This window comes from Lepidochelys kempii, chromosome 1 (assembly GCF_965140285.1).
Source record: "Lepidochelys kempii isolate rLepKem1 chromosome 1, rLepKem1.hap1, whole genome shotgun sequence".
NCBI lineage: Eukaryota > Metazoa > Chordata > Testudines > Cheloniidae > Lepidochelys > Lepidochelys kempii.
In genome coordinates, this window is record NC_136380.1 from 317385313 (window position 1) to 317529491 (window position 144179).

Below are 144179 nucleotides of genomic sequence, written 5' to 3' on the forward strand. Positions count from 1 at the left end.
CTCTGGGAATGGTTTTCCAACCAGTTATGCACCTTATAGTAGCTCCATCCAGGTTGTATTTCCCTAGTTTGTTTATGAGAAGGTCACGTGAGACAATATCAAAAGCTTTACTACAGTCAAAATATACGTCTACTGCTTCCCCCATCCACAAGGCTTGTTAGCCTGTCAATGAAAGCTATCAGGTTGTTCTGACACGATTTGTTCTTGACAAATCCATGCTGACTGTTACTGATCACCTTATTATCTTCTAGATGTTGGCAAATTGATTCCTTTATTATTTTCTCCATTATCTTGCTGGGTACAGAAGTTAAGCTGACTGATCTGTAATTCCCTGGGTTGTTCTTATTTCCCTTTTTATAGATTGGAAAAGGGCAAATATAGTGCCAGTCTTCTGGAATCTCTCCCATCTTCTGTGACTTTTTAAAGATAATTGCTAATGGCTCAGATATCTCCTCAGTCAACTCCTTGAGTATTCTAGGATGCATTTCATCAGGCCCTAGTGACTTGAAGACAACTAACTTGTCTAAGTAATTTTAACTTGTTCTTTCCCTATTTTAGCCTCTTCTGATCCTACCTCATTTTCACTGGCATTCACTATGTTAGATGTCCAATCACCACCAACCTTCTTGGGGAAAACAGAAACAAAGAAGTAATTAATGTATTTGTAGAATGTTTTCTTGTTACCCTTTATGTCTCTAGCTAATTTGATCTTGTTTTGTGCCTGGGCCTTTTAAATTTTGTTCCTACCTACGTGTGTTATTTGTTCATATTCATCCTTTGTAATTTGATCTAGTTTCCACTCTTTGTAGGACTTTTTTGAGTTTCAGATATTGAAGATCTCCTGATTAAGCCAGGGTGGTCTCTTGCCCTACTTCCTATCTTTCCTATCCTGCAGTGGGATAGTTTGCTCTTTTGTCCTTAATAATGTTTCTTCGAAAACCTACCAACTGTCTTCAATTGTTTCCCCCCCTTAGACTTGCTTCCCATGGGATCCTACCTACCAACTTCCTGAGTTGCTAAAGTCTGCCTTCTTGAAATTCATTATCTTTATTTTGCTGTTCTCTCTCCTATCAATCCTTAAAACCGTGAATCCCCTCAGTTCTTACGTTTCTCAGGGGCTTCTTAGGGAACCCAGGCCCACCCACTCCATTGGGTTCCAGTTCAGGGTCCTTAAACTAGACAGGCAGAATCAGGACTCAATGACTCCAGCTGTGTCCTGAGCTCCTTCCTACTTTCTCCGGTTTCTGTAGGCTTTTCAGCCTTTTGGGCTAGTCCTCCCTTGTCAGGGTTCTATCTCTGAACAGCTTCTCAGCAGCTTGCCAGCAGGAGTTCTCTTCTCCAGCCTGCTTGCTCCTCTGGAAGCCATTCCATTCCTTTTCTTCCCAGTCCTTTTATCTTTACAGCCACTGTGAGGCTGCCAATCAGCATTGGCTAGCAGTATGTTCATAAAGCCCTTGGTTTCTGGGCCAACATGGGGTATATACACCTCATGTCATTTGGCATGACCAGGAATAGATCTTCCATATTGTTTCTTTTCTTGGACCAGCGGCTTATGAGCCTTTCCACTGCTGCCAACCCAGTCTGTGAAACAGCCCTACTGTAGGACATCTGTGGCACAATTATGGCCCCTGAAAGAAAAAAAGAGTGAATAACCCTATCAGTCGTCCACCAATCTCTTGAAATGCTAGGGAATGCAATAATGAACTTAACTTTTGTTCTGTTTTTTATTTTGTCACCTTCTTATAGGTCACTTTCTTATTAGACCAGAGATGGTAATGACATATTATTAGAATTCATACACCCAATGTTTAATGCAGGCAGAGCTTGCACCAATGCCTAGAGTTAAGATTGCCTAACACTTTTTATTGTAAGACTCTACTTTCAGTTGCTTACATCTTTGTCAGAATTTACCTGCGTCAACTGAAATTTTTCATGCTGTTTGTCTGCTTTAGGCTTAATTTTCTGGATATTAAGTATAAATGGTTCCTATCTTTAAAATGGTTCCTATCTTTACCCCCATGTTTTGGGGCATGCATCTGAAATTTGGTGGGTGAAGGGTGTGATGTTATACCCCATATTCTTCATGGAAATATGGTTCTGATATTAATATGGTATAACTAGGATGTATTTTATGCAAGATGGCTCATGTAAGGTATCACTGGAAAGATTATGATTTACTGAATGTGTTTATCCAATTCGTATGATATTTTTGAAACTGAAGCTGGGAATATTGACCATCTCTCTGTATTTCAGATGTGTCATGTTGGATGAGGCCAAATAATGTTAGTGACTTATTGAGGAAATGCACACAAACATAAGGATTACCCCAGAAACTGTGTGCAATAGAAACCTCTCAGAGATAGCTCTACACAACGGGAATTGTTTGACCCAGGTCAGATAGCTCTACACAATGGGAACTGTTTGACTCAGGTCACAGCAAAAAAGCTTTCTCCAGCAAGTGGGGAGAAGATATAAAAGAGTGACAATGACAACATGAGGGGACCTCACTCTCCCTACAACAACATACCTGAAATCACCTGAGGAACAAAGACTGAACTATGGGAAGTGATGGTCCCAGGCTGGAAGGATTTTTAGCCTGGGAAAGCCAAGGCAACTTGTGCCTTAAGAATCTGCCAGCCAGTTTATCACTCAGGGTGAGAATTTGCTCATTTGTATCCTACCTAAGCTCAGTTTGTGGGTTTTGTTTATATACTAAGGTAATCTGCTTTGTTCAGTTTGCTATCCCTTTAACAACTTAAAATCTACCTTTTGTAGTTAAACTTATTTTGTTTATCATTAAACCCAGTTTATGTAATTTCTAACTGGGCGGCGTGGGGAAAAGTTGAGCACATCTCTCTTCATATTGAGGAAGAGGGTGGATTTTTATGAGCTTGCACTGTGCAGCTTTTGCTATACAGTGCAAGACAGTATTATTTTGGGTTTATCTCCCAAAAGGGGTGTGCACATGAGTGCTGGGGGAGTCCTCTCACAGAGAGCTGACTTCAGTCTGTGTCTCAGCAGGGTGTGGCCGTACCTGTGTATGTGCTACAAGAGGCCGGAGAGCCTACTTCAGCAAAGCATGGAGAGGGAACCCAGGCTGGTTGAACGAGAGGCACTCAGTGAAATCCCAGTACATCAGGTGGCACCCCAGAAAGGGGGGTCCAACCCGTCACAGAGGGGTGTCATCTTAGGCATCTTTTGCTGTCCCTGTGAAACTCAACCCAAATGTGACAGAATTTAAGCCTCCGAAAATTGACATTTGAACATGCTTTGTGGAGGTTTGTTAGAGTCTGGGCATGTACATTCTCCAAATAGTCCATCTCCGCTGAGCATGCTCCCAGTGTGCAACGGCTGGTAGGACTGTTCCTGCAATTGCTCCCCCTGAGTGCTGAGCCTGCTGTGTTGTTCTGAGTGCCAGTTCCTGACTAGGAGACTCTTCTGCTGTCAGTGCTGCCCCTTGTGGTACACAGGCATCCTAGAGGAGAAGGAAGCATGTTCAATTGAGTACATGGAGGTGAAGAGCAGTCAGGGAGGAAGACAGATAGGCTGTGGGAGAGAGAAGCATAGGGTAACAGGGACAGGACAATGACAAACTGGAGAAATAGGAGCCAAGGTGGACAGGGACAAGTGGTGTGTTGTGCTAGTTGGGAATTTTTTGACTCATATTCAAGAATGTTTAATTCAAACTAGAACAGCACAGAGAAAGTCTATGAGACTGATCAAAGGAATAGAGAGTGTGCCTTGTAAGAGAGAGGATATAAATACATCTGGAAGGTAAGCACCAGGGAGGGTGAAGAGCTATTTAAGCTAAGGACAATGTTGGGACAAGAACAAATAAGTATAAACTGGCCATGAACAAATTTAGGCTGGAAATTAGAAGGTATCTAACCAGAAGAGGAGTGAGGTTCTGGAACTACTCCCGCAACTCCTGTTGAGAGACTGACACCTTAATTAGTTTTAAGAGAAAGCTTGACAAATTTATGAGTTGGATTGTATAATGGAGTTGTAAAGGTATGGAGCAGGGCATGGCCATCTTGGGTGTCCCTTCTGATTTATTAAGTCTTATATTCCTAAAATATCATGCTTCAGGGCCTTAGCCTGTCATCTATAGGGGCCAGGAAGGGAATCTTCCCCCCACCCCGATATTCTGGGTGGTTTCTTTGATTTTTGTCTACTTCCTCTGAAACATCAGGGATGGCACAGCAGGAGATGGGCTGATGGATGGGCTGGGCTAGTCCTCTGTATCTGTGCTGTGAGAATTCTCAGGTGCTTGTCTGGCTGGTTTTTGCTTTCATGTTCAGGGGGTAACTAATTGTGATATTTGGGGCTGGGAAAGAATTTTTCCTCAGGTCAGAGTGGCAGTGACCTGCAGGGTTTCCTCTGCGCATGGGGAAATGGTCACTTGCCAGGATCATCTAGGTATATTTAATCAAGTCCCTGTTATTGCATAGGCCTCAGGAATCAGTGCACCTCAGTTCCTTCTAGTCTCTGCCTGTGGCACACAATTGTTCAATCTCATGAGAGCTGTAGTGTTCTGGTCTAATTTTGGTTGTTGGGGTCTGTGTGGGGGCAGTAATCTGTGATATACTCAAGGTCAGACTAATTGTGGTGATTCCTTCTGTCCCTAAATTCCAATTCTGTGACAAAGCCTGCTAAATTATCCCACACTGGTATATTTTACAACAATAAAAATGCATATCTGCTGTAAGGGGTCCCTTGCGTCACATTTTTTTTTTCCTGAACTGCTTAGCTACCGTCTCCAGATCCTATGGCTTCTTGCCTCGTAATAGATGCTGGGATTCCAGAAATGCATTTGCCATCTCCTGACCTGGATCCTTATCCAGCTGGTCAAGTTTCACAAAGCCAGCATTCTCCTACATACACTCCTCACTAAGTATGGTTCCATTTTACTTTCCAGAAGGACCTTGAGTTGGGTAGAGAGGTAAGCTCTAAGGATTACATAGTTTCATAGAATTTAAGGCTAGAAGGGACCATTAGATCATCTAGTCTGATGTATGTATTACAGGTCATTGAATTTCACCCAGACACCCCTATACTGAGTCTAAAGACGTTTGATAGACCAATTGTCATAACCATAAGGGTAGCCTAAAATTCCTCCTTACCTGTAAAGCGTTAAGAAGCTCAGATAACCTGGTTGGCACCTGACCAGAAGGACCAATGGGGAAAGAAGATAACTTTCAAATCTTGGGGTGGGGGAAGGCTTTGTTTGGGGCTCTCTCTGTGTGTTCTCCCTGGAGACAAAGGGAGAGGCCAAGCATGTAATCCAGCTCCCACTGAAATGATACATCTAATATTACAGAAATAGTAAGTAATAGCAAGGAAATGTGTTAGAGTATCTTTGTGTTTTAACTTGTGAATTGTCCCTGTGCTAAGAGGGAGGTTTATCCCTGTTTTTGTAACTTTAAAGTTTTGTCTGGAGGGGAAATCCTCTGTGTTTTGAATCTTTTTGTTACCCTGTAAAGTTATCTTCCATCCTGATTTTACAGAGGTGATTCTTTTATCTTTTTTTAAAACAAATTCTTCTTTTAAGAACCTGATTGATTTTTCATTGTTCTTAAGATCCAAGGGTGGGTCTGTGTTCACTTGTACCAATTGGTTAGGATATTATTCTCAAGCCTCCCCAGGAAAGGGGGTATAAGGGCTTGGGGGGATATTTTGGGGGAATAGGAACTCCAAGTGGTCCTTTCCCTGATTCTTTGTTAAATCACTTGGTGGTGGCAGCATACCATCCAAGGGCAAAGAATTTCTGCCTTGGGGAAGTTTTAAACGAAGCTGGTAGAAATAAGCTTAGGGGGTCTTTCATGAGGGTCCCCACATCTGTACCCTAGAGTGCAGAGTTGGGAGGAAACCCTGACACCAATGCATTTCAGTCCTCATAAGACTAAACTGTGTGCCATAGGCAGATAACTGGACAGATCGCAGTGCCACCAATGCCTGGGGCCTCTGCAAGGGCAGGGAACTGATTAGGTGAGATATGCCCAGCAGGCCAACCACATCCAATGCTGCTGAGAAAGATAAACAAACAAAAAAACTAGGTCCCGTCTAATTAGTGTGACCATATTTCCCAAAGGAAAAATGGGACACCCCGAGCTACTCACCCAAGCTTCCTCCTCTCCCCCCGGCATGAGGCTGTTGCCCAGTTGCTGGGACCCTGCTGGCCTCCACATGCTGGAACACTGCCTTCCCCTCCCCAGCCCTGTCTCCTCCTCTATGTGGGGCTGGCATCTCCACTGATCCCCAACATGTTTCTCCACACCACACCACACTTTTTTTTGACAAAAGTGGGCATTTGTCCTGTTTGCTCTTGCCAACTGATAAAGTTGCAAGAGCAAAGCAAGAGCAAACAGGACAAATGCCCACTTTTTCCAAAAAAGTTGTGATGGCCGGGACAGATCTTAAAAAAGGGGCTGTCCCAGCTAAAATGAGACATATGGTCACCCTACTTCTAATCTGACATGGGGGAGTATTCCTTCCTGACCCCAAATCTGGCAGTCATTTTGACTCTGAGCATATGAGCAAGACACATCAGCCACAGACACACCACTACAGGACACTGGCCCTCCCTGTCTGGTGTCTTTTTTTCATTTGTGGCCTAATTCTGATGCTTCAGAGAAAGGTAAAGAAAATAGAATACATCTAGGCAATTGTGCATTGGGGAAAACATTTATTCCTGATTCCTGCATGTGATGACCAACTGAAGGTTTGAAGCATTGCATGTGATTATAGTCATTAACCTAGTGCAGAGTTGCAAGTGTTATGAGTATGTTAAGGGCAATGCAGCAATCCTGTTTCTTCATGACCCATGAAGGAAAGGGATGAACAGGGATACTCAGGCACAGAGTCCAAGGGCAGAAAGGAACACAACCACTACATAGCCCGACCCTCTGCATATACAGGCTGTAGAATTTCTCCCAGAAGCTGGATTAAAGCATATCTTTAAAAAATAAAAATCTAATCTCATTTCAAAGACTCCAAAGAATTGTGAATCTGTCACCTCTCCTTGTAAACTGTTGCAATGTTTAATTACCCTCACAGTTAGGAAATTGTGTCCTATCTCAAGGTTGAATGTGACTGACTTTAACTTCCAGCTGTTGGATCTTGTTATGCCTTTGCCAGCAAGCTTGAGAAGTCCCCCACTATCAGATCTCTTTTCTATGTGTAAGTACCTACACACAGTGATAAAATCACCTTTCAACCTTCTCTTTGATAAACTGAATAAATTGAGCTCCTTAAGCCGCACCTTGTAAGACTTGTTTTCCTGGCCCTGGATCATTTTTGTGATTTTTCCCTTTGAAATCTCTTCAGTATTTCCACATTCTTCTTGAAGTGTGGACACCAGAACTGGACACAGTAGTCACAGTCTTACTAGTGTTGGTACAGAGGTGAGATTGCTTCCCTACTTCTACTTGATATCCCCCTTTTTATACATCGAAGGATTGCATTAGTCCTTTTTTGTCACAACGTTGCACTGAGAGTTCATGTGGAAGTGATTATTTATGATGACTCCTAAATCCTTCTCTAGGTCACTGCTTTGCAAGACAGAATCTCCCATCCTATAAGTATAACATTCATTCTTAGTTCCCGGATGTATTATCTTGCACTATAAAATGTACTTTAAAATGTATTTTGTTGGATTGTGACCATTTAATCAGGAGATTCAGATCACTCTGTAACAGTAATCTGTTCTCATTATTTACTACTCCACCAATCTTTGTGTCATCTGCAAACTTTATCAGCAAAAATTTTATATTATCATATAGGTTGTTGAAAAAACATCAAACAGTGTTGGACCAAGAGCTGCTTGTTGGTATTTCCCCATTAACAACTACATTTTGAGATTTGCCATTGAGCCAGTTTTAACCCATCCAGCGTGTACCCTAGCATTTTGTAAAATGGCTTGTTGTCTGCCCCAAATTGGGCTTTTATTATGCCAGGCCTCATGATATAGGAACTTCAGTTCCTTTACTGTCTCTTGACACTACTTGGCACTTCTAACAATGCCCATTTCAGCCAGTTTTTTGGATACCTAGTCAGGTAATGTGTATGATTTGAGTTCAGCTGTCCCTGGATCTCTTCTCTCCAGATGGTTACCAGCATCTCCACGGCAACCTCAAACCAGCTGGCAGCAGGCTTGTAAGAGGATTCCTCTGGGACTAGTTGACAATATGATCACATTTGGGTAACAGAAATGGGAAATGGATTTTCTTTGTGAAAATAGTGCATACAAGAACTCTACAGCACGTGCAGTAGTTTTTATGGAAGTAAAGGGCTTCGAGGCAACTTGACCTTGACAGAATGGAGTGCAGAAATCAGAACTGAAAGGCCACCTCGGCAGTGATTGGTGCACTGTGGGACAGTAATGGAAGTTTATAATGTTGGAATTATTACACCAGTGGTATCTGTCCATTCTGACAAATTACCAGCGGATACTGGCATGGTAGAAGACAACATGGCAGATGGTCTTGTGGCTAAAGCACCTGTCTGGGACTTGGGATCCGGATTCAGTTTCTTGCACTGCCACAGATTTCCAAGTTACAAACTGTCTGTGCCTCAGTTCCCTGTCTGTAAATTAAGTATGGTAACACATACTTCCCTACTTCACAGGGATAGATTTACTGTGGAACGGCTTCCGTATGAGGAGAGATTAATAAGATAGGGACTTTTCAGCTTGGAAAAGAGACAGCTAAGGGGAGATATGATTGAGGTCTATAAAATCATGACTGATGTAGAGAAGTAGATAAGGAAGTGTTGTTTACTACTTCTCATAACACAAGAACTAGGGGCCACCAAATGAAATTAATAGGCAGCAGGTTTAAAACAAATAAAAGAAAGTATTTCTTCACACAATGCACAGTCAACTTGTGGAACTCCTTGCCAGAGGATGTTGTGAAGGCCAAGACCATAACAGGTTCAAAAAAGAACTGGATAAATTCATGGAGGATAGGTCCATCAATGGCTATTAGCCAGCATGGGTAGGAATGGTGTCTCTGGCCTCTGTTTGCCAGAAGCTGGGAATGAGCAACAGGGTGGATCACTTGATGATTACCTTCTCTGTTCATTTCCTCTGGGGCACCTGGCACTGGCCACTGTCAGAAGACAGATACTGGGCTAGATGGACCTTTGGTCTGACCCATTAGGGCCATTCTTATGTTTGGACAAATCCATTGTTTGTGAGGCATTCAGATATTATGGTGATAGGTGCCATCTACCTAAACAGACTTTCTTTGAACAAAGATAACCTAACATTTGTTGTAACATTTGTGAACCACTGAAGCACTTTTATGTGTGGATGTGAGGTGTGTTGCAGTGGTGCTATGAGACCAACCAGCAGTTAACATGCCTCATTGCTCTCATGTAGACAAGGCCTAAGTGTATATTTTACCAGCTCTTCTGTATGATTTCTCTTTTCTACACACATACTTTTTAATGTGATACTCAGGTACTTAATGCCTGTTTCCCAAGGAATAACTTTGTGGTTGAGAAAAGCCTGTGGGCCTCCTTCTTGCCCTGGAGCTAAAGAGGGCCAGGGCCATAGTTCTCTGCAGTCAGACCTCACTCAGGCAAAGCTGTGTGTCTCTCTTGCATGGTGGCTGTGCCATTGTTGCCAACTTTTGAGATTTTTAATCACAACTTTAGTAATTCTGGGATGTTATTTTATCTGTCTCATGAAAACATGATGAAAGGTGCCAACTCACAATTTTTCCCTTATTCAGAATTGCCACCATCCCCTATTACTGTCAATGCAATTTCCCTCCAGGCCATCTGCATGTGGAAGTGAGGCCGCCCTTAATAAACTCACACTGTTTTCAATAAGACTGAAGCCAGGCCCACAGGGAAAAAAGCTGCCACTCTATGGTCCCAATGGCTAGACAGGACACGGGGACTCTGAGGAGCAGCAGAGACACTGAAAAGTAGATGGGGAGAATAAGGGGGAGCAGGAGGCACATTTAGGATTTTCAGGGCTGCAGGATGTTGTGGGAGGCTAAGGGTGGGGGGGCAGAAGACAGTGATGGGGGTGGGATATGGAGGGGATAGAATAGCAGGTTCCCCAGCCTGGGGGTCAGTGGTGGGGGAGTCACCTCCAAGCAGCCAGGGGAAGAAGCGTTGCCAGCTCCCATGAACTGATTCTGATCCATGAGTCACAGGATTTTGGTACCGGCACGAGGAGCTGTTCTGATGACGCTTCTCAGTAAATCTTCTATCCCACAACTTTCAGGGCTGGACATGTGGGCAGAGCTATGTGCGAAAGCCTTGGGACCACAGCCACAGACCTGCCTTAACATGTGTATAGCCCTGGAGCCCAGAGAGGATACTGGGCTAGGAGGCAGCAGTGCAGGGGAGAGTCACAAACTGCTGCTGCTGGAACCCAGGTACAGGAGTCCAGCCCAGCGGGAGGCAGAGAAGCATAGCTGCGAGGTCAAAGCAGTAATAGGAAATGGATAGTAAGGCCCTATTCTATGATTCTATATCTAGAGGAACAGAGGGGAAGTTGAGGCTCCCCCTGAGCAGCCAGGAAGAGGCGTGCATTTTGTGTGGATTAAAGGTTGGCTTTTGTATCTGAAATTTTCTCACACCTGCAGGGACAGAACGGAGTGGAAAAGGGTGACCCCCCCCCCCAATTCTATTTTAGGCCAATCGTGCTTTTGGGGCGCCGACGCATGACTTTGGCTCCGGGGTCGGCAGCGCCGCGTGCCTGCCCGTGTCAGGGAGAGCCGCCTCCCCGTGTCAGGGAGAGCCGCCTCCCCGGCGGCGCGCCGCGGCTCTGCACCATGGGGCAGGCCCCCTCCCCCTCGCAACACAGGGCTGGGAGAGCCCCTCCCCCACGGCGGCGGGGCGGTGCCTGGGACTGGCGCTCTCACGTCCCGTCCCCCGCTCCCCCCGCCGGCGCAGCGCTGTGGTGAAGCCGCATTGTTTGTGCTGAGGGGGGAGGGGAGGTTCTCAGCCCGAGGACGGAGCGCCGAGCCCGCAGCCGGACTGCGACCAGCGCCGCGCCTCCCGAATGCGCCGCGCGAGGCCCGAGCAGGAGCCCCGCACCCGCCGCCGGCAGCCCGAAGGCAGCCCGGCACCGCCAGCGCCCGCTTGGCCGCTCGGGGCTGCTGGGAGCGGCATCGGTGGGGCCGCCCCCGCCATTAGACCGGCCGCAGCGTCGACCCGGAGACGAGGAGCAGGAGGGTCTGTCAGCCGCGCTCCGGCGGCTCCCACAGCGTGAGTGCGGCCGGGCGGGAGAGCGGGGCCGGCGGCTTGCGGCCGGAGCCGGGCCCAGCGAGAGGGGCTTGGCGGCGGGAGCGGGCGGAGGCTGCCCGGCACAGCGGGCGGGGGAGGGCGCAGCGCAAGCTGTTTTGTTGGACGCCATGTTTGTGGGCCGAGTATTGTCAGGGTGGGGGGTGGGGCGAGGCTCGGGAAGGGCTGGAGCTGACGGGCCTGGGCAGGAACTATTCGCGCGGGGGTGACGGGCGCGGGTAGGAACCATTCGCGCGCGTGGGGGGGGGTGTGGCTAGAGCGATGAAGGGCGTGGGTAGGAAGTGTTCGTTGCTGGAGCAGGGTGTGGGAGGGATAAGGGGCGTGGGCAGGAACCATCCATTGCGGCGGGGCGGGGGGGGGGCGAGTGGGGAGAGAAGGCAGAGGGAGCTTGGGGAGGAAACCCTTCTGGAAGAGACTAAGTGCGAGTGCCCTTTGGGAGGGCGGCAGGGTAGAGAAGGGGCTAGTGGGGTGAATGATGCCGGTTACCTCCTTGCTGGGTTCCGGGAGACCCAGGAAATGTTAGGCTTGGTAATATCAGGTGGGCTAGAGCCTAGGCCTAAAATGGGTATTTTCATTGATGGGATCAAATGAATTCTTCAGGGTTCAGCCACTGTTTTTTCTGTGTATCAATATGGCTAGACTTGAGAGGGTGATCATACTCTGAAGGCTGAGGCTGCTGGTATCCTATCTCCACGTGTATGCTGGAAATGTTTCTGCTTGCTCTCCCTTATGGTCTGGTACTAATGTACTGTTTGTAACATCCTTGGTAGTTTCATTGTGTCCATCTCTTTGCGGTGCTCCACAGAAGGATGCTTGTTGAGAACCATGAATGGAATGGGGGATTTCTCTTCCATAAAGGAGTCAAGGACCAAACACAAAGAAATGAGGGAGAAGGAGAGTAGTGAGTGCAGGGTTCACTGCAGGCTTGCAAAACGAATTGGTAGCCTTTACAAAGGTCCGTACAAGTGCTGCACCATAGGTTTAATCTGCTCTCCCCTCACCTGTCCCCTTAGCAAGGAGTGCTTCAGCCCCATAACTTTCATTGCACAAAAACAGCTGCATTTTTTTTTTTTGGTCATGATAGTGGAAACTGTCTCAGCAAATGGTCATTCTAAGAAAAACAATAGCTCTGTGGAGAGCATTTCTTCCATCTTCTGCAGGCTTTGACATCCTTTAAAAGGAGGAAAGAAGTGACCCAAACTGAGTTGTGTAATGCATTAGGAATTCTTCCTGTTTTATGGTAAGGTTAGCAACCCTTATTATTATGCTTTAGGGTCCAGGTTATTTTTTACTCACCCAAACTAGGTATCTGCAAAATGAGGACAGATAATTTCAATACTACTTCCACATGTAGTGTGCTCCCTCCCACACATTTTTACTGTTTTCCCTTTAAGTGTAAAATGTTAAATTACCATCCATTTCCAGACTGGAAACTAATCTAAATGTAAGAGAAAGTGCTTAAGTATGTAAATGATAATTGTCCTAATCTCATTATTGGGAGATACCTTTTTTCATCACTTTGTGGTAGACATCTTCCCTTATTTAGGATTTATGACATTTGCGGTACACCTGGGAGGCAAGCTGCTTGCATTCTGAGATACTCTTGTTCATCAACTGGTTGCCACTGTGATTGAGAAATTGCTTTTTGGCCTGGAAACTAATACACATTATTGTGTTTTTTCCAATATTAGAATATATGAAAGAACAATGACTAGGATATGGACAAATGGCAGTGTCTTCTATTGCCATGGTTCTCAACCAAGGATCCGGGGCCCCCTAGGGAGCCATAAGCAGGTTTTAGGGGGTCTGCCAAAATAAACCAGAAAGCAAGGCTGACTCACTGGGGACCAGGGAAGAAAGCTGAAGTCCAAGCCCCGCCGCCCAGGGTTGAAGCTAAAGCCTGAGCAACTTAGCTTCACAGAGCTGCCTGTGGAGTTGGGCCCTGAGCCATTGCCCTGCTTTCCTACCCCCTAATGCCAGCTCTGGCTTTTAACCTACTGAATATGGAGAAAAACAGTAGTTGTGGCACAGGTGGGCTGGGGAATTTTTATAGCACGTTGGGGGGGGGGCAAGAGGGAGGGCTCTGAAAGAAAAAGTTTGAGAACCCATGTTTTATAGTCAGTCATAATAGCCACTGTCTGTCCCTCTTTTCCAGTTTGAGGTAATAGGCAGTTACCTCCATGATCATTGGTATTTGTAGCTCTGGTTATGGTGTATATAAAAATAGGTGGGTTTATATAAAAATACTCCAAATATTCATATGTTGGATTATTAAAATTGAATTAAAAATCTATTTACTCTTTACCTATTAATGATAAATAGCATATCTTAGAAAATGAAACTAAATTGGTCAATTTCAATGTCAGGTTCTCTTGCACTAACAAACTGATAAATGACTTTACAACATTATAAGGGTACAAACAAATCTACATTTTTATTGAAATTTAGAGGGGCCGTTTTATATTCCCTGCCCCAGAATTTGTGAGATTATGGGAACTAAATTTAGAGTTAAATTAAATTGTCACTCTTTATATCTAGTTATTAGGCCTACTATAGCGAATATTAATGGATTCATCTGTTCTGTGGTTGGAAACTGACACGTTCAATGAAATGTTGCTTTACAAACTAATAATAACAGTACCTAACTTTAATATAGTGCTTTTCATCAGTATGTATCAGAGCACTTCACAATCTTTTAATATATTTATCCTCACAAGCACCTCTATTAAAAGTTTCATGGAAATTCACAAAAGGAGAAAAATCTATGTAGATTTTTTTTTGATCATTACCAAGAACAGTGGAAATCCAGATGTTGCCCTGTAATGATTGTGCACTGGATGTTGCTTTTTGATTTGTGTTAGAATCATATTTTTAATACAACTGTGTTTGACTTTAACACAAAATTTGTTAAATAACACACTATTACATCTACAAAACCACGAAAACAAGTTCAGGCTGATCCTTTTGTTGTTGTTTGTTAAATGAGGCCTTTTGTGGGGGGGAGGGTGAAGATATTGCAATGGATGTGATCTGATATTGCCTGCTTGATACATTCCATCTTGCCTTTGTACTGCAAATCATGAGGTATGTGATTGTTGTGCATATAACTTCTGAAGGTGAGGAAAGCAGTGCATTTTAGGTTTGCCTTTGAATTTATTGGTTGTAGTAAATTTTGTTTCAACTTTTTATGAAGAAAACAGAAGTATATTTGCCCCAATGTTTTGTTAGGCATACTATCACTGACTGAAATATTTATTCTGCAAACTTTACTCACGCCATCGTGTGTAATTCCTGACTTGATGGGGCTTGTATGGTCTAGCTAGCAGGTCAGATACATGGCCATGGGATCTTAAGAAATCAATTCTAGGGGGAGCAAGAGTTCGCTGTTGGTAAGATTGAGACTTGCTTACTGTCTAACAGCTGGTTTTCAGAGTGCTCTAAAGATAAATTAATATAAAGTAATTACCATAACTTTCAGATGCCAGGTTGAGTTTGCAGGGCTGATGGAGAAAATTATCTTTCATTTGGTCAGCTGATCAGACCTGTGCTGAAAGAAATAGAAACATGGAAGCCAACAGTTTTATTTTTAGTAATCTTTCAGATTACCAACCGTGTATGGACCAGTCTGGTCAGGATGCTTAGTTTTCCATTTTTACAATCTTATTATCACAGCTTCCTTTATGATACAGATGCAATACTTTATTCCAGTAGAACTTGAAGCTAAAGATGAATGTTTCTTTTCCTAGGTCACTGGTTCAAATCCAGCCCAAGCTAGCTGTGTATAATTTTGAAGTTAATGGAATTTTAGGAACCCTACTACAAGTCAGAAAATGCTGATTTACTCTTGAGAATCAATTGCTGAAAATAGCATTGGAGGTTTCTTTTAGATCAAATGTTCATTTTAAAAGTGATTTTGTTTTCTTCTCTAATTGGCAGCCCCAAAAACCCAGTCTGGGAGCTAAAATTAAAGTAGTTCTCAGTTTGCGTCTCCCCTAGTGGTAAAAGTATTGGTATTAAACCTTAATTCATAGTTGTCTCGGTGATACGTGGGCCGTAACGGAATATGCTCTTCCACAGCAATATGGGCTATACAGAACTGAATAAAATGTATGATGGTGGTAATAATTTTAGTGACAAAGATTATGTTGATTGTCTGATAGCACACCTGTGAAAATATGTATAAGACCATTCCCTATCTGTAAAAGTTTACAATGTAAATAGTGAGACACATGAGGAAATAACATAAACCATACATCTTTGAGGTTTACTTTAGGTAAGTGTAAACATACTGACTAAGCAGATACAATTCTGAATACATAAAGAGGTCAGATTTGTTAAAGCAAGTGCAATTTTTACATAGTTATTTTTCAGATCATAACTGCCTTTTGTGCAAAACTATATCTGGAATATTTCTTCTTCGGGCTGCTGCTGAATAAGCTTTCAACAGTGAAACCAGGACTTTGCATACAGGCCTTTATTTCTGGAAAACAATGGTAATTTTCCATTACAATGACTACAACGGACCCTCTCTAGAATGCGGGATCCATGCACGGTACCGTGTTAATGCGGGGGTCGCGTTATCATGGATCCCAATTTAAATATTTAAATTTGGGATCCATTACTGCGACTGCGCTATATGCGAATCCATGCTCTAGTGAGGGTCCGCTGTACTTCTGTTACCTTATGGCACAAGTTTAATCCTTTGGTGGGTGGGTCTTGGCAACAATTTCTCTGTGCCAATGTTGAATTGCTACAGTTGGATTGGCTTCCTGTCGCTTTACAGAACCTATAGTTCTCTAAATTCATTATACTCTTATTAATTTGTCTCTATGGGACTTTTTTAATGTAGGAAATGAGTGTAATTAATTCCAGTAATCTATCAACACATTTGGATTTGGAGTAATGCTAAATGTGCTACTCACTGGTGTGTCTTTGGAAGTTAGGGGTAGCCAGATTTAAGTTTGTTTCAAGTACAAACATTGCATAAATTTAAGACTTGCATGTCCCTGGGTAGTACAAAGCTTAAACTAGCTTCTGGTTTTTTGTTTTTTTTTTACTGTATTAATTTTTATACTTTAGCAAGAGAGATAAATTTTCAAAATGCAACATAATAACTCTGATTATAATTTTAGGTAAACATTACCAAATGAGGAGAAAAGGAAGATGCCATCGAGTATCTGCAGCAAGGCATTCTTCTTCCCCGTGCAGTATTAAACACTCACCTACACGAGAAACTTTGACATATGCTCAAGCTCAAAGGATGGTTGAAATAGAAATTGAAGGTCGCCTGCACAGGATTAGTATTTTTGATCCATTAGAGATTATATTAGAAGATGATCTCACAGCACAAGAAATGAGTGAATGCAACAGCAATAAAGAAAATAGTGAGAGACCACCAGTTTGTCTGAGAGCTAAGCGACATAAAAATAACAAAGTGAAAAAGAAAAATGAAGCTCTTCCAAGTGCACATGGTACACCTGCTACAACAAGTCCTCTTCCAGAACCAAAAGTACGTGTTGTTGAGTACAGTCCACTTTCTGCCCCTCGGAGACCTCCAATTTATTATAAATTCATTGAAAAGTCAGCAGAAGAACTTGACAACGAAGTAGAGTATGACATGGATGAAGAAGATTATGCATGGTTAGAAATAATAAATGAAAAGCGAAAAAGTGATGGAGTATCAGTTGTGTCACAGAATATGTTTGAATTCCTTATGGACAGGTTTGAAAAAGAGTCTTATTGTGAGAACCAAAAACAGGGTGACCATCAGTCTTTAATTGACGAAGATGCAGTATGTTGTATATGCATGGATGGTGAATGTCAGAACAGCAATGTAATCCTATTTTGTGATATGTGTAATTTAGCAGTGCATCAGGAGTGCTATGGGGTGCCATATATACCTGAGGGTCAGTGGCTCTGCAGACGCTGTCTGCAGTCCCGTTCCCGGCCTGTAGACTGTGTGCTGTGCCCAAATAAGGGAGGTGCCTTTAAAAAGACTGATGATGACCGCTGGGGACATGTTGTGTGTGCTTTGTGGATTCCAGAAGTTGGATTTGCCAATACGGTTTTTATTGAGCCCATTGATGGTGTCAGAAACATTCCCCCAGCCAGATGGAAGTTAACATGCTACCTCTGTAAACAGAAAGGCGTTGGTGCCTGCATCCAGTGCCACAAAGCAAACTGTTACACAGCATTCCATGTGACATGTGCTCAAAAGGCTGGTTTGTATATGAAAATGGAACCTGTGAAAGAATTAACTGGCAGTGGAACAACATTCTCAGTAAAAAAGACTGCCTACTGTGATGTACATACTCCACCAGGTTGTATACGGCGACCTCTAAATATTTATGGAGAAGCTGATATGAAAAATGGTGTGTGTAGAAAAGAGGGATCAGTCAGAACTGCAAGGTCTACATCAAAAGTCAGAAAAAAGGCAAAAAAGGCCAAGAAATCAGTGGTTGAACACTGTACAGCTATGCCAACAGTATCTGCTCCTTATATTCCCCCTCAGAGGTAAGCAAACAATCATGCAGCAAAATGTAGACACAAATTTCTGTATGTACTTTTGAATATACATTTGTCATAGGTTCTATAGATAAAGAATTAATGGAAGTTTGAAAAACTGCATAAGGTGCTTATACAACAAAGGAAAAAAAGGAAAATAAATAGGTGTCCCTAACATGTAAATTGTGCATGTTGTATTACTTTTGCCACTTGTAGTTAAAAAGCGCACACAAATATTTTCACATAGAAATTGGAGGATAGTCCTCCCCCCATCCTACTTTCATTGTTAGAGCCAGCAATCATTTTTCTTCCACTCTGTAAATTCTGTGTATGTCCTTATAGTTTACTCACTTAGGCCCCAATTCAGAATAGTAAAAATATCACATGCTTAACTGCACCTCATTTCAGGAAAGCTCTTAAACACATCTTTAAGGTTAAGCTGAGATTTACTTGCTTTCCGAAATGTACCTGACTTTCCATTCTCAGCGGGGCTTTTTAAAGGGACATCAACATGAAAATCACTTTTGCATATGACAGCATTTGTATCCAGTCAACTTCATTGGTTTTTTGATAGTCAGTTGTTCTTAGTGTCCTGTGCATTTAGCACCATATCATTCTCTGTACTTTGAACAGAGCTTGCAGTTATGTTCTTCCCTGAGCCCGCAGTGAAAAGAGGACAGTGTGGAGGAGGAGGGTGAATATAAGCATGTTTTGTGGTCCAACTGCTGTTCCATGCTGGAAAGACTCTTAATATCAGCAGGGAACAGGGGGAAAAAAAGCAACATAAAACATTTTAATACAGGAATTAATCAAAATACTCTCTACATGCTGATTAAAGAATACTTTATCAGAAATTAGAATTTTTTGAAATTAGTAAATTGAATAAATATTCAAGTTGAGAGTTTCCCTCAAAATTTCATCTTAGACCACCAATACTAGTGGCTTCTGTTGAATTGGACATCCTGTGCTCATTCAATTTTAGTCTACTGTAGAATGTTTTCCAAGTAGTATAAGAAGCACTCTGAGGCAGTTCTTTGGCTAACGGGTTAGATCAGTGGCTGGCAGCCTGCGGCTTGCAAGGATAACCTGACTGCGGGTGGCATGACATTTTGCTGACATTGACTGTCTGCAGGCCTGCTGCTTCCCACAGCTCCCATTGGCCAGGAACGGCGAACTGCGGCCACTGAGCTGTGGGGGGCCATGCCTGCAGACTGTCAACGTCAGCAAAATGTCTCACGGCCTGCAATCAGATTACCCTGATGCGGCCCGCAGGTTGCCCACCACTGGGTTAGATTCTCGCATGGCTGTTCCTACACCTTCTGTTTGGTATTGCAGTGCAGCTATATTCTTCAAGGCTGGCAAGAATTACAGTTTGATGCTGTGCAGATTTCTTCTTGAAATTAACCAGGAAGTCATTAAAGCACTGCGCTACAGTTTAATAATGCATCTGAAATGAATTATTAGGCATGGGACCAAAAGCTCTGTGCCATCAATACATTGACACTAATACATGTACATGAGAACATAAAAATAGCCCTACTGGGTCAAACCATTGGTCCATCTAGCTCAGTAACCAGTCTTTCAACAGTGGCTGGTGCCAAATGCTTCAGAGGGAGGGAACAGAACAGGGAAATTTATCAAGTGATCTGGCTTCTAACAGCGAGAATTTAGGACACCCAGAGCACGGATGGACCTATCCTCCATGAATTTATTGAATTATTTTTTGAACCCAGTAATAGTTTTGGCCTTCAGTTAACACAACAATCAGGGGTCACCCAATGAAAGTTATGTGAAGGAATAAATAACACTGCCTTACTCACTTTTTCAACACCATTCATGATTTTATAGACCTCTATCATTACGTCTCCTCAGTCTTCTCTTTTGCTAAACTGAACCGTCCCAGTCTTTTTAATCTCTCCTCGTATGGAAGCTGTTCCATACCCCTAACAGTCTTTGTTGCCCTTCTCTGTATTTTTTTCCATTCTAATTTTTTTTTTTTTTTTTTTTTTGAGTTAGGGTGACCAGAACTGTATACAATATTCCTGGTATGGGTGTACCATGGATTTATATAGTGGCATTATGTTTTCTGGTTTACTATCTATCCCTTTCCAAATGGTTCCTAACATAGTTAGCTTTTTTGACTGCCACTGCACATTGCGGGAATGTTTTCAGAGAACTTTACAGAGTGACTCCCAAGATCTCTCTCTTGAGTGGCAACAGCTAATGTAGACCCCATCATTTTGTATGTATAGTTGGGATTATGTTTTCCAACGTGCAGTACTTTGCATTTATCTACATTTATCTTCACCTTCAACTTTCTTTCCCAGTCACTCAGTTTTGTGAGATTCCTTTGTATCTCTTCACAGTCTGCTTTCCAAATCATTTATGAATATGTTGAATGGCACTGGTCCCAGTACAGATTCTTGGGGTAACTCCACTATTTTCCTCTCGCCAGTCTGAAAGCTGGCCATTTATTCCTACCCTTTGTTTTCTATCTTGAAACCAGTTCTGATCCATGAGAGGCCCTTCCATCTTATACCATGCCTGCTTAGTTTTCTTAAGTGCCTTTGGGGAGGGACCTAGTCAAAAGCTTTCTGAAAGTCCAAGTACACTATATCCACTGGATAATCCTTATCCAAGTTTGTTGACACCCTGAAAGAATTATAATAGATTAGTGAAGCATGATTTCCCTTTACGAAATCTGTTGATTCTCCACAATGTATTGTGTTCATCTGTGTGTCTGACAATTCTGTTCTTTGTTACAATTTCAGTCAGTTGCCTGGTATTGAAGTTAGGCCTATGGGCCTGTAATTGCCAGAAGTGTCTCTGGAGCCTGTTTTAAAAATCGGTGTCACATTAGTTATCTACCAGTTATCTAGTACCAATGTTGATTTAAGTGCTGTGTTACATACCACAGGAAGCAGTTCTGCAATTTCATATTCGAGTTCCTTCAGAACTCTTGGGTGAATATCCTCTGGTTCTGGTCACAACTTATTATTTAATTTATGAATTTTTCCTCTATTGACATCTCAATCTGGGACAGTTTCTCAGATTTGTCACCTAAAAATAATGGCTAAGGTATCTACCTCACGTTCTTTACAGGGAAGATAGATGCAAAGAATTCATTTAGCTTTTCTGCAGTAGCCTTGTCTTCCTGGAGTGCTCCTTTAACATCTGAATCTTCCCAAGGCCCCACTGATTATTTGGCAGGCTTCCCTCTTTTGATGTACTTTAAATTTTTTTCTGTGTCTTGAAGTACAATTGTATAGTTAAAACTAAAACTGAATAGTTCTTTTAAAAATGTTTCCATTATTTAAAAAAACAAACAAACAAAAACATGGGTGGGATAAAATTTCTGTGATCCTAATCTTGCTCTTTTTCATTTTAAACTTTGTTATATTGTAAGTTCCTGCAGGAACTTAAACCTGTATCTTGTACAGTTTTTTGTATATATCTATAAAATATATGTAAACACACTGAAAATTATATAGTGTACTGGTTTTAGTGCCTGCAGGAGTTTGTTATATGCAGAAGTGTAAATACAAACTAAAATGGATCAAAACTAGTATCAAAGCTATTTTCACCTGTTAAAATTGTGTGTGTGTGTTACCAATACTTTAAACAAGGACTGCTGGTGTACTGGCAGTCTAATTTAGAACTTGTGTGAGTTAATGAGAGACTGATAATTTCATAAAAGCTAACACTGTGAGATTTCCTTTGCGTGGGGGGAGGAGAGCAAAGTTGCAAGACTGTAACTTGGCTTCATTTATCTATTTTCAAATTTAGGAGGACTTAGAACAGCTTAATTAAATGAAGAGAGCACTGAAACTTATTTTTGTCGGATTCCATTCACTTACGTTAATTGAGTTTTAATACCTCTTGAATGTGGAGACATACTGATTATGATGTCAGAGACTTGGGACAGAAGGTTTGTCAGAGAGACATACTGACTTCAGTTTTGCTGAACATTTGGGACTTTACCTCGTTGATACTCAAAAACACAACATATAGTAGGGGTCAGGAAATAAATATGACACATAATTTAGGGAAAGAGATTTTTTTCTGATGTGCCTCTCTCTTCATACTGATTTCATTTCCAGCATTGTTATAGCACCAGTATTCTCTTTTTAGGATTAAGCGAGACGAATGCTTTGTAAGATACTTTGTGGCAGGGACAATGTTTGTGTTCATAATGTTTACTACAACAGGGCCCTGATCCTGATTGGGCCTTTGAGCTCTACCTAATACTACAAATAAATTATACCATTTGATGTATAATGTACGTATAATGTATGGTTAGAGCTGGTCAAATTATTCTTTACAAATAATGGTTGTTGAGAATGTAGCCCCCTTCTGTTCTGATTTCTGTTAATATGTACGCTGAATAGCTTGGACGAACAGCTTTCAGTCTCTCTGGGTTGGTAGCAGACTTCAGTTAGATTGTACTCCGTTCATTATTCATGGTTTGTGATTGATTAAATGAAATTATTTCTGCTTCTTGATGAGATAATTAATATTTTAAAACAGGGTAATAGCAAGTAACAAATACTCTTGTTCACATGAAAAATAGGTATTCATACATTAAGTCTAGCTCCAAAAATGTTTGTAAGCAATTCTGTTTGCTTGAATGTTCACAGATAACAAGGGGAACAGGAATTAAACAGGTTGAATTAAATAGCAATTTAGAATTTAAATGTTCAAACAGTGTTGAACCAGTTCTACCTTTTTTTCAGTTCTTCCTCTTTTTTTTTTTTAATTTAATTAATTCTCACTAAAATGAGGCCATCACATATGTGTAGAGGAGGGGGAGGGTAAGGAGCGGGGGGGGCATTATGGTCAGAATGACCCAATTTTAATATTTGATATCTTATGAAAAATCAGGGATAGAAATAAATTCTCTACATTGTTGGGAAAACTGCTTCCATTCCCAGATTCCACAGATATTCCAGCATTTGTTTCCAGCCTTGCTCTGAAGCAGTTGGACATGTAATGTTCACTGATTTCTCAGACCAGAAATTATATTTTTGGCAGTGGGCCAGGGTTTAAAAGTGTAGTTAAAAAATAACAGTTTAAAAAAATGGTTTAAAGGCAAGTTCTTTAAAATAAATTGTTTGGCTTTGGAAATTGCCTCAGAGTCCAAAGTTGAAAGGTGTATATTTTCCTAAACTAATCTGTGAATCAAACAAAAAAGTTTGTTTTTGATTTGTTTGATTTTGCCTTTACTGAAGAGAAAATTGATTTGACTGTAGCCCAAAAACTTCATGATCTAATCTCCTTTTCCTGAAGGATAAATACTATGAGAATTAATATGTGGGCAGTTTTTAAGTACAATTCCACAAAATGATAGTAAATGCTATGGTTAATGCTACTTGCAGTCTTCATGGAAACTAACCCCTTTTCTAATACTATTTTTAAGCTGTATCTCTCTTGGGGATGAAACTTGCCATGCCCTTTCTACAGAGTGAGGAAAATTTAAGCCGTTTAAGTTATAAAAGAAGGAAAGCATAAACTCAAATTTTAAAAATAATTAATTGGCTTGATATTTAGAGCTGTTGAACAGTGACGTAAAAGTTGATGGGGGAGCTACATGTGCTCAGCACCTCTGAAAATCAGGCCATTTAATGTATATATTTATTAAATCTCCTGCTGAGTAATACCTCAGAATTGGCTGAATAAAGAAACTGTCTATTTGACATGTAGCTAGACCTTCATTTGAGTGTTTCTTAATCAACCTTAGATGAAAAAAACATTAAAAGTAAAGTGAGTAGAAAAAGGTCTTCTGAACATGTTCAGCGAGCATCTCTGAAACTTTAGCAAAACTTAATGAGCCCCTGCTTCCATATGACATTCATTTAGGTATGAATGCACAGTCTCCTTAATCTGGAGTGCCTCAGTGAGAGAAGCTATACCTAAACAATATGTATGTGTGATATTGACATACACCCACAGTAAAATTATCCCCGAAAGCCCCTGCCATAACACTAATGAAAACGGTAGGTGTGAAATTTGCAGTCCCTGTGATTTCAGGATATCTGTGCAATTATTTTGTATTCCAGTTTTCTGTACATTAAGCTTGTCTAAGAAAAAAATCCTAGGTAAAGCTTTCAGAATCGTTTAAGGGAGTTAAGGTCAGATTTTCATACAGGTTTTTGCAGCAGTTTAACTAGGTTGGTTTAAAAGCAGATTCAAGTTATACCAGTGCAGCTGTTCCATGTAGATAAGCCCATAGGCTCCTATGTCCTTTTGGCATTTTTCAAAAATGTTACCCGTTCTCTTTCCTGCTCAGGAAAAATACATCTCGCCCAGTGCAAATTAACATTACTGCCCTATTAAACTACTCTTTGAGAAAACTCTCCGGCAAAATGAGCCCACTTCTACTCCTGTTGATGTAAGTGGTAATGGGTAGGGACTCTCCCCCCTTCAGTCTTCTCTAACATTGTCACCCAGACTGCTCATGCTGTATGTGTTTAATTATTCATTAAGTCGGCTACTTCTCCCACACTGAAAATATATATTAGTTAATTACTTACAACAGGACTCTGTTATTTCCTTTTGTTTTGTTTTTTTTAAATGTTGTAACTTTAATGTTGCATTAAGTTTTGCCTGTGTTTATTATAAGGGAGCATCCTCTAGATCTAGATTACGTAAAACTTTTGATTATAAAAGATTGATATCTTCTTTGAGAAGTTCTCACAACTGCATTGTTGCTTTTGACATTGAACAGTGGGATATCCCTTAGGCTACAGAAGTGCCTTGTCTTTCTTCCATGAAAGCTTTGGCTGAGATAGAAACTGAAAGTTATCACTTACCTTCTGTTGCTTGCGTTCCTCAGCAAAAGTTTGGCAGTTTACTAAAATAACTAAATATGATCTGAGGCAGTGCTGACAATGTTGCTGCACATGCTATAGTGGGAACACTTAAAAGATGCTAGAGCAACTGTAATGGGGATGTTGACCCGCTGGGACTCAGCATGTGGCCCCAGTTGACACCATCTGGGACAAGAGGGTGTTTGTGGCGGGGAAGGAGGGGTGGGGGGCTGGGCTCCTCTCATCAACCCCGCAGATGTAGCACATTGCCGGAGTGGTCCATCCTCCCTATGGAATAACAGCCTTCCGCTGGCAGCTAATGTTGGCTCTGTAGCTCACGTGGTAGCAGTCTGTGTTGTAGTGTCAAGGTTCATGGTTCAAACTCTACGTGATATCTAAGCTGTTACAGTTGTACATAATGGAATTTGTTTTTACCCTTTTCCTTTAAAACAATAATTCTAGGAAATTACACACAAAGACTGCAATGTAAAGCACTCAAAAGTTAGGAAATGGCAGATTTACAGTTGTTGGTGCAGCCTTCATTCTTCCCCTCGTGTATGCATTGATACAGTGTTTAATTTCATTTTCTCATCCTTTTATTTTCCCGGCATGATCCCTGCCTCATTCAGCGCACATGATAGATGGGCAAGGGGCTGAATTATGGCTGCCTGTGCAAACTAAATTTAGCATTTCCTAATTTTCTAGTTCTTGACTTTGCAACCTAAATAACATTCGTTTAGTGTTGTTTTTTTGTTTTTATACATATAGACATGATACAGACTTGACATGCTTCTTTTGGCTCAAACATACAAATCAAGTTTGATCACTATGTAAAATGAGGCAGATTGCACAATTTATATTGTTTGGGGGAGGGAAAATCTTATGTGAGAACTAACTGAAGTTTGATACCAACTGTAAGGAGTGTGGCTCAGGAATATTTTTACATAATGTTAAGGAGATCAGAAATACTGTAGAAAGATTTAAAATTCTTCAGTACTTTGGAGATGCACTGTGACATGTAACCCACTAGGTTACCATAACATTCATTCAAGAATTGTCCTTCACCCTTGAGTGAGGCAGATAAATTAAAAGACTTAACTTTTTCTGGCATCTTCAATTCCAGATTAGAACTGGGTAAAAGTTTTGTCAGTTTCACCAGACATGATTGTTTCAGTTAAAGAAATAAAAAATAAAAAAACCAAACAAAATCAAATTTTTCATTTAGACATTTTTGAAAGAAAACTTTTTTTTTGGTTTGAAAAGACTTTTTGTTTGAAAATCCTTTAATTTTATTATAAACCCACAAATGTTTAAAAATGGTCAGTCTAAACATAATCTTTGATGTTGGTGAAATGAAACATTTTGTTTGACCCACAACATTTTTTTTTAATTGCTCATGAACAAAAAAATAAATCCATATTGTCCAGCTCCACTCCAGATACTGGAGAGTACGTATGTAGTCTTGGAAGCTGAGAAAATAACATCTGAAATGTAAGGTTGTTTTGGTGACTGGAAGCTGAAGAGAATACGAACAATACTTTCAAATAACAACGTAATGGACAGGAATGATCTAGCTTTTTGTGTGTGTCAAATTGTGTTCAGGAGGTAGCCCACTTCTATCTTATGCTATTACCTTTAAAAGATATTTAATGTAATTATTTTTATGAAAAATTGGTCTGCAGGATGTAACCAATGGAGAAGGAACAGTAAAGCTCCTAAGACTCTTAAATAATTATATCTGATATCTTGGAGGATAAACTTTCTCTATATTACATAGATTTTTTTTCTTCCACATTTATCTTTGTTTTGATGATGATGGCTTATTTCAACACATAGTAGAAATTCAAATTTTGCCACCATATGCTTCAGTGCACAATATGCCTGTCACTCCATTTCTCTTGAATAAATAATGGGGGCCACCATTCCTGAACAAGTATTTATATCCAAATAATGAAATGCTTGACTGAGTATATGGATGTGGTTAAAAAAAAAGCTTTGACCACAGTTGTGACTTGGGATGTCATAGAGCATGGATTAGAAAATATTTTAACAAAAGATGCTTGAAATATGAACTTGCTGAAGTATATAGTTGGTTAAAGAGGCTACATTTTAAAAGGGTCCCCTCAAAGTAATGTCTCTTACAGGCATACTCAACACGTAGAATAGTTTATTCAAACCTTGAGGTTTTCTTTTGGCATAATAGTGATAATATTATGCAGTGGCGATATCAGGAAAGTGGCAACATCAAAATGTTTATTTTTATTTTTATTATCACTCCTGGTGATGGTACCACAAAAAATCTGAAGATAAATATTTGAGTGTTTTAGTTGATAACTGTATAAATTTGAATCGGAGGATAAGTGGCTAATGTACAATATTGTTTTGTTTGAATTTATAAAAGAGTAAGAGGTGTGTATTTCACACTGTCTGCACCTCCTGACAATGACAAAATACATCCACATAATTAACATGGGGAGGAAAAAACAGCAGCCTCACAAAATGCCATAACTACCAAATAGCTGTATAACACTTGTCATGTCTGGATGAAAAATAATTAATTGGATGATCAAATTACTGAAAGAAATTTAGAGGCTCCGAAGGAAGTAGGAAATTGGTCACTAAGGAAGACTGATTGTCCTATAAGTTTCATTAAGTTGATAACCTCTCTGGTGGATATGTAAGACTATTTGTTGAAGTCACTGTCCCCTTCACTGAATAAAAATTGAAGAAGTTCTTTTACTTGAACCAGGAAAAGAGCTACTGAATTGTGACAGTCACACTTCTCATTGATAGTTTGGGCAAACTTTGGCAAAGAAGCTTCAAACCTCTCTTTCCAAGCTGGCCAACCTGGGTGTGTAGATGGATTTTAAATTAAGTTTAATAAACACTATTGTATTTTAACAAGCAACCCTCCTGCTCCCTGTTTTTCCCATAACAGCTTTTCTGCTATTTGTAAAAAAGGTTTCTGATAAAGTTGTTGGGGGGTACTTAACGTGCTATGTTGTTACTGAAAACCTCCTTACACGTAACTCACATGTCCCAAATTATTAATTGGTTTATCTTAACCTTCTGTATAAAAATCTAATCAATTGGGAAGAAAGTCTGACTTCATCAGTTAATTATAAATTGTGCATAGAGACATGCCATAGGTATGTCCTTCCTTTTTCTTTTCCTGAGTTACTTTCTGTTTGTTTCATATGTACAGTGCAAGCCAACTGGAGAATAGATGGTATTTCTCTAACCTAAGTGGAGACAAATGTTAGTATTTTTGCAGGCAATCTCTAGTGCATCTTCCAAAGAGTTTCAGTCCCTGATAATTGCATACATGGGTATAACTGATGTTCTTTGTTTTCAGTTAACATAGATAAGTCCAAAGTTCTTGCCCTGAACCAACAGGGTAACTAAAACAGAACTTCAGTTTTTTAAAGGCAAAAAATCTGAAATATTTTGAGATTCACTTATCTACCAATTGCATATATTAACTAAAATTTTTCGTGCTGACAGATAAAAAGGCAATGAGAAGTGGTTGGTTCTTCCTCTTCAATTATAGAAGAAATTTGATTTCAACATACATTGCCAAAAATACTGTTTACTGGTCATTTTATTTATTTCACAAGAAGGTTACAGAACTGCAAAAAGGAGGGGGAGACCACGGTTCAGTACTCTTCTAGAGAGAAAAGAGGCACGCAATTCTTCAAGGGAAAACAAACAAAAATACCCTTGAGGTATAGAAGTAAGACTTCAAATTTTCTATAGAATCGGTTAAAAGGAAAGTTGCATAATCTAAATCAGTAGGAAATAAATTCATACACTAAGTTTGCAAGTTCTAAATATTGTATGACTCCATGAATTATAATTAAGATAAGCCACATGAAGGCTTAGACAATAGAAAATGGGAAGGTAGGAAGAATTAACATATATGATGTTATATTTCTGCTTTTTATTTTTAAGCGTATAATTTTTGATCAGTATTTCATTCCTCATTGCTATGTGTAGTCCTTTGAGGTAAGTGCTGTGGTGATGGACACGGAAGAAAAACTCTTAAAATTTATTAGATATTTAAAGAGTAAATGCCTCTTAAAAAATATTTTCAGTGCGATTTTTTTCAACAGCTACCCTACAAGATAGTATTTAAAGATACTAGAAACAAAGCAATTCCTGCTTGGGATTGTCAAAGGAACCTAAAGGAATTTGGTTCCCAAAAACCATTGGATTTCAAAAGGATTTGTATGCCTGACTCCTTTGAAGGTCACATCCTATATCACTATACAGGAGTAGTTATATTAACCTTGTAAAACTCATGAAACTAACCAGCCAAGACACCGAACCCCCCCAAAACAAAAACAAAACCCCCTGCTCACCTGTTACATTAATAAATGTTTATATTTTACTTGCCCCATCCAAAAAAAAAAATAATTACTCAAATGGGTGACTGGACAGGTAGAGTTTTTGCGAGAACTCTAGAAAATGGAGACCTGGTTTTACATTCCATAGTGTGAGTGAGAAGTGAAGGTAAAGGGCTTACATTGACTTTACTAAAAGCAAAGTGAGGTAATTGTCATTTAAGTACTAATATAAAATGTAAAATAAAAACTTTGTTTTATTGCTTTTTATCATAATGAGAGCCTAGGGAAGGATGTGTGAGCTTCATGAAGAACCTTAATGGGAAGAAAAAAACAGGTACTAAAGGGCTCTCTAATCTTGTGGAGAAAGTTGTAACAAGAACCAATGGCTACAAATTAAAGCAAGACAAACTCAAAGTAGAAATAGAGCATAATTTTTAACAATGAGGATGATTAACCTTTGGAACAAACTACCATCAGAATGGGTGGATTCTCCATCTCATAAAGTCTTCATATGAAGACTGGTGCCTTTCTGTAAAATATGATTTAATCATGATATGTTATGGCTTGTTATATATGAGATCCAATAGGGTTATCTAATAATCCCTTCTGGCCTTAAAAAAAACTATGAATCCTCTAGGGCCTGAACCAATGCCCGTTGAAGTCAATGGGACTTCAGTTGGTGCTGGATGAGGCCCCCATTTTTTTTCAAGGAAAACTGTGGATCTTTAGACCCAAATCCTGCAAAAAGTGATACATATATTTAACTTTATATTTTGACAGGTTTCAGAGTAGCAGCCATGTTAGTCTTTATTTGATGAAGTGAGCTGTAGCTCATGAAAGCTTATGCTCTAATAAATTTGTTAGTTTCTAAGGTGCCACAAGTACTCCTTTTCTTTTTATATTTTGAATATTTCCTGGTCAGAAATTTTCTTCAATGTCCTTTTCTTAAAAACAATCTGTGGGAAATCTGTGGGAAAATTTCACTTTTGCTGGAAAATATAAATGATGGCACCCTTGCCTGATTAGAAGGCTATGGTCAGAGCAAACGTGAAATTGACAAGAGCCATCCAGGCAGGCAGCTGAGGAGCAGCTTCAGCTAGGCTGAGGGGAGATGGGGAGGCTGTGCTTCCCAAATCTTAGGCAGCTGGGGAGTGGGAAGAACTCAGCGTCCAGCTGAGTCTACTTTGAGGGTTCTTGTCAATTTAACTTTCTACCTGTAAGGAGAAAGTGAAATTGACCAGAGCCTTCCAGGTGAGTAGCTGGCCACCATAAAAATTGTTTTGGTTCTCACAAAACAGAATTTTTCAGAATTTGTTCTACAAAAAAACTGTTGAGGTGCTTACTATTCATCTTGAATTGGGACACAATTTTCTGTGGGGCAGAAATTCCATTTTCCAGCAAGCTCTACTTCAGTTAACTTCATTGGGGCTACTGGAAGTGTATAAAGTTATGTGCATGTTTCGTTGTCGGATCAGAGCCTTATTTCTTTCTGTGAGTTGCTGTGTATTGTTAAGTGTAGTTTTAAAAGCACCAAGAATCTCCTGGGATTCTTTTTGAAGATCACCTTGTTTCCTTTTAAAATACTAAAGTAATTGATCTCAAACACTAGATCATCAGAAATTCAAATGTAATTAAACGTCCCCGTGATTTAATTTAACTTCCTATAGTTATATTCTTAACCTTTAATAGTGAAAATTATTGAAAATGTCATACTTTCATATCCTTTGTTTCCATTATGTAAGAAGCATATTAAAATAAAATTTCTTCCTCTCTCTCTAGAAATTTTTATTGTTTGGGAAATAAGGAAGTTGGAATAGAATGGACGCAAATTTGACTCCTTTTGTGTGTGTGTACACTAGCATCAGTGATGAGTCAGTAGAAAGTCAGCAATGTATTGTTTTAGTTAGTGACTATATTTCATTTAGGCATTTAGTTTTGCTTGTTTTTTGTGGATCTCTTAACATAACAGCAAGGGAGGGAATAACAAATAAGACTGTAAAGTCATAAAAATTGGCAGGAATGAAGGAAACTCAGGGATAGGAATAGTACCTGAAATTTTAGTTATAGTTCATATTTCAAAACTGATTAGATTTCCGGTTAAGTGTCCTTTTCATTCATATAACTGGTTGTTTGGGCATTTGATCCTTTATGATATCTATATACAAGAATAGGAAGTGACTACCACATAAGTTCAGTTAATATAATTATACTGGAAAAATACACATTTGCACTTTTGTGGGAAGACTCTCATTTTAGGTGGTCTGCATTTTGAAAGCCTAGTAAATGTGTAATGTAGGCAAGTACTACAGAAACTTTCTTGCATTGTTGTAATAACTGAGTCCTTAATCCTGAACTGCCATACTCTTGCTATTTGGTATTAGTCTCTTAATTAGATACCGTCAGTAAGCTACCAATTAAAGTGAATTGTGTGGCATTATGTTAAAAAGATCCACATTAATTTGCACAGGTAGCATATTTCCTTTACCACTGCCTAATGTGAATTTTGATTTCCATATATTTCTTCCAGTCATCACTTAAGAGAGAAAGTTTGTTTTTATACCCGAAACTCCCATTATTTAGACACCCTCTTTACTTCTGGTGTCCCTACAAGAAACAGTCTCTGGTTATATTCGGTAACATTTATCAGAAGTTTTAAAGATTTCCCTCCCACCCCAGGAGACTGCAGAAGACTCTTAACAGGTTATATTTGATTCTGTTAAATAAAACAATTCTGCTGAGCAACAAAGAAACTACTGTAATTGCTTGAATAATAGATCCGATGCATTAGCCTCCTTTTATAAAATGCGTGTGTGGATTTTTTTTTTTTCTTTTGGCATATAAAAAGTTATAAAGATGGACCAGTCTTTCTGAGGAGGTGGAGGCTGTAATAGATCTTTCTTTCTTGCTTATTTGTGTCATATGCACTGTTATGCAAATATTTTCTGTTTGTTTTGTTTCTGCTTGAGAACTTCATAAGCTAGTGTTTATTCACTGTGGATTTAATTATGCAAATTGCCAAAATGGGCAAGTGCCATTGAAGCCAAATAGAAGTTTTGGGTGCACAGTATGTCACAGGTTTGGGCCCTACATATTTTAATATTTATCTGGTTCTTTTAGGTTAGTGGTTCTCAAACTGTGGAGCAGTTGCTGCAGTAGAAGAGAACTGGCTGGTCTTATAGTACTGCCTTTCCTTATTTCAAGCTGCTACATCACATCTAAAGGGCAACTAAAAATATGTTATGTTTTCATGTAACTAATTACTGTAGCTGCCATAGTGGTGGTATATAATTGAAACTGAGAGAGGAACTGGCCGACATAATAATGGGGGAGATGTTCTGTGAGATTGCTGTTGGGAGGCCAAGCAGTCCATGAAAACATATTTGAATAAAGAAATTATCCACATTAGAAAAAAACCTGTCCTTTTGCTACATCTACCTAAGCCACAGTCTTTCAAAGACTTTAAAACAATCAATCAAAATCCTTTTCTGGATGCAATTGTTTTCAAGCCAAAATTCACTTATAGCTTAACTTCCCAGTTTGGAAGTTGGAATGTCATGCAGATGGAATATATATATGCAGCTCCCATTTGACAACCGTTAGGTAAATCCCCAACTGAAAAATTATGAGTAAGGACTTCAGTATATCCCAGTTCCACAGTTATAGTAATACTTCGGCTGCAAGCAGAACTGTAAGGCTGTGAAACAAGTATAACAGTTGTGAAAGTGTTTAAACATCTTTGTGGTTTTGGAGTGGAGCCCAGGAAAGGGGAAACCAGCAGGGGGCCTGCCAGGGGAAACTCAAGAAATTAAAAGGTAGCAGTCAGACAAAATAGCTTTAGAAAATAGCCAGTGTGAGGATGGTAGCACGTGCATTTGTGCTTTTGGTTTCTATCTAGAACAACAACTTGGAAGCTCAAAGTCTGGTCCTATTAGACAGGACCAATTATACATGGAGGGCCAATGGAACAGAGCTACTTTCCTTTTACAACTCTCTAAGAAGTAAACAATACAGAAAGGCTTTAGGAATACTGAATTTTGAAGCTTGTTTTTAATCTATAATATACACATTCAGTTCCTCAGGGATGGGATGCCCCATAGTAACGTTAACAAATTTTGCACCCTTGTCAGCAGTCTCAGAAGAGAGGTCAGCAATTGCACAAACGTGGAGACTGACCTGCCTTTCCTGCAGCGATTCTTCCAGATCAGAGCAAAAATTTACATTTATCCTGCACTTTTAATGCCTGCATGAGCACTCTTCCCATTAATCTCCTACCCCAACATTTCTGTGAATCCTGGTCTACACTTGAAACTGTCTTAGTATAGTAATGTTGGTTACAGCTTATTGTCTCTTCTCTTCCCCCTCCCCCCCCAACAACATTTTTATTAGGATTGTCGATTAATTGTAGTTAACTCGCGATTAACTCAAAAAAAGTAACTGTGATTAAAAAAATTAATCATGATTAATCACACTGTTAAACAATAGAATAGAAATATTTTTGGATGTTTAACAGTGTGATTAATTTTTTTAATCACTTGACAGCCCTAATTTTTATATCAGTAAAAGTCCTAGTGTGTACACAGTTATACTGGCAAAAAGTGCTTTTGCTGATATAGCTGGGAACTGATGCAAGGTTATACCAATTAAAGCACTCTTGCTGGTATAAGCTGCATTTACACCAGGAGGGTTTACTGGTATAGCAAACTCCCAGCTTTCCGATGGTGTATACACTGTTTGCTTCTGAAAGAGCTTTAGATTATTACTAGACTTATAATATCTGTGTATAAAAATATTTGTGGGGGGAGTGAATCCCTGAAACTTATTTAAGAAGATTTTATTAAAAATGGCAGTTTAGAAGCTGCAAGAGGTTTGAAATGTTAGCAGTAGTCCTAACTGAGATGGATCAGTGGCAGAAATTTCCTTGTCCAGGAATGGCACTTAAGTACGTGTTTGTGTTTAAGTACGTGTTTGCTGTTACCTTTGATAGCAAATGTCCTGGCTAAGATTGGGGGACACAAATGCTCCAAGAATCCAGTAGTCCCCTGTTGGATTAACAAATACAATTCTTAAACCTGATAAGGATTTTGTGGTTTAGTCTCACCACATCTGATCACACAAGAATCTCAAGCTGTGGTTACTTGGGTATCTTCAAGTTGGTGTAGTTTTGACCCAGATTTTTGACTCAGTTGAATAGGTTTTTCTGTCTCCATGAGAACCATGTCAAAGCAGTTATTTGACTGTATCTTTTACTGTGTTGCTTATCAGCTTAGTATGGTCTTAAAGCCTATCCCATATCAGAAAAGTCTGTTGTGGCAGCCAGCCTCTGATTTTCCCTCAGGGTAGTCAGTCCTTTTCCTTCCCCATGGGCCACACTTCCCCCTCTATCCAGGAGATTTGCAAAGCAGCCGGATTTCTACATGCTTGCTTAGCAGTTTTGCTTTTATTTAAAGTAACATTTTCAAGTGCATCTAAGTTACGTATAATTAGTCATTAAATGTCACTGGGACTTAGGACCCTAAATTGCTTTAGCACTTGAAAATGTTACCCTTAGCTTCCAGATAATCTGGCTTGTCTGTCGGAGATACAGGACCTCTTTTTAGGCCCAAGCTTTTGTAACTTTAGCTTTTAGTTTTGGAATTTCCCTTTTTTTTTTTTTTTTTTTTTTCTTTTTAAGAACGGTCTCATTCTTTATATTAACAAAAAAACAAAATATATGCCGGTATCTTATACCTCTACTAAAAAAAGTAATTTTTGATAGTCATGTACAAAATCAAACAAACACCTTTTCTGCAGTTGCTACTGCTTGTTGCAATATTTTGTTTTATTCAAACATCCTTAGAGTGTTTTACTCTAGATGGATGTACATTTGTTATAATATCTTACCAAAGAGAAAGTAAAAATGTTTCCATTCACTCTTACACTCCTTCCCCCAGAGATGAGGTTTCTGTAACCCTTTATTATTTTACCTCCCACTCAGAAGGGAACTGTGGTTAGAGCCTTGTAAAGCTTTTGCGTTCCGTTGCAGGGACTGAAATAAAACAGCACTTGTTTGCATGAATAGCTTTAGAATTTTGTGCGTTCCCATCTCATTTGCATGCAATAGTAGGCCTAAAAAGTTGGGGATCTATTTTGATTATCTTCAGAAAACAGTGGTTACAGATAAATTAATAATCTTCAGCGCGTCAAAAGTGGTCTAGACTTGGATAGAGGTCTGACACTGAGAAATTAAATCACTTGCTAAACTGGTTACCACTGGCAGTGGGTGAAACTACTTCTTCTTTTAGTAGGGTCACTATGTGTGCTCCACTTTGGGTACATATGACCCTCTCAAGCCCTTGATTGGAGATTTTTCTATTAGCAGTGTCTGTTTGACCCACACATGTGCTCTACCCAACCTTCTGCTGCAGTCCAAGGGTATATAGGGCTGCATAGGTGTATAGGGCTACATTTGTTCCTTCTCTACCACTTTGGCCTGAGACAGAGCTCTAAGGGATCCAACTCTTTTTCCCCCCCTTCTCTCTCCCTTTTTTTTTTTTTAAAAAGGTTATTTGGCTTGGGTTAGTAGGCCTGGCTTGCCAGGTTTCAAATGCTGCTCTCTTGTTGGGAGGCTCTCACGATCAACAACAGCCACTCTGAGTGCATCAGTTGCTTGGAGGAATTCCATATCTCCCAAAAGTGTAACTTTGTCCTGGCTCTAAAATCTAGAGCTTGGAGGAACTGGGAGACCAAACTGAAGCTGCTGCTGATGGAGCATTCCCTTTGACCATTCCAGGTCAGGTCAGGATACCCCCATGTATGTCTGTCTCCGAACGGGTTCAGTGACCCTCCAACTTCAACTGAGAAGGGAAAGATCCTTGCCTCTGTCAGGGATGGTGGGATTAGTCCTGGGTACCATCTGTCCTATATGGGTCTTCCCAGTTTCCATATTGAGTTCCTTGCGCAGTATATTAGCAGCAGTTTGCCAGACCTCCGGCTTCACTACACCAGGAAACTAGGGTCACACAGTCTTCTCCAGCAAACCCCCAACACAAGGAGACCTTTGAGGAACAGGAAGCTAGGGCGGAAAAGAGTCTACTCCTTCCGATTTTGTCTTCATTGCCTGACGAGACAGTCACACTTCTGCCACCTTTGATGGCCGATGATTTCCGTCAATTATAGGACCTTGCAAAGAGGGTTATAGACACCATTCAGATACCACTGGAGGAGGTTAAAGACTCACATCACAAGCTCCTGGACATTTTGCAGTCAGTGACACCTACCCAGATTGTGTTGCCTATTAATGAAGTGCTCCTGGATCCAGCAAAGACTGTTTGGCAAACTCCTGTCACCGTACTACCAACTTGTAAACTGGCATAGAAGAAATATTATGTTGTCCCATGGGGACTCCGAATTTTTGTTTTCCCACACCCAAACTAATTCCCTGGTGGTGGATGCTGCAGACAGGCACGGTAGACATTATTACTCTAGGTCTGCTCCTTATGCCAAGGACCAGAAAAGGTAAAACCTTCATGATGGGAGGCCTCCTCATCCAGGACCTTCAGATTTCAGATCGCAAACTATCAGGCAACAATGGCCAAGTATGACTACATGAATTACAACAAATTTGCATCCTTTATTGTACATCTTCGACAGGAGCATAGAAAACAATTCCAGGTCCTCATTAAGTAGAATTTTTAGCCAAAATCTCTGTCCAAGTGTCCTTGGGTGCCGTGGACCCCAAGAAATGAAATGTAGAACTGGAAGGGACCTTGATAGGTCATCTAATCCAATCTCCTGCATTGAGGTAGGACTGAGTATTATCTATTCTAGACCGTCCCTGACAGGTTTTTTGGCTAACCTGTTTTTAAAAACCGCTAATGACAGAGATGCCACAACCTCCCTAGATAATTTGTTGCAATGCTTAGCTACTCTTACAGTTAGGAAGCTTTCCTGATGTCTAACCTAAATCCCCCTTTCTGAAATGTAAGGCCTTTACTACTTCTCTTGTCCTTGGTAGTTAAGGAGAACAATTTATCATCTTCATCTTTATAACAACCATTTACATATTGAAGTCCCCACTCAGTCTTCTCCAGACTGAACAAACCAGTTTTTTTGAATCTTTCCTCATAAGTCATGTTTTCCAATAATTTTTGTTCTCCTTTGGACTTTCTTCAGTTTGTCTATATCTTTCCAGAAGTGTGATATCCAGAACTGGACACAGTACTCAAGTTGAGGCCTTATCAGTGCTGAGTAGAGTGGAAGAATTACTACTTGTCTTGCACTCATGTGCAGGGTGTCGTGGCTACAGTTGTCGAGATTCCTGAGAGAGTCTCAGAATGTGATTGAGGATCTCTCATTTGATGATCAGAAGCTTTGCTTGGGAGCTATGGATGGGTCCATGCAAAAACTGAAGGACTCCAGGGCCACGTTGAGGTCTCTGGATATATACACCCCTACAAACGAGGAGATTTAGCAGGTCTCAGACTGCCCAGAGATTGCACTCAAGTCAGTACTTTTGTTTTCACAGAGCCACTGAACCTGCTAGAAAAAGACAGATTCCAGAGAAAAAGAACTTCCTACCCTCCTTCACTAGTACCCAGTCATTATCAAAACAATAATTTTGACAGATTGGTTGAGGGCTCGACTTCTTCCTCACCTCTAGTTTGCAAGCTGCAACCATTTGTCTCCTTCACCACTTCAGGAGACTACCCTTCCCATTTCCAATAGGCCTGGCAGCATAATACAACAGGTCATGGATGTTATAACATCGGGGTACACCATCCATTTCACATCCCTCCACATCCATCCCCCTTCTCCATCCTTCTTCAGGGACCCTTCTCACCAGACTGTATTAAGTCAAGAGGTACACTCCCTCCTTTGTTTAGGAGCAATAGAACCAGTCCCATCCCCTCAGGGGAAAGGGTTTTACTCCCTTTTATCATGCCAAAGAAGGCTGGAGAGTGGAGACCTATCTTAGATCTAAGATGACTGAACAAATTTGTAAAGTCTGAAAAGTTCCAGATGGTGGTTCTGGCACACATCAGATACCTGTGCTTCACCATGGGCTGGGATCATTTTCATTACTGAGTACTCATGATCTGGTATAGTGCGCTATTATCCTTTGGGGAGGCAAAACACGAGCTTCATTGTAGCAAGCAGTAACACACCAGAGGTCCATCTCAGCAGTCCCTTGAAGAGATTGTGGACCCCTTTGATCTTCCTACGTTGGCGACAAAGACTAGGTGGTTTCAAAATTGTTTGGTCCTGTCCAGATCTCTTTCCAGCCCCAAGGGTGTTCACGAAGGGTTTAGCAGGATTGGCTGCTTATCTTTGTAAGAAGCAATTTTAGTTTTCCCATATCTCGACAACTGGTTACATAAGGGCCAATTTTATGAAGCCATACTAACTTACACCCAGGTCTCTCCCTCTTCCAGGAGTTGGGTCTCCAACTAAACGTAAAGAAGTCCAAGTTAGTCCCGGTACAGAGAATACAATTCCTTGGGACATATTTGGATTTTTTGGCAGCCAGGGACTTCCTTCTCACAGACAGATTAACAACTTTGAATCTGGTTTGGACAATTCAGGGAAGCCCTAGTACTATAGTAAGGAATGGCTTACAGCTCCTGGGTCATGTGGCAGCTTGCACCTTCATGACCAAGCATGCAGGATTACACCTTGGCTACTTTCAAGGCTGGTTCATGAAGTCCTATTCCTCAACCAGAGTTAAGTTGGATAAACAGGTCACAGTTCCCTGCCAGGTGGGGAACTCCATGGATTGGTGGAAAGATCAGCACAAAGTCTGTGCAGGTGTCTTTTTCATCTGCCCAGTTCCAACAATAATTGTGACAATGGACACATCACTGTTAGATTGGGAGCATCCTATTCGATTCATCTACCTGTATTTTTTCCCTAAACCACATAAATCTCGGCAGGGGACTTTTCTTCATATGTTAGATGTACCATGGGCATCGGCCTTTTATCTGGATAGGACCAAACAATTTTGGAAATCACCTAGACTCTGTCTCCAATGCAGAAAGTTCAGAGAGGTCCACAATCTCTTCAGAGGACTGTTGAGATGGATCTGTGGGTGTATTACTGCTTTCTACAATGCAGCTGGTGTTTTGCCTCTGCAAATGATTATAGGACGCTACCAGATCACAAGCAACTTTCACGGTGCTACTCAGAAACATTTCAGTGTCTGAGATATGCAGCGCTGCTACATGGGCTTCAGCACATACATTTTCTAAATTGTGCGTTGGTCCATCAGAGCTGGTGCGGAACTTGGTTCTGTTGTATGATCTTCAGTCCTGGTCTTGATTCTGATTCCATGTGAGGATGCTGTTGGGGAGTCACCTGAAGTGGAGCACCCACAGGGACGCTACTCATAGAAGAAGAAAAGGTTTCTCACCTTGTGCAGTAACTGTGGTTCTTTGAGGTGTGTGTCCCTGTCGGTGCTCCACTACTCACCCTCCTTCCCCTCTGCTTTGGACTGTTCTTGCTGGATGTTTGACTAGAGAAGGAACTGAGGGTGGTTCGCCCACACAGCCCTAGATACTCTTGTGGCACAGGGTTGTCTAGAGCGCATGTGCAGGCCAAACAGACACTGCTAATGGAAAATCTCTGATCAAGGGCTCGAGAGGCACATGCGTACCTGAAGTGGAGCAGAAGGTGAGTAACCTGTTTTTACATTTATAAACTTTTTTGTAAATACATGACATGGATTATCCACTAAGAAATTAATAACTTTTTTAGTTTAAGACTACTGAACTGAACGAAATAGATCATGTTCTCTTTTAAGAATCTTTAAAATTTTTTTTTTTTTTTTACCTTTAGAAAGTGTCCCATAATTGCTATTTGATGACCCAGTCTTGCAGCTCCTGTTTACATACGTTCCATTGAGGCTGTGTGTGCACAACTATGGCATCAGTGTTCTGATGTTTTAATTTTCATATTGCTTTTTTCTTCGGAAAAGTCTCTCTTCTAGGCACTTAAGAAAAAACAAATCTAGAGGAGGGTTTTTTTGACATATTTTAATATCTAAGGTGCATTTTAAATGTTTAGAAAAAGCTAAAAATCCATCTTCTTTTTTAAAAAATAAACTAAACATAAAATAGTAAGTAATGAAGGCACAAAACATTCATCCGAAAATTTGTATAGGGCTTTATGGCCCTGAAAATTAATTACAGGGGTTTAGGATTAAGTGTCAACATTTTTTAAAAAAAAATTCTACTGCTGAGATTTTACTGTCAGATCTAATCTGAGATCATTTTTTATGCCTGGGTTAGTAACTCATGAAAATTTACACATCTTCATATATTAGTATCATAATTTGTAATTTGATAGAAACTAAAATGTTGAGTAGTTGCTGTTAAAGGTTTTATTTATTTTAGCAATCAGATAAAATTGCACCAAGAGCAATATAGTCCAAAGAGATTTTATAATAAATGTTAGTGCAATATTGTTGTAGTACACAAAATATCTTGATAGAAATGAAAATTTTGATATTTAATTTCCATAACCAAAAACATGTTTGATGCTTTGCTGCAAAAATTAAACTTTCAGTTTTTCCACGTTTTTAGATTAAATAAAATTATGAATCAGGTGGCCATTCAACGGAAGAAGCAGTTTGTTGAAAGAGTACACAGTTACTGGTTACTTAAAAGACTGTCTAGGAATGGTGTTCCTCTGTTGAGAAGGCTGCAGTCCAGTTTACAGTCACAAAGAAACATACAACAGGTACGTAGCACACTTTTTACTCAAAACACAGATTTCAAGTCTTTTAATTTAATTTCATTTTGTAAAGAAAACACAAGAAAAATTTCTAGGAAACTAGCTTTGAATAAAATTTGATTTTCCTTTAAATTATCATCTGATGGATAATGTCCTCTGAATTCTAATTTAAGATCATTTAGTCTTGACAAATATTTTTTAGGCCTCATTAGATTACAAAAATATTTTTTTGTATTTATCTTGGGTATGTTGTAGCAGGGAAATACTGTTTGCCAAATTCTTCGTACATCATCTATAATAATATTCAGGTTATTGTATCCCACTCATTATCAGGGTCTGAGTGTTTTACACCTATGGTACACTAATAAAGACCCAAAAATGCATTTTTTATTTTAAGATCCATTGGAAACACATGAAGCAAATTCAGTGGTTGCCAAATGGAAAAGAAAATAAGGAAAGCTTTTGGAGGTATATTTTACAAATGGGGGAAGGCAGGGTTATCTAGTGATTAGAGCAGTGGATTGGCATTCAGGAGACAATTCAGATTCATTCTCCAGCTCTGCTACTGCACTGCTGGGTGGCCTTGGCCAAGTCACTTCCCCTCATTGTACCTCAGTTCCTGATTTGTAATTGGGGATAATGATACTGATGTTCTCTGTAAAGTGATTTGAGATGTACGGGGATGAAAAATGCTATGTAAAATCAAGATGATATAAACATGACCTGAAACTTTTTTTAAATCCCAAAGGCTTTCTCCTGCTCCTGGTGTTTGGTGGCAGCAGAATTAAGCCATAAACAGTCCAGGGTGAAATTCCCCCCAATGCAGAGAACCCAGCAGAGATCGATGTACCATTTCAATACTCCTAAAACCATTTTATGATGCCTTAAGTGGGACTAAAATTATACAAAGGCCTTGTACTGGCTTTTTGCACATTGCACCCTAGCAAAATCACATTTAGGTTGACTTAAAATTATAAATATATTTAGAAAATGAAGTACATGAAAAACAAAAGAAAAAAATATTATCCTTTGCCATCCAATTTCAGGGTCTTAATCAGGAGTAGGAAGCAACTTGTACTTTGTTTCAGGGGTTTGTGAGGTCGTCATCTCCTGTGCAAATAACACATAACCCTGACCTTGGGTCTTGACGTGCTTAAAAATGTGTCTAATTTTAAGTCCTTAGTAGATTCTGTAAATGAGTTAACGCCCCAATCCTGCAATCTGAATCATGAGGGCAGAGCCTTCCCCCACTCTGATTCAGGATGGTTCACGCAGTGCAGATTTCATCCTGCATGGATAAAAATGCAGGAGTTTTTTGGTCTTTTTTAAAAAGAGCTGAGAATATATGTGACTGTTTCTTTCAGTTTGTGCTCTTACTTAAAAGTGAGCCCCATAATTAGTTATAAAGTAGTCTTTACTTTTAAAGCTGTGCTCTTTTCATGAAGAACTCTTTATCAGAAGAGTTTTGTGTAATTTTATATTGTCATTTAAATTATGATTATATAAAAAAACTATTAAAGTGAAAATTTCCCTCAGTGCATCAAGAACACTGTTTATACTGTACTATTATTTGCTAATATATCACTCGCTGGTAGCCTGACTTGGGGGGGTTTATGATCATTGTTGCTTTGTCACTTCCTTTGTTCTTCTCTTTGTCCCTTTCTCCCCTTCTCACATTTCTTCTCTCTTTTTCTTTTATGAAAACCCCATTGATGCAGATTGTGACATCCAAAGTAGTTATTTATAGAGGTAACATAGCTGATTGATAAGACTGACAAATTCTCTGCTAGAATAGACATTGGATATAAATCAGCCAGTCATTTATCTTTCTCCTCTCTTCTTACTTCCCCATTCTGGTGGTGTAGAATTTTTTTAATGTGTAATTTTGATTTTTTAAATATCTTAGATTTTGAATTTTTGATGTTCTACACAACTAGGTACTGATCCTGCACCACTGAAGTCAATGGGTGAAGGATCAAGCTCCTATAGAAGACTATTTGAATAATGTCTCACTAATCTAAATTGGGTCAGAAATTGAATAGCTCATTGCACTATAAAACAGATAAACTGTACAACTATAAAAGTCTTGTGTAATCTTCTAGTTTTAAATACTAGAAATTCCAGCTTAGAAGACATAATGTTACACATTAATGAAGTATTTGCAACTAAAAAAATCCCCCATTTTAAAGTGACTTCAGTGGGAGCTATGTGTGTGCCCAGCATGTCTAAAAATCAGGACAATTGCTTAAGTATGGACATAAGGCTTTTTAGGCTTCTGTTTCTGAAAAAGTTGGTCCCATTAATTGGTGGATGGGAAAGAAAACACAAAATAATTCTGCTTTTGGGATGATGTCTCGAATCATACATTTTAAAACTTCGTAATATTTAACAGTGAATAATTTAAATTAATTGGCAAGTACTACATAGTACTCCTGGGGGAATTCTGCACCATTGAGCAATGCAGAATTTGTGTAGAATTAATGTTCTGCACAGAATTTCATTTTTCCTGGCAGAATTGGTACTGCAGAGCTGCTGGCCATCGCTAGGGGCCACTGGACCCATCAGAGTCTGACTCTCCAGCTCGCAAATACAGGACACTGCTGGGGAGAAGGAAAGGGGGAGCTGGAGGTTTCCAGGCAGCTGCAGTTCCCAGCATGTCCTGAAGGAAGAATGTGGTGTGCAGGAAACTCTGTACAACCCTGGCACCCAGCATCAGGCTGTTTCTCTCTCTGGATCCCTGGGCTCTGGGCAGTAGGGGCTGTGGGTAGCTGTGCTTTGGGGGTAGAGGGTGTCTGGGCTGGGAGGGGCACCCCACAGCTGGGTTCTGGGGAGGGAGGGATGTGGGTGTCTGGGCTGCAGAGTGCTCCGCAGCAGGCTCTGCTCTGGGGGAGAGGGGGTGTGTGTGTGTGTGTCTGAGGCTGGAGTGGCAGAGTTTTGCCCCAAGATGGTGCCCAGCAGGCAAGTGTGACACACCCATTCTGAGACACCCAATGGAGAAAGAGGAACTGGGTTGTCATAAGGGTTTCTTTAACTCTACTCCTGGAGGAATCTTTTTTGTTGTCTGTATAGTTACAGACATACTTACTGACAGGCATTTTGAAATAATTTACCAAAATAATTGTAACTGGTGTGATTATATTGTGTTGTTTTGACAAATAAAATATGCAGAACTTTGCAGAATTTTAAAATATTATGCGCAGACTTTTTAATCTTTTGTCACAGAATTTCCCCAGGAGTAATATAATGGAATTTTAATGGCAGGATGAAAGCACTCTATATTGGCACTCCAATTGTATCAACAACTATAGTTTAGATTGTTGAAGTGTTTTCATTTTAAACCCCTCTTCTGACTCACTTTCAAAAACTTTTGCTTGCTAAACTGAAATTCTGCAGAACTGAGAAATTCTGTGCCTTTCTCCAAAGGTGAGTGTGTAGTTGATTGGTTTTTTTTTTTTTTTTTTTTTGAACTTAATGAAAACATGGTTCAGCCATTCTTGACTAAGAATTCTGTGTGGGGGGGGGAGGGGAGAACATATCCACTTTACAAAAAATGGGTGTATTGGAACAGCTTGCTGAAAATGTAACAGTGAACTCTGGATGCTTATGTTCAAAATTTTAAAGTCAAATATTAGAAAATATTGGCGTGATTTAATATAATGGATTAATCTTAATGAGTCACTTCTCTTTTAAAATGTGCTCAAATATTAGGTCAATCAACAGATTGCTACAGCCTAAAGAGATTTAACTGAAATAAAGATGTATACTAAACATACGTTTTTAAAACTTGATTTGTAACCCTTGAACAGCGACCCTTTAGCTTGCCTGTCTGGCAGTATTAAACACTTTTTGCTACAGCTGCTTTTTTACTTTTAAGTTGTGCAGGTTGTACTTTAAGTATTTAACAAGCAACTTCAGATACCACAATGTATGTATCCTTTTAAGCATCTAAATGTCAATACATACTGCTCTTTATAATAATTTGGTATAAAAAAAATTTTAAATAGGTTTGGTGTTTCCTGCATTGTTGTGAGTTGTTTCTGTAGTTTAGGATTAACCAATAAAGATAAAATCTCAGTGTAATAAAATTTCATAATAGGATTTTTTAAGATTTAATCTGAAAATAAATTCCACAAACAAGAACCCTAATTAGAAACTGAGATTGGTTGTACGTAAGCTGTTTCAACTGAAGAGGCCATTGGTCCATTTTAGTTAATGCCCAACAAATGAGAGTGAGAACTTTTTACACTTTCTTTTCATTTCGCCTTAGGGAGTAGCTGCCTCATACAAACAGATTGTGAAATATATTTGGTAGATGATGAGCCTCCAATTGTTTTGAAATGAAATAGAAAGATTGAAGTTTTATTTGTTCCTTATTTCTTCAGACTCAAAAGTAACTCCTTCAAAAGAGGGTTATAATATTTTCAAGTGTCAGTTTTATGTATGCACCTGTAAGGTTGGAGGAGAAATTACAAACATTTTAAAGTTGTTTAAAATGATTTTCCTAGATTGAAAGTACCTAGTATAGAAGAGGACTAATAATAGAAACCTGAATATAATGTTCTTTTTCAAATAGTGTCCCTGTGGATGCTCAGCTTCAGCTGTGCCTGTGCCTTTGATCAGAGATTTTTGGTAGCAGTCCCTGTATGGCCTAGTCATATATCCCACACCTTTCTGGGCACTGTGCTGAGGCTGTATGGGTCTGCAGAAGGCAAACCACTCTGTCCCTTCTCATCTACCTTTGGCCCAAGACAGAGTCTATGGACTTGTTCGCTAATATTTAGCTTTTTCTCAATCTCTTATTGTTACTTACCTTAGTGTTATGGTTGTTGGAACAATTGTTACCCTTGTTTTTTCTAACCCCTCCCAAAAAAACCAGCAACCCACCACACACAACTTTATATTCATAGAGATAGTTATATAGATTTCCCCTTCTAAGGGTTACCTTGTCATTCGTTTTGCTCTGGAATGTTGAGCTCCCTGAGATTCAAGAGATGTCTCTCCTGTCGTCAGGCTATTTCAGTAAGTAACAGACACTCCCAGTTCCTCCGTTGTCTGGGTAATATTCATTTCCTCAGGAAGTGCAAGATCTGCACTTCCTTCAAGGGTAGATCCCGAAAATATAGAGAAATAAAGTTTAAACTCCTAATCATGGAGCAAGCTTTATGTCCAGCTTTGGATCCAGGAGCAGGGGGACCCCCTGTGCATAGACTGCCCAGTACAGCTAGTGCTGTCCCCACATGGACATCTTGGTCACTGGACGCTGGTAGAGATGTAGGTGGTACTGCAACACTGAGTACATCTACAGGACCAAAGTCCTCATCTACATCTGCCTCTAAGCCGAAAGAGGTAAGGATAAACGTCCAAGAAGGCCACGGAAACTTCAGGTCCCAAGGGGAGTTCCATGCAGGCTCCGCGTGAGGCTAGCACAGCAAAGGCATAGAGGAGTCAGTACTCTAAGACAGACTCAGTACTGAGTTTGGATACCAGTACCCAGAGCGGCAAAGACAAGACTGAAAAGATCAAGCCCATCCCTGAACAGTACGTGGAACTGAGAACAAGAAAATCAGTGGTATCAAAGACTGCTCACCTACCTATAGTACTAAGCGTTCCATACAAGCAGCATTAGTATCGAAGCTGTTCTCCACAGGTTCCCACTTGGTCCAGTCTTTGATACCATCAGTAATGCAAAGATTTAGGTACCCTAAGGTTCTAATAATGTCTTCTGAGCCAGTCCCCCCCTCTGTTATCGAGTGCTTGGTGTTTGTCAATATCAGGACTCTCTTGGTCAATGACTCCTTTATGACCTAGGGCACCACGTTCCCCCTCATCTCTTCTTCAAGCCAAACAACTGCCCCCCCCCCCCTTAGAATATGCGGGAAAGGACTCATCACACTCTCAAATTTTGGTACAGGTTCCCCTGCCTATTCTAGAACAGATCACTTTCCTTTCTATACTAGTGTACGAGGACAGACCTCAGATGACACCCACACGGCAGGAACACAGATGGCTACCTCCACCTATACCTTTTGGGCCCCGGAGTGCTGTTGTTGGGGTCCGTGGGCATTGTGTCACCAACAGTTTACATCAAGGTCCTCGCAACACCAGAGAGAACAGAGAAGAGCCCCTTTGCACCACCTATCCCAGAGGAACAGACCTGTGAGGAGCAAGAAGCAAGGGCCAATAAGGAGGTTGCACCTCTTACTAATATTTCTTCCTCCTCTCCTGATGAAACTCTATAACTCCACCATCTTCTGACAGATGAGTTCAGGCATTTTCTTAAACTGATGAAGTAGATTGCTGACATGCTGCAGATTCCCTTAGAGGAGGTTTAGGAGTCCCACCATAAATTTCTAGATATTTTACACACTTGAAAGTCTTTCAAGATTGCCTTTACAGTCAGTGAAGCTCTTGTGGAGCCCATTAAGATGGTTTGGTAAATCTCTGCTATCGCACTGCCTTCCTGCCAGAGAGTAGTTACAAAGTATTATGTTCCAGCTAGGAAATCGGAGTTTCTATTTTCTCGCCCAACTCAAAATTCCATTGTCATGCACACCATTAATGAATGAGGCAGACAATATAACTCAAAGGACCACAGGAGACTCAATCTTTTTGGTCAAATCATATGCTTCAGCCACACTTCAGTGCAGGATAGCAAAACATCAGGCACTCGTGGCCAAATATGACTATATTTAAATGGTGATAAATTCAGTTCTTTTATTGAGCAGCTGCTGGAAGAACATCAGGACCAGTTTAAGTCCATTCTACAGGAAGGTCAGCTCCTGACTAAGAGATCGCTCCAGGCCTCCTTGGATGCAGCAGATACTGCAGCATGGTCTATTTCCACTGCAGTAGTCATGAGAAGAGCATCTTGGCTACATCTGTTGGGCTTTCCAAGATAGGTTTAGAGTACTGTCAAAGATATCCCCTTTGGCAGTCACAACCTTGTGAACTTGACAGATACATCTCTCCACACTTTAAAGGACTTGAGAGCCATATTTCAATCCCTAGGGATTTACACTCTTCTCAATAAGAGGAGATTTGGTAGGTCTCCGATACAGGACATGCTCTTTGTGCCAGATATCCTTCTGAATCCCCTGGTGAAGAAACAAAGATACTCAAAAAAACAAACAAACAAACAAAAAAACCCTCCTTCAGTTACAGATACATCTTCTCAGCCATCCGTGTCCCGCACATGACAGTTTTGATGACTTGGTCGAGAATCTCAACCATCCAACCAACAAGGTCTTACAGCTGCAACATCTTATCCTCCTTTTGAATGTTGCCTCTCCCATTTTCAGGACGCATGGGAGCATATATCATCGTACAAATGGGTTTTGGAAATAACATCTGGTTACACTATCCATTTCAAATCTCCTACCCATTCTCCCCCCCTGTTCCTCTTCAGATCAACCTCGAAAAGTCCATTTTGACTCCAGTACAGCATCCAGATTTCATAGGCATATCCCTGGATGCAGTGACAGGCAAAGCATATCTACTGTCCAGCACATTTCTTGCCTTAGCGAATTTCATCTGAAAGATTCAGGGAAGTCCTCAAGCAACACTAAGAGATTGTCTTCAACTGCTAGGGCATGTCCAATATGCGTCTTTTTAGTGCAGCATGCCAGATTACACCTCCAAGGTCTACAGGGACGACTGAATGGTTCGCAAACCAAGTACACAGTCTTGGCAGATTACTCTCTGTTCCGCAGTGGGTTCTACAAGCACTCAACTGGTGGAAGGCCTGGAACAGAACTGCACAGGTGTTCCATTCTTGTGGATTCCCCCTACATTAGATGCTTCACTTTTGGGATGGGGGCACATCTGAGACCTCACAATGTACAGGGACAATGGTCATTACAAGAGCAGTTTCTCCACATCAGTCTCTGGAATTGAGAGCCCTCAAAAATGCTTGTCTACACTTCTTTAGCACTAATCAAGTCAAAGTCAGTAAAGATAAATGATCGACAATGTGGCATGCATATCAACCATCACCATCTCTGTGCCAAAGCGATAAAACCCTGAAATTGGTGTATAGCCAGCCACATAGTCATCTCAGCTTCTTACCTCTTAGATATTCAGAACACCATAGCAGATGACTTCAGCAGACATTTTCCTCTAAATTATGAATGGGAACTGAACTCCAGATTCTTCCACAAGGTGTTCTTAGCCTGGGGGTTGATCTGTTTGCCATGGCAGCCGGCACAAAATGCATCAGGTATTGCTCTGGAGGGAGGAGGCCCCAATTTACAGTGGACTCATTCCTCATCTCATGGACGAAAGGACTTTTCTGTGTGCATCTACCTACATTGTTACTGTTAAAGGTTCTCAGTAAGAAACCAAGATCAATCCAGAGTGACACTGATTGCACCAGTATGGCCAAGACCGGTCTGGTATCTATATATGATCAGACTAATCTCTCACCCTTCAAGGAGGCTTCTGATCAGTCCTCACCTACTGACTCAGGATGCTGGCTGAGCATTTCACCCCAGCCTGCAGATTCTGAGGCTCCAAGCATGGGTCCTCAAAGGTTCTCTGCAATAGAGAGATCCTGTTTGTCAGAGGTACAACATGTTTTATTAAATAGTAGAAAAGAATCTATAAGAAATACTTGTCTCCAGGAAAGAAAATATTATCTTTGGTGTAACAGTATTCACAGCCGACTTGCTCTCCTCTTCACAGGGTATTGGATTACCTACTGGAACTGAAAGCATCAGGACTTTCTTTGAATTCCATTAGGGTTCACTTAGCAGTAACAACTTTTCACACACCTATAGGTTTTTTTTTTCACTCTTAGCTCACCTAACTATTGCAAAATTCCTAAGAGATTTATTGAATATCTCCCCATAAATCACAGATCCTATTCCAAGCAAGGACTTGAACCTAGTTCTTAATTATATCATGAAACACCCTTTTAAGCCACTAGCTATGTGTTCCTTATTAGATTTATCAATGAAGACAGTCTTCCTGATAGCAATCACTTCTGTCCCAAGGGTGGGAGAACTGGGGGACCTTAATGGCAGACCTCGTTTAGGGTATTCACCAGAGAGAAAGTGTCACTACAGGCATATCCAAGTTTTTTAATTTAAAAAAGTAGTTTAATTTAATTTCTAAGGTGTCCTCAGAATTTTATATTAATCAAACCATTCACCTCCCAGTTTTTTTTTTCCAAAACTGCCAGAAAACCATATTCCAATAGATGTCAGGAGGGGCATTAGCCTTCTACCTAGATACGACCAAACTATTAAAAAGATCTCCGAGAATATTTGTGTCCATTGTTATACAGAAACACAGATTCAGTAATTTTAAAACATAGGTTATCAAAATGGATCTCTGATTATATTAAAATTTGTTGTGACAGAACTCATGTTCAGCCCCCTTCAGGAGTGACAGCACATTCTGGAAGAGCACTACCAACATCTATGGCCTAACTTAAGGATGTACCAGTTGCAGACAGCGGTAGAGCGGCAACGTGGTCGTCTGTTCAGACTTATTTTAATCATTATGTTTTGGTACCTGTGGCAAAATCAGATGCTGCTGTAGGTGGTGCAATTTTGTCTTCTGAATTGAACTCTGGTGCAAACCTTCCACCTCCTTATGCGGTTACTGCTTGGGAGTCACCTGAAGTGCTCTACTACCCACCCTTTTCTCCCTTCTGTCATTTATTTTTAATTGAACAATTCGATGTCCAACAATCAGCAGAAGATTTCATGATTCCTTACGTCTCTTTTGTGATCAATGAAGCATCATCACATTTTGATGTGGCAGTGACTTTTTGAGGCAGTTAATTACAGTGATAAATTACTTTTTTAAATTTAAAGTTTTACACTCCATACATTTAAACTCTATTTTTTGAATTCACTAGAAGATACCACAGAAACGTCAACATGTTGTAGAAATCAGGGGACCCTGCTGAAGAATTTAATACAGTGTGGCGCACAGTATATAAAGTCCAGATTAATAGCAGGAAATCAGCAAAAATTTAAAATATTTATAAACTTCTAATCAAAAGTAGAAGTAGTGATATAATTTAATTCAGTTCAATGCAAAAAATATGCATAACATGATATGGCTGTGAACTTAGTTGGAAAAGTTAAGAAATTTAAAATTTTTGCTTCCTAGGAGAACTGGATTGTGCAGACTTTTGGTGTTGAAACAAATGCAATTACATCGGTTTGGAAAAGAAAAGCACAGGAGAGGTTGCTGATGCCAAAGACTGTTGCTCAGTTGAGGCACATTCAAGTGTGCAGTCTGGCAGTTGTTTACCAGTAATTGCACTGGTAAATTTATTTTAATGTTTATATTATAGGCGGTGCTGTTAATGACACTTACATTTGTATTTCACTGACGTTGATTATGAGTTCCTGTTTTCAATTTCGTATTCGCCCTGCTACACTTCAGTTGTGAGAGCTTAAATCTTCCATGCACATTCTCTGCTTCCTTCCAGTTTTTTTTAGAACTGGATTGATTAAATCTGTTTAAGTCCAATGATCTGTTGATGAGAGATAAGTGTGTATGTGTGTGTGAATACATGCTGGCTCCCAGAGAAATTGAGTTATGCTGACTTAAGTTCTGTGTGTGGACCAGAACTCAGAAAAAATGGTTGTCGTTTCTGAGAATGAAGTTAAGAAAAAAATGGGTAGCTTTTCTAGTTTAAAAATTTTTTTCCTACTATTTTTTGAAGAATTTATGTGCCTCCAAAGTTTGCAGTTGGAACTTCACAAAGGGATGGTTCCAGCATGAGAGAGCTCTCTCTTTTGCTGTCCCAGTGAAAAATCTGACCACATTTGGCCATGTTGTAAGCCTCTGAAAATCACCATTTGCACGTGTTCATCAGAGCTTGTTGGATTGAAGGAGATGTATCTATTTTAACCATTGGAAGAAGGTGTGCTGGATACAAGGAGAAAACCCTGAACTCTTCTACTGACTGGTGTGAACTGTGTACACTCCACAATGTTTAAACATTGTGGAGTGTACACAGAAGAGCCACAAGAATGATTAAAGAATTAGAAAACATGATTTATGGTGATAGACTAAAGGACCTTAATCTGATTAGCTGAGAAGAGAAGGTTAAGGTGTGACTTGACTATAGTGTGAAAGTAGCTATGTGAGGAATACACGTTTAATCTAGCAGAGAAAGGTATAACATTATCTAAGGGCTAGAAGTTGATGCTAGACAAATTCAGACTGGAAATAAGATATGGATTTTTAACTGTGTGCAAAGTTAGCCATTGGAACAATTTCCCATGTGTCGTGGTAGATTCTCCATCACAGGAAATTTAATTCAGATTGGATCTTTTTCTAAAAGATACGCTCTAGTAATTATTTTGGGGTAGTTCTATGGCTTGTGTTATACAGGAGGTCAGACTAGATGATCACAGTAGTCGCTTCTGGCCTTGCAATCTATGAAACTTTATTATAGAACTTAACCTTATAACCCTTGTTTTAACACCAGCAAGTATCACTTCCTCCATTTTACGGATGTGGGGTGTAACTAAGAAGTTACACAAGGTCATGCCTGACTGAGCTGGGAGTAGAACTCAGTGGTCATATTCTGTTAGATGTCACAGGAAGCACAATAGAGAAGGTTTAACTCTGTGAGGGCAAATGTTGCCTTAAGCTACCTGTGTTTCTTCAACAACCTGGGCTGCATTGGGGGCTGGTGTGGCCCCGCTGTCAGTTAGTTCAGCCCTGAAGGAGGCTTTCAGTTATGGTGACATTGCTCATAATGATCCCAAACAGCTAGGTAAAAGGTCCATGGGATTCATTAAGGTTTAAATCCCAGTGATGAACTTCCTTAGAACAAACTCTGTCATCTACTGTTAGGCCCACTGTCCCTTCCTGGACAGTAGAAATACTCCTTGGCCTTTAACACTTTTCAAGACCATGAGGATATTAATCAATTTTTCCTGTTCTAAAAATGATTTTTAGTATTGGTAATTATTTTGACCCAGCAGGTTGGGGAAGTAGAGATTTTTGCAGAGAATGGAATAATTGGTTTTCAGTCAGAATAAGATTATTCAAAGGAGAATCACATCCTTTCTTCCTAAATTTCTCTTTCCTTTCATGTCAGGCAGGACATCTTTTTGTTTTTGCCACAGAAAAGAGATTTTTGGAAAAAAGGAACTCTGGAAATCCATATTTAAGGATGTTGACAGAACAAAAAAATTACGCATATCAGAAATTTTTTTTGTTAGACACTAAAATGAGACCTGAAAGGTATCTCAAATCGCCTTACTCTTCTCCGAGGGTGTAAGTAAATACATATCTAAGACCTAGTCTACATTGATTACATTAAGTTGATGTAAGTTACGTCGCTCAGGGGTGTAAAAAAATTGCCCTCCTCAGCGACACAGCTTACATCAACTGAACGTGGTGTCAACACTGCACTATCTCCCGCTGCTTTAGCTTCCGCCTCTCGGAGAGCTGGACTAATAAAGTCGACGGGAGGGTGCTCTGCCATCAACTTACCATGTCTTCATCAGACCCGCTAAATCAATGCCATTGCATCTATCTCAGCGCCGATTTAGGGGTTTAGCGTGCCCGTGTAGACAAGCCCGAAGAAGCCTATGCATCTTTGAGGCGTCTTCCTGTCTAGCTGCCATGAGGCCACTTTGTATTAAAAATAAGGTTTCTCTGTTCATCAAGAGAAGGGAGCCTCTACAACACACAAGGCAGTTACCCATTTCTGAGTCTTTTGCAAGCACTCAAGATTTATTTGAGATTCAGATGATGGACCTTTTGGGAACACTAAGAACTAATGCTAGTACAGACCCTGCTAGTAGAGAAATGCTCTTTTTAAAAATTTAGAAATAAAAATTCTCGTTAGTGGGTCTCCTACTTGACCATCAGAGTTCCTATTGGAATAAAGAGGTTGGCTCAAAATTCTCACGTTCAAACTTTATGAAGTTAGTGCTATTTTTCCTTTTTGCTTATATTTGAGTCTGATTCTGTTCTGTGCCTCTTTGCAATTTGGAAAGAGGAACAAACCATTGTTTACAGATTGGCCTGATGAGAGAGAAAAAACAGCTGATAGATGAGAATTCTTAACTTTAGCAGAGGAGTCAGAGAGATTTACATGTCTTGAAATTGTAATTGTAAGCATTTTGATAAATAAACTATATGGCTGTCCTGTTTTACCATAACTTCTGTAAAACAATACATTATTGTGCTGAGATGTTTGTTTTTTTTAAAAAAAATCACAAAATCGCAGACCCATTGGCTCTTGCCACCTCCTTTTTGTCTTCAAGTGACATAACTTAAAAATGACACTAAAGTCTGAAAAAAATCATCTACCCTTGCTACAAAGAACCTATATTAATATTACTAAAATTGAAAGATGAGAGATTATTTCAGTTTGTGCATTTGACAGCTTTTGTGTTGAGCCGTGTTGTATTTTCACGGTTCTCCCAAGCATTTCCCTTGTTTTTATAGATATATATTTCAAATTTAATGAATCCCTGATTTTATTGTTTTTTATTATTTCTATTCTGGAAGCACCTAAAGTGTCCAACTGTGTTTGTAGCCCATTTTGTTAGGCACTGCTAATCATCTAACAGAAGACAGTTCCAGGCAAGTTGACAAAATTTTCAATTAGCTCCAAAATATCTTTGTAAAATCTGATACTCTGTATTCTGTAAGTAGATCATTCTGTTTCCTGATTAAGGTCTAACTTCAGGACTTTCCAGGTGACTTGCTTTTCCTTTTTGAATACCCTGAATAATCTCTTCCTCTTCTTTTGTAACTGTTTGTTTCTTCCATACAGCGTTATCAATATTTTTCCTTCATATTTGTTCAATTATAGCTAAATACTTCATATATTACACAATTAGTCTTTCTAGAGATACTTAGGAGACCTATGTTCACGGGTTCATAAAGCCTATCAATTTGTTTTAATCTGGTTTAATCTTATTATCTATTTGAACTGATTATTTTCTACATATCCTTATCATATATTTTGTTAATTGATCTTCTGTTGAAATTGTTCTTTTGCCTCCTGCAGCTGAAACTTTCAGGGTTCTAATCCATTGAATCTATAGTCAGAATAGCTTTCTAACTTTATCCCTCTTCCAAGTCTAAGGTTTTCCCTCCCTTGCTACCCACTACTGGAGAGTGTGTGGGAGGGTTGATTTTTGTTTCCAATTCTTCAAAGTCACAGCATTCGTGGTGCCCAGTCACCACTACTCCTTAGCTTACAAAAGGGGGTCAGTTGAGATGACAAGAATTGCTTCTTTTACCAGGACTGCTTCTTGCAATGCTTCTAAATCCTGCTGGTCCAGGAGTTTTGGACCCAGATTCATATACTTTTTGGTATCTCAGCTGCCATTTGTTTTCTAAAGTAAATTCATTTTTGTCTTAAAAGTAACCAGATGGGACCAGATGGGGCCATCCTCCCCTCCAGCACTTCCTTGGACCCACAAACATGCAGGGGAGACTGAGTACACTAGGACTCAGGTGGGGCCGCCTTTGCCTCCCATGTGGCCTTGGGGTGGGGGATGGGGACTACAGAGAGGAACCAGCAAGAGACTCCTGCTGGTAGAGGAGAAGCAGCAGAAGTAGGGACCTTTGTTCCTTTGGACATTAGGATAACTTTCTACAGTTTTGACTGGACTTTCTCTGTCATATGCTGATTGGCTGTTTTGCTTCAATCCTCCCCCTCAATCTCTTCAGCTCAGCTTCACACCATACCTAACCCATTCTTCTCCTATGCCCAGTCTTTCTCACCCCGCCTTTCCTTCCCTTTTCTTTCTGTTGAGTTTATCCCCTCCTAACCAACAACCGCCCCCACCCCGCCCAATTATGGAACTAAAACATTTGTTGTTGGCACATTGTTCATTCTGCTTGTGTATTCTACCTCCTTTGCCCTCCTTTCTACCTTCTCTGTTTAGATTATAATATCTTCAGGGCAGGGACTGTCTACTACTCTTCGTTTGCACAGTGTGGCCCTGTATTTAGTTGGTCCTTGAGCACTATCATAAAAACATTTATTTAGAATAATAATAAATAGTGTGAAACCGAAAGCAGTCAAACCTTACTCCCAGGTAAGGAATTTAGAAGTAGTAAGGAAATACACTGGCTTGTAAGGGAGCGGGAGGTTTGTACCATAATTGTTTTGAATGCAATATTTGAATTGCCAAAAATAGAGAATGGTTTGCTGTTTTTAGAAATAAGTAAAAAATAATTGGCATTTCCTGTTATGTTCCAACTTTAGAAACTATGGTTATTTTCTTACAGAGAGAAGATGATGAAGAAATGCAAGCCCTAAAGGAGAAGTTAAAGTACTGGCAAAGGCTGCGCCATGATCTGGAGAGAGCACGTTTGTTGATTGAACTTATACGTAAACGTGAAAAATTAAAAAGAGAACAGGTAAATGGATAACTTCAATTTGGTGAAACTTTGTTGAAGGAAAAAGGAAGATTGCTGATGGATTTCTTTTTTAAAGGAAAAAGACTCTACTGTCTGTCTCATTGATGTTAAACAATAACAAAATCACGCATAGTATAAAGAATTTAGACTGAATTTAGGCCATTATGTTGGGCAGTCCATTATTAAGTAAATTAAAATAGCACCTTTCTACGCATCAGATCTGAAGTAGAGTGTGTGTGTTGCATTTATTCACTTTTGTGTGAAAAATAATTGGTATTTTTAATTCCTATTAATCCTGTAGAGACAACACAGAGGGCAAAGAAGCACAGTGGGAGTAAGGGCCAGTCGTTTACACTTGTATAAACATAATGAAGTCAGTGGCTTTGCCCTAGTGTAAAGGAATGCATAATTTGGCCTGCAGAATCTTCATACTGGTGGTGGTAGGTGAGAAGGAAAGAACACAGCATGACTCTCAGAGCCAAAATTGAGTTTGCAGTGCTGGCACTTACAAAAACCACAATTTAGTTGTAAATGGGGCACATGAGCTCTGGAATCACTCACATATTAAATATGAAACCCCAGGATGACATTTTTCCAAAATTACTTTTCAGAATGTAATTGCACTTTTATTATGAGTTAATATAGTCCATTGGTAATAGTCTTGACTACATACTGAAGTTTAATGCCTTAATATATTAAAAGATAACAAAGTCCTATACATCCCCTTATCAGTCAATTGATGTCTAAAAGGATATCTTTCATATCGAAAGTATCACTGATATTGAAATCAAGATTATCCAGGAAATTGTTGCTTTTAATGTTGAATACAAGAAGTATGTTCTTAAAATATTCTGAAACCACTTTTTATAGAGGATTATTTAAAACTTTCTTTACAGTTATTAAAACAATATATGATTATCCCTATAGGAGGATCAAACCTTTGAAGTAATTAGTGATTTTGATCTTTATAAACAGCTTTTATTTTTTCTGGAAGTTTAAGTAGAACAGACCTTAGGTGTAGAATTGTAATATTTTTACTTTTGGATATCAGTGCTATAAACTCATTTGGCATAGCTTGCATGTGGCACCATGTTTGAGTTTTGCACTGTTTTAAAAAAAATGTATTTTTCTTGGTTTCTCCGATGAAGTGAGCTGTAGCTCACGAAAGCTTATGCTCAAATAAATTTGTTAATCTCTATGATGTCCTCCTTTTCTTATTTTTTTGTATATTTGGTCTTGTTCTATAAAGCCGCTTTTTTTGTAGCCTGTTTTCTTTAGAACTGTTAAATAATTTTTGAAAAATTACTAAATTTAATCTGCACTAGCATTATAATCATTCTCAGATTGAAAGTGCATTCAGATAACTGATAAAATCCCTCCTTGGAAGTGAAGCTGCAAATTCACTTGAATTAGACGCTTTTGAGAGAGAGAAGAAAAGTAATTTGTAGGCACTTCTTCTAGTTGAAAATAACTTACTATTTGGTGTTTTTTATATTTCATTATTCAGATCAAGGTTGAGCAGGTCGCCATGGAGCTCCAGTTGACTCCATTCACTGTACTGCTGCGATCAGTTCTGGACCAGCTGCAGGAAAAGGATTCTGCTCGAATATTTACTCAGCCAGTAAACCTTAAGGAGGTGCCTTTCCAATTAATCTTTTCATCATAGTTCATAGCATGATAGCTGAATTTAATTTTTTTTTATTCAGTTATACTGCAGGATTGGAAATATTTGAAGTAAATTTATTTTACAATATGCAGATTTGAAAATAAGTTCAAATTAAACCCCAGTAGAAGTAGACTGGGAACATGAAAATAGTTCAGTGAGAATTTATGACTTGGTTTTCCTGTTTTTAAAATATTAAATAATTCTGCAGTATTTAGACATAGACCTATATTATAGGAAGACATTTGAAACTCATTTTGCAGTCTAAAATTTAATTTGTTTAAACATAGATGTAAACATGTCGTGGTCATGTTACTTGATGAAGGACGTTGGAAAGGTGTCTTCATTTTTATTTCTGTTTTTCAAATAATCCTAGAAACTACATCTTAAATTATTCTGGAGATGGAAGGTCAACATTTCCCAAAGGAAAACCAAGTTCATATGCGAAACTTGCATGCAAAAAAATACTACTATTTAATCCCTCCACAATCACAAAAATACACTGTTTGATATACATTAATAGCGTTACTTAAGTTTCATTGTCAGTCACAAGGTTCATGCTCCACTTTTAGAAGTCCACTAACTGATCTGAACAGGCTACCAATATATAAATAAACATGTGGCAGTAAGAGTACTAAGGCCATGATCCTACAGAGATTTATGCCCATGCTAATCTTTACTTTGTGTAATCTCATAATGGGAAAAATTAAGCATGTGTATAAAACTTTACTGGGTCAGGGCTTCAGATTAGAAACTGGATTCTCTGCTTTCTTTATTTCACAAAATATACTTAAAATTTTAAAAATCTAGATTAGTTCATCACAGTACAATTATTTTATTGTTATATCAGCTGCAAGTTTAAACATCTTCTGTTTTAATATTTATTCGTAGGTTCCAGATTATTTGGATCATATAAAACATCCCATGGATTTATCTACTATGAGAAAACGGTTAGATTCCCAAGGCTATAGAAACCTTAATGAGTTTGAAGAAGATTTTAATCTTATTATAGATAACTGTATGAAATACAATGCGAAGGATACAATATTCTATAGAGCTGCAGTGCGATTAAGAGATCAAGGAGGTGTTGTTCTGAGACAAGCTAGGCGAGATGCTGAGGGGATCGGTTATAATAATGAAACTGGAATGCATTTACCTGAACAGCCTAAACTAGAATCACCCCAGCCTTTCTCCTGGGAAGATGGTAAGAAACTTTCTAAATTACTGTAGCGATCAATTTTCAAGAAATATAATCGAAGCATTAGCTGCATTTTTAAAGTTTAATTTTTAAAATAATTTTTAAAACTGGCACTTTTTTACTGCAGTCAGACTATGTAGTTCTTACACATGTTCAAGTCATACCTGTTTAGTTTACCGACAAAAAGATTTTTTTTTACTATTTTGTAGCACTGTGAATACATCATACCTTTGAAAGATTAAACTGTATTCTCAGTTCTGTCCCATCCATAATCAAGAAAAAACTTTTCAAATGAATTCTGATTCCAGAACATTTAGGCCCAGATTTAACAAGGTTCTTAAGCATGTGCTTAACTTCAGTGCATGAGTCCTCCCATTGAAATATACAAGTTACTTATGTATGGGCATACTTGAGTAGTTCAGTGGGACTGTTTACATGCTTAAACGTATGTAAACGCTTAAGTAGCTTGCTGAATCAGAAGTATTTTTGTTTAGTGGTGTTACATGAAGCAGGATGCAAACAAACTCAATAATCAGTTATAATAATCAGTTGCACTTGTAATACGAGCAATCCCAAAAAGTCTTATTTTGACTTGTGCACTGAGAAAATAGTAAACGTAAGTCTATGAAAAGAGAAGAAATAACTATAGTGGGGAGGAATTAATAGTATTTGGTAGAACTATGGGTCAGGCGTCATTATACATCCTTTCTATTAGTATACCTCAGTCCTGACCTATAGAGTCCCTGCTATTCCAGTTCTGGATGTCTGAAGCAAAAAATGCTAACTAACAAGAGTTGTAGCAAATGGCATAGCAGGAATTTACACTAGCACCTTTTCACTAGTGATAGTGAGACTATAAAACTTGCTTCAACTTGTGGCCAAAGTCCGATTTTATTTTTATATTTTTAATTCCAAAACATGAAACTTAGCAAATATTTATTCTCCAAGTAGTTTTTGTAAAAAAAATTCTTATTAACAGATATCTTAAATTACACATGTTTTGACTTCAGTGGATAGGTTACTGAATCCAGCTAACAGAGTGCATATGTCCTTGGAAGAACAGCTGAGAGAGTTGTTAGAAAAACTTGATCTCACCTGTGCAATGAAATCCAGTGGGTCAAGGAGCAAACGAGCAAAGCTGTTAAAGAAAGAAATCAGCATTATTCGCAACAAACTAAGTCAACAACACAGCCAGCCTCCCCAGATAGAATCAGGTATTGGAAGTTTTGAAGAGGAAAGTGCAGCATTAGAACAAGAAGGTGAAGAAGAAGGTAAGATTTTAATTGGTGTTTACATCAGTACTATTTTGAACACTTTCAATTAGATATCCTACATTTGTCATGTAAATTACCACAGTAGAAAGTAATATTCTATTATGATCTGATTTCAGGACAGGTTTAATACACTGCAAATGAACTATACTGTTACCTTTAGTATGCATAAAATCTATTCTCTGGTTACTTTCCCCTTGCTCCTGCGAGAGAGAGATTTTTTTTTTTTAAAGAAAATACAACAAGAGGTAGCAAAATTAAACTTTTTAAAAAGTACTACTTTATACTGAAAGTTATGGGGCTCCGTATTTTTGAAAGTTGTGTTATTCATACTTAGGGTCTTTAATCCATGTGCAGCCACTTAACTTCAGGCACTCAATACTGAAAATTTTGGCCACTAAACACATCCTTTTGTAGTTCTTCCTTCTGACCCCTGCACTGTAGGCTGTTTTTTGTTTAATTTATTGATGATGGAATTTGCCAGAAATGAAGTAGAAGGTTGCAGAATATGAATATAATAAACAATAGGAAAGAAGGGTTGGGGGTAGAGTAGGGTTGACCGGAACGCCCAGTTGAAAAGGGACCCTGGTGGTTCCGGTCAGCACTGTTGACTGGGCCGCTGAAAGTCTAGTCAGCGGGGCTCAGGCAGGCTTCCTGCCCTAGTTCTGCGCAGCTCCTGGAAGCGGCCGGCATCTCTGGCTCCTAGGCGCAGGGGTGGCTACAGGGGTTCTACGTGCTGCCCCCACCCCGAGCACCGCCTCCACAGCTACCATTGGCACAGGCAGCACGCAGAACCCACTGATCTTTCCACCTAGGAATTGGACATGCCAGCCGCGTCCGGGAGCCACCTGAGGTAAGTGCTGCCCATCCAGAGCTCGCACCCCAATCCCCTGCCCCAGGTTGGAACCTCTCCCACACCTTAACTTCCTCCCAAAGCCCTCACCCCCGTCCTGCACCCGAACAGCCTTCCACAGCCTTAAACCCCATCCTGCACCCCAAGCTGAAGCCCTCACCCCTTCCCGCACTCCAACCCCCTGCCGCAGCCCGGTGAAAGTGAGTGAGGGTGGGGGGATGGAGTGAGCTGAGGGGGTCCTCAGAGGAAGGGGTGGTGCAGGGGACAGGGCAAGGGTGTTTGGTTTTGTGGGATTAGAAAATGGGGGAGGGGACGGGGGAGATTATGGTAGCCAGAATAAGATCATGTTTCAGAGTAGCAGCCATATTAGTCTGTATTCGCAAAAAGAAAAGGAGTACTTGTGGCACCTTAGAGATCATGTGTTTACATAGACTAGCTATTGTACACTTGAGGCTTGCAAGTCGTTTGAAAGCTGGTATTTAAAAAAAAAAAAAATCAAATATCCTTAACTGTTCCATCACTTAGCCATCTTTGGAATTGCATGTTTGAGTCTCTTAGCTTGATAAAAATGTTTTTCAAAAGATATAAACTGTTGCAATATGGAGGCACAGTGTTAGAAAAATGTAACTACAACTGCAGTTGGCCTTCTCGTCTAATTCTGTGATTTCTGAGTACTCTTAGAATAGCTATTTTAATAATTTTAAGCAAATCTGATTCCTTAAATTATCTCCCTAATCTTGTTAAAACTGAAAACATTTGTTTCTGAACTTTCTTACTGACAGATAATTAAAACAGTAAAAAAAAAAAAAAATCAGATTGATTTAGATACATTTGAATCTTAAAATAGTCAAAAGATGCGTTTATAAATAAAGTGCATAGTGGTTAGACATATACTTATTACATATACCTGAAATAAATGTATTTTTAAAAAACATGTTAACATAACTATTCAGAAGTGATGTAGTAGGTCAAAAGTACAGTTAAAAATTCATATACCTTTATGGATTTTAAATAGCTTAAATTTAAACTCTGGAATAGAAATGAGTTAGAAAAGAATTAGAAACATATTGCAAAACAGATATGAGAGATGCAGGCAAATAGATCCTGATAGTTGTTTTTAAAAATAAATAAATAAGTAAAAAACACAGCAGGTATTGACCAGGGAAGAGGAATTTTTACATTGTTAGTCTCTCAAAGTGCTATGGATTATCTGGTATGTTTATAATTCCATTTTGGATTTCTGACCACACAAAAAAGATCTCTATTCTTGAGAGTTATAATATTTGCAGAGTACCTCAGTAAAATTACAGCTTTGTAATATGTGGTTAAATCTTCCCTTTTGCTAGTTGCTTCCATTGGTAGTTCGATATTGTGTCTGTCTCTCATATATCACATTTTTCTTGCAAATAATTTGGATTTTATAAAGAGGAATATAAAATGTTCTTATCAAATCGGTGCTTAATAAGAAAGTTTACATCTTATTTTTAAAGATACCATTTGAACAGAATTCTTATTTTGGGATCCTGTCCTGAGTAATGACAGGTTTCAGAGTAACAGCCGTGTTAGTCTGTATTCGCAAAAAGAAAAGGAGGACTTGTGGCACCTTAGAGACTAACCAATTTATTTGAGCATAAGCTTTCGTGAGCTACAGCTCACTTCATCAGATCTCTAAGGTGCCACAAGTACTCCTTTCCTTTTTGTCCTGAGTAAGTTCACAAGAGAAGCACCAGATTCCACCTTGTTATGATTTGAATGCAACTGAGGGTATGACTACACTACGAAATTAGATCGATATTCAAGAAGTCGATTTTTAGAAATCTATTTTATACAGTAGATTGCACATGTCCACTCTAAGCGGATTAAGTCAGTGGAGTGCATCCTCACTACCATGGCTAGCATCGACTTATGGAGCTATCCCACAGTTCCCGCATTCTCCTCTGCCCATTGGAATTCTGGGTTAAGCTCCCAGTTCCTGAAGGGGCAAAAACATTGTCACGGGTGGTTTTGGGTACATGTCGTCAGTCGCCCCACTCCCCCGCCCCCCATGAAAGCAACGGCAGACAATCTTTCTGCGCCGTTTTTCCACGCAGACGCCATTACCACAGCAAGTGTGCAGCCGGCTCAGCTCAACTCACTCACTCCACCGCTGTTGTGTCCTGGGTGCTGCTGGCAGCAGACGGTGCACTAGGACTGCTAACTGTCGTCCTCCACTGCTTCTGCTGCAACTCTGCTCTGCTGCTGTTGTCTCAATAGCGAATTTCTCCATGTTGTCTGTCGTGGGCTCCCCGGTACATGTTCTTCCTTGGGAAATGTGTGTGGTGCTAACAGTAATCCTCCACTGCTTCTGCTGCATCTCCACTCTCCTGCTCCCATGAATCCACCTTGCAGGTCCTCTTGTCGTTCTCTATAAATATCTATTCTTGTGGCATCCATCATCAGCCACCGCTTCCGCTGCAACTCTGCTCTCCTGCAGACGCCATACCACGGCAAGCATGGAGCCCGCTCAGATCACCGCAGCAATTATGAGCATTGTAAACACCTCGCACATTATCCTGCAGTATGTGCAGAACCAGAACCTGCAAAAGCAGGTGAAGAGGCGACGGCAGCGTGGTGATGAGAGTGATGAGGACATGGACACAGACGTCTCTCAAAGCACAGGTCCCGGCAGTTTGGACATCCTGGTGGCAACGGGGCAGGCTCATGCTATGGAACGCCGATTCTGGGCCCGGGAAAAAAGCACAGACTGGTGGAAGCACTTTAGGTCTGGGGTGATTCCCAGTGGCTGTAAATTTTTCACATGCGTAAGGGCACTTTCATGGAACTTTGTGACTTGCTTTCCCCTGTCATGAAGCACAAGAATACCAAGATGAGAACAGCCCTCACAGTTCACAAGTGAGTGGCGATAGCCCTCTGGAAGCTTGCAACGCCATACAGCTACTGGTCAGTTGGGAATCAGTTTGGAGTGGGCAAATCTACTGTGGGGGCTGCTGTGATGCAAGTAGCCAATGCAGTCACTGAGCTGCTGCTATCAAGGGTAGTGACTCTGAAATGTGCAGGTCATAGTGGATGGCTTTGCTACAATGGGATTCCCTAACTGTGGTGGGGCGATAGACGGATCGCATATCCCTATCTTGGGACCGGACCACCTTGGCAGCTAGTACATAAACCACAAGGGGTACTTTTCAATGGTGCTGCAAGCACTGGTGGATCACAAGGGACGTTTCACCAACATCAACGTGGGATGGCCGGGAAAGGTACATGACACTTGCATCTTCAGGAACTCTGGTATGTATGAACAGCTGCAGCAAGGGATTCACTTTCCAGACCAGAAAATAACCGTTGGGGATGTTGAAATGCCTACAGTTCTCCTTGGGGACCCAGCCTACCCCTTAATGCCATGGCTCATGAAACCATACGCAGGCACCCTGGACAGTAGTCAGGAGCTGTTCAACTATTGGCTGAGCAAGTGCAGAATGGTGGTAGAATGTGCATTTGGACGATTAAAAGCACGCTGGTGCAGTTTACTGACTCGGTTAGACCTCAGTGAAACCAATATTCTCATTGTTATTGCTGCTTGTTGTGTGCTCCACAATCTCTGTGAGAGTAAGGGGGAAACATTTATGGTGGGGTGGAAGGTTGAGGCAAATCGTCTGGCTGCTGATTATGCGCAGCCAGACACCAGGGCGATTAGAATAGTACAGCAGGGCGCCCTGTGCATCAGAGAAGCTTTGAAAACCAGTTTCATGACTGGCCAGGCTATGGTAGGAGAGTTCTGTTTGTTCTCCTTGATGAAAACCCGCCCCCTTGGTTCACTCTACTTGCCTGTAAGCCAACCGCCCTCCCCCCTTCGATCACTGCTTGCAGAGGCAATAAAGTCATTGTTGTTTCAAAATCATGCATTATTTATTAATTCATCACACACATAGGGGGATAACTGCCAAGGTAGCCTGGGAGGGGTGGGGGAAGAGGAAAGCACCAGGTGGGGTGGTGGATGACGGGAGGAGGGAAGGACAAGGCCACACTGCACTTCAAAACTTGAATGCCAGCCTTCTGTTGCTTGGGCAGTCCTCTGGGATGGTGTGGTTGGGTGCCTGGAGCACAGTCCTTCCCCACCTCCCCCGTGTTCTTGGGGGGTCTGAGTGAGGAGGCTATGGAAATTCGGGAGGAGGGTGAGCGGTTACACAGGCTGCAGCAGGGGTCCGTGCTCCTGCTACTTTTACTGCAGCTCCACGAGACACCAGAGCATGTCAGTTTGATCCCCCAGTAGCCTCAGCATTGCATCTTGCCTCCTCTTATCGCGCTGCCTCCACCTCTTATCGCGCTGCCTCCACCTCTCATCGCGCTGCCTCCACCTCTCATCACGCTCGTCTTTTCTGTCTGCTTTCCTGAACTCTGACATTGTCTGCCTCCACGCATTCTGCTGAGCTATTTCAATGTGGGAGGATTGCATGAGCTGAGAACATTTCACCATGAGTGCTTTTTTTTCCACCTTCTTATCTGCACTAGCCTCTGGGACGGAGATGATGGGGGGCGTGTTGAAACATTTGCAGATGCAGGAGGGAAAAAAGGGAGAGGAGTATTTAAAAAGACACATTTTAGAGAAGAATGGGTAGACTCTTTCACAATGAAGCAAGCTGTTAACATTACATAGCACATGTGCAAGGTCTCATTTTGCCTCTTATATTGAGGGCCTGCTGGTTTGATGTGAGAGATCACACACGCAGGGCCAGGCAACAGAATTCGGCTTGCTGGCAGCCATGGTAAGCCACAGTCTTTCGGCTTCTTCAACCTTCATAACTTGGGAATGGTTTCAAATCTCAGTGCCCTCCTTTCCCATACCAAGCACCCGTTGAGTTGGCCATTTAAAAGGAGGGGCTGTGGTTTTTGGGTTAAAGTGCAGCACAAATCCAACTAACCCCCTTTCCTCCCCCCCAATTCTGTGGGATGATCACTCTCCTGAGGATAACACAGAGATATAAAGAACGGATGTCGCTTGAATGCCAGCGAACACCGGGAACATACGCTGCCATGCTTTCTTATGCAGTGATTCCAGACTACGTGCTACTGGCCTGCCATGGTAAAGTGTCCTACCATGGAGGATGGAATAAGGCTGCCCTCCCCAGAAACCTTTTGCAAAGGCTTTGGGAGTACTTTAAGGAGACCTTCATGGAGATGTCCCCGGAGGATTTCCGCCCCATCCCCAGACACATTAACAGACTTTTCCAGTAGCTGTACTGGCCGCGAGTGCATCCCAAGTCTTCAGGGCAAATTAATCATTAAACACGCTTGCTTTTAAACCATGTATTATATTTACAAAGGTACACTCACCAGAGGTGCCTTCTCTGGCTTCATGGTCCAGGAGCCCCCCTTGGGAGGGTTGGGAGGGTATTGGTTCCAGGGTGATAAACAGTTCCTGGCTGTCGGGAAGAACGGTTTCTCTGCTTGCCTCCTGTGCGCTATCCTCCTCCTCCTCATCTTCCTCGTCCCCCAAATCCTCATCCCTGTTGCATGAGACTCCCCCCTTCAGGTGTCCACAGACAGGGGTGTGGTAGTGGTAGGCCGCGCCCCGCCCCCGAATTGAGCATGCAGCTCATCATAGAAGCGGTATGTCTGGGGCTCTGACCCAGAGCGACCATTTGCCTCTTTGTTTTTTTGGTAGGCTTGCCTGAGCTCCTTAATTTTCTGCTGCAGGTCCCTGTTGTAGCCTCTGTCGATCATGCCCTTGGAGATTTTTGCAAATATTTTGGCATTTTGTCTTTTGGAACGGAGTTCTGAGAGCACGGATTCATCTCCCCATACAGCGATCAGATCCAGTACCTCCCGTTTGGTCCATGCTGGAGCTCTTTTGCGATTCTGGGACTTCGTGGTCACCTGTGCTGATGAGCTCGCCACGGTGGCCAAACAGGAAATGAAATTCAAAAGTTCCTGGGGCTTTTCCTGTGTACCCGGCTAGTGCATCTGAGTTGAGAGTGCTGTCCAGAGCGGTCACAATGGAGCACTCTGGGATAGCTCCCGGAGGCCAATACTGTCGAATTGAGTCCACACTACCCCAGATTCGACCCGGCAATGGCGATTTCAGTGCTAATCCCCTCGTTGGGGAGTACAGAAATTGATTTTAAGAGCTCTTTAAGTCAACAAAAATGGCTTCGTCGTGTGGACAGGTGCAGGGTTAAATTGATCTAATGCTGCTAAATTCGACCTAAACTCGTAGTGTAGACCAGGGCTGAGATTTTAACATTTTAGGTGTTTCATTACTAATGCATAGATTGTGAACTAGTCAGAGGAAAGGTGGTCCTTTTTGAGTGTATAGAAAGCACTTACCATACTGCTATAGATAAACAATGACAAACTAATGAATTATCATTTAAGTCAATAGAATTCCAGACTTTCTGGCTGGTTTATGTGCAGTATACGTATGTAAACTTAAATCTGCATGAGATTAGTTAAATATGTTTTGATCCTTTTTGTGGTCTACACCAACGATTATTTTTGTGGTGCAACAAGTTACATTTGATTACATAAATGCTCACTTGTAAAGATATAGCCTTTTCATTTTGTTAGTGTAGCAATATATCTGTAGAGAAAGCAGATAGACGTCTCAACATGGGCTTTTTTTTTTTTTTAAAGGAGTATAGAGGAAAGATGAATAATTTGTACACTTATCTGTTGCAAACTGTGGGTTGGGTAATTTTTGCTTGTTTTATTGAATTCTGTAGAGCAGAATTTTTTCTTCTGTCATTTGTGTTAGAGTATTTTCTAGTGCTAGTTTTATCTAAACATCCACAATGTGTGTCTTGCCATTCTACACCATGAAATTGAAAGAAAAGAAAAACAAAACAGAAGCCAGAATTGACATTTGAGTTGGATAGGGGGAAAGAAAAATTGGTAGAGGGGTGGTTTTTCTGATTTCTCCTGTAATGGCTGCAAAGATGTCTTTGCCAAGCATTTGTCAGTAACTATACGTTTTAAAATTTAAAACTGGTACCCATAACTGTAAAGCAGCTTTGCAGAACTTTCCAATTTGTGAATTTGGTAATAGTTTATAGCCCGCTATTACGGTTAATTTTGATAGGTTAAGCTATAAATGCAATTCTTAAAAATGGCTTTATTTGCTTTAAAAATGCTTTTCTTATTTAAATTAACGTAAACAGGTAAGATGAATATTTAAATTAGGAAAATGTATTTTATTCAGACTTTAATGTTAATGGTGAAATACTTGCATTACCAGATACAAATCATCTGCTACTCTACTTTTCTGTAAAAAGTTCTTGTACCTAAGATTTTAAATACCATTGCATGTAAGGTAAAAATACCTGCCCAGGTTTAAATTTTTAACACTAAATGTAAACACCTATTTTGTTAGAATCCCAGTATAAAACTAGGCACTACTAACTAGGATAGGTTGTTGCTAGCCAAACGTTTATGTATTTAAAATGTTATGGTTTGTTTCCAAACAACAATTATTTGATGAGCTGAACATTTATAGTGAGTGTTATAATAGATTTTATAACTACCAGTTTTCAAAAATCACACTCTATTTATAATTTTTTCAGGAGATAAATCTCCCCCTAAACTTGAACCATCAGATGCATTACCTCTTCCTTCAAACTTGGAGACTAATTCAGAACCACCAACCCTCAAACCAGTAGAACTCAATCCAGAGCAGAGTAAGCTTTACAAAAGAGTAAAATTTGATAATGAATTATATAGCACTTCCATTCAGAAAGAAATAAATGGACACACTCCAGAACACTTACTTGACAGTAATCTCAATGAGTCGACTGTTTCTGCTGTAGCTGAGTCATCAACTGATGTAAACAGACGTACATCCATTCTCTTCTGCAAATCAAAAAGTATAAGCCCCCCAAAGTCTGCAAAGAACACTGAAACCCAGCCAACTTCTCCACAGCTAGGGACCAAAACCTTTTTGTCTGTAGTCCTTCCAAGGTTGGAGACTCTTCTGCAGCCAAGGAAAAGATCAAGAAGTGCATGTGGAGATTCTGAGGTTGATGATGAGTCCCCTGTAAAGCGCTTGGATACAGGTAAATATTACAAAACTTACATATTGGTGGGCAGAAATATTGGAAGATAATACAGATAATACAACAGACATTTTAATATACATTTACTTTAAATAATTCTTTAATCATTTAAATTATTTCAACACTTCAGCATTTTTTCCTCACAGTTGAACCAAGTGCAGTTATGATTTAGGAAAGTTATTGGTTTGTTGCTGACAGTCCTTTGAGATGGCTTCTCAAATTTTTATTGCTGTAGTACAGACCTCTCTCTTTCTCTCTCTCAAAAAAAAAGTTTTTTTTTTGTTATGCTTGCTTCCTATTATCTTTCCCTTGCATCCACTAGGGGAGACAAACAACTCACTTCCTCTGAAAAGACCACTGGTGAATCTACATTACATTTCTTTATAGGACATAAACATGAATCCCGCCCCATCAGCAGCCATCATTATACTCTCTCTGACTTTTTATTTTATATTTATCTCATGCCTTTTTACTTTGTATTAATTTTCCATCTAACGCCTTTCCTTTCTATGAAGCAAAAGTGATATGACTATAAGTTTAGAATGTGTGAGTGATAGCTATACAGAATGTTGTATCTGGAGTGTTAAAATCATAAGGCATTGTTGGCTTTTCTTTAGAAAATTCCTATTTTTAAGTGAAGATTTTTAAAAAGTAAAGCCATGCATAAGAAAATTGTAGGTGTCAAATATTTGAGCTAAAGGATCCAACTGTAAGATTACCATGGCTAGATGTCACCTGGACTAGTTTTTTCAGAAATTTTATGAGGAACTTATTCTGTCCTGTGAAATGAAGTTGTGTAAGTTAATTATTTTTCTTGATAGTGTTTTTCTCAGTTATATTTGTAGTAGATACTTTGAATAGAACAAATGTATGGGGAGGTGGGAGAAGGATAAAGTAAGCAACTAGTAATATGTACTTTCCTTATGTTAGTCTTTAAAATTCTTGGTTTTTTTATATCCTCTGCCATTTGTCATGTTGATATATAGATTTTTATGTTTGAAACGTATGCATGATGTTAGTTCTGACTCCACTGAAACAAAATTGGATCTGCATAAAAAACTCATGCTGTGAAAGTATAATTTTAAAAAGTTTCTATTTACTGTTGAATTGAAGGGGGGAGGGCGGTTGGCTTGCAGGGAAGTGGAGTGAACCAATGGGGCGGGTTTTCATCAAGGAGAAACAAACGGAACTGTCACACCACCGTAGCCAGAAAATATAGGGGGAGGAAATTACAAGTAACACTTGGTGCAATTTTTAAATGATTTTTTTCCTGTAAAAATGCTTTTACAGACCTACTTGGAAACAACACTGACATCTGATTTGTTCTTTTGTAATAAGAAAGATTAATGTATTTTACATAAATACTGTGATACTAGATTGATGATTTGAATTCGGACAATGGATTAATCTGCACTGAAAGTCTATGGGGCTTCTTTCGCTACATGTTTACTCTCACCAATTGTTAATAGAAGTGCATAATGTATAATATGTACACAATATAGCATTGCTATATATTCTATATCCCAGATACAGAATGTACAGATTATCTATAGACCCACTTACAAAATTAATCCAAACATTTAAATTACATTTACAAAAGTTTATTGTATAGATTATTTAAAAAATCAAGAAATACAAACTGCAGTGTTTAGTTCTTACATTTACGTGATAATTTTACCAGTTATATTTTATGTAACAGTTGAAAAACAAAGTTTGTCTGAAATCCTAATTATTGTAAAATTCAGTTGTGACTTTCTGCTTAGATGCAAGGATTAACATCTTTGCTCCATTCGAGGCAATGGCAGAACTCTTTGTGACTTCAGTGAGGCCAGAATTTCACCCCAGATATTTTGGGTTTCAGAACTGTTTTACAGGGTTTTTTTTTTAAATCTATTTGAGTGAGACAGTCTCACACTTTATTTTGAGTATCTTTATGGAATTAAGTAAATTGACTGGGGATAACATCTTTTACTTGCAATCAGTCTCACAGTTCAGAAATATTAGCTATATTACTCTAACCACATTAACAACTGATTGAGTAGTTAAAATAAAACCCTGAAGATGAAGAGAAATGCCTTCTTTAAAATAAAATTCCATTTAATAGAACTGTGCATTTTAAATCTATAAATATTTTTGTTGCTTAATCTCAAAGTACAAATATTTAAGATGCATTTTTATTTTTTATTTAGTTCATTTAGATGAATATATAGGTTTAGGTCCATACAAATCTAGACTTGAGTTAATTAGCAAGTTTTTCACTTAATCTTGAACATTGTTCAGGGGCTTATTGATTCAGAACTCCTACTGAAATAGCTCCTTGTTTTCCATTTTGTACCTATTTTACAATCTCCACTGCTGTTCTCTAAACAAAGTTTTTCTTTCCTGAATTGCCATCTTTTTGACAAAGTTCTTCATTAAAGTTTTCATACCTGTTTATCTCTTTCACATTAACTTGGATAAGTGATCAGTTTGTTGGAATTGGCTGCTGCCGTGGGCCATGATCCTTTAGAGAGGTCCAGTGCACAGACCCTTCCTTGTATCTTTGTGAAATCGAAATCTAGTTGACATTGATTTCCTTTGCAGGTTCAGTGTCTTAAACTACTACAGAGTAGCATGTTAGTGTTCAATCAAAATGAAATGAAATTAAAAATATAGAAAATGCAGGAGTATGACATTTCTGTTTTCAGATTGATATTTTACTAAATTATTATTTCATGTTGATAGTCAAAATATTCATGTTCAAAAGACTTTGGTTTTTTATTCAGATGTACCTTTTGAAAATCATGAAGTCATAGACAAGTTCTGCTTAAAGGTGTTCTTCTATGATTACATTCCTCGTGTTTCTCCTAGTACAGATCAACATTCGTAGTAATTGGAAGATAAACCAGTATAATAATTTTTTCAGTTTAATTAGTATGAGTATTAAATGAAATCTTTTTGTATTATAGGAATATAATGAGCAATTTAACAAAAGCTGTATATTTTCTGTACTATATATCAAATGTTCAAGGCTGTGGTAGCCTCTGGTGGGAAAGTGAAGTGATCGAATGGTGGTCCCAGGTTTTTTGCTGTCAACATCTCGTCTCCCCCATTACTCTTACTTAAGTCTGTGCGCTGCCAGCTCTTGTTCTTCAAAGTCATTTCTTATCTGTCCACATAAGATATTGGCACTTCTTCCCACACTATTCCACTATGCCTTGTATTTTGCCCTATGCCCCTTACACTGTGCAGACTCCTTCTTGAAATCTTACTTTTTCATGTAGTTTCTTGAGCAATAGAAAAATCATAGCCATATTTAGGTACTCTTCCCTTCCTCTTCCTCTTGCCAGATAATGAGTTCTTCCTGTATTTTTAATTCATGTATTTATGGTAATTAGAATAAGCTCTCTAAAGCAAGGTCATTGTCTTTACTAGTCAATGTTAAGAGACAGGACTGCTGGTCTGTTTGGTATGACAGTTTCTGTGTTTTATGATTTTCTAATAAAATAGAAATAAATTAATGTAAAATAAGTAATGTTTTGGGGAATAGATGGTAATATACGAAACATCAAAATATTATCTTTTGAGAGGTCTAAAACCAGTCAGTTTTAGTGATACCATTCTTTACTTCTGCTTCTGATCTCTTATCTCCCAGAGAGATCTTAATCCCTCCTGTCCTTCAAAAAATAGCTTAACTCTCCATACATAAAACTTCTAAGATGGCGTTAAGGTTGAAAGTAGATAGCATTGACTTGGTTGTTGAAGCCTTGCCAAGAAGGCTGGTATTATCAAACGAACATTAGAAGATGGTAGAAAAAAATTACAAGAATTGTGTAGGACTCCTTTGTGGAGGAGAGTGAGAGGGAAAGCTTTTTAAAAAGCTAGAAAATCATAAGTTAGTTTTAACTTGTACAGGAATTTTTAAAAATTGGCTTGTTCCCTTTTTGATGCATTGTGACATATTGAGAGAAGTTGAAAGGTATATAAAAACCACTTGCTTGTTCTTGGAGTGCTTGCTCATGTCGTTTCCATTCTAGGTGTGTGCGCACCCACGTGCGCGGTCGTCGGAGATTTTCGCCTTAGCAGTAACCATAGGGCCAGCTGTGGCATCCCCTTGAGTGTTGCGCCCAGGCGCTGGTATATCAGGCACCATTGGCCCTATCCCCTCTCAGTTCCTTCTTACTGCCCATGGTGGTTAGTTGGTGCGCTTTTCCTTGCTTAGCAAGGGCTATCAGTTTTTTTTTCTCCTTTGGACTTCATTCCTTAAGGCCTTGTATAGAATTAATTCTTCAGTAGTTAGTGTTAAGTACCTGTTAAGTGTCTAGTTGTTAGTAGTTAGAGTCCCAGAGGGGACTTTGCCCCTGGTGGGCATGCTCCGGTCTCTGGGGTTCAAGCCCTACACAGAGCTTGAACAGGCCTATGCCTATTAGTGACTCCCAGCTTGGGGGGGAGGCGCACATAAGAGAAGTGCCGTATCTGCAGAAACTTTCGGCCCAGCATGCAGCAAGAGCGGGACATTCGACTTCAGGCTTTTCTGATGGAGTCCGCCCTCCATCCGGCCTCTGAGCTGTCTCGGCATCGGTGCGACGTGCACCCCCGGCACCGAGCTCCATTCGGCACGGTTCTGGCCGCCTCCACTGCCATGGCTGTGGCAGTCTCATCCAGGGTCTGCTAGAAGAAGGGACAGAGACACTGGGTTTAGTCATCGCCTCCATTCTGCCTCCCGCTCATTTGCGCAGCCTGGCCTAGCGAATTGTCCGGAGGGCAGAAGTGCTCATTTTGATGGCGCTCAAGAGCGACGACCCAGCCAATTCCCCAGATCCACTGTTCCTTTTCCTCAACCACCTTCACCCCTATCGTTCGGCCTGGTCGTGGGTCACCTCGGACCTCTGGATACTGTACATAGTATCTCAGGGCTAAACCCTGCAATTTCCGGCCACCACTCCCTCCCACAGCCCCTTTTCCCTGTCCCTCTTCAGGGATCCTTCTCACGAGCATCTCCTTATGTGGCTGGGGGCAGTAGAGGAGGACACGAAAGGGAAAGTGTTCTACTCCTAGTACTACTTAATCCTGAAAGCAAAAGGAGTCCTCAGACCCATCCTGGACCTGTGTTGCCTCACAAGTCTCTCAAGAATTTGACGTTTCCCTGGGTTCCATCATCTCCTCCAGGAGATTAGTACACCGCTCTCAATTTACCGGATGCTTATTTCCATATTCCTGGGTCACAGAAGTTTTTTTCGGCTTCATAGTGAGCAGGCACGATTTTCAGTTCATGGTGCTGCCCTTTGACTTATCTTCGGCCCCAATGGTGTTCTCAAAAGGCCTGGCTCCAGTGGCGACTTAAATGAGACATTGAGGGGTCCAGATTTTCCTGTATCTTGATGACTGGCTTATCAAGGGCAGGTCTCAGGAGCAGGTGCAGAGGAGCCTCAATCTGGTGAGTTCGACTTGTCACGATTTGGGCTTGCTAATAAACATTAAAAAGTCCGCATTAATGCCAGTCCAGCACATAGAATTCATAAGGAAGATCCTCAATTCCATGCAAGCCAGGGCCTTCCTTCCGGAAGTGTGTTTTCAGACCATGTTGTACTTGATCTCCCATTTAAAGAACCACCTGTTTGCTGCGGCCCACACCTGCCTATGTCTGATGGGCCAAGTGGTCGCCCATGCTGACTCCATTTATGACCTCTGCAAGCATAGCTGGCCTCGGTCTATATCCCCAGCAGACCCAGGTTGGACTGGGAGGTCAGGGTGCCGAACCATATCCTGTTGTCCTTGCAATGGTGATTGGATCCCAAGTCGGTGCTGCAGGGGGTTCCCTTCACAGCTCTGTCTCTGTTGCTTGAACCTGGTCTCCTGACGATTTGGATCTGGGCTGGGAGGCCCACCTGGACGAGCTAAGCACCCACAGCCACTGGCTGTGGGACAATCTCACCCTCCATATCAACATCAGGGAGCTCAGGGTGGTTCACCTCGCCTGCCAGGCTTTCTTGCCCCACCTGAAAGGCAAGGTGGTACAGGTCCTGACGGACAATGGCGCCACGATGTATTACATCAACAGACAGGGCGTTGCCAGGTCCTCAGCCCTTTGTCAAAAGGTGCTCAGCTTTTGGGACTTTTGTGTGCAGCATGCCATTCATCTGGTCGCCAGCCACCTGCCAGGCACCAGGAACGTCTTGGCGGATCACCTCAGCAGGACCTTCTCATCTTGCCACAAATGGTCACTCCATCCAGAGATGGTCAACATAATCTTCTAGAGGTCGTGGACTCCCCCAGGACCTGTTCGCATCCAGGCAGAACAGAAAGTGTCACGTGTTAAGTTTGATTTGGGGTCTGGACAGAGGTTCCCTTTTGGACGTCCTTTTTTATTCCATGGTTGGGAGCACTGATGTATTCCTTCCTGCCAGTGCCACAGGGTCCTTGTGAAGGTGAAGTAGGACAGAGTGACGGTTATCCTGGTAGCTCCCGCATGGCCCATCAGCACTGGTTCGGCACGTTGCTGAGCCTTTTGGCAGCCACGCCTCCTCCGCTGTCTCTTTGGCTGTATCTGCTGTCCCAGAACCATGGCACTCCTCTGCATCCAAACCTGGCAGTGCTGCACTTGACAGCTTGGCTACTGCATGGCTAAGCACGGACGAGTGGGCATGCTCAACCTGTGTCCAACAGGTCTTGCTGGGTAGCAGAAATCCTCCACCAGGGCAACCTACCTGGCTAAATGGAAAAGGTTCGAGTGCTGGGCCTCGAAGCGACGCATCTTAGGGCTGAGTAGGCTTCGCTGCAGGACATATTGGATTATCTGCTGCATCTCAAACGCTAGGGGTTGTCCATCTCTTTGATCAAGGTCCACCTGTCCACCATTTTGGCATTGTGTCCTCCATTCCAGGGCAAGTCTCTCTTCGCCCAGCCTATGACAGCATGTTTTTTGAAGGGTCTGGAATGCCTCTATCCACACATCCGGGATCCTCCCCTCTCCCCCTGCCTCGGGACCTGAATTTTGTGCTGTGAAGGCTTGTCGGACCTCCCTTTGAGCGTGTGGCTTCCTGCTTCCTGCTGCTTCTCTCCCTGAAGGTTTAGTTCCTGGTTGCCATAACGGATGTCTGAGATCAGGGCACTCCTCTCTGAGCTGTCTTATATGATCTTCTAGAAGAACACGGTCCAGCTGCGCCCGTGTTCGGTGTTTCTGCCCAAGGTCATTTCTCAGTTTCATACTGGTCAGGACATATAGTTACTGGTCTTCTGTCCGAAGCCCCATGCATCTGATGAGGAACGCAGGCTTCACAAACTGGACGTCAGGAGGGCGTTGGCATTTTACATAGATAGAATGAAGCAGTTCCGTAAGTCAACGTAGTTGTTGATCATTGCTGTGACAGACAGGATGAAAGGTCGTCCGGTGTCTGCTCAGAGAATCTCACCCTGGATTACAGTCCGCATCCGCTACTGCTAAGAGCTGGCAAAGGTGTCCCTGATGGCGATCCAAGAGATCTGTTGAGCCGCTCTCTGGTTGTCCGTCCACATGTTCGCATCACATTACACGCTGACCCAACAAGCTCAAGATGATGCTGGCTTTGGCCGAGCTGTGCTGAAAGATGCAAGGCTTTGAACTCTGAGCCCACCTCCATTGATACTGCTTGTGAGTCACCTAGAATAGAATTGACATGAGCAAGTACTCGAAGAAGAAAAAACGGTTACCTATCTTTTGTAACTGTTGTTCTTTGAGATGTGTTGCTCATGTCCATTCCATTGCCCACCCTCCTGACTTTCTGTTGGAGTTGTCGGCAAGAAGGAATTGAGAGGGCGTAGGGCCTGTGGCGCCTGACGTGCCAGCGCATGGGTGTGACACTCAGGGGGGCACAACGGGCGGCCCTATGGATACCGCTCAGGTAAAAATCTCCAATGACCGCACATGTGGGCGCACACACACCTAGAATGGAATGGAGTTGAGCAACACATCTCGAAGAACAACAGTTACAAGAGGTGGTGTGTTTGTTTTTTTACCTTAGCCGATATTTCTAAGTCAAATTTTGTCTTCCCCTGGTTTTGCTGGAGAACTGCTTGGGAAGTAGGTGTATATGAGGTGTGTGGAGTGAACTGTCACACCTTACTTAATTGGAGGGACAAGGATGTGGAATATTTAACAAAGATGTCATTTGTCCCAGGTGTTCATTAGGATGAAGTATTGGTAAAAACAAGGTTTTTATCACTGTCTAAAAATCCTTTAACCCTCTTAGTGGCTGTTTTCAGTCTCTTGTGATGTCATAATTCCCTTAGTTTTCCAGTCATTTTAGGCTTGGTCTACACTAGCAATTTGTGTTTGCTATAACTGCGTTGCTGAGCAGTGCAGTTATGCTAACCTAACTCCTGGTGCAGACTCTTGTTGACATAGCTACTGATTCTCAGGGAGGTGGATTACCTACGCTAATGGGAGAAGCCCTCCTGTTGCCATAGGTAGCATCTTCACTGAAGCGCTATAGTGGTGCATCGGTGCAGCTGCGCCGCTCTGGCCTTTTAAGTGTAGATAAGCCCAGAGTCTTTCTTTGTAGATAGAGCCTCAGTTACTAATGTAAAAATGAAACAAAACTATTTTTGTCAGAAGTTTTACATGTGTTTTTTTTTTTTTAAAGGTGGGGGAATAAACCCCATCTTATTTTTCCTTTGCCATTCACTGGTCTACAGCTGCCCAGCTCTGAAGGCAGAGCCGCCACCGGCAGCAGCACAGAAGTGACAGGTTGCAGTACTGCAACCCCTCGCCCCACAATCTTCTGATCCCCCCCACAACTCCTTTTTGGGTCAGAACCCCTGCAATTACAACGCTGTGAAATTTCAGATTTAAATAGCTGAAATCATGAATTTAACGATTTTTAAGGTTCTGTGACCTTGAAATTGACCAAAATGGATCATCAATTTGGTAGAGCCCTACTTATTGGTGTAAACAAAGACTTCAGTCTTGGGCCATGGAATTTATAACACATAACATGGTAAAAAGACATGCATATAAAAAACAAATTTTAAAGCTAATGCTCTGTGTTGATATTGATGAAATTTGACCCGCAGCCTGTCCAGTGTAGCGACATCTTCATTTTTATTTAGCTTCATCTGTGGATTTTTAATTTTTTTTTTTTAAGTATGGTGTTTTTTTTCCCCCTAAAGCAGAGGGAGGTTGTCTTGTCTTGTTGGTGTGTGTGTTTGACTTGGGGCTGGTTTAAAATGCAAAAAAAATTGTTCATTTCCAAGCACAAAACACTTTGGTTCAAATGCTGATCTTATATATGCAACATAAAGCTCCCTGTGCCTCAGGTAAGAAATGAAGTTGCACATGCATATCTAAGGTCCTATGTTGATTCCCTTTTGGTAAATTTTGAAGCCCTAAGTTATGCACAGCTAATTGGAGGAATCAATTGATTTAACATTCCAAGATGGCTTAATGTGTCCCTGTGTCCAAATTTGGAAAAGTTTATCAGCTAACAGTAAAAATACTGACTGTTAAAACTGCTGATGCACTTCTTGGATCCTTTTATCTTGTATTAAAAATAAATACTCTGAAATTTAATTTCTTTTCTTTTCTCTAAAGATGGCCATTGTTGTGAAATAAAAGAGCTTCTTTTAGAAAGTCTGCTATAAAATTCAGCCATTTAAATCCTTAGGAAAGTTGGTTGAAAACAAAAATTCCTGTTCCACAGGAAATTCTGAAATTAAAAAAAAATTATTTCAAAATTGAACAAAAAACTAAATTTCCAGCAGAATGGGAATTTCAAATTTTCATTTTAAAAACAGTCAAAATGACATTTAGTTTTGACTTTTTCTAAAAGTTTCCGAGGCTCCCTGAGCTGTATACAGTCCTAGCAGACCCTGAGGTGGGGAGCCTAGGAGCCAAGCAACTTGGAAATCCTGAGAGCCCCTGCTCTGGACCAGTCCACCTCCTGAGATGACAGGGAGCTAGAGATCCTGGTACTCCAAAGAGCTTGGGAGACTGGTCTGCCAAGGAACAAGGCAAGCAAACTGGCAGGAAGTCAGGCGGGTTTCTAATAGAAATGTTTATTTTGATGAATTTGTATTTTCCAACAGAAAAGCATTCCTTCTGAAATTTTCCAGCCAGCTCTGGTGGTTGGTTATGGCTAAAACCAAAACATTTCTATTAGGTTTTTTTTTCTTTTTTGGCAGTGGGGTGGTGTGCATGTGCGTGCATTTTGAATTTAAAAGTTGCTTGGGTCCCCTGTGCAAAAGAGACCAATTTGCAAGAAAATAAAAACAACATAACACAGACATATGTTCAATAATTTCATGTTTGCTTTGTCCTCTAATGCCTTTTTGAAGTTTAGATGAAGAATTCTAGTACGCCCAATAATTTATCAAAATTTGTTTATCAAAATGGATTTAGTTAAAACAGTGAAAATTTATAGTACTTAGTGTATGGGAGAAAAAAAGTTAAAATAAACCTTTTATGTCATACAATGTGTTCAGTGGCATTTATGAGAAGTTATGCTCCTGTGATATTTATTTCATTTTTAAAGATTCTTAGTAATAGGTAGTATTTTTATCTTTTAATTAAAAATTTAGTAAAGTAAAAAGATTAAAGCAGCATAAATGAGGGGAATTCTATGTACCAGTACGCAAATGTGTAGATAGTTTTCTGTTTTGTTTGAAAGCTTGTGAAATATGTGCATGAAATACTTAAACATAAATAAGTATACAGCTTAACATTTCAAAAATTGTTCTTGTTATAGTTCTTAAACTTCTTTACCTTTTTTGAAAATATTTTCTAAGGTAGATTATTTTTCAAGACTTGTTAATTATTGACCCTCTGAAAATTTACTAGAGTTGAATTATATTTTCTTAAATAATTGTAACTTAAATAATTTTGTAATGGTAAGAAATGTTTCATGTTTCTTGATGCTACAGGTTGTGGTGATCCTCTAGGTTTAGTTTTATGGTGAGTAGTAAAATACTATGGGCATCTAGGTGAATGCAGCAGTGCTACTGAATTGCTATTTATTATTTTGTGGTGCACATGGAATATAAACAGTGAATTGAGAATTGCCCTGTTCATGTAAAGGTATAGAAGCCAATGAATTGTGGAGGTGAATATAACCCTCATGAAATGGGGGTATGCTGTAGCATCTTGATCCCAAATAACTGCATTTTCAAGACCTGTTATAAATATTTCACTTTAAATTCACAAATTGGTATACTTATCTGCAATTTCATACTCTTCAGTGCCTACGTCAAATGTATAAAGTACCAGTGATAACCAAAATCACAGTTGTTTGGCTTGTGTAAACTAAAGAATAATTATAGAATATATTTATTTGCATAAAGGTTTGATTTTTTTTTTTTAAGAGGGGGCATGTGTGTGTTTTTAACATAGGATCCAATCGTACAAATTAAGTGGCGCTACCCATATGCATAAAGTTACTCATTCACATATTTGCAGGATCAGGGCCTGTATATGTGTGTGTTTGTGAGTAAATAATATGGAGTGGTGGAAATAAATTCTTCCACATGTGGGGTGTGTCAAATATATAAATTATATTCAGGAAATCTTTGTGTACACCTCACACACATGTGGGAATGATATATTTGTATTTATCTGGTATCAGTGGTCCTCTCACTTGTATTCTGCCCCTTAATTCATCTCCACCAGGACTGCTACTAACATACCAAACTTCTGAATAGCTTCTGAACTGCCATTTTTTATGAACAGACTGCTCAAATGTTTTTCGCCTCCATTCCCCATCTTGAAATATGAATTTCTGTCATTGAAAGATTATATTGTCTCTGGACCAGTGAAAGGTTTGCAGCTTAATTATACAATCACAGGTGGAGATATCTATGAGGTAAATTGTGGGGCCATGTATCACACACCTCTAATTACCTGGTATTTGCTCTGCCTGTGAATCCTTCTCCCCCCAAACTTAATTCTAATATTCCAAACTTTGGATCAGCTACTGCTTTATTTAAAAAAAACAAACAAACCAGATTCAACCAATGTCCTTGTATTTTCTCCCTTTACCCATCACAAAGTAAAATCACAATCTGAGATGGAGGAGGGGGGTTATTCAATCCTAAAGCAGTAACAGGTTATATTTCCCTATTTTTTTTTTACTCTGCAGGGCTAGAAATTTAGTTTTATAGCAGTGTGAAGGGAGAATTCTCTGTGTTCGATTGGGAGGTGCATCGTTTTGCTTCTAACGTCTCAAGTTACCTTTTAAGCAATGACATTTTTATGTGTAGAAAAGTTTAGGTAATTTTTGGAGATGTTTTTAAATTCATTATTTATATTTTTCCCTCCCATCATTTATGTAGTAACTAGGCATTGGCTTGAAGGTAGAGGGATACAAGATATAATCCAAACACATTTCACAAAATATCTAAAATATTTGTAAAATGTTTCCCCTGTAATATATGTGGACTGCAGAATACATGGTGATATGATACAAAGACTTTATGTAACACTTACTGTAGGTGTCTTTTATGGTGTCACTAAGGAATAATGTGAACTTTCTAAAATTATTATAACCAAATGCAAGCACACAGCTGAGGGCCAATCCCAGGCCTGAAACAAACTTTCTTTTTCCCTCATGGCATTGAGCATATTACTGAGCGATGAACTGTAATAAGTAAATAAATGAGCGTCTCATTTTTAAAAGAAATATTTATTGCCTTAATGTAAAAAGGCCATGATTTTTTTTTTTAACTTGAAAGTGGGAGAAGGATTTGGCGGGACGGGGGCTTGTTATTACAAATTCATGCATCTAACCTGAAGGACTTGATGATGATGAAAGATAAATGAAATCACGCGGAACTGAAAGCAGAGCAAAAAGGAAGGGCTTTTTAGTCAGTTTGTTAAAACAAACAAACAAACAAAAAACCCACTTATGAACATTTCAGAGAATGAATATTAAGGATGCAAAACCCCTATTCTTTCAGGTGCGATAGCTTACAATAAACATCTCTTGAGACCCCTAAGGAGTTCTCCAGCATAATTAGGGAAGACCAAAGTTTCCAGTCTTATTTCTAATATATAAAAACAAGCAGAAAAGCTTTTTAATTTTTATTTTTAAAGCATCACCCTTCATTTACAATAATATAAACAAAAAGAATATGGCTGAGGGTTTTCTTTTTAATAAATCCTCTCCAGTCACCTTTCAACCTCACTATTACACACTGCAGATGAGTTAGTTTTCTGATAAATAAGCAGTAAAATAACTTGGTTTCCGTGCTACCACAGCTGCAATCATCTTTAATGCTTGAATTAGAGCCTTGTTGGTATGAATGTGGCTGTGCTCATAGTATGCTGTCTGTGCGGGGGCCACAACTTTGGAACTGACTTCCTGGTATGATCCAAAACAACTCATATCATTTGATCTTCAGGGTACACTGTAAGGCCTTTCTCTTTATGTACGCTTTCGGGGAGATGGATCAGTGAGGTCAATATGGTGTTTATGGAGTAGGCAGAGTATAGTTTAGATTTTATTTTCTGTAATAGGCTCTTTTATTTTTATTAATAGGGAAACTTCTGTGTATATTTTATGTCAGTGTGCTTTTAGTTACATCAGTGGTATCGAGCCCCTGATAAGTGCTGCTTCTTTTTATTAGTAATACATTGAAATAAAGAAAAGAATATAGTATTATTCCAAAACAGAAAAAAAACTTTAAAGCTCTAGTTATTTGTAAGAGAAGTATTTTTGAAGAAGTGAAGAATATTTGAAATTGGCTTTCAGAAGGGAAGTTAGAATAACCAAAAAGGACTATCAATTGCATACACCAACAAAAATGTGTTTTGGGTTTTTTTTAATCAAAGTGTTGGAAATATTTAACTGAAACTCGGCAAGTCAACCCATGTGCTTTAACTGTATATGCTGAGAGAATAAATTTCCATAATATTTGATAAAATGCAGCTTTTATACTGTACATGGCTTGCTTCAGATGTCCATTTAAATTTTGGGAGCACAGAATGTGTTTTGTGCATTACCCTATACCTCAAAGATCAAATACTTATATATACAAATACAAACATATGCATTTTTGATGTGTGGTGTATAATAGTTGGGTATCTGTACAAACTGAAGTAAATGTAAAATGGACAGATATACACATTAAAAGTTTCTATTTTTCTGTTCTTGGTGTATTTTTTTTTTCTTGCAAATTTTATACAGAAGATCTGTATAATTTTTTTAATAGTTTTTGCCCTATTTAAATAATTAGAATTAATTGAAGTGTGTGTTCTCTTGCAAAGCCATAACTAAAGCTCTGTGAACTCTAGAGACATTTTCTTACTACCAGCGTTAGCAACATTGGGAGCCCCAGAATAGATATGTTGCCAGCTGCTGCTGGGGTTTTCAGTAGTTTTTAACCATACTTAAAGCAGATATGATCAACACGTGACCTGTCTGTGGCAATAATTGGTCAGTCTGAATCATTGTTAGCAAACATGATCCATTTTTAGAAAATGTTCCTATTATATACAGGGTCTAGCAGTCTTCTGCTTTCAGACTGCATCAGAAGTTTTGGATCAGGCAATCTGCAAGGCTCTCTTTTTTTTGCTTTGTCATCTTTTCAACATTTTATTTGTTTACTGCTTTTTCATAAGTGGTGATTATTAATCCTTATTTGGAATAAATTTTGAACATTTTTGGCTTTCTTTCTTTTTGCCACAACGAGCTGCTTCTAGCAAGAAGAGTGGCAGCCATTCTCCTGCGACAGCACATCCATCCTCACAAATTGTAGTTCTAAGATTATGATATATCTTTTTATGTCCTTATTAGGTGATATTCTTCAGATAAGTGTGTAGAAGTAGTTATAAGAGAGTGGCTAGATGAGCTCATCCTGATATCTTTTGGACTAGCTTGACTTTTATTTTAGGGCTCTAGAAAAGGAAAAGGGGAAGAAAGGAACTTTATTGTTCTTTTGAGAGGTTCTGGAGAGAGGTATTAAGAGCTGTCATTTTCATGGGCCCTCTTTGACCTGTCCGTCTCCCTGATTTTGTCAAGCTCTTAGGTTTGCATTCCCACATAGAGACTTGTTATGTGTCCAAAAATATTTTCATCCTCTTACTGGGAAGGAAGCGTTAAAGTCTGTTGTGGAACATGGTGATGAAAAGGAAAAGCATATCCTCGAAACTTCCAAATTACTACAGAAGCTTCTCCTTGGACAAGGATTAATTTCAGTCTTACAGTCAAACACCAGACAAGATTTCTCAGATGGCTGGTGAAAACTGGAATAGGAACAAGGGAAACTGTTGCCAAGCAGGACTTAAATAATTCTTCCACAAACACCAATACAGAAAACCGCACTTTTCAGGGCCTTTTTGTTTTGTTTCCCAGATGGATCAGAGCATCGTCGGCTCTTGTTGACATTTTAAAAATACCTAAATAAGATTTGGAGACCTGGGTTCTGGTTTTTGGTGCCAGTATTGATTCTCTGTGTCTGGAAAAATTACTGGAGCTCAAATCCGTTGCTTGAAAGTTCAGCACTCAAAATCATATTTAGATATAGATGAAAATATTAGTTTATGAAAGTGCACTTCATGGGGTTGTCCATTTCCCCACCAACATTGCCAGTAGATTTGTATGCGAGACATCTGTTGAATGTGGATGCAATGGTAAATACTGGAATTACCTAGACTTGCAATACAAAGGGTATCAATATACAGCCCTCTTTCCTTCAACTTATTAGCCCATAGGCTCTTTACAAAATATTGTACGTTGTTGTCGTCTCCCTGTTGTCAAAGTAATTCCATTTATACCTGTATTGTGTATCACATTCTCATCACAGCTGGATCACAAAGGAAGGCTGTTGCAAGGAGTCATACTTCTCAGAGAGAAATCCACAGGCCAGTGATAAATCAGCAGAAAGTCATCCTTATCGCCTCTGAGAGAATTGCTCACTTGTAGCCAGACAGCCAGGCCCCCCCCCCCCCACACACACACACACACACAGCAGGCAGAGGCCCTGCGACAGACATGGCTCTTAGCCCCTACTAAATAGCGTGATGCACACACACCAACATCCTAGGTGGGAAAATATTTACCCTGATAAAAGAAATGTCCAGTAGTCGAAACTTATTGTTTCTCTCCCTTGCAAGTGTAAACTACTCTTGCGAAAGCTGGCGTCACCCCGACAGACCAGCCCCAATTTGGCATAAGAAAGGAGAAAGAGAATAAAGGAGTACAGAGGTATAAGTAGGGGACCTACAGCACCATGATTTTTGAGTGCTTTTCACTATCTATCTGCTGGTCAGATAAGTGACAGCCTCCCAAGGCTTCTGCAGCTAAGAGGGTCCCTACGCCTTGTCCCTTATTCGTCTTTCCGCGGAATTGAGTGACCGATCCTGGCTTGGCACCGCTGGAATCGAGAGATGCAAGGAGGGTAAGAAGCACCCACACCTGATCTCCTATCTTTAGTGTACACATATTTTGAAATAGAGCTCTATACTTTGTTTTCTTTCTTTGGGATTGTGGCTTCAGTTTTGTAACTTGTTTGTGTGTGTAACATCTCTACATTTAAATAAGTAGGCACTAGCAATTTTGTAACCACATGATTAGAATCTAGCTTAATAAATTATGGTAACCATTTATGCATAAGCCTGACTTGTTTTCTCTGGTTTACTGTAAAGCAGCCAACACAATTAAAGAACCTCAGCCGTTTTGGCTCTAAAGCCTGGCCATTAGGTGAGAGTACTAAGAGCCTAGCGTTGAGTTGTGCCGCCTCCACGGGGCAAACTCTTGGGGCACCTGTCAGTCAATCCTGGCTGCCCACTGCGAAGGAGCTCTGAGCTCTAGCAGTTAAAGTCACGGGTGTGGAGAGGCTCTTAGTGCTGCCATTGGGGCACCTGTCAGTCAGTATTGACTGCCCGCTGCGAAGGAGCTCTGAGCTCTAGCAGTTAAAGTCACGGGTGGTTAGGACCTTGGGGCATCCGTCAGCCTAGCCCGGGCTGCCCGCCACGAAGGGACAGTGCGTCCTAGCGGTTAAAGTCACGGATGGTATAAACGGGCATAGCTGGCACCTCACCAAACATCCTTGGCCGTCGGCTAACATCACTTCATGGTGATTCTGGATGCGCTTTTAGGCTGAGCAGTTCTGTCCAATACCACGTTCATGTAAATGGTTCATAGTGTGAGTTAAAATAAGAAAATGTAGAAAATCCTTCTTGCAGTTTCTCCATTCAGTGATCTCTGCAGGCTTAAGTGGTTCCTTGCACAAAGTTATATGTGTGGCTGTATCAAAGACCATTTTATGGTAAAACTCTGTTTTAGAAGGACCGTATGCAAAGGATGATAAAAGATTCTATGCTTTGGCAAATGAAGAAGTACAATGTGGTGTTTGCTTTTGTATTCTCCAAAGGAAATTATCACAACTGACTCTAGCTTTAAATGTGGGACAGAGCGAAGACACTGAACATCCAGGCAGGAGTCATGGAATCTGCAGAAAGTAATGGAGTATAAACTTTCTTGAACATAAGGCGGAGCATACATTCTTTCCAGAGCCAACTACAAAGCTGTCATTAAGCAGTCACCGTCTTCTATCTAAAACTAACAGGAAGCATCTGCATCTACTTCATTCCAGTGGGCAGAGGTATATGTAGTCTCAGTTTAAGCAATGCATATTAAACAGAAGCACAGGCAGACTGGCTTACTTTCTGCATGTTGGACGAACGGAATTTACATCAAGAAATCTTTTACTTGGAACAGATGGGTTACCCCAAAATTTAGACCTGCCGTGACCACAGCTAAGAGAATAGATAAGGGAACTGAGACCAAGGTTGAAACAAAAATAGTTATGTCACAGATCTGCTCTTCTTTGTCTTGCCATTGATTTTGCTCTTAAACAGTGTGTTAAAAGGACACCATCAACTTAAAATCTATTTTCAAAATATAAGTTGAAAGTAGTTTCAGGTAGTACACCTGCCCATGAATTCCCCAGACACAATCATGTTTGTTTTATTCAAAAATTCTTCTTCTCTCCCATGTAACTGTGAGAAACATCCGCATGTCCAAAAGACAAAATTAACTACACAGAGGAAACTACACAAGATGCTCTTAATGCACAAAGTAAATGTGCTGGTAAAATGTATTTATTAGTGATAGGAACGTCAGATATTACATGTAACAATAGTAGGAAAAATATTTGCAGACAGAAGCATTAATTTTAAAAAGATCTTTTATCAGAGAACAAAATAGAATGGTCAAGGATCCATCTGGTCTTGCAGGCTGTGCTGTCCCAAACTGGGACAATTTTCAGTGCCAGAACCAGTATAGCTGCCAGTCAGGCACAGCTTCCCATCATACTAGCTTTAGGAAGGATAAACCTCTAAGAGAATACAGAGGCAACAACATCCTGCTGTTAAGAAGAAAGGGTCTATGCCCCAAATTGGATAAAATACATGTATTTATGCAGAGAAAAGGATTTTTGGCCCAGGGAGATGAACATCCTGCAGATTCTTCAATTCTTACAGAGAAGCTTCTAATTAGGTCTGAGTGTCAATTCATTAGAAGTACAAGTGATAACATTGAGCATTGTTGTTCAGTCTGATTTTTTAACACAAAGTTGTCCATTCGTCCATGCACTAGGTGCTGATTAATTCCTGGGCAATCAAGGAATGTTTCATTTGAAGGCCCTCCATACACTGACAAACTGTGTGAACTTTAAAACGTCTTGGAGTATTTTCTATGGGACTTCTCCCTCCCCTCTCCCCCGTTGCAATCCTCTTCAGCAAAATATTGGATCTGGGGTTACTATTCACAGAAAATCACTACTGTGCTTTTCACTAAGACAAGATTGCTGTGTGAACGGTTTCAAATACGTACACTTTCAAAAGTTGCAAAGAACTGTCCTCTTCAATTTTTGCTCAGATTGCTACCTGAAAAAGAAACTATGCAGGTTGCACACCTTAGGTTCATCTGCAAGCCATACAAGACACAACTAGCTATTTCAAGGAACTGGAGTTTACTAAACCACTCCAGCCTTTTAATCTGAAGAAATCTAAACTGCAGCTATCTGGACTACCATTCCCACCTTTGCCATACACTGGACGTTGGATTTGCTGTCATCTTGTGATTGTCTTCAAGTGTGAGGTTTTCCACGTTGCAGAAATTAAAAGGTTTACAAGTGTATATAGTTTTATATATTGTGTATCTTTTTTCCTCCCAGGAACTGGGATTTTCTTAGTGATTTACCAGTAATACAGAATTGCTGGGCATGTCTTCATAAGGGAGTAAAATTTTACTTGCCCGTTAATTAGTTTTCCTCTAGGTACAATGTCCAGCAATCAGACTTTCCCTTTTATGATGAACTTCTGTTTTCCACAAAGGAAAATAGATATTTGCGTTCTAGTTGGAAATGTTATGTTTTTAAATTAATTAAAACTACAATTCCAGAAGAACCATTCATTAGGGGAAGGTGAGGATGTGGGCAAAGCAGGTCCTGTTGGACAGCTCTGAGACTGCTAGGGTCATCTAACCTAATGAAGAATTCTGGGCACTTGATATAAGAAGATATTAACAGGTAAGTACTATTTTTCCAGCTAACAGTTCCCATTAAAATGTGAGTATTCTGCATCAGTGCCTCAAAATGGGAATATGTTATGTTGGTTCTAGTCTGCAAAAACATACAGGTATGTATAAATATACAGTTTACATGTTGTTGTTTTTTATAAAAATGTGGAAAATTTAGAATGGAAATTACCAAGGGTACAACTTTAGTTTTTCTCCAGTTCTTTTTGCAGAAACCCATATAAAATTCGTATCTTCTTATAATTCAGAAATACGTATTCCCATTCTGGTGTTAAATCTTCTTACTGTTTACTTTCACTGCATCTTGGCATAGATGATCCTAAATATTAACAGCCCCCTAGGTGAGTCTTTTCTTGTATCTGAGCCACATCTCACTGTAAAATACAAAGTAAAAGCCTGAAATCTATGTAGATAGATACGTTACGTTTGTATTTATTGTTGCTTGTCATAGGCCATGCAAACTTGAGCTGACTTAAGTGAACTCACACGAACTTTTTAAACTCCTCTGAGCTATGTGTGCTTTTTATGGGTTATACTGTTTTGTCCCTGACATCACAAGTACTTCCTTTATGTTGGAGCAGCCTCTTGGAAAACCCTTTTAAAACATTCTGTATTTAAGACCATTCTGCTTGCATATTCTACATTTTCTGTTTCTCTTCCACCACTTTCTTTCTGGAATGTTTTTGAAAGTTTTCCGTAGGTGTTGTCTCCTACCTATATATATAATTTCATTTTTTGTTTTTTGTTTGAACATAATCCTGTCCTGTGGAAGATTCAATCTGAACAGTTGATGAGTTTTCATCTAGAAGTGTGCAGCTCAAAACATACTGTTTTTACAGAACAATCATGGTGAGCTAGGGACTTTTCTGACAATTCCAGCGTTACTGTAGATACAATTGGATATAGGATGAAATTTTTAAGCATTCTTTCTAAGAAATATACCTAAAATAAGCACTTTTATGATCATTCAAGTTAATGTTTGCTGAGTGTATTGACTAAATTTCCACTACGTGAAAATTTTCCATTTAGGAACTGAAAGGATTCTGTTGTACAGTATGTAGGCTACCAATATCCTTACATCATGAGCTCATTCTGAGCGTTCTCTGCTTTCTTTGAACCGTAGTCAAAATTATGGGCAAAAATTGAAAATTCATTTCTTAAGCATTGTCTCTTCATCCCAGCTCTTGGGTACCCTCTTCAAGATTACAGTAACTTGCTCTGATTTGTCTGCCACCTCTGTTTGAGTTTCTCTGGACTCTGACATGCTCTGAGATTCACCAGTGTGCTCTGAACTTGAGGGGGTGTATTTTAGCTGTCTGCAGTGCACTCCAAGATTTACTGATGCAAATACATTTTCTCAAACTCACCCTGAGACTAATTTGATGAGAACTTTATGGATGTCTTCCCAGGCTGTTGATGCAGTTTGAAAGTAACTGGTTGTTTTCAGTAACTGGAGATATTCAGATATTTATAGACTTGGTTAGACTATTCCTTTATGTATATAGGTATATGCATAGGCAGTGTAAAACCTCTTAAAATAGGGTCATCTGTCTTCTTATTCTCATTGGAAGGAATTTAGAAAATATCAAAACCATGTTCTTGATGAGTATCACACTCTCAAAGATTGTTTTCTGTGCTATCAATTTCTTATGTAAGTAATTTTCTTTTTCAACAATGAGCAACTGAATCTGAGTGAAGCCTCTGTTTTAGTCTTGCCTCTTGTGAAGCTTATGTTAAGTATTAGTACATGGAACATTTGTATAGTTTTCACTGTCTCTGGACACTGTGCTGCAAGGATGGCTTATTTATTTAAAAGCTTTGTTTCCTTTCAGTGAGACTTAATGGCTTTTTCACTGTCTTCCAGGTTCTCATATTAACTAATATCATGCTGGGTATTTATCTCTTTGGAGCCTAATTATTTTATATTATCCTCAACACGGAATGGAATTCAATTAAATGATCATTTTGGAACGCAGAAAGACAATTACATTTCAAGTAATTATTTTGGATCATGTTGGAGACACCAGCCATCCTTAAAACAAAAACAAAAAACATGAACACTGTTGGAGGAAGTCTTTGACATATATGAACCTATGCTCTTCATTCAATATATTTCCCCATCTCCGTAAGTTATAAAGTTGTACATGTTACAATATATGTGACACAAATTGGTCGCAGTATTTTTTTACCAATCCCCAGAGTCCTTACTCAGAGAACATGCTCTCTGAGGGATGATTGGTTAAGAATGTTCCATCTTTGCCCTCCTACCTTCCCTTCCCACCAATCGAATCTTCCTTTGAGATTGGAAATAATGCATACAAAAAAATCCCATACCTACTTTTGGTGCGTTTATATAATTCTATAAAATATGCATTATTAGAAGAAGTGTCTGGCTAAGAGAGGTTCTGACTGTCTGGGTATCCAGTATAAGTGCACAGATCAGGACTTGGTAACCAGTCATTTCTAAAGTGTATGAAACTATTTTTATATAAACAGTGATGCACTGTAAGAGGCATACAGATGTACCCAGGTATAACAACACACCTTATCCTGTACTAATGCTTACATATCCATCAAGCTGTGCATAATAAGGTTTGACTTGCATTGGAATTAAATTGGTTACGTGAATTCTGCTGGTTGCTTGTTCTTTCGGTGTCAACTGAATCTCAGAATGAGATTGCAGCCTTAAATGCACAACCTTGTATGTTTTTGGTAGTATTTTGTATATTCTTAACATATATTGCCCTTCAAACTTTTGTATTTTTCCTTTCCTTGTCCCTGCCTCTGCTCTGTCATCTCTGCATTTTACCTCCTCCTGCTTCACTGAATATGTTTAGATGTACACAGGATTCTACGTTGTTTGAAGTGTTATATTTTTAATTGCAGTATTCATAATTATAATAATAGCTGAAAATTTGCTTCCCCAAATGATCAGCGTTGGAGAAACCCAGAAGTAACTTGTGGATTCAATTTGCATTATTTATTTCTAGCTTAAAACTGTTCTGTAGTTTTGTAAATTTTTAAAATGTATTTTGTAGTACCCATGTCATTGATGATTACTCTGTGATTCACATGGAAGCTAATGTTGCTTATAAATTGTACAGTCTCTAGAAAGCTGTCTTATGTATTAAGAGTGGGAGCAGTAGTGACCCCTTACACTTAAAATTGCTAACAGTTTGCACTTGTTTAAAACTTCCTGCAAATTTCACCGATCAGGCTGAAAAGGTTTGTACTTGGTCTTTGCCTAAAAACGTTTGTGGAGGGGAGTTTTTGTTTTTGTTTTCTGTTTTGTGGAAGTCCGAATACAAAGAAATTGTATAGACTGCTTTGAATAGTTCTATAGCTGACGTAACTGGGGGTTGAAAGTTGAAGTAGTCGATGGAAATAGCTGCCACCGAGGTGTGACTTTTCCCTGTTGCATAGAAAACTAGTTTTAATGTGAAGAAGTTGTGGGCTTTTGAAAATTGAGTACATAGCATACACAGCTGATTTAATAGACTTTCTACAGACTTGTAAAGTGCGAAGGAGGGCAAAATTAAGATTGCCCCAAAGTCTTGTCTTTAGTGGATCTTGCTATGAAGATATTTTGCTGAACTTGTAAGATTCAAATGGATTGAGAGAAGATTCCTGCGTACTTTACAGGAGGGAGCCTTGTCCTGATGTATTTTGTAACTGCTGGATATTTGCAGGAGATTGGGAGTCTGTCTACGCTGCAATGAAAGATCCACAACACTCCTGCAGCTGGCCCGGGCCAGCTAACCATGGCTTGGGCTGTTAGGTTAAAATTGCAATGTAGATCTGGCTTAGGGTGGAGGCCAGGCTCTGGGACCCAATTCCCTTGCAGGATATCAAAGCCCAGGCTCCAGCCTGAGCCAGAACGTCTACACTGTAGTTTTTAGCTCCTCAACCTGAGCCCTTCAAATAACCTGAGTTCCGAGATTCAGTGCAACGCATTTTTTTTATTGAAGGATAGACATACCCTGGATGTCCTCCTGTTCTTGGGACAGGGAGCTTCATGGGTGTCTAGGCAAGCAGTTCCAGTTAATATAATTTAAATGAGGTGTTACTGCTATGTTTACTTCTTTTTTATAAGTCAGCGATGCTTTGGAGTACTTAGAAAATTATGGTGATGAAATTTTATCATCCAGTTATGAAGTCACAATACAGATTTGCAACTAGATAACAGAACAATCTTGCCATTTTAGTTTCAAAGATTTAATGAGACAGTCTCTATTTAAAATGCCTTTTTTTTTTCTTTTAAAAAGTAGAAGTTGTGGAGTTTTGTCATTTAGGATTTGGTATTCATTTAGTGGGATTACTGTGAACAGCTTCTGAAGATGAAATAAGTTAAATTTGAACTTTCCACAAAAAGATAAAGAGAAATAGCTAAATGTTTTGTGATTAGTGCTATTGCACTTTCTAAAGTTTCCCTTTATTTGACTCTTTTAGATCATATTGTACTACTAAGCCCCAAGCAGACTTTTAATCTTGTCCTGGGGGCGGATTCTAACTGTGTGTCTCATAATACAGCTCTAATTAGACTTTAGCTACCAGTCTTCTTTTATGAAACTTTCAGCCAGGAATTGAAGACTCGGGATGTAAAATCATAAAGTGATCTTAACACAGTAACGATCGTGATGTGTGTTGGGTTTGTTTTCTTTTTGTTAAAGACCCGCCCTGGACCCAATTGGAAGTTTGCTAGATGTAATGTTAAAAATATTGCGTTGGTGAAGTCAAAAACAATGAAACCCACTCAAATTCTTTATCCTAGGAAGGCCCTGCAGATGAAAATGTACCGTTCCAACTACAGGTGGCACAGATCCCACATAGGCCAAACTTATTTAAGCCACATTATACAGTAGCATGTTATGCTACCCTAACCTTGCAAGGGTGCGTATACAGATTTCCTCTTGCTTTTCTGTTCATTAAAGGGCTAGGAACTCTGATAAATTAAGTTGTGGAAACAGCTCTGATTTACCTCCTGACCCCACAGCACTAGGATTGATATGTGAGCCAACATCTGTTAGCTTCTTTAGTAGCTTAATCATTGTGTAATTTATATTTCTGGTTTCTGGCCACGATGCAAAACAAACAAATTGGCAAGACTTTATTTAAGAGTAGGTCTGTCTACCTGCTGACAGCTATCCTACAATGAAAGGATAACCTGCGGAAACCTATTACTAGTCTTTCTCAGTAAGGCTTCATGTCCTTTGTTTAAAACATTTCATATAGGCATCCTCTTAAATCACTCTTGCTTTGAAGGAATTTTCAGCAACATTAAGGTTAATCTCCTGGAACTACCTGCACTGACTGGCTGAGAATAAACATGATAAAAATGAGCATGATAAAGGGCTGATTAATGATTTACAATTTAGGGCTTCATGACACTGATAAAATAATTACTTTATTCTCCTCTTCCTCCTCCTCATAGCATGTACATAGTTTTGTACTGAGGAACATTAAAAAATTGTATATTTTATTACTAGGACAGATCCAGTGGAGAATTGCAAAAGACACTAGAAGTTTCTGAATGGGAAGAATGATAGAAAAGTGAAAAATGAAAAAGTAATCTCTTCTTGTCATTTTTAATTTGTTCATCTTTTAAATATAAAGGTAGCAGACTATAACAGTCTGTTTTTTAAAGCATTGGATAGGTGCTTGTTTTTACATTGTCTATACAAATCTAAATACTTTGATACATAGAGGTTTCAAGAATTATGCTGAAAAGAGCTTCTGTGTGCAAACACCATAGGATAGGGTTGGATAGTATCAATTAAAATAGTGCGCTAATATAAAAAGATTTGATTAGTCAGTGACTTTGTGAGGGCTTGGGAAGTGGCATTTCTAGTTAGTAGTTAAATGAATTAGAATGTGGTAAAGTTACAAGTAACTCTACATGTGATCAGCCTTTGTCTTTACTACCGTGCGGTATGTAATACGTTTTTTTTGTACTTACTACTTTTTATAATTTTCCTGTCAATTTTGTTGCACTTCCAAAATACACAAGAATCTCCTAATGCAAATTAGAAAATTAAATAAGACAGAGGACTTGAGAAACGTCTTTAGCAACTTCTGCCTATGGAAATGAGGGTTCCGATATCCTTTATAGCATGTAGAATGGCTGTTTTTTACAGTTTCGATTTAAAAGTACAAAATGTCACAACTTTGCACATGTGATTTAAATAAAAAATTTGAATGTACATCATACTATATGTCAAGAAAATAAGTGTGTTCTCAGAAGTCCTACTTAAGAATAAAATTAGATAATTCTAGAGGATCTCAAGGCCCATAGCAGCTAGCTGAACATGGATTCCTTTAGCTCACTGGTCCCTAAACTTTTTACATCATGTTCCTCCTCCCCCCCTCCCCCCTTTTACCCCTGTCCATGACCTCTTATCCCCCCGGAGCTGAGCACAGGAGCAGGGACACAGCTCTGGGAAGAGAGCCCACAGACAGGAGTAAGGGGGCTGAGGCTGGGGGTGGGAGCAGAGCCTCAGGCTGGGGGTGGGAGTGGAGCTTCAGCTGGGGGCTGGGACTACAGCTAGGGGCAGGAGGGGAGCCTCAGCTGGGGCCAGGAATGGAGCAAGGTGATCCTCCCTGAACTTCCCTAGGTGGGTGCGTCCCAGAGTTTGGGGACCTCTGCTTTAGCTTAATTTGCTCCATTTCTGTTGATGTTCTTCCTATGTCTGCTTTGACTCACATCTGTTTAAAATATAGAGTTTTTAAAGATGTATTTCTCATCGGATCCTATACAGATACACACTTTATTTAAGTAAAGTATGCTGTTTAAACACAGACAAATGAAGAGTCTTAAGAAATACAGACTGTATGAATAAGCAAATAGATGCAAGATTTATGGTGGCCCAGTTATAAAAGTCTCAGATTGGTAGCTTGAGCATTCTATGTGTTTTCTACTATGTTTTCCTCATCAGAAGGCTGAAACAAAACACACAAACTATGGTGACAAGACAACAGACATCAACTGAATTTACATTATTCATTTTGATAGAGAAGTAGACGAAATATTAAGAGTCTTAAGTCTGGATTAAGTCTCTTAATAGTCTTAAATCTGGATTCTTGTTGAAATACATTATTCTGAAATAGGTTTTCAGGACCTGATTATAGTGGAAAGATTCCCATTGACTCAGTGGACATTGGATAGGGCCCTTAATTAATCACCACTGCTGGTTATTTTGAGCATTGAATGGCTATTTTCAGTACTTCCTGTCTTGCAATTTACAGATTTTAAGTACATTAAACTTTTATAAAGATGAGTTTTCTGTTGATATTTTTATTTTTAAGAGTCTGCAAATTTTGTAACACTTTTTTTGTTCCTTGGTTCCAACCATGCACTCAAGATTAACTATCCAATGCAGTATTTATTGAAGTATGACATATGGGGAATATTTTTTGATGTGCCATTGTGCATATCTTATAATATAATCTTTATCTTTTTCCTGTTACCTGAAATTAACTTCCTGTTTCTTAACATCTGGACTACACAAACTTTGCCTGATCTTTCATTTTTGAAAATGAAACATTTTATTTTTTCTTTTACTCACATCACAGTCACTTACCAGATGCGGAACAAAAATTATGTAAACATATGTATATAGACTTGTATAAAAACAAAATGTAGTTTAAAATTCGGTGTAATGTATACCACTCGTTTACATTACAGGCCTATCAAATGGTTTTGGAGATGGAAGTAAAGAGAGAGAGTTAGATGATGCTCCAGGAAGAAAAGTTGAACCTCGTCGCCGCTGTGCATCCGAATCTAGCATATCCTCCAGTAACAGCTTTTTATGTAATTCAAGGTAAAAATCTGACTTTTTTTTGCCCTTTTAAAATTTTTAAGTTTTAAATAAAGAACTATAATCATGCACCAGCAAACTAAAAAGTATGCCCTAAACTAGAGCAACAACACATACATGTCTGGTTTTAAAAAAAATGTTTAAATTCTCATTTTTAGGTTTCAAAATTAACACAACATTGAGGTTCATATCTTTTGAAATCATTTCAGGCTTTCTGCAAAATCAGAACCCAACACTGCCTCAGTTTACACGAAATTCATGTTTTGTAGGTTATCACAACCATTAGGGCTAGAAACTTTTTTTCCCCCCTATTAATGAAGGCATATATTCTGGAGCCCAGTTTTGCAGCAGGGGGTGAATTACATAGCAAATTCCATGGCCATAGAACCAGGGAGTAATTCATGCAGTGATATAGATCTTAATTGCATTTCTTGAATGGTTGTCCATATGAATCCACTCTCCAAAAAAGGAGGGAAGGTGAGAAACGAATCTCTTGTTAAGGGTTCCTGAATAAGAAAAAAGAAATGAAAGGGCAATTGGGCTGCACCCACATTTGTGCACTTATGTCCTAGAGCAAGAGGGTAGGGTGGGTGAACGTGGGGCTTCACTTGAGTCTTGAAAGCTTGCTTGAAAGTTCCAGGCTTGTTCACCAATGGTGCATATCTCCCATGAATGTGACTTGATATGGCAGTCATCGGGAAGAACCAGAGTTGCTTTAATAAGTAACCATTTTTCTGCTGTGTACTCTTAAATTCACCATCAATGTTGGACTGTTTAAGAGGTTAGCATTAACATATTCATGCCCCAAAATTTGATTTGCATAGCATAAGGAAAATTTCATATTGCATTCCTTGAGGATGAGTGATGTATTGTGAATGCAGTGCAAAATAATTTTTGGTCAGATTACTTAAATCTTTTAAAGTGAAAATACAGGAGTGTGCAAAATTTATCCATGGGAAAATATCTATAGTTCAGTGATGTTTCTGAACATCACTTTTTGGGAGGGTGGTGGAGGAGAAGGAATTCTTATTCTCTAGTTAGATCTTTTGCTTATCAGTACAAGTTGAATCAATCAATTTGTACATGTTGTCCGGCTATACTGAAAGAAAAGACTTGATGTGGTTTTAATCAGGCTGCAACCTTATTATTAAATGTTGAGGACTACCTGGCAGATAAAAGTGATGATCCATGATCACTCAATATGTACCTGGGAGGCTTCTGCCAGCCCCCTTCCATCCATGTCCTCCAGCCAATCCATTGCTGAGACCTTACCATCCCCACCCCCCGGAATGAGGGTTAAGGTGGGCTATAAGGAAGAGGGGTTGGCTCCTGCCATGCCAGTCATAGGAGCCCCAAACCCCCTCCTCCCCTTTAACAAACGCCTCCTTTTGAAGTCCTTTATCAACCCATTTATCTGGTCATTGTACTCAATAAGGAAGGGATTCCTGCACTGGACACCTGCCCCACACTTACATAATGAGTTGCGGCATCAGAACCTAACTCCTGTTCCTACTCACCATAATAAAGTTCTTCCTGAACCGCTGTGAGGAAGGTGAAAAACCCCCTACTCCACCTAGGCCAATCTGGTAGTAGGGAAAAATTTCTTCCCAGCCCCTCTAGAAAGGAGCGGCTAGTGCAATGCCCAAAGCAGGTCCTGACCAAACCTGGTATTTGCCACCTCCAAGAGATGGGAAGGTGGGTGCTGCTCCACCTGGTCTGTGGAAAAGGGTATTCTCCCACTAGGCTTGCCCCTTTTCAACTCCCCAGCCTTTCCAATCCCTGGAGGATGAGTGCTCTTTTGCAGCAGCCTCTGAGCCACTCTCCCACCCTCTGCCCATAAAGCGCGATTTCCCATCTGCCAGCAAGCTGGACAACGGCCCTCCCCGCTTAAGGTGGGTGCAGTCATTCTGTGAAATACAGTAGAATTTACTACTCACCTTCAGGTAACTGTAGTGACATATGTGTACTATATCTTAAATTCCAAACATTTTGACAGAAGGGAGTGGAGGGAAGTGAGCATACTAGTTTTCCAGTAACATTTAATATTTATACCTCTGCAGTTTTAGCTTGCCAAAGTGTGGTAAAGGCAAACCAGCGCTTATACGAAGACACACCTTGGAAGACCGAAGTGAGTTGATATCATGTATTGAAAATGGAAACTACGCAAAAGCAGCAAGAATTGCAGCTGGTAACTATAATAATTGTATTCTTAAAGTACATTGTTAGGGGGCTTATTCCTTTAACCACTTATTTCCCTGGTCCTTCTCGTATGAACAGAGAGCAACAATACCCGAAGTCCAAAGGTGCAGACAATTCGATGTTTATTGGGGTGAACTTCCAGCAAGCATGATTCCAGTTTCCTTCCTTAGTGTCCTCCTTCACAGCTCTGACAACACAGAGCCTTACCTGTGTCCCTGTTTCCATTTCCCCCTTTAGCAAAACATGATTCCAGTTTCCCCACCCCCATTCCTTGTTCCCATTTCCCCCACCCACCCACTCACTTCCTGATTGACTGCAGACTATATAGTAAAACTTGAGTTCTGCTTAGCTATACCTTAACCAATCATTTTACTGAAATTTAACTAGCCAATCCTAACATATTGTAACATGATTATTTAACCAATTATATCCCACCACCTTAATTAGTTTACACCCAGCAAAATTAATTATACAGCAGATAGAAACAATCACAGAAGCAGACAGAGATTATACAGATAAACAATAGGGAAATGGGGACTACAGTGATAGAACAACAAAGAAATGAGGATTTCACATCCCACCTATTGATAAGTGAGTTCTTGCCAGACGGGATGCTATCAAACTAAGTTTCCTTTTACATCTTCTAGGCACTTCCCTTTCTCTGGAGGCGATAGGCATTATCAGGACAGGATTGTATTCCTAACAGCCCAATAGCACCTTATCTCAATGTGACTAGTTTGGAATGTGAGGATGTGACCATTCGCTTCCCAGCTTATGGCTGCCTCTGCTGCTTAGTCAAATATCTTAGCCTAACCACAGGGCCTCAGACTATCATAGTAAGAGAAGGACCTTACACTGGCGGACAGTGATTTTGATTCTTTCTTTTATACCTCTATAACTAGCTAAGTGATAAGAACACACCTATATTCTTAGAGTGTAGGCCTTTACAGACAGGCCTGAATATCTGTATCCTAACATACACTATTATAAGTCTGTATTTTGCCAAGCTGCTTAGGACCAGATTTTGACATCTTTATTTGCATTATATAGTATCTCACTCAACAAGTAACCTGTTGATTTCACTGGCACTGTTCCTAAAGTTAGGGTGTAGGAATCTGACCAATAGAAACTTACTAATTTTGTTTTGGACTATTTAACTTTTAAATATGGTTTTAAAAGAAATTAGTCTCTTTGAAGTAAATAAGGCTACTCAAGTAATGCAAGCACAGTTTGGTTCAAAATCTTATCTACAATTGTATTCCATCATCAGGCATATTAAATATTCAGTGCATAATTAATTAATATTTGCATCTGTCTCTCTTTGATGTGCTTATTTTTATATAAACTTGTCATGGTGAAAACCACATAAATAAGTGAAGTGAAAAGACAGAATTGTAGCACAAGCTGTAAGTAATGTTCCATTACTTTAATTATTTGATTGGGGGGCTTAATGGCATTTGCTATACTTGATGGCAGAATGGTATTTCACACGTATTAGAGTTCTACAGATTTATATGTTCAACAAATTCATGCAGAACAAAATAACTCAGTAGTCTGAGGAAATAATAGGTCTGGTGATAGCATAAACATCTAACAGGTATAATAGGTTGTGAAAAATGGATGTATAATTTTTTCTTCATCGGTTTCCTTATTTTTCATGTTATTACATGGCTTATCCTTTCCTTTCCATCTCTTCCTCCCTCATCCCCAGAGCTTCTCTACTTCAACAGCTACTGGTGGGCAGTTCTACGTTTAGTTTTTTCATTTTTGAGTTTTTTCACTTGCTCTCTTCCCTTCACACCCAGCTCTTAGTTGGGTGTTGCTTGCTCCTCCTCCTCCTGTCTCTGTTCTAATGTGCTGGTTCGCTGTGCTGAAATAACTCGGAGGCAAATGCCGTTTAGTAGAGCCAGAGGAAATACTGAATTGGTATTTATTGCTGCATTTTCTCTGACATGAGGTGATTTCAACATCCTTTACCAATCGGTGTCTTTGGTACCTTATGGAAGCTAGATAGAGAGGGAGATGTAGTGAAATGTCCAGTTTCCATCCAATGAATTACAACAAAAGTTAATTCTGAGGCCATGGTTTGACTACCCACTGTATGCTACAGTTCAGTACAAAAAAGTTATATTTTAACTTTCATTATGTAGGACCGAGGTTTTCAAAAGTGACCAACGATTTTGGCATGTCTCATTTTTGGCCAGAACTGTGGTGCCTTCCCGGTCCTGATTTTCCAGAGGGTTTGTGCTCATCTTTTTCTGAAAATGGGACACGTTTAAGGCATCTCAAGTTGGACATCCAGTGTCACTTGTGCAAATGCTGACCTAAATGCACAAAATAGAAATAATGGCTCCCACAGAAACCTTAATGGAGGCAAAGTGCATTCATTATATTTTTTTTAAAATAGCTTATGTTGTTTTAACAGCTTCAGAACTGCCTAGAGTATGTAGTACATGGAGTAAAATGAACCTCAAGTGCTACCTCAAAACCCCCAGTACAGTATTTTGAAATGCTGAAATTCTAGTCTTTTTACATTGATCTATATGTGTAACTGTAATAAAAAGTGGCGTATTTCAGTGTACGCATACAACACGCACACAGATGATGGAAGTAGATTATGGACCCAATTAAAGTACATTCTGATTCTAGAGATTTTACCAAGTCTAGTAGTATCCCTCACCTTGAGTAAAGGGAACACCTTTGAAACGTTTACTCTTTTTAAAATCAAAATAAACTTTAAGTGTACCGTCTGCTTGAATGTAGAATACCAGTGCATTCAATTTATAAAAGAATCAGCTGCATATAGTGATCAAAGCCACTGAGACAAAATCATTCCTATACTCCACTTGTAAGAATCAATGCCTTTATAAGAATCAAATCATCTGAAATGGATGTGATTCTTATAAAAGGAGTGCACTGTATGTGTGTATATATATTATGGAGGGCACTTATCATGGCTATGTAGTTAAGGTTGTGTTGAGTTTTGCAAATTTATTTATATATTACACACAAACTATTCTAGGAGAACATTATTAAGGTTGCCAAGTAAAGTTAGGAAGTGCCAGAATTAAGACTGCTTGCGCAACCTTAATTTGACCCATTGTGTCTGCGTCTTTAATAACACGTTCACTTACTATTTTTTTTGACAGAACTCCTGCCTCATTCAGTGGACAGGACGATAGCACTCAATAAATGAGCAGCTATTCAATTTTTTTATATTGTCCTCATTATTCAGTGTGTGGCCTCATGCCTTATTCACTGCAGCATATTCAAACCCTGCTCTGAAGACAGAATTTCTCATTTCCTCAAGGGCTTTTCTATGTCACTCATCACAGTACTATGAGTTCTTCACAAACATTGAATAAATGTATTTTCAGACGTCTCTGAGGTGAGAGGATGGTGTCATCCACATTTTATAGATTAAGGGAACAGAAAGATTAAGGGCAAGTATCCACTAATTTTGGGTATCCAATTTGAGATGACTAGAAAACAGATTTTTTACAGTACTTAGTATTATTTAGCACTTTATATGCTAAAAGCACTGCTCTTACTTCAGTTGCAGCTGAGAGTGCTCATTACTTCTGCAAATCAGGCCCCAGGGTATCAAGTTAGGCACCCAGAAAATGAAAAGTTGGGTTGAAGTGACTTGTGCAGCATATCATAGGAACTCTGTAGCAGAGGCAAGGATGGAATCCCATTCTCTAGGGAAGCATTCGACTGCCTTAACCATCCTTTCTCTTCTTTGCAGTCCTCTGCCTCATTCACTATATGCCTTTCCATCTGCAGAAAGAGGGAGAGCTGGCACTCATCTGCATAGAGTGTGTCAAGTTGTAGCCCCTCTTCCAGCTCCTGTAGAACCTCTTACTGAGGTTCTGGTTGCACTTCTCCCTGCACCTCCTGATCCTGGGACACCTGTCTATGGCCCCACAAAGTTGCAGGACCTCCTTATCAGACTCCTCCTGTTGCTGGCCAAGACATGTGTACATCATACCAGGAAGAGGAAGTTGGACAGTGGAATATTCTATTTTCTTTACCTTGTTCTGTCACTCCTCAAAGCAGAGTTCCCCTGGGTGGTGTCCACTGACTCCTCAGATACCTTTGAGGAGCAGTGGGTGCTGTCAGGGGTGTTCTGCCCAGTATTCCCTTCCAGTTACCTGATTTTTGCCCTGTGACTTTCACTCCCATCCCTGTTTTTTCATTTGTTGTCCCCAGTATTCACTTGTAGCCCAGGTTTACTGCCCCTCTCTCCCCTCCTGGCTAAGATAAAGGGTCTTTAGCTGTTGGCAGGCTTAGGCCTATTGTTTTCCTGGAACCACAGTAGGTGCACCACCTAACTTCTGCAACAAATGAGACAGCAGTCCTACATACAACAGCCTCCTTTGCTACACAAACCTGATTCATACTCGGAGCAGATCCATCCTGTGCACTGAATAAGGCAGAATAATGTGGAAAAAAATTGTTTGTGATCATGTTAATTAATGCCTATACCATGCATGCACACAAAAGGACTGAACTCAAGTTGCACAGGCAATCTTAATTCTTGGTTTTCCAAGCTTTTGCCTGACTTTGCAGTCTTAATAATGTTCTGTTAACATTGTTTTATGTGTGTGTATATCCTAGGTTTTTAAAAAGCAAACTGAGAAATTCCATCATGTGGCATCATATTGATATCATTGATAGCGTTGTTCATCAGCAGGATTGGAATCTTAAACTCTATCACCCAGACTGCTTCCACTTGAGCTAACAGAGTAACTGATTGCAGTAATGGGTTGTCTTCCTTTATGTGGACCCACACTAGAGGGGGATGGGACACACTTTGCCAGTGGATTTCATAGTTATTTGGTGACAGCAGAGAAATGGTGAGACTCTCGGAATCTTGGGTTGCATTCCAGGCTCTGGAGGGCTGTATGCTCTAGTGAACACAGACTCTTTAGCCCATTCTCACAAACTTGATCCCTTCTACCCCATTTCCTCCAACCTCTCCCAGTCCTCCTCCTGTCTCCCTTCCCCACTCACAGTTCCTTTTCCCAGTCCCTTTTTCTTTGCCTACCCAGTCCCAGGCTACACTCCTTTATCTTCTCATCCCAGTCCCAATCTCCTTGCTCAGCCAGTCCCAGTTCCCACTCTCCTATCTCAACTCCTTATCCCCATCTCCTTGCTCAGACAGTCTAATCCCCCCCACTTCCTGGCTCCTCATCTGATTTATCTCTCTGTCTCACCACCACACTGCCTTCCAGTCCTAGCCCTGGTCTACACTGGGTTTTTTTTTGGGGGGGGGGGGGTGTCAATCTAAGTTACGCAACTTCAGCTTCGTGAATAACGTACCTGAAGTCAACGTACTTAGATCAACTTACCATGGTGTCTTCACCGCAGTGAGTCGACTGCTACCGCTCCCCCGGTGACCTGCCTGCTCCTCTCGCAGCGCTGAAGTACAGGAGTCGATGGGAGAGCGCTTGGGGGTTGATTTATCGCATCTAGACTAGATGCGATAAATCGATCCCTGCTGGATCAATCGCTGCCCACCGATCCGACGGGTAGTGAAAACATATCCCTAGTCTTCCTCCCCAGGTTTCTCATCCAGTCTCAGTCTTCCCCACTTGGCTCCTTGTCCTTGCCTTCCAACACCCACCCTCAGATTCCTAGTCCCAGTCCCTCCCCATACATTCCTCCCAATTCAGCTTTTTGGCTCCTCTGCATTCGAATCCTTCAGCTTCCTCCGCGCTGCCTGGGTGCCACGGGAAGTCACTGAAAGCACGGGAGAGTCAGGTCTCCACTAAGAACTGAGAGAGGTTCAAGCATGCTTAGTGAGTACTGACTCTAAGGAGATTTTTAGCTGCTTAAATTAAAGTCCCTACTGAGCATGGGCAAACTGTGGGTTTTTTCCACAGAGGTTTGTAACTTGGCTAAATGTGGGTGGATTTTCACTGGGACAGCAAAAGGCACATCCCTGACATCAAGGCCACTTCCTGTCAAATTTAGAGTCCTTGCGCCACAGTAATAGAGCTTTTCAAAGACAAGGTCACCAAGAATATTTTAACATAAGCAAAACTATGTATTTTTCCCTAGCCTTTGTCTCAGAAATGGCTAAACCATTTTAACTGAAACTTTCAAAAAAAAAATTCAGCCTGAGGAAGATATGCGGCATGTAGAATTTCAGCCTAGTCGCTTAAAGCACAGTGGCAGTCCAAGAAAAAACAACAAAAAAACAAAAACCAACAATGTTAAGAACCATTAGGAAAGGGATAGATCATGAGACAGAAAATATAATACCTCTATATAAATCCATGGTATGCCCACATGTTGAATACTGCATGTGGATCTGGTCGTCCCATCTCAAAAAAGTGGTTTTGGAATTGGGAAAGGTACAGAGAAGGGCAACAAAAATGATTAGGGGTATGGAGAGATTAAAAAGAGTGAGACTTTTCAGGTTGGAAAAGAGACGAGTAAGGCATATGATAGTGGTCTATTAAAATCTTGATTGTTATGGAGAAGTGATTAAGGAAATGCTGTTTACTCCTTCAAATAACACAAGAACTAGGGGTCACCCAATGAAATTAATATGCAGCAGATGTAAAACAAAAGGAGGTAATACTTCACACAACACAGTCAACTGTGGAACTCTTTGCCAGGGAATGTTGTGAAGGCCAAAACTATAACAGGGTTCAAAAAGAAAATAGATAAATTCATGGAGGATAAGTCCATCAATGGCTATTAGCCAGGATGGTTAGGGATCCAACACTGTGTAAGTGTCCCTAGCCTCTTTGCCAGAAGCTGGGAGTGGATGGCGGGATGGGATCACTTGATGATTACCTGTTCTGTTCATTCCCACTGAATCACCTGGCATTGGCCACTGTCGGAAGACAGGATACTGGGCTAGATGGACCTTTGGTCTGACCCAGTATGGCTGTTCTTAAGTTTGGCAAAGTTATAATGAACTGAAAATAGGGTCTAATAATGGGACGTGTCGAGTAACCTTAATAATCAGTGGTGCCACCAGCTCCACCTAGAACATGCAAATGGTTTGTGACTATATAGTATGTTATATTTTAAAATTAACCTCCAAATTCATTATTAATGAGTTGGTTTAAACTTTACAAAACTTGAATTCCTCATTTAGGACTGTGCAGATACCAAGTTTGAAGTTATAAATCAAAGCTGGTATCTGTCTCAACCGTAGCTATAGGACCCTTCAGACTCTCCCTGTTTTTTTTTCAGTTCACAGGAGTATTTTTATTTACATCTTTTGACAACAGATTTCAGATTTTCTAGCAGTGTAAGCTGCCATGACTATTAGCACAACAGGAATAAATGCAGTTCCTCTTCTAGACTGGGGTAATCAGAATTTTTTCTTGTGGTAAGAGAAAATTACTGACTGTGCATTTTTGTATAGCATCCCCGTCACCAAAGTAGGTAAGTGCTTATTAAAGGAAGTATTTATTATCCATGAGATTTCACTGTTGGTCACGTCTTGAGAATTCTCTCTGAGGGAGACTTGCCACATTCCACATGCATGCAACAAAAGCATATACACCTTCTTAGCTTTAAATCATTTCCTTTTCTTTTATGTTGACTTTGCAGCTGAGAGAAATGTAAGTTTCTTTATTGTTTACCTTGTGTTAGCTTATTCTAAATAAAGATCCTGTACTGTTCTTCACATAAGTTTAAATACATCTAGTTCCTGTATCTGTAGTATTTTGGATCCTAATGAAGCTCAAGATGGAATTAAGAGACCAGAGCAATAGAGAATGTACCTAAACCAGTTTATTTGTCAATCATGCTGAAAATGATTGTTGACAATGTTGTTAGATTTGAGATCTTGCCAAAATTCTTCACTTGGAATTAGCACAGCTCTTTCCGTAATATTCTTGAATATCTTCTTTCCTTAACCAAGCTCTTAAAAGGGTAGTTTGATATCATCAGAACCTTAAGATGTACGTCTGTCCTTATTGTTCCCTTGTCACTTATGTATTGAAGAATATTGTATGGTTTTGATAAAGAAAGTGTTAGATTGTATAAAATTTTCTTAATACTTCTTTTTCTCATGTCTCAAAAAAATCTACAGAAGTTACATATGAAGAAAATAAATGAGAAGATTTTTTATTTTCCCCGAAGGCTGAACAGTTTAGTATTAAAAAGTAGAATTGTGCCATCAAGAATAAATCCGTATAATGCAATCCTCTTGATCAAAGGCCTGAACCAAAGCCCTTTTGAAGTCAGTGGTGAGACTCCCATTGACTTCAGTGGGCTTTGGATCAGGCCTTTAAAACTGCTGGGAAAACTGTCTTGGGTTCTGCTTTTTTTGCTTACATTGATACTGTAATAAATCATATTTCACAGTTGTGCTCTTTGTGCTTTAAAACTTCTGACATCTTGGCCATGATGTGGTGATGAGTAGATGACAGGGAGATTTTTATCAGTAGAGTCAGTGTTTACAAATTTGAGTGCCAAAAGTTAGTTCCAAAAAATCAGGCCACTTATTTGAGTAAGTACTGAGTGTCCACACCTCTGAAAATGAAATATAATGGATTTAGATGCCCACGTTTGAAAATTTTGTTCAAGAAAACGATTACAACTTTTCTGTGCTAAAGTATATATTATTCTCTGACTTTCTACAGCATCTCCTGGGTACTTCTAGTACTCGGAAAATAAACCACAATCCTTAGGAATTTTACAACAACCTTTTTGATCTGTACTGGGTGGGAAACATGTTCTTGTTGTTGTTTTCACTAGAAGCATTACCCATTTCAAATCCGAAGAATGTATTTTTCCTTCACATGTAAAAAAAATTCTTCTATTCAGTATGGCCCTATTACCTGAAAATTGAATGACTGTAATTTCTCATAATTTTTTTTGGTGCTCTTGCCAGAGTTTCATCTGCTACAACCATCAGGGTCTCAACCATCCCTGGAGCTCTGAGCCTCTTAATTTCCTTCTAGTATTCTGAGCCCCATCCTATTTCCCCACAAAAGAAATATGTGGGTCCCTCGCTCCCCATTCTCTGTTCCCACCCTCATCCCTGTAGATCTTTATGGGCCACATCTTCTCTCTGGTATGTGACTGCCTTGTGTCCTGCAGTCAGTTTGTGTTTTCCTTCCTTCCAGTGGTGGTTACCAAGGAGGAGAAGGGGAACTGAGAGAACAGATGGAGGTAGCTTTATTCAGCCTCAGAGGCTTACTGTGCTGCCTTCTGTGGAGAAATAAGCACTGCAGCAACTTTATACTGTCCTGTAACATGTTCCGGGCTTTGGTAGTAGAGAAAGGAGTTTTGACAGCTGCCCCAGGGAAAGGCGAGACAGAAGGGATCAATGGAGGATGAAAAAAGCTGAGGAGAAGAAGAGCGGAGAGGATCTACTCCTGAGTTTGCTCTTTTGCAAATCAAAAGGCTGGTATGCCATGTAAATGGCAGAACAGTGGTCCTAAATTATCAAATCTCAACCATGCTTCTCAGTGTTCCAACAGGGGTTAATTTATACCTGAGATGTGAAGATCCAAAGTTGTAAATCACAATAGCCACTAACTTGTTGGGTGACACTGGGCAAGTAATTATGGCCAAGATTTTGAGAAGTAACTAGTGATTTTGGGTGCCCAATTTAAGACAAGCTAAAGATGTCTGATTATCAGAACGTGCCGAGCACCCACCTTCTGAAAACATAGCCCTTTAAGACAGTGAGGCACCTATAAGCTAGTCACCTGTGAAAATCTTGGCCTTTATCCTTCTGCGTTTTAGTTAATCCATCTGTAACATACTAGCATACCTCACAGAAATATTGTGGGTCTTATGATTTAATGTACTTTGATATCCTGAGATGAAAGATGCTGTGTGGGTGCAGAGTATTAACAATAATAATTATGGTGAGATAGGGGCTGATAAAATGGCCCATAGTGAAGAGTTGCAGAGGGGTAACCCAAGCTCTGAATCTTTACACTACTAATATTTAATTATGGTTTTTCTTAGAAGTTGGACATAGCAGTATGTGGATTTCAACTGATGCTGCAACATCTGTTCTTGAGCCTCTAAAAGTAGTGTGGGCCAAATGCAGTGGATATCCCTCCTATCCAGCACTGGTGAGTGTACAGCATACCACCAGTATTACACTGAAACTTTTTCACTATTTCCAAATGGACCCATAAAATCTAATGCAGAGTGGAGCAAAAGTGAATGTTCACTTTACCTTACGTGTAATACTTTCCATGAAACTTCAGGACACAGAGTTCGTACAATGGCAGACAATGACACCGTGGGCTAATAATGAGCCACCATAAATGCACCCAATAGGATTCGGAATACCTGTTCTGTAAGCAAAATAGACCAACCAGCGTGTTTTGTACAAGAGAATATTGCATTGTTTAGAAGAAGGCAAATTAGAATAAACATCAGGCTGACTTTTTATCAGTACAGGAACTGTATGCTATTGTCTGCTGCAAAACAAATGTAAGAAAAGTCTATTTCTGTAGCTCCTTTGGCTTATACACCTCCTTCTCTCCTCCCCCCCCCCCCCCCAATCTGCCAGAACTGGTATATGCTCAATTGAAACATGCGAAATTATGGAGTCGATAGGGGAAACTTTTCAGTCACGTTCACGTTGCTTTGAGAATAACAATTAATTCCATTAAATTAACAACTTTAGACAGATAATACACAGAGAAAATACTATTTCTTCCAGTGAGTAGCCAGCCTCTGGTGTTCAGTATTATGAGAAATTGTTTAAATACCAAAAGGAGTACTTGTGGCACCTTAGAGACTAACCAATTTATTTGAGCATGAGCTTTCGTGAGCTACAGCTCACTTCAACATCTGATGAAGTGAGCTGTAGCTCACGAAAGCTCATGCTCAAATAAATTGGTTAGTCTCTAAGGTGCCACAAGTACTCCTTTTCTTTTTGCGAATACAGACTAACACGGCTGTTCCTCTGAAACCTGTTTAAATACCGTGGCTAGACTTTTAAAGTAGGGTAGATAATCTTATGGCTGTTAATAGTAGGCACATGCTAGAAAATGGTAACTAACTCTCCTGATTCCTTGTGTTTGCTGAGCATCTCCAGGGACCAGGAGGGAATTTCTCCCTCCATCTCCATGTTCAGCATTGCAGAATTAACTAGATGCATATTGTGTGGTTTTTTGCCTTCCCCCGAAGCATCAACCATTGATCATTACATAAAGGCAGAGTACTAGACTTGAAGACAGACAGGCTGATCAGGCATCATAAACCAATAGCCAAGGTTTTCAAATGCAACTACTGATTTTTGAGTCAACTTTGTCTCAGTTTTAGGGTGCCCAACCTGAGACATCTTTAAAGTGGCCTAATTTTCAGAAATTGTCAAATCACCCACATTCTGAAAATCAGGCCTCCTTTTAGGTGTGTCAGTTGGACACCAAAGCTTGATGTATCAAATATCACTAATTGCATTTAAAAAATTGGCCTGTGTTTCTAAACTTATTTGTGAATTTGTCAATTGTATTTGAGTGCTCTGAATTTGTGATCTCTAAGGGCTTTTCTACATGGAGCATGGCACCAGTTAAGACATGATTTTAAACTGGTTTAATTAAAAGAGGTTTAAAATGCATTGTGGACACTCTTATTTTGCTTTAAACCAGGTTTATTTCAGTTTAACTTAAAACTGTTTAGGAACAGATTTAAGCTAAACCAAAATAAGATTGTTTAATTAAATCAGTACAAGTTTGTGTTGACAAGGCCTAAGTTTATACACATTGGCTGTTTGATTTGTATAGTATTTTCCCATTAAATACATTCATGATAAAAAAACCTTTAACTATTAGTGAACACAGATTTAAAAAAATTAGGAACTGTTCTTTTTTTTCCATTTTGTAGATTATTGACCCTAAGATGCCTCGTGTTGCCGGTCATCACAATGGTGTTACAATACCAGTTCCACCTCTAGATGTATTGAAAATTGGAGAACAAATGCAGACCAAATCTGATGAGAGGCTTTTCTTAGTTTTGTTTTTTGACAATAAAAGGAGTTGGTACGTATAGTTATTTAATCAAATGTAAGAAACATATAGTTTAATGCACTGATTTATAATCCAAAGCAATAAGCCATATTTTAGTTTTAAAAGAAATTTGAAACACCATTCTCTCCACATATATAAACTGTAATGTGTATTTAACATTTAGCATTTCTGAATGTGATGTTGGAACCAGACATCTTGCTAAAAGACTGCCAATTTGGAGGAACAGTATGATTATAAACTAGATATTATCATTCCTTAGTATAGGTTTGGTATCAGAACAATCATTGTTTTGATATTGGCATATTAAAATTCTCCCTTTGATTGCAAAACCTGTTTTAAAGGATGATAGTCTACATTTCTGTATATATCTATCTCTTCATCTGAAATATCTGACTTCTTCTTTGAGTGATGGTCCCTACTGTATTGCACTGAGGGTTACGTGCATGCGCCTAGAGCTTTTCAAAGTAGTATTGCTTGGTGGTCCAGTCAGGTGCCCTTGTATTTCCTCATAGTTTTGCCCGAGGCGATAAAGGGCAGGGTGGACTGGCCACGTCTCTAGTTCCTTCTCACTGCCGCATGGTCCAAGTTGGAGCTTCCGCTGACCTGTCGTTCTTAGTGACATATTTTCAAATTTTTTTTAATTTTTTAATTTTTTTTTTTACAAAAAATGTTCTTATTTTTGTTCATAGTTAAGATTTTATTGTTTTTTGTTGTACTTTGGTAATTTCTATCAGTTTTTATAATTGAGGAATTGGGATGCTTTTTCCTGCCAAACATTCCCAGCCCCCATGTCTGGGTACTGGATTATGCCAAAGATGCCAGGATTCCAAGTCTGTGCTTCCTGCCCGTGCTTCTTTTCCATCGGCAATGAACACCAACGCTGTTTGCACTGTTTGGGGGAAGCCCAGAATGCCTCCAGATAACGTATCTTCCTCTCTTTCCCTGCCCATACATGGGAAGGCCAAGCTTTTCTCCTCAAGAAGCATCTCATGGAGGTAGCCATGGCCCCAAGTTGGATCCTGGCTGGGAAATGCCCCTTGTACATTGGCAGAGCCCTGCCCTGACCGTGGAGCCTCCTTCCAGATACTCTGGTACCGGTGTTACAGACCCCGTGATTCGTCAGTCCTGAGACAGGTGTCTTTACTGGTTCCGATCCCATCAGTAGACCACCTTCCATTGACTCCAGGGAGAAGCGGCCCTCACAAACTGTTATCCCTGGAAGGAGTGAGGTCTGTGCATGTCCAGGCGCACTCACCAGTGCAGTGGGCTCCATCTCCTGCATTGCATCTACCTCTTGCTGGCCATGCCTCTCTAACGCATTCCATTCCAGGGGCTCCATCAGCACTGCCATTCATGCAAAAGTCCAACTCATCTGAATCCAAGAACCCAGATGTTCAGCACGGTCCACCACTTCCAGAGAAACATGACTACCAGAGGGTTCCAACGGCTCCATGACAGTTTCCTCCTTTGCCTTACCCAAGAAGCTGATTATCTGACTTGTTGAGTACAAGTACAAAAACAGCAGTATCAACTGGATTGGTCATATTGGAGCTTACGGCCCCAGTATTTGCCTTCAGAGCAGTCTCTTTCAGCTTGGGAGAACTCCCGTGTCACCGACCCATCCTTCACGAGTATCTGGAAGGAGGCTCCAAGGTCAGGGCAGGGCTCTGCCGATGTACAAGGGGGTAGACATTTGGAAATGGGGTTAGATGATGCTCCAGTCAGCCGGGCTCTGATGGTACCAGCAGATCCAGAGAGATTCCCTTCCGTATCATAGACATCTTCCTGCCCCTCAGATGACTATCATCATTTTCAAGAACTCCTTTGTAGAATATCGAGATGCCATTGGAAGAGGTGCAGGACAGTCAGCACCAGCTACTAGACATTCTGCGTGCATCGGCACCAGAACAATGATGCCATTCTTCAACTGGCATGCAGTGAGTGGCATACCCCAGCCACATGTGCACTGACTCTTAAGTGGGCCAACAAAAGATATTAGGTCCCCCAAAGGTTCAGAAATTTTATTTTCACACCCTCCACCTAACTCCTGGGTAATACAGGCTGCGTTGGAGCGGACAAAACAGCAACACCACTAAGCAATGCTCTGGTCGCATCCCTTCCGCCCTGCAACTTCCTCCATGAACTGTGTTCTGTCCTCACCAGTTCTGGTTCCCCCTTCTCCGCATGTTGAAACAATCTTCACTTCTGCTCCAGATGTTTCTGGTAACTGCTGACACAACACTATGGCAGACTCAGGCATTCAGATCTATGGACGTTACACCTGACAGCATGGTTTTTGGATGGGCACCTCTGTTAGCACGGTAATGTGAATTAGCAGTGCCAAACGTCCTTTCCAGTAGCTAAAAGGACTCCACAAGGCAATCCTGTCAGGCCAAATGGACATGGCCTGTCTCACTAAAATCTCCTTGTGGATGTTTAGCCACAAACTCAAGCTCAACATGGCTAAAACAGAGTTCTTAATCTTTCCTCCTCAGCCCTCCCTTATTACCTCCTTTCTAGATCACTGTGGACAATGCCACCATCCTGACTGTCACTCACGCCCCTAACCTGGACATCATCTTTGATTCAAACCTCTCTCTAGGCCCTTACACATGTTTGTGTATAAATCTTGCAGCTTCTTTGTGCATTACATATCTAGGATATGGCTTTTCCTGTCCACCCTATCAGATAAAACTCTTATCCAAGCTGTCATCATCTTTCATATCGACTACTGTAACATCGTTTTATCTGGCGTTGGCTAATGCAGTTTTGTCCCACTGATAACCATTCAGAAAGTTTCTGCAAACATCGTTTTCCTAGCCTTTTTGCTTTGACCATGTCTCACTCTCTTTGCATTCCTCCACTGACTCCCCACTCTTTATCACATCAGATGTACGCTACTTGTCTTCACTTTCAAGGTACTTCATAGCCTGTCCCCACTCTCTCTATCAAGATGTTGACCTTTACCGTTGTTTGGTCCGTGATGCCAGCCTCCATTGCCCACTTGTTAAAATTTCAAACAAGCACCTTCATGCTTTCTCCCATGCTTTACCTCGCATTTGGGAAGAACTCCTCTTGAACATCTGCAAAATTCACTCATCAGTTTCCTTCAGATCCTTTCTTAGAACTCTCATTTTCTGTGATGCCCACAATAATCTTGACAGCGGCTAGACTGCTGGTACAGAGACCACTGTCTGTCATGTTGACCAATATTGTCTTAATGTTACCTTGTACTCCCCCATCTGTGTCTTTCGTCTTATATTTAGATTGTAAATTCTTTGGGATAGGTACCATCTCTTTGCTCTGTTTGTGCAGCACTTAGCACAGTGGTGTCCTGGTCTATGACTAGGGCTGCTAGGTACCACAGCAATACTAAGAAATGAATAATAATTTGGTAACAAAGTTTCTCTCTTAAAGACTGTCATTAAAAATTTTATTCATATTCAGTTTTAAAAGGGGCCCCCATCTTACAAGTTTGAACAGTTTAACTCATCAGAAGCATAGCTTCTGCCATCTCTTAATATAAGAAATGCAGATATTGAAATATTTTATTTCAAAAGAATTTCATTTTTACCTAGTGAGACTATCTTCCCAGTATCTAAAGCCTAAAATAAGTGAATTAACTAAAATGAGCATCTCTTTTTAAAGATGAACTAAATGATTTTTTTTTTATTTTATGTAAACATATCTCCTCCTTGTACTTGTAAGACTGTAGTTCAGAGTTCTTTATTTTTGCAGTTGTTAATGCTATAACTAGTAGAGCTGGGTGAACAATTGACTTTCTTGGTTCATTGGCAGTTTTGAAAACTAAAATAAAAAATGCAGTTGTGGTTTAACAGAATTTGAAAAAATTGGCAAATCAGAAAAATCTGTTTCGGATGAATGAAACATTTTGTTTGATCAGAAACATTTTGTTTCCTTGTGTGTGTTTAAATGGCTAGATTGACAAAACGAGATGATGGTGCCTGCCTAAGATTTAGCCCACCAGTTAGGGCACTGACGTGGGATGGAAGTTTGAGTCTATATGGGTTCAGTTCTCCCCTCTGCCTGACAGGGTGAAGGGATTTGAACTTGGGTCTCCACACTGCAAGAGAGTGCCATAGCCACTAGGCTGTGTGATATTCTGATGGTGGGTCTGTCAGTCTATTCTGTTGACACTGTTCCACTTTGTATAAATAATGGTTATTGGGCCAGAGAGAGAGAGAGAGAGAGTTAGAATGACTCTGTAGCCTGTTGGCTGGGCTACTCACTAGGGAGGCAGGAGACAAAAGTTCAAATCCCTGCTCCAATGAGTAATTGCTTTTAGTAATAGCAGTGTAACAGCTTGAACAGGAGAGATTGAGACACTCATATCAGAATACCCCATCGCCCAGTGGCTAGGTTGCTTGCCTGTATGGTGGGATTCCCAAGTCCAAATCCCTTCTCCCTATCAGGCAGAGAGGGGAGCAGAACCTTGGTCTCCCACATCCCAGATCAGTGCCTATAAGGGAGGCACTATTACCTCTATTCCCTTCCTCCTTGGTCTGTTTGTGAAAGGTGCCTCAGACCCCACACAAAAAATGTGCTCAAAACTATTTGGAAAGCTTGTGAATAGCATTGATTTTTTTAAAAAACACCTGGCTCTAGTCACTACTACCTAATGGAGAAGAGTGAGCTGCACATTCTCTACCCTATGCACCGAATTGCTGGTATTAAAATGTTGTAGGGTAAATGCAGAATGCTGGACTGAGCAGAATTTCATTGACTATGGAACTCCTTATTGGAGACCAAAACTAACACACGTTAGAGTGTGGAGTAACCAAATTTTTGCAAAAAATTTGTGCAATGATGGAAATTGAAGAATTAATAGTTTTTAAAAAAAATTCTAGAGGTAAAAGCAGCTGAATCTAGTAGTGACTGAAAACAATCCATTACTATCTAATCTAAGCCTGAGTTGTTTTAATACCTAGATATGATGTTGCATCAGACTGACTCCTATTAAAGTCAGTGTTTGCCATCAATTTCAATCCTATGGTGCCTGTTGGATTTGTAAGTCTTGTTTATTCAAGAGACTGATGCTACTTGTGTCTTAAACCCCACGTTAAAAACAGGTGTCCTATCTTTGGTAAGAATTTTGCTATTGGATTTTTTTTAAGGTGATGATAAATTGTTTTGACACACTGCATGAGAAGCATTACGTAAGAGCTAGTTTAGTCCTCTGTAAGAACAATCCTGTTGATCTATGCTTTATTTAACCTAAGATTTATTTGATCCTATTTATAGGCAATGGCTTCCAAAATCCAAAATGGTTCCCCTGGGGATTGATGAGACCATAGACAAGTTAAAAATGATGGAAGGTCGAAACTCAAGCATTCGTAAAGCTGTGAGAATTGCTTTTGATCGTGCTATGACTCATCTAAGTAGAGTCCATGGAGAACCAGTCAGCGACTTCAGTGATATTGACTGACAAGGTGCTACCAAGGCAAGAAACACACCATACACAGACTTGAACTTTATTAATTAACCTCATTGTCTAAAAGAATGTATTGACAATACAACTCCTTAATCATTGATTCAGTGGCTGAGTTCTGCAAACTTCAAACACTTGAGCAGTTTCTCTAAATCACCATTGCCATATAGATTAATGATTTTATCATCGTGTTGTAGTTTGGAGGATTTTCCACTAAACCTGTTAAAATGTCCTGTTCATAGTGTTCATAAATTGTACATATATGTATATTCAACACTTAACTTATTCTGATTTTAGAGGTAGCTCTTTAATTCCCTTTTTTAATTTTGATGGGGAGAGAGTAGGTTTTCATTTCCATGTTTTTTACATATTAAAAAAAAAGTAAAGTACATAAGCACCATCTTCCAGCTTAAGGTGCTTAGTGAATTTAAAGCCTAATATCAAAATAACATCAAAGATATGTTTGCCTAAATCATATATTATACAATATGGTGCTGCTTGTATCATTTTCCCTTGATCTGTAGCTTTTGAAAGACTTGTGAATGTTTAATTTTGTGTAAATCATTGCTCTTTGCACAAAGTACCACATATTTAAGACTGATGTAAATTTACAATTACAAATGTGTATTTTAAGAAAGAAAATTACATTATTTTGGAGGGTACTTTGTGAGAAAGGCATCAAGAGTAAAATTATGCTATGTACATCACTTGCAAATCACCAAAAACGCTCCATTATTGCCCCAAATAACTTTTTTTAGAGATTTTTTTCCCGTTTTTTCTTTGTTATAAACAAACTTGGCTTAAAGCCAGTGAGCACATTATTTTTTTTTCAAAACCATCCCATCTATCTCCCATAGATTTTTTTTTCATATATGTGCCTCCCTGTTTTATTTATTATAGAAAATGTATTAATTTCCTTTATAATGAAAAATAAATTTGACAAAGTATATTGATATGCATTTTTATACAGGCACGTGAGGCGATAACTTGCTTTGGGAGAAAAATGTATTGAAAATTGTATAAAATGACTTGATGGCTTGTGTGTAATTTGATTTTTTGTAACCTGTATGCCTTTGTTTCCAATGAGGGGATTTATGTAACTTTTAATTTAGAACACTTTGGTAGCAATAGAAACTTTGGATACATTTTTGTATGGTACATGTGATGTATATAGAATTAGTACTTTATTTTTATTTTTAAGAAGTAAAGCATTATGTATGGGTGAGGGAAAAGAAAGAAGGGTGGGTTTCCAGAACTGCATTTTTTTATATTAAAAAAATAAAGTCAAGATATTGATTGTTGTAGCTACTTTATTCCTACGTTCACTGAAATACTGAATTTGTAACAATGAAAATGGCAAGGTATGTTTGCAATGTGATTTATAATGACTCCATTATTTATAAATGCACTGTGTTGAACTCTTTTGCAGTGATATCTTAAATACTGTACCAAGTTACATAATATGCAACACCAAATAATGCACATGAATGCACAAAGTATTTATGCCCAGCTTTTTTTATAATGGATTAGTGAATACAGCAAAACCAATACTTTTAAAATCTTTTTTTAATTCATTGCATAGCATTCTACATTGTTAAATCTGCTTGAATCTTTATTTTAAAGGGACAGTCAATTACTTTTTAAATACTTTTTGATGTTTTTATTCTCTATGGTTTGTAATACCCCCTTAGAAACTTGAAATAAAATTTCTTTCTCAACTGATAATTTTGTCCTGCATTTGGCCCCTGTGGAATCTTGGTTTAGTGTCCATTCTCCCAGAGGTAAATTGGATTGTTAAGGAACTGCTACCATGTCATTAACTTAATCATTTTCTGGCTGTTTTCATAAAGAGGGAAAGTGTCATCCTGTGCGGGGGCCACTGCTGTCTATTCCAACTAGCCTCCTCTGAAGAGACTGGTGTTTGCGGCTGCATTATCCAAGACCAGTCTTATATGCTGAACTCTAGTACTTTCAAGGATTCCCTGGTTAAAAAGCAGTTTGGGCTTTGAAAAATTGGTCATGCATTTGCTGACTGCCTTCCCTAGTCATGGCAGAAAACCTTGATGGGCATGCATCCAATTAAGATAACGTTTAAAGGTCTGTGATATGATACTGACAGTGCATCTGAAGTAGAAACCCAAAAGGTAAAGTTGATTGATTGCCTCAGGGTTCCAGTGGGCTGGAGGACGTGTTGTGTAACCGTATTCACCTCTTGGGGAGGGAGCAAAAAAATGGAGCCCAGTTTGACAAAGACCAGAAAAAATAAAGCCACACTTAAGTCCTTGAGTCTGCTGCTTAACCTTCAATATCGGTCTCATGCTAAAGTAAGAGTAAGGACCAGTTTTTCTGAAAATTCCAGTTGAAATGTTCCCAATACCCTCATAGGTGGTATATCAAACTGAGAGACAGTTCTCAGCCTCATATCAGTAAGTAGCAAAAACTAACGTTTTTTTGAGGCTAAGTAAGAGAACCCTAGTGTCCCTCATACAATCTCCTGGTTCCTAAATAGTTATAAAACACAAAGCCCCCACAAAAGTGGTTAGGATTACAAAATGTGGCTTATTGAAAACTCCTCCAGATTCCCGCATCAAGTATGTTCTTACTACTAGAAACAAATGAAGTTGGGAAAAACCAACTCCTCGTTGCAAATAATTCCATTGAGCATGTACTATTCTAACTGAAAAAACATTTACACCAATCTATTGCTTGATTTCAAAAAGACAACACAAGCTTCCACCCATCATCATCTTAGAAATAAACTACCTGGTCAAGAATTGAAGATTGCGTCTGGAAACAATTCCACGTCTTCCACAGGAAGGTGTATTTATGCATTCTTGGTCTTACGACATAGAAGAACATTACTACTTATTCAAACTTTGGGCAGCCCATTTATTTACAAGACCCTTTGTTGTCAGAGTGGTGTATTTACATAAAGGGCTAGATGTGACAGGATCTGCAGGGTGCAGCCTGGGACTGTGGGACTGCTGTGCCCCCAAACTCTCTCCAACCTGTGCTGTCTCTCAAAATGCCTTGCTAGTGGCCAGCTGCAAACCCCTCCAGGTGCTGTTATCAGTCAGCACAACTGCATGTGAAGACCCAGCACCCAGCTAGATTGCATGAATGCTCCCAGAGCCACTCATGAATCTCACAGAGAAAGGCACCAGAGCCAGATCCCTCCCAGCCTTGCACCTCAGGAATATACTGTCTTGCACTGCTCAAGACGAGCAATGCAGATTTATTAATTGATTCACCACTTCATCAATGGAAAGTGGACATACACCAGCATTCGCAAAACCTGAGCAGATTTGCCACACACTTCATACAAACTCACTGGTAAAGATAAAACAATAGAACAAATGTATTGACTACAAAAGATAGATTTTAAGTGATAGGCCAAAAGTCAGAGTTAGTTAGCAAAATAAAATATAAGCATGCAGTCTAAACTCTCAACTCTGTTAGACTGGGCAACAACTAGACTAAGCAGTTTTTCTCACCCCACTGGATATTGTAGTCCTTAATATGCAGATTTTACCCTTGAAATCTGCGCCAGTCCCCTCAGTTGGAGTCTTCAGAGTGTCCTTGTTGCTTGCAGCGTAGGTGGGTGAAGGAGAAAGGCCCAGCCTGGGGCCACTGTGTCTGTTTTATACTCTGTCCATGTGCTTGGAAAACAAAAGTCTAGGCATGTTTGGGTGCATTGCTGAGTCTCCAGGCAAGGTTAAGCAATTCCCCTGGTGCGGCCTCATGCAGGTGAGTCATTGCATTGTAGCTCCCTTGCTGGATAATGGTTGTTGATGGGTTGATTGACACCCCACCTGGATATTGGCTACTTTCCTTGCTGTTGCCTCTGGGGAGCTAATATCTGGCTGATTCCCCAACTTACAGCATGTTTTAGTGACCACCATACAACACAATTCTCATAATTTCATATGCATTAATGATACACATATATGGATAGAGAAATGACTTTCAGGAGATCATATCCATTCTCCTGATACCTCACACGGCATGCTTTGTATGTAAGATCAAGATCATGATCACATATAAGTGAGGAATATGGGGGTTACAGGGCACTCCCCCAAGGTGCAGAATGTCACACTAGATTTTTGTTTTTCTCATGTGGAACAAAGGGAACTTAAACCACCTGGAGATTTCTCTTCAGGAATTCCTCTTGTGTAGGGGGTATAAAGCTGATGACATATGTCTAGCAGCATTGTCTGCTAGCACCTTCCTCTCCCATTCTCTCAGCTGAGCTCCGCTGTGCCTAATTGTGCACTACAAATCTCTGTTCCTCTACTGCCACAGCTGAGCAGCTGGGGATCTGTGAGCCACAGCTCACTCCTTACAGCTGCTACTCTCCACTACATCTGAATGTAGTTTGGCCATAATGGAGAATGGGAGCGAGCCAAAATTCATATCCATGTGTATCTTAAAATAGACAACTGGCTGATTAAGGACCATGTCTGGTCACTATCATAGTGCTATACTTCCTGGGATTCAGAATAAACTACCAAGTCATAGCTTATTCCTACAGATTACTTCATATATATCAGAGCCCTGCTTGGAGACAACTAAGGAAAGTCTCTTCTTTCCCCTTCAATAGTTCTGAAATCACAGTGATGAGCGTGATATATATACACTCAAATAGAAAAATGGTACTTAGGGCAGGTCCATGACACAATGGCCTGAGCAGGAGGGAGCACTTTGGACCATGTTGTAGATATTGAGCCTGATGCCCTCCATCATCATGGTGGTCTTTTCATGCCTCCCTAAATGGTGCCCCTAGGAAATGCTGGCTTATACAGGGAGTCCTTGGACTTGCAACACAATTAATTCCTCAGAATTGTGTTGTAAGTCGAAATGTAAGTCAAAACCGCTTTCCCATAAGAATCAATGGTATGAAGTGGGGATTGGTTCCTGAACCAAGGCTTGAATACACTATTTTCTCCACAGTGACCCAGTTTTTTGTACTAAATGAATTATAGATGAATAATGTTGCAACATCAATATATTTACTGTACACTATTTTGTAAACAGCATTAAAATAAACATATAAACTCACATATGCAGCTCAGAATGCTGGCAATTCAGGCTCAGAAAGCTCACTTCAAGCTTTCTGATTGGCTGAGCCCCGGGGCCAGGAGCCAATCAAAAACAAGTGGCAACCCTACCCAGCAACAAGCTATCCTACTGCCTCTAAGCCAATCAGAAGCGACCCCTTACAACTCCAGCCCAGTATAACACAACCAGGAAGTGATTTCAAGCAAACTTTATGCAAATCGAGCATCCTAAGGCTGAAACGGGCAGTCAATTGAAAAGCATTGTAAGTGGTGTCCAACGTAAGTCTGAGGACTCCCTGTATGACATATGAATGATGGCTTTCTTCCAAGAGTCACTGGCTTGGTGGCACACGAATGACTATGTTCAATCCCAAAAAGACTCAAAATTCTAGTTCCGATAGTAAACACAGAAACAGGGAGACCATATAAGGCAGGTGGAGGAGAAGTTCCTATTCAGGATGTTTTAGTTCTTTCAGGAGATTCATCTGCACATAAACATTCATAGGTTGTAAGGGCAGAAGGGATTTTGTGCTCATCTAGTCTGACCTGCATACCACAGGGCCATAGAACTTCCCTGAATTTATTCCTATTTGAACTAGAACACCTCTTAAAAAATTCCAACTTTGGTTTCAAATGGCCCATGATGGAGAATCCAACACAATCCTTGGTTAATTGTTCCATTCTGGAAAGGGCTGTCCTATATGTATTTTGGTCATTCAGAGAGATCTGGAATTCCAAAAGACTGTCCATGTTTGAAATAGAATCCCCAGACAGCTATGTTCTATGTCAATAACAAAAAAGGACAAGTTCTTGCTTTCTGTTCAGGGGACCTCTCACTATGTGGAACTGTACATTGCCTAGAGAAGTGGTCGGATCAGTCTGGTTTTACTTCCTCGGGAAGTAAACAGCAATGTGGCCTCAGGATTGGTCCTTAGCTGATTGACCAGTTTTTCTCAAGTACTCACAACTGATATCTCTTTTCACCATATCACTATCTCATCTCCCCTGCACACATCCCCCCCAAAATTAACAGCATTTTGCTTATGACAAAAAAACACAGTGGCAACTGATACTTGGGCACACCCTGAGAAATGTTCATGAAATGGTATGCTCTCCATTTCACCTGATTATTCCGAATCAAGTTTAGGAGAGATGAAGATTTCATAATTCAAAGTCATGATAAGACACAGAGATGTAAACCTATGACTGTTTTTAGCCCACTTTAGGTTTACAGCCAGAACGTTTGCATGGTAGCCAGATATTGTACATTTTAGAGCATAACCAGGACTAGGTATTGTGATGCAAAGCCAGGTTTGACATATTGGTGATGCAGGGCCTGTTTGGGGTTAAGTCTCCCATCTCCATTTCGAGTTTTACGTATTTAAAGGATTCTTAATAATCTCAGAAAGAAATCTTAGTCCCTCTAAAATGATCTCTGACCATATATTAAAAGTAACCAAATTCTGCACCCAAGTAGGTAGATAGTGAGCAAAGCCCTTTGCTTTAATTGCATGTGTCTGAGAATGGAATCTGCTCCACTGTGTTTTACTATTATTTAATTATCTGTAACTCATATTGCAGCAGAAGTCTTGTTTTTGAGACATTGTTAGTATTTTGCACTGGAACGTGCATAGAATGGGAATCTATCACTTCCCAGAAGAAGAAGAAAAAATCCTTGATCTCTGAAGAGAGATCATTTGCTTCTCATTGTTTCCTCAGAGACAGGTTTTTATGGGCAAGTGTTGTGGAGTGGGAGGGTTCCACCGTGATTTGTCATACTGGTGTTTCTCCTGTTTGTTTAAAAAGGAATTAAGAAGTGGTAGAATGACTCAGGACTCTCTGCTTTATTGTCATGGCTTGGGACTGAGAGCTAAATCAAAATTAAATTTGTCCTGTGTCTGAGGCAAAACAACTACAGATTGTAATTTACTGCAATGTTAGCGAAATAGTTACAGGTAGGTACAGTTTTTATTTTTGCCCCACACTATATTCACCATTTTCTGTCTCTGTTTTTATCACCAAAATCAATCTTTTGTCCACTTTATTGTTTGTATTGTATAACACTTTGCTGTTTTGTGGAAGTTTTCCTTTTTGTTGATTGTAGTTTTGTGTTTTTACACAAGAGGGAGCAATATACTTAGGTCTTCTTCAGATTAAGAAATTAAATATTTGAATATTTTCTTTTTAAACTTTCACTGCTATGAACACATTCAGTTTCTGTGTTTAACTGCAGTGTTTAATCTCTTGAAATGTTTGTAATCTGTTTAAAGTAGCTCTTTAAGTGATTTCTTCAGCCAGCGATCAGTTTTGGAGAAATGGTTATGGTTAAATTTTCTGCTGACGTATTAATGAATGGATCTCTATTCCAGGTTCTTTTGTCTGCTTCCATCTCACATGGAGAGATGACTTTAAAGTTTTCATTCCCGTTAGCATGCATGTTCCTATTACATTACATATCATTCTCTGTTTGCAGCGTTGTAGCCATGTTGGTCCAAGGATATTAGAGAGACAAGGTGGGTGAGGTAATAAGCGATTTATGGTTTATTACAACAGTCTGTAACCCACTAACCCCCCTTTTTTGTCTTATGACTGCAAAGGTTTTCACAAGCCACTTCACCTAGAATGGTCTCTTTACAATGTATGTTAACTACTTATGCCAAGCAATTTTTTCCGCTTTGGATTAGCTGTGACACGTCTTCCCAGACCCGAAGAAGAGCTCTGTGTTGCACAAAAGCTTGTCTCTTTCTCCAGCAAAAGTCGGCCCATTAAAAGATATTACCTCACCCATATTACTCAAAGATATTACCTCTCTAATATAATTCTCTAGTTGCAAGTTCCTTTTTACACAGACTACTGAATTCATTTTATAATCTTACGAACAGAGAAATACACCAATTCATTGAAGCTCACTTGTGGCCTGATACATCGTGTGGGTCAAACACATAGCAGTTAGTGGCAGGAAGGTTCCAAGGTGTAGCATACAAGAGAAGAAAAGGAGTACTTGTGGCACCTTAGAGACTAACCAATTTATTTGAGCATGAGCTTTCGTGAGCTACAGCTCACTTCATCGGATGCATACTGTGGAAACTGCAGAAGACATTATATACACAGAGACCATGAAACAATACCTCCTCCCACCCCACTGTCCTGCTGGTAATAGCTTATCTAAAGTGATCATCAAGTTGGGCCATTTCCAGCACAAATCCAGGTTTTCTCACCCTCCCCCCCCACACACACAAACTCACTCTCCTGCTGGTAATAGCCCATCCAAAGTGACCATTCTCTTTAAAATGACCATTCTCTCGGTCTCGGTCAGGGATCGGCAACCTTTGGCATGCGGCCCATCATGGTAATCTGTGGGTGGGCCGTGAGATATTTTGTTTACATTGACCATCCGCAGGCCTGGCCCCCTGCAGCTCCCAGTGGCCGTGGTTCGCCATTCCCGGCCAATGGGAGCTGCAGGAAGTGGCAGCCAGCATGTCCCTGCGGCTTGCCACTTCCCGGAACCCCCACTGGCCAGGAACAGCAAACTGCGGCCACTGGGAGGTGCGGAGGTCTGTGCCTGCAGATGGTCAATGTAAACAAAATGTCTTGCGGCCTGCCAGCGGATTACCCAGATGGGCCATGTGCCGAAGGTTGCTGACCCCTGGTCTAGGTTTGCTTAATCCTGCCTCAACATGTGGAGATGGATTAGCTGAACTCTTGAGGTCCCCTCCATCCCTACATTTGTATGATTCTTTACTATTTGAAGAGGACTATTACGGGAAATATTTTAGGGGGCAGGTTCAGTCTCTGTTTATGAAAAACCAGTTTGTCTTCATTTCTATTCCCCATAATCCTATATCTAAATTAATTTCTTACAATAATTTATCAGTACTTCTGTGAAAGATTTATTTCCCCTAAGGCCTCTCTGACAAGGTAGAAAAATAATACATTCAAATGAATGAATGTTTTGAAGTTGAAAAATGCTGTTTCGGAATAAAATTAAATTGCTAAAAGCAAGAAGCTTTTACAACTTTGTATAAACTTCGCATTTGATTAATTTATTTTATCTTTAGCCATTTGTATTCAGCTCCCTTTATTGTAAGTCCTTCCTCCTACCCTATCTAGCAAAAGCCTTTACTATCGCATTAGGATCCTACCAGGTAGGGAGCAAGATGCAAGATCTGTCAATCAACTGCATTCATTAAGCCTCAGTCCAGCCCCTTTCCTCGTTAGCTTCCTAAATGCTAGAAATATAGCACTGCAGTTTCCTCAGTCCTTCTGCCCCATTTACCCTTGTCCATTCTTCTTTCCTCCCTCCTTCTAGTAATAAAAGAAGGGAGAAGACAGAACAAGGGGGTTAGAGGAAAGGATACAGAGCCTATAGGAACAGGGAAAGCTCAAAAAGGGCAATAGAGAGAGTTCTCATCTGTGTGTCTGCCCCATTTCCTGGTACTAGCATTCTGGGTTCAAGTGATAGCTCCTCTCTGCTTCCCAGGAGTTCTCGCACTGAAAATCCAGTGTGCAGTGCAGGTGTTGTGTGCTCTACTGCAGAGGTTCTCAAATTGTGGTCCATGGACCACCAGTGTCTGCGAGCTCCATTCAGGTGGTCCGCAGATAGTTCCCTCTAAGGTGCACACCTGGGCAGCTGTACACAAGAGAATGAAGGGCCACCCACCTAATTAATGGAGCCACACACGCATGACTCCACTAATTAGGTGCCTGGCCCCTAAGAAGACACATATGTAAGGTGAGGTGGTGGCCTTGGGGGTAATAGGGGGTAGGTGGTAGGGGACAGTGGGGTGAGAAGAGGGGGTGGGAGGATGTTCAGGGCTGTGGCGGCCAGAGAAAGAGGCGACTTTCCCCAGCTCCAGGGCTGTGGCTGCTGGGGAGAGACCCTCTGCCCTCCCAGCCCCAACTCAGGGGCTGCTGCAGTGGGGGAGAGAGGGCACTTCCATCACATTAGAAAGGTAAGACTACTGATATTAAAATAGGAGCTGTGTGCTTTTATTTGTAGAACAAAAAAATGTTCATTAAGTTTTTTTATATCTAGTGCTTTTATCCAAAGTGCTTTACAAAGTTACCTAATGGTACAAACAACATTTGGAAGGATCATTAAGTGGTCCGCCAAGACCTGCAGCAATTTTCAAGTGGTCCGTGGGGGAAAAAAAGAGTTTGAGAACCACAGGCCTAGACACAGGGCTTGTCTTTTGCCCCTGCAGAACTGGAGTCTTCTCTGTAGGATCTTGATAGCCTTAGGGCTAGAAAACCTGAAACCTCGGTATACTAGTCTGGGGTTTTAGTTTTTAAGTGGGACTCTTCCCCCTCCTGTTTGGAGAAGGGAATAGAGATAAGATGGGAAAGTCCTTAAATGAAAAGGAAAAATAAGTTACTTTACCCCTTCATCATCCTGCTTTTCAAACAAGCTGAGGCCAGGTGGATTTGCATTCATTTGACTCCTTCCCTGAGGTGTGGATATACATATGTGCCCTTTTCCTACTATGACAGCCTCAGTTTCCACTCTGAAAAATGTTCACTGTCCCTGTTCTCCCCCAATCCATAGCATAGGCTGTATGCAATGCAGCAAATTAAAAAGGCATTGCATGCTCAGATTTAATAAGTCATGATATCAAATAAATAAAACTTTAACTGAGTTAAGTAAGACAATCAAGCAATATTTAATGCAGTATAGGAAACATACCAAATCTGAGGTATGTTTAGGTAAGGCAGCCTATTTGAGTTCATTTCTGACTAACTCCCTAGAACACTCACTTTTAATATGCCGTTCAGAATGAAGAAAAATCTTTTCTTATGCTTGATCTAATTTTGAATCAATAAAGGCAATGATAGTTGTAACTAATTGTGTCAATGTGTTGGTGCAACCGTGCCTCCTCTGGCCAGAGCAAGCATGGCAGCTGAACTCACTCAGCCTGGTGGGCTGTTGTTGGTGCCCAGGGGTCTAAAGACACTCTCTACTCATAAATCCATCAGGGAGCTGGTAGGGAAACCTAGGTCCTCCTATTCCACTTAGCTCTAACTCAGGGAACCTCAAACTAGGTAAGCTAGATCAGGGTTCATCATCTCCAGCTGTGCTCTGAACTCTTTCCTACCTCCCCCAAGATTTCTGGAGGCTCTTCAGCCTGCTGGTCGGTCTGTCTGTCTGTCAGACAGATAGCTATTCTGGCCCCTGAGAATGACTATGAAATACCTCCTATCACCTATAAAAGTGCCGTAATGGGCTCACATGTGTTCCAAGTATAGATGGTTGGGATTTTTTCAACATTTTTTCATCAAAAAATGCTGATGTATTGAAACTAAAAGTTTTCATAGAAATGTACTGATCTCAACAAAAGTTTAATCAGGAAAGTTTCTTTGGTCTTGACCAGAAATTTTATCCTGGACCTAAGAGACAGAAAGACCCACTCCTCCGGAATAGTCAGTAGCTCGGTGGCTAGGGCACTCAGTGGGGACATGGGAGACCTAGATTCAAATCCCTGCTCCAAATCATGTGGAGCAGTATTTGAATCAGAGTCTATCACATCCCTGGTCAATGTCACATCCCTGTTCACTCCACACCAGCCCTGAAGGGGTTAAGGTGGCTCAGAAGGGGCTAATTAATAAGCACTAATTGAAGATGAAGCCCAGCTGGGAAGGGACAGGGTGAGCTTGTATAAAGCCAGGAAGTTGTGAGCAGAAGGTGGTTACAGACAGATTCTGCAGTTACTCTGGCTACAAAGAGGTGGGTAGGAGTAAACCCACCAGGGAGCAAAAGCCCTGGGGTCCTAGTTCTCTGAGAAGGGTTTACTCAGAGGATTTGTGGGGAAGAAAGCCTATAGAAGATGGAGTAGGGAGAAGTGAAGAGAAAGATGAGTGGGGGTTGATACTGTGTAAACTTTGGCTGCTCATAATATGGGTCTTGGACTAGAAGCTGGAGTAGCAGGTAGGCCCAGGTTCCTCTACCAGCCACTGGAAAAGGGGCAGGATTTGGGAATTAGACAACTGCCTGTGATGGCACAGGCAGATTATCGGGTGGGATTTGGCTGCCCTGAAATGGGAAGACTATATAGTGACCTAGCTGGAGAGCTGAGTCCAAGTCCTGGAGAGCAAGAGGGACCATGTGGTGAGTGAGCAACAAAAGGGGGTGCTGGACTGACTGAGAGCTGATCCCCAGACCTAGCAGTGAGTGAAACACATTATAATGCCCTAACCACTAGGCTATTGGTGGTTCTGGCATCTGTGTGTGTCTCTCCTCTCTTTCTCCCCCACCCCACCCCTTGAAAAAATTTGGAAAGGTCTCATTTTCCTTCTGCATTGGAACAGCAACAAATGTTCAAACAGTTTCATGAAACAGAAATCTTGTTTTCTGGCCAGTCCTAGTTCTAAGCAATGCCTGGATTAGACTCACTTTCTGGAAGACTAAAATCAGTTTAGTCTGGAACTGATTTAGTGCCAGTGTGAATTAAACTGTTTGTTTAACATTAAATTGTTCAGACTGAAACTGTTCCGTCCATAGTTATTGTCTCACAGCATAGTAGTGGCCTTTCCAAGTCTGTCAGAATTTACTGTTTCTGGGAGATTTGAAGTACCCAGAGGGCATTGCAGATTAAATGATCTTGGACAGCACTCACATGAATGTGGGGCAAAAGAACAAGGGTTCCTAAACCAGTTCAGCGCGACCATAGTGACTGAGCTATTTGTGCTTAAACCGTTTTAAGCACAATCCATTCTCTCTTGATAAATGGTTTGATGCTGTAATGTAAACACAACATAAGAAGCACTGGAAGGCTGACAGGAAGTGATCTGTCACAGTTCTGGGGTTAACTGCACCTCTGCTCCCTCAGTCTCTGGGTACACCTTGAGGTCTGAGGCCTCTAGCAGTCATCTCTCTATGGGTCAGATCCCTCATTCCTCTCCCTCTGGAGTTTTAGGGTTGCAGTTCCCTTGCAATTCATTGTGCCTGTCCTAGCATGTCTGGCTTTAGTCCTCTGCCTGCAGTTCTGCTCTTTTCCAAGGGCTGTGATAGTCTCTACCAGCAACCAACTGGTTTTCACAAAACACAGTATGCTTAGGAGGAAAGCATTCCAGAGAAAACACTTGATAAAACAATAGTCCATGTGCATGCTAAGCTTACCAGCTGTATCCCTGGTTGGTTTCCAGTCTTTCAAACCCTTCCAGCAGGGTTTTGTCCCATTGATTGAAGCCTCATGTCAGTTCATTACTCAAGGGAGAGGCCTCAGAATCAGGCTGATGCATCATACTGTTTTTTTTTCTTTGTTCCCATGCTTCCTGAAACTGATAAAATGTCAGTCAATGCCCACTTTCCCCAAGGGGAAAAGCTTCACAGGCTGGGTATCTGTGTTGGGAAATCCCTTGTGTATTTCAGGCATGATCAACACATTCACAGAAGCACATGGACACTGGTGGCTTTGGTTACGGGTCATGTTTATTGTAGCAGAAGCTCAGCTACACCCTGCAAAAGCATAGCTGTACCACACTCGTTTCCCTCCCCCACATCCCGAGGCGTGAGCACTGAGATCCTTTTGTGTTTCCCCTTTTATTGTAATAATCAGCCTTCCCTCTCCCCAGGTCGGCAGTTCTCGTCTTGGCCCAATAATTGCCCTCTAATTTCCCTACCCATGTTTATGTTTACCCTCGCTCATGACCACCGTTGCCATATAAGGGGTTGTTGTTGAGCACCTGGCTGTCTCCGTCAGTGAATACCTAAAAGCTTGCAGTTTTGGGGTTTTCCATGTGTCTCTCTGCTGGCAACTCCCCACAATCTGCATAATTAGCATTGGGATTTTGTTAATTACGCCCTCAGGGATTCCAGATTCTACAGGAAACTGAACAATGGGCCAGAAAGACCCATACAACTCTTACTGATAGGAAAGTCTATGAATGCTCAATGAACTTGGCTACATTTACACTGTCATGTACTATTTGTGGTGGTAGGGCTTTTACTAGTGGGTCAGATTCTTGTACCAAATATGGGGGGGCGGGGGGGAGAAAGGAAGGACAGAGACAGACAGGGAGACCATTTCCATGAGATGCTTTAATGCACTGCCATATATATATCTGCTGAATGCTCAGATAAGGTATTGGAGAGACAAGGGGACCAGTTTCTCTCTAATATCCCGGGTCCAACTGGCTGGACAGTATAGTAAAGTTTAATATTTCATTACACCATGGGTGGCAGTGTGTAGGGTATGTTTAATGCCACAGAGAAATGCCGGCTGTGTCTTTTCGGTACTGTGTAGCTACATATGTGAATGAAAGGCTCTGGTGGGGGGAGCTTCTGGCTCCTTTTCCTGCTGCTGGCGCCTTACCATGTGACAGGAAAGACCCCAGAAGAGGGGAGGCAGTGGGACACTACACTCCTAAAAATAGCAGGGGAGGTGGGAGGGGAGGTGCTGCTTGGGTGAATAGAGTACACACCCACAGTGTTCAGGCATGTCCTTTCCGAAGCAGTGCCTCACTATCTCTGCTACTGTTTATACCCATGCTGGGAGTGAAGTGGGACGTACAGCATATACCGGGGTGGCCAGCCTGTGGCTCTGGAGCCACCTGTGGCTCTTCAGGGGTTAATATGCGGCTCCTTGCATAGGTGCCAACTCTGGGGCTGGAGCTACAGGTACCAACTTTCCAATGTGCCAGGGGCTGCTCACTGCTCAACCCCTGGCTCTGCCCCAGGCCCTGCCCCACTCCACTTCTTCCCCTGAAGCCCCCGGCCCTTCCCCTGAGTCTGCTGTGCCCTTGGGCCTCCTCACCCCACCCCGCCAGCCTCCTCCACACCACAAAATGGCTGATCGTGGTGGGTGGGAGGCGCAGGGATGGCAGGTTAGGTGCTGGCAGTACTGCTGGCGGGTGGGAGACACTGGGGGCGGGGGCTGGGAAGCTGATGGGGGGCTGCTGATGTGTTCCTGTGGCTCTTTGGCAATCCACATTGGTAAATTCTGGCTCCTTTTCAAGCTCAGGCTGGCCACCCCTGGTATATACTCTAATGCCACTGAGGAGTGAGTAGTGTAGATATACTGTGTGTGGGGGGGTGGGGAATGGACTGAGTTTCACATTCTTTCTGAAAACAAACAAAAAACCCTGTTTCCCATTTCTCCACAATATTCACTTGATGTCCCCTGTCCCCAACACCTCTCTGGATCTTACTCTACTCCAATATTACATTGGAAGTATGTGGTCGTCATGGAGGAAGCTTGTCTGAAGAAAGGTGGTAGCCTGACACACGGGTGTAGGGTCGTCGTTCAAGCATCTTCAGTGACTCCCCTTTCATGGGGATGAGAGCCAAAAAGTAAGTGCAAGGTCTAGAAGTTTAATAGATACCCAGTTGAAACTGGAGCTGCCTCTCTCCATTGGTGAAAAATAATTATTCATCATCTAAAAAGGTGATGACACAGTAAAGTGTGTTAAAAGATTGTTTTAACTGGGTCCCTCTTAAAAATAAATAAAGGGTGACCATTTAAAATTGAGACTTTTCTCAATAGAAAAGCATGTCTCTTCTCTTTACTTTGTTTCTGATTAAACTTGCTTTTTCCCTGAATATGAGACAGGAAAATAACTGTTTGTGCCCAGGGGGAAATGAATCTAATAAGAGGATTTAAACAGAGTGAAACTCTAGACAAGTAGTACATGAGTTTAATTAGCAATCTAAATTTCATGCCTTTTCAATGACTTCTGTGTTGATAATTGTGAAACGGCACCGTTCTTAATGTACATATTTTAGTATGAAACTGAAATTAAACAGTTAGTTTGCTGCACTTTCTTCAGACAGTGCTTATGGGGATAACATCCAGGGCACAGTTAGGGTACGAATGAAGCATGAAGATCAATTTCTCAGATCGGTTTCATCAAATAGTTTTTACTGAGACACTCTAATTAGCTGAATTCTTGTGTATGCCATTCTACAGATGGCATTTCTTAAAGTGCATGATACCATACTTGTCAGCAGGTGTACCTTGGTGACAAATATGGGACTTGAATGTATTCTCAGTTACATTAAAGAACAACCTATGTTTTTGAAGAAAATGTCGCTCTTTGAAAGGGGATTTCAATGACACAGAAGAAAGATCGTGGCACACTCTTGGGATGGGAGAAGAACTGTATGCATAACCTTTTGTTCTTTCCAAACTCTTAAATCAGGTGGAACTCTTTCTCCCCTCATCCCCACCAGGAAAACCATTAACTAGGCCTAATTTATAAGGCTAAGTCTCTTAAAAGAAACATTTAACCGTTACTTTTGTTTTCCTCTGAGGAGATGTACAATTCAGCTACTATAAAAAATCTTTTTTTTACTTTCTGCTTTCTCTCAATAAGTAGTGAAATATTTGAGTTCTATTGTTCTTCATAGACTAGAACAATGCAGACAGTATCTCATTTACAGGCGTGGCCTCCTGGAAGCAGATTTCACATAAAATGGTGGTGGTTGTATCTGAGGAAAAGAAGCCATATATTTTTAACACCTCAGAGAACACATCAGAAAACAATACATCCAGGACATCCATCTCATCCCCATTGCACAGACTCTCATATCTAACCTGGGTGGCTAATGTGCATTGGGAAGCACCCCTTCTCAAAAAGTTTGTTTCCATGGTTTGTTCTTTGAGTGGTTTTGCAGATGTCCACCTGTGGGGCAAATGCTGACGCATGTAGCCTAATGGTGGAATCTTCTTTAAGCCTGTTGGAGCACTCACATACCCCATTCTGGCCCATCCCTCAGGGTTCATCCTGGGGGGAAGGCTATGAAGAAGGGAAGCTGTGCTCTCTACTGCTTCAGTTCTATCCAATCACTGAGAGGGAAGTGAATGACTAAGATGGATCTTGGTGCTCTTGCCTCTCAAGTGTCCCTCATCCTGCAAGACATCCTGCATCTGGCCCCAGTTTGTAAAGTGGTCCTGTGTTGCTACTGGAAAGTCCTGCTTCAGCACCCAGACACAACTACACCTAGCAGCAGTGGTGGATACCTCCTCCTCCCCTGCTGTGTGTGTGATGCCTCTGTCTTACTGCTCCAGCAGCCACCAGGGACCAGGCCAGACTATGTGAGTGGGTAGTTTGGGAAGGCCCCGTGGGGTGTCCTCCTCTGAAATGGTAGAGGGGAGGGGAGACCTGGGGGCTCACATGAGGGAGGGGAGGCTGGGGTCTCCCTGGGGGCAGGGGGAGTAGCTTACTAAAAAGCCTACCTCTTGTAGTAAACAGAAATCATTGTTTAGTTACACTAATTTTAGTGTGTGTGTGTGTGTATTAAATATATAACAGTGTGATCAATAAAAAAAATTGTCACTCATTTCAAGGTTTGTTCCTAATTTTGATGGTTACTATCTCTCATTTCAGTATCCAGGGTTGAAAGGTATGTTAGTGTCTTATAGGATTAGTTTGCTAGCATTTGTTTTTAAAGTTGTTTTAGTATAGTTAGATAGTGTTAACTATTTAACAGTAGACTATAAATTAGCATTTAGGTTTTAATAAGTTTCCATTTCATGACCTATGGAGGATCTGAAAAGAAGAAAGTAGGCTTCAAGAGGTGTGCTTCCTTCCCAGCAATCTTTCTGGCTTTGGATGACCATGTGGTGTGCCTTGGACAGATGTGTTCTTTGTCTAGGTGGGAAGTCTGACAGCTGGATCACCTAGAGCTCATAAGGAGAGACAAAAATAGGCTACAGGCATGCTTGGTTAAGGAAGCTTTTTCTGCTACACCTTCGGGTTCTGGAAGATCTTTGGAACTTAAGGCAAAGATGCCTATATTGGCACCAACTTCATCTAGTAAAGCGAAGGTGCCCAAGAAGATGGTGGGATCTGCTTCATCTTTGGGTCTGGGTGTGGCCCCACATTCAGGAGCATTGGATCCATTTGTGAAGGCTGTCAAGGTGTCCAAGGCACCCTCTGCTCAGTCTGCAGCTAAGGATCCTATATTAAAGCCACTGACTCTGACTGTGTTGGTTCCAAAAAAGAAGATAAGGGAGAAAACTGCCACTGTTAGTAGTGCCAGATCCCATGAGTCAGATTTTTTGGTTCCTACTGATTTGGATCCATCTTCCTCAATTGCGGTTGCAAAACCTACATTTCTTCATACAAGGAATGATTCCAGGGCAGAGATTATGGATTTTAGACTTTACCCAGATCTGAGTATCCGTAGAAGAGTGGCACTGCTGTCATTGCCAGCCCCAGCACCAATAGCAGATCTGAAAAGAACTTTTACAGAAGTTCACCACGCTAGTTCAGATAGTTCTTCAGAACTGAATGAAAGATCTGTTTGGGGGGAAAGAAGAAAGATATAAATCTGATACTTCAGATAAGAAGGGCAGGAATGAAGATGACCCCAGTGTTTCCCCAGACCGGTCTGTGCCTCTTCCTCCTAAGACTCCCATGGGATTCAGGCAGATTCTTCTTTCTTTTTTTCTCTCCATCCTCTGGTGCCATGGTTTCTCTGGTTAGATCCATTGTGGATCCAAGGTTAGATTCAGAATTGGAAGAGGCTCAGGATAAGATCAGATGATCTGAGCCTTCTAGGTTTGTGGAAAACCTGCCCTAGATGTCTGTCTTGTGGTCAGTTCGTACCTGTTCACGGTATGGGTATATTTCCCAACACTAGCTATTGGAAAGATTGGCAATCATGAACTCCCTGGTTTCATTGGGCTTTGTGTACAACATTCTTTGAAAATCCACATAATGAATGAATTAGTGAAGTTTCTGCTGGTAACTGGATCCAGTTACAATGGGTTCTTTGCTTCTCCCACTCTCGGCCTGGATCTGCCTGCAGATCAGACAATCATACCTGACTCATCGTCTGAGGAGGAAGAGAAGTTTGTCCCTCTCATGGAACAATAGGTGGACACAAGGATTTGAGATGGAATTGTCTCCTGATGAGAATGTGGGCATTGCTTCTGCTGCTTCTCCTTCAGAGACATCACATCAGATATTCAACATCTTAGGTGCTCCCTCAAGGAATAGGATTTCTGTACCTATATTAGATGTTTACAACCTACTAAAGCTATTTGGGCTGCTCCTGCCAACACATTGTTAAGAAGGCAGATGACTTGTATGAGCTCCCATGTGAGGATTTTTTTTTTTGTATTTTGTATTTTCATACTCTCCTGACTCCCAATTTTTTTGGTTGTTGCAGTTGCAAGTAGTGGATTTAGGAGTGGTCAAATTCATTATATACCTTCTGACAAAGATGGGAAGAAACTGGAGTTCCATTACCATTTTCATCTATGGGAAGAGAGCTATGTTTGTTCTAGACTTACCTGATGAGAGGAAATTTGCCACTTCTATACTGACTGAAGGTCAGAATGTGTCAAAATAAGCCCTCTGGGCATCCTTTGATGCTCTGATTTTGCAGCTAGGGCTTATCTGCCATCACTCTAAGACTGGTCTCCAAACTGTCGGGTGCACCCTGCTGGGGGGCACGGAGGAATGTTTGGGGGGCATGGCCTGGCCAGGCCAGGCCAGCCCCAATCTGGGCTAGGGAGGGAGCACCACTCAGTGCCTCTCTGCCTCCAGCTCCACTGTGGCCCAGCAACAGGTCCAGCCCCGGCCTTGGCCTCTGCCCCCAGCTCCTGGCCCTGACCATGGCCCCACCTGAAGATCCATCCCAGACTGCAGCTCCAGCTGCAGCTCTGCTCCTGGCCACAGCCCCAACTGTGGGCCTGCTCCCAGCCCTGACTCCCAGCTGCGCCTGTGGGTCCATTCCTGACCAAGGCCCTAGCTATAGTGCTGGCCCCCTCCCAATTTGCAGCCTGGATCTTGGTTCCAACCGCAGCCAAGCTCCTGGCCCTGGCTCCCGACCATGGCTCCCGGGAGGATGACGGGGATGTGGACCATGTAAGGGCGGGGGGGTGGGGCACGGACAAAAGTTTGGGGGTGCTCTAAGAAGATGTGTCCATTGAGATACTCTTCATTGGCCAATTGATACTAGGCTTAAGTCTGAGGATCTCCCTTTCAAGGGTGATGGTAGTCTTAGTAATGAGACTCTTCCAAAAATTTGTCTGAGACGACTTACTGCCCACTCACTTCAGTTATGCCTTCGTATGTAAAAGAGACCGTCTACTCTTTCTGTTTGTCATCTGACACACATTTATCCACATCCTCCTCATATTTTTCAGCCTCAAGACATCAGCAACAACAGCAGCAGCCTACTGTTTGTGAGGCTCAACAGAAGTTGCAGACTCTTAGATCCAGGCCAAAATCAAAATCATCTACTACGCCCTTGTCATCCGTGAATACAAGACCTCAGATTTGACATACGGTCTGTAAGTTAGAGACCAGTTGGCATAATTCCTACCTTTTTGGTTTGTTTGGAGACCTGCTAGTCCCGTTTGTCAGCAATTGGAGACTTATGATACCAGACCAATGGATTCTAGAGATAATAGAAACATAGGTGAGCGATTCAGTTCAAAACAACATCTCCTTTCAATTCTCCCTACCCTCTCCTCTCTCAAAGTTGTTCTTCTGTTGAAAAGCAACTTCTGCACTCTGATGGAAGCTATAAAGGAAGTTCCAGAAGATCTTTGGAGTCAAGAGTTTTATTCAAGATATTTCATAATGCAGAAAAAGGAGTCTGGTTTCTATCCTATTTTGGATTTAAGAAAGTTGAACAAATTCATTTAGAAGTTTTGGAATGCTAACTCTAGCATCCATCATTCCCTCACTCTCAAACATGGATTGGCCTGCAACTCTTGATTTCAAGGATGCCTATTTCCATCTGACTGAGTCATCCATAAATAATTGTTTTGTGGTAGGACAGGGACTTGTGTTTAAAATGTCCTCCCATTTGGCTATTCTACTGCTCCAAAAGTCTTTACAAAGTATCTTTTTGCAGTACATCTCAGAAAGCAAAATATTTTTGTTTACCCATATTTAGATGACTGACTGCTGAAGTAAGCATTGTAAGGTGCTGCTGAATCACATTCAATTTACAACTTCTCTTCTCACAGCTCTGGTAGTGCTTCTCAATGTCAAAAAAAATCATACCTCTGTCTGACTCAGAGAATCCTTTTTATAGGATCTGTGCTGGATTTGGTAGTAGGAGTGGCTTTTTCTCCCAGAGGAGAGATTTCTAAAGATGAGCCTCGATATCAGAGCTTCAGCATCAAGTAATGGATAAGATAGTCAGTCTGTCTGGGCAAAAATCACATTGGGGGAGAAAACTACTAGAGCCTCCCTTGGGACAGAGTTTGGGGTGTGCTATAGACCGCTAGGATCCAATTTGGATATGGATCCAAATGTTTTTAATGAAGTAAATACTAATGGGAATTGTGTGATAGACTGGAGGACAAGTGCTAGTAATAATAGGGCTCAGATTTTCCTGGATGCGATAGCTGATGGATTCCTTCACCAAGTAGTTGCTGAACCAACAAGAGTGGATGCCATTTTAGATTTGGTTTTGGTGAGTAGTGAGGACTTTATAGAAGAAATGATTGTGAGGGACAACCTTGGTTCGAGCGATCATGAGCTAATTCAGTTCAAACTTAATGGAAGGATAAACAAAAATAGATCTGTGACTAGGGTTTTAGATTTCAAAAGAGCTAACTTTAATAAATTAAGGAAATTAGTTAGGGAAGTGTATTGAACTGAAGAATTTGTGGATCTAAAGGCAGAGGAGGCCTGGAATTACTTCAAGTCAAGGTTGCAGAAATTATCAGAAGCCTGCATCCTAAGAAAGGGGAAAAAATTCATATGCAGGAGTTGTAGACCAAGCTGGATGAGCAAGCATCTCAGAAGTAATTAAGAAAAAGCAGCCTACAAGGAGTGGAAGATGGGATGGACTAGCAAGGAAAGCTACCTTATTGAGGTCAGAATATGCAGGAATAAAGTGAGAAAGGCCAAAAGCCATGTAGAATTAGACCTTGCAAAGGAAATTCAAACCAATAGTCAAGGTTCTATAGCCATATAAATAAGAAGAAAACAGAGAGAAGAAGTGGGACCACTAAACACTGAGGATGGAGTGGAGGTTAAGGATAATCTAGACATAGCCCAATATCTAACATGCTTTGCCTCAGTCTTTAATGAGGATCTTAGGGATAATGGAAGGATGACATATGGGAATGAGGATATGGAGGTAGATATTACCACATCCTAGGTAGAAGCCAAACTCAAATGTCTTAATGGGACTAAATCGGGGGGGCCCAGATAATCTTCATCCAAGAATATTAAATGAACTGGCACATGAAATCGCAAGCCCATTAGCAAGAATTTTTAATGAATCTGTAAACTCAGGGGTTGTACTGTATGACTAGAGAATTGCTAACATTAGTTCCTATTTTTAAGAAAGGGAAAAAAGTGATCTGGGTAACTACAGGCCGGTAACTACCATCTGTAGTATGCAAGGTCTTGGAAAAATTTTTGAAGGAGAAAGTAGTTAAGGACATTGAGGTCAATGGTAATTTGGGGCCATATACAACATGATTTTACAAAAGGTAGATCGTGCCAAACCAACCTGATCACCTTCTCAAAGAAGGTAACCAATTTCTTAGACAAAGGAAATGCAGTGGATCTAATTTACCTCGATTTCAGTAAGGTATTTGATACGGGTCCACATGGGGCATTATTAGCTCAATTGGAAAAGATGGGGATCAACATGAAAATTGAAAGGTGGATAAGGAACTGGTTAAAGGAGAGACTACAGCTGGTCACATTGAAAGGTGAACTGGAAGGAGGTTACTAGTGGAGTTCCTCAGGGATCGGTTTTGGGTCCAATCTTATTTAATCTTTTTATTACTGACCTTGGCACAAAAAGTGGGAATGTGCTAATAGTTTGAGGATGACACAAAGCTGGGAGGTATTGCCAATACAGAGAAGGACTGGGATATCATACAGGAAGATCTGGATGACCTTGTAAACTGGAGTAATTGTAATAGGATGAAATTTAATAGTGAAAAGTGCAAGGTCATGCATTTAGGGATTAATAACAAGAATTTTTGTTATAAACTGGGGACGCATCACTTGGAAGTAACAGAGGAGAAGGACCTCAGAGTATTGGTTGATCACAGGATGACTAAGAGCCGCCAATGCGATATGGCCATGAAAAAAACTAATGTGGTCTTGAGATGCATCAGGCGAGGTATTTCCAGTAGAGATAAGGAGGCGTTAGTACCATTATACGAGGCACTGGTGAGACCTCATCTGGAATACTGTGTGCAGTTCTGGTCTCCCATGTTTAAGAAGGATGAATTCAAACTGGAATAGGTACAGAGAAGGCTACTAGGATGATCCAAGGAATGGAAAACCTGTCTTATGCATCCAATGCAGTGAGCTGTAGTTCACGAAAGCTTATGCTCAAATAAATTGGTTAGTCTCTAAGGTGCCACAAGTCCTTTTCTTTTTGTCTTATGAAAGGAGACTCAAAGAGCTTGGCTTCTTTAGCCTAACCAAAAGAAGGCTGCTGGGAGATATGATTGTACCAATGTGGACACAAGAACAAATGGATATAAACCGGCCATCAGGAAGTTTAGACTTGAAATTAGATGAAGCTTTCTAACCATCAGAGGAGTGAAGTTCTGGAACAGTCTTTCAAGGGGAGCAGTGGAGGCGAAAGACATACCTGGCTTCAAGACTAAGCTTGATAAGTTTATGGAGGGAATGGTATGATGGGGTAGCTTAATTTTGGCAATTAATTGCTGTAAATATGCCCAATGGCCTATGATGGGATGGGATCTGGATTACTACAGAGAATTCTTTCCTGGGTGTCTGGCTGGTGAGTCTTGCCCATAACTGATTTGCCATATTTGGGGTCAGGAAGGAATTTTCCTCCAGGGCAGATTGGCAGAGGCCCTGGAGATTTTCCACCTTTCTCTGCAGCATGGGGCACAGGTCACTTGCTGGAGGATTCTCTGCACCTTGAAGTCTTTAAACCACGATTTGAGGACTTCAATAGCTCAGACATAAGTTAGGGGTTTGTTACAGGGGTGGGTGGGTGAGATTCTGTGACCTGCATTGTGCAGGAAGTCAGACTATCATAATTGTCCCTTCTGACCTTAGTCTATGATTCTATAATCCAGATGGTGGCCTTTTTTTTTAGGGTTTATGGGCATCAGGGCAATGACAACTTACGTTGTTCCTTATGTACATCTCTGAATGAGGCAGATGCAATGTTGTTTGGCTCAAGACAACTGGCCAAATTTGGACCATCTACACAAGTTAGTCCGCATGCCATACTACGTGATGCCTTGATATGGTGGAGACAGTGGTCCAATGTTCTGAAACTGATTTTGATCAATCATCCCACACCATCAGTCACAATAACCTCGATGCATCAAACAACATATGGGAAGCTCATCTGGACTCTGACAGTTTTGGGGTCTCTGGGTTTTCCAAGAAAATAAATTGCATGTAAATGTTGAGGGCAGTTTGTCTGGCTCTCAGATAATTTCTTCCTCACATAAAGTGGAGAGTAGTTCAGGTAGCGACAGATAATAAAATAGCTATGTATTATATCGACCGACAGGGAGGTGCTCATTCAGCTCTGTTGTGCATGGAGGCAATTTGTCTATGGGATTGGTATGCATAACATTTGGCAGGAGACAGCGATGTGTTGTTGGATCGGTTAAGTAGGGGCACTTCTTTAACCACCATTAACACATCTGAAGTCCCAGTGATGCAGAAAATCTATTGTTTGGGGTCAACCTGTCACAGACCTTGTTGAAACTGGTTGCAAACAGAAGTCTTTATCTTGATTTTTTTTGATCAAGTGTAGGAAAGGACAATCAGTCCATCATGGATATTTTCCTAATGCATCAGGGAGAGCACATGAATATGTTCACTGGGCTATGAAAAATTGGCATGCAGTTACTGTGATATAGTATATGCATATACAAACAGACAGTGAGATGTATAATTAGCCATTTGAACACAGTTATCCTAATTTCATACCAAAAACACATGCTCATTTTGCTCTTGCAAAAGCATTTTTGAAAGTCTGATCCCAAGAATCTCTGTAGTCACACTTTGGAATCTACTATTTTGTCCCTCAAATGATTAAAATATGAAATAATGCACTATAATGTACTAGATTTGTATTTTAGTGGGCAATGTCACCCTTTAGTGGGTGGATCGCCAAGATAAAGGTTCTACTACTCCTAGCAGCTATAGGAGATCTCTTTTGTCTCCCATGTCAGAGGCTAGTGTGTTTGAATCTGGAGAACTAGGATTCTACTCCTGGCTCCTTTTGCGTGTGTGATTTATACGGTTTTTTATGTCTTCAGTACATAGCTTTGTTAAATTACTCCTAGCTACTGAGTATAATTAAGTTTTTGTAATTCAGTGAAGAAATTTTTGATGATTAGGATTCAGTGCTTACATACCAAGATGACAGAAACCTTAGAAATACCTGAGACACTTAGTGATAACTCTGACATAAGACCAAAGCTGATCTGGTCCATTCCTGTCACTAGACCCTTGAAGGAGTTACAGCCTTCTGCTTTGCAAATTACCCATATAAAATCCTGCTTTTGTAGAAGTGAATACTGAAATCTTTTACCACACTGTCAACTGAGACCACTCACCCCCTTATTTTGCTCTGGGTTCTGGGGCATGGGTACTAGGTGCCTTTCAGGTCCCCCAAAATGCAACAAGCTCAGAGCACAGCTCAGTGTCCTTGATTTGCCTCTCCTCTTCTCCCCTCCCCTTTTCTGCCCTTTTTTGTCACTTTTTTTTTCGTATTCAGTTTAAAAATACGCTAAAGCACGGAGTTCTTCATGCCCATGTTGTTGGAGAGTCAGCACTCTTGGGGGTTTGCCCCTTTTCTTTCTTGTTTTTCAGTAGTCTGAGTGGTAGCCTGTGAAATTCAATGCTGACAGTGCAAGGTGAGTGAAGTGTTTTGAACTAGTCAGACACCTTGTTTGAATCTAAACTAAATGTCATCACTCGGGGGAGAGATGTGGACAGATCAATGAAAGCTGCTGCTCAAAGTGCCGAAGTAGTGTGTGTTTGTGGGGTTTTTTTTGTTTTTAAATGGTATGATGGATAAATAATGGCCTAGAAAATGCTGCAATGCCCATGTATAAATCAATGGTTCGCCCTCACATGGAATATTGCATTGTGATCTGCTCCATTGTGTTTCAAAGGAAAAAAGATATAGTAAGAATAGAAGGGGTTCAGAGATGGGTGACAAAAATTAGAAGCACAGAGGAACTTCTGTCAAAGGAGGGATTGAAAAGACTGGCTCTCCAGAGGAGACACATGAGAGGACATCATAGAGAGATCCTAAACCTTAACTATACTTCCTAGTTTTCTAAAATGTTGTAACCTTAAATATTCTTGTAAGACACGTGCTGAGGAGCCAGTAAAATGTGGCTGAGACCTTACCACCAGCTTTTAACTCCAGTAATGTGGGACAACCAAACTGCTAGGGCCCTACCAAATTCACAGCCATGAAAAAGGCGTCACGGGCCATGAAATCTGGTCTCTCCCTGTGAAATCTGGTCTTTTGTGTGCTTTGACCCAATACTATACAGATTTTGTGGGGGAGAACAGCGTTTCTTAAATTTGGGGGGCTTGACCCAAAAGGGAGTTAGGGGGTTACAAGGTTATTTTGGGGGGGATTGCAGTATTGCCACCCCTATGTCTGTGCTAATTTAAGATCAGGATGGCTGGAGAGCAGCGGCTGTTGGCCTGGCGCCCAGCTCTGGAGGCAGTGCCCTGCCAGCAGCAGCGCAGAAGTCAGGGTGGCCATACCATCCCATGTCACCCTTACTTCTGCACTGTGGCCTTCAGAGCTGGGTGGCCAGAGAGTGGCAGCTGCTGACTGAGGGCCCAGCTCTGCAGGCAGCAGCGCAGAACTGAGGGTGGCAGTACCCTACCAGGCCATCCTTACTTCTGTGCTGCTGCTGGCTGCGGCGCTGCCTTCAGAGATGGGCTGCTGGCCAACTGCCACCGTTCTCCAGCCACCCAGCTCTGAAGGCAGCACTGCCATCAGCAGCAGTATAGAAGCAAGGGTAGCAGTAATGCACCCTCCCCCCAATAACCTTGTGACCCTCCCACAACTCCTTTTTGGGTCAACACCCCTACAATTACACCACCATGAAATTTTAGACTTAAAGTAGCTGAAATAATGAAATTTATGATTTTTAAAATCCTATGACCGTGAAATTGACCAAAATGGACTATGAATTTGATCCGGCCCTACAAATTACTCATAAATGGAAAAGCCATGAGTCAGCCCAAAGAAATGTCAATAAAACTGTTATACAACATCATTATGTATTGTTTGTCATGTCATACAGAAAGAAACTATTTTAATCCCGTTATAGGTTGTTTTTTTCTTTTTTTTTTTTAAACTGGGACTTTTTTAACCTCTTCCTCTAAAGCCAGGTGTCTTTGTTAACACAACTATACAAAGCTCAGAGCCAAAAACCTTCTTAAAATGATCTAAAATAACTGTTCTACATCTTAAAGTTACAAATAAAGTTTGATCTCTCTGGATGATTCAGGGCTAGAAGCGAATGAAGGGGCATATTAGTTAGCTGGGAATTTCCGCTTGCTGCTGGAACAATGCTCCCATCTCTAACTCTGTGGGGTCCTGAGATACCTGCCTTTAAAGCTGATGTATTTTTATGTATAGAAAATCTTTTAGGAGACTGTCCAATACTTGAGTTGCTATCTTGGCCCTTGGTCAGGGTCATTGTTTACTCCCTTCCCTGAACATTCCTCCAGCAGTTTCTTTTAAAAGCAAATTGGCAAGGGTATGAAGTACCTCAATGTCTTTGAAGTAGTAGAATAAATTCTGCCAGCCGTGTTAGAGGGAAGAGAGTAGATGAGGAGGCCAAAGTTGCATAATAGTCATTTATCATATGGCTTTGCAATTTACCTCCTCGTTATCATCACCATACTGTGTATATAATTATAGTACCTAGCTCTTCACTAGTGCCTTTTATCAGTAGATCTGTTTTTACAAATGAATTATAATCACCCCCATTTTACAGATAGGGAAACTGAGGTATAGGTGACCTGACTTGCCAAATTCATTCAGCAGTCTGGTGACCGAGCCAGGAATAGTGTCCAGGTCTCCCGTGTCTTGTCTGGTGCTTATTTACTAGGCCACAGAGAGAGAGAGAGAGGAAGATGTGTTTTTTTTGTATCCCATCTTATGCTTTGTTTTTATAACACTGCTTCTCTTGTTCAATTTAAAAACAGGGTTTGAAATAGAAAAATGACATTCTTCTAATAATAATAGTAGTAATGGCTGCTCCAACATGGATTAAC

At 40.4% G+C, this 144179-nt stretch overlaps 1 protein-coding gene across 9 annotated transcripts; it reads left to right on the forward strand.

The window, feature by feature from the left end:
- Positions 1-10849: 10849 nt before the first annotated feature.
- On the forward strand, positions 10850-117154 carry BRD1 (bromodomain containing 1). 9 transcript variants are annotated; one of them, XM_073328328.1, is made up of 13 exons: positions 10850-11226; positions 16395-17775; positions 40474-40630; positions 55856-55987; positions 57495-57623; positions 58542-58854; positions 59859-60119; positions 68526-69014; positions 96183-96318; positions 98376-98503; positions 108469-108578; positions 110344-110498; positions 115749-117154. In XM_073328328.1, exons 2-13 carry the CDS (start codon positions 16409-16411, stop codon positions 115930-115932), a joined length of 3561 nt encoding a protein of 1186 aa, XP_073184429.1. In that variant the 5' UTR covers positions 10850-11226; positions 16395-16408; the 3' UTR covers positions 115933-117154. The 9 variants fall into 9 exon arrangements, with proteins under 9 accessions (XP_073184429.1, XP_073184430.1, XP_073184432.1 ...); XM_073328329.1 differs by having other exon boundaries at positions 68910-69014; XM_073328331.1 differs by lacking the exon at positions 68526-69014.
- Positions 117155-144179: the final 27025 nt, after the last annotated feature.

Coding starts and splice junctions, on each gene's coding strand:
- BRD1 (XM_073328328.1), top strand. CDS start 16,409: ATGAGGAGAAAAGGAAGATGCCATCGAGTATCTGCAGCAAGGCATTCT. Junction 17,776..40,473: donor CCTTATATTCCCCCTCAGAG/GTAAGCAAACAA, acceptor CCACGTTTTTAG/ATTAAATAAAATTATGAATC. Junction 110,499..115,748: donor TTTGACAATAAAAGGAGTTG/GTACGTATAGTT, acceptor TCCTATTTATAG/GCAATGGCTTCCAAAATCCA.